Below are 139,136 nucleotides of genomic sequence, written 5' to 3'. Positions count from 1 at the left end.
GACGGACGGACAGTAGACTTTTCTACCCCTCAGTGTCACTTTACTCTACATCCTGTCAAAGGCTGGTTAGGAAATACCAAGTCAGTGGTAGAGAGCAGAGAGAAGTAGTTTAATAACTGATGATATCTTTGAAAAGTTCACAGGAAAGCCAGAGATACAGAAATGTATAGAATATAGCTATATACTACTGTAAAAGTTCAAAAAGGTTATGAAATCTTTTTTTTAGTATAGATGTATAGTATTCTTACTTGACACATTTATTAATTATATTTATTATTTAATTTAAAAAATAATACATCCTTTCATCTTCTATGTACATCCATATACTATATACATATACAAATTGACATAAAAACACACAGCTATGTTTTAGCTAAAGCCCATCATGACATTAACTTCCAGTTCAAATCTTCAGGGTAGTTACACAACAGAGGATAGTAGGGAAATTACTGTAAACACTGTAGAGAGAAAAATGAAATTCAGGGAACATGAACATATGTAGATGCATTTTACTCTAATGAATTGTTTATGCAGATTACAGTAGCTTTACTAAAATACTATTATAATAGCAACCAAATGGCAGACACTAAAACTCATATTTTATGTATCATTGCACTGCATCTTTTCAAATAACTTGTGAATTACAGTAAGCAAAAAATGACCCTACATACTGTAAATCTTGCTGCCACTACTGTCATTAAACAGGAAAATGTATTATGTACGTATACATTTCTTTTCTTTTTTCTTTTACACTTTCAAGTTTCTTATTGTTTTCTAGTTTTTAAATATAGGCGTTACGTTTTGTGTGTGGGTGTCACAAAAACAGAACTTTTATAATAAAACAACAATTATGACTCATAGAATAAGGTTAATACAACAATGATGAAATCCATTTATAGTTTTAAATGAAAAATCATGTGCTTTTGATCTCTCTTTGGATTCCTGCCAAGGAGAACATTTCTCTCATTATCATCCACAAAAATAAGAAATATGATCACTTACTTTTTAACACTGTTAAAACAGGTTTCTATTAGAAAGATATGCTCAGCGTCTTGCCTTTGAAAGACATGAAGTAAAGCCTGGAGCTTGCAGATTTGGACATGAGAAGAAAAAGGAAAGGATCCAGACAGGCATGGACACAGCACAAACACACTGCCACATTAAAGTACATATACAGGGTTTCCGTTCCATTCACAAACAGTTGGACATAATGGACAAAGTGTAGGACTCCAGAGGGTACAAAGCACACCAGAAAGATACTAAACACCAGTGAGCTTGCTTTGATGTACATTCTCCAGTCAAAGTGTGATCTTGTTAACTCGTTGATGATTCGGGCAAAACACGCAATTGTAACCACAAGTGGAACCATAAGAAATAAGATGATAAGAATCAGGTGATAGTAGAGCAGAAACATGTGAGAGCTGTGATCCAGGGGCAACACATCATGGCAGGTTGTGCGGTTGAGCTGAGGGAGCCAGTAGCTCTGCTGGACGATGAGCTCTGGGATGATGGCGACACCAAACACCCCCCACAGAGCCAGGCTCACCCAGGCAGCGCACATTCTCTTGGGCATACTTTTGTACAGGAACGGGTACACCACAGCCAGGTAGCGCTTGATGCTGATGCAAGCCAGCGTCATGGCCGAGCAGTAGAGATTGCCGTAGAAACATGCCGTAACAACTCGACAAGCAGTCTCTCCAAGAACCCAGTGGTTTCCATGGAAATGGTAGTGAGCCTTAAAGAAGAGGGAGAGGAGGAGGAAGAGGTCGGAGACAGCCAGGCTGCAGTAGAGGATGGCAGAAGACACCTTTCGGATTTTAGTCACTAGCAAACACAAGATACTGACGTTGGCTGGAATCCCAACTGTAACCACCAACATGTAAATAATGGGAATGACTCGGGTGCTCAGAGAACCACCGAGGTACCGCACTGTGCTGTTGTTGAGCAAGTTCAGAGCTGGAGGGGAATAAGTTAGAAAGGAAGCCTGAGTCCCATTTACACAAGGCTGATTGTTAATGACAGGGGCCCCTTTAAATGTTCTGGGCATGGGAAAAACAACCTCAGAGCTGTTTTTCTGCTCCCTCCGTGTCTTTTGTCCTGCAAAAAAAAAAAAAAACAAAACCAAAAAAACAATACAAAAATGAAAGTTACTGCAGGTCATTCAAAATGTAAATGATTTTCAAATATATTTGTACCAACATAGATTTCAAATATACTGGTTCAAAGTATCTATACAATGTGCTAGGTATTTAGATATTTAGTTTCATCTGTAGCCAAATGCTCTCAAAACACTTTCATCTAACTTAAATTCCACGAACAAATAATGATTAGGAAACTCAGAAAACACAAAAAAAATCCTCTCACTGAAATAGCTGGACAATATGATGTCAAGATATTGAAATATTAACTATTCAAAGTATATATATGTATAATAAATAATTCAGGGTCATGAATCTGCTTCAAATCCTGTTTCAGCCAGTTTTTACCAAACAGTCATTCTACCCGCCAACCCTCAGCAACACCGCCAGATGTTTTAGATTATCTCTCAAGTCCATGAAACTGTTACTTAAAGCTGTTGTTGAATTTTGACAAGCTTCTCCTACCTTTTTTCTGCTGTGTACTGCTTATACAGAGGACAAAAACGAAGAAAACCAGGAGTAGTTTCCCCATATTTTTCTTCTTGTTGATCGGCTCCCAGCTTAAGAGTCACTAGCAAGCCTCTTCTTTGTTTGTTATCACTGCTTTTCCCTGTCACCCCAGTCTGCTTCGCTCGATTAGCTCTGTGGGAGGAACTTGAAAGCCGACCCTTGTAAGAAAAAAAAAATCACACGTTCACCCAGCACAGTATCAAAACAAAATATCTTTGCTTTCGTTTTGAATATGAAGGACAATGTTTTTCACTTCCCTACTCTGTCTTGTCTGAAAACTATTTTATTGTTGCTGTATCTTTGCCAAAACAAATACTGACCCACTTTTTACCTGATATCTCAGTACTTTACTCAGAACTTTCTGCGCAGTTTTTCCCGTGTGTATTGTGTATCATTTTCACTGTCTTAAACAGAAATGTTCAAATATACATTTTCACACAGTTCTCCTAGTGCTGCAAGTTATATGATGCCTAAGTTTGGAGCTATGAAGAGAGGTAACACACAGAAAAAGGAAAAACTGGTGAGTCAAGGAAATGCCTGTGTGAAGATGATAAGCCTGCCTCAACACGAGCAGCTTTGTCTTCCCTTCCTTTTCTGCAGCTATTTGTGTACAGGTACGCTAACTAAAAACATTACTCATTTTGGTTCAGAAACCTTTAAGAAGGTTTCTGTTACTGCAGTTTAAGTTCTGTGTTTTTGGCATGTTATTTACATTTCACTTTTACATTTACAGGAAACTTAATATGCTTGAAAGTGATCAGGGTAAGACAGATCAGGACACATGCTGGTGGAAGGATTGTTGGAGTATTTTCTCTGCTTTTATCAAAGAATATTTTATTATTGTAGACATCCAGCTGATCACAGATGTGACCCGGGCCTTGTTTTCGGCGTATATTTTTATCAGAGGGAAGAAGTAACATCAGTATCAGGGTCTGTTGTGCCCCAGCAGTGACCTCAACTTCCTGTTGTGACGTCAAACTCCAAATGTCACAGATGACTCAAACTGAGACAACCAAATGTTCTCCACTGTAGTCAACTTAATGGAAACTTTAGAATGTTCTTTCTAACCTTGAGGAGGACTAACAGGTTATGTTTAATCTATGTTTCAGTGAAAGTCGGAGACCATCCTCCACTAATTACATTTCTTTACATTTTTTTCCTCTTCTCCTGTTATTGTTATTGTTATCTGAAGGCCAAAAAAGGCCCAACAGATTTACTTTCCCAAGTGGACCATTATGATATTTTGCATAATGTTCCACTTGATAGTCATAGTTTATTAGAATTTTATTAGGATTTTTTATTTTGAATTATTATAGTTACAACAGACAACACTAGGGGATGGGAAAAAAGAAGAAAGAGAAGTTGGGAAGGAATTTAACAGAAGGAGAGGGAGAGAAAAATAGAGGAGAAGAAGAGGGATAGAGACAGAAAGGGAGACAAGGGACAAAACATATTCTGCTTCAACACCTACCGCAGCAGAGTAATCACAGAAACAACCGACATATGCATAAATAATAGTAAAGAATAAATAATAACTGTTACTGAAAAGCACACAGTACTAATAATACAAGATATTTTTAGAAGCAGCAGCCGACCAACATAGTGTATGTCTGTGACCCTCGATGTCTACAGGCTGTTTTAAAATTGAGAAGTTGGCACCAGCACCAGTGGTGATGCTGAATGAACAGACCCCACCTCTGGACACCATGCCCACCCCCAAGGACCTAAATGCATGTGTCATGAGTGTCATGAGGCACAAGTGGCCGTGAGGGGACAGAAGAGGAATACTTCCTCAAGTCATTACAAGTCATTTGCGACCAGTTAAATATCACCCATTTTGTCTACCACGAACAGTGGTGACGTAGGCAGAAATCACTTTTTTCATAGTCATACTAAGCATGATCCCCCGCCTTCTTTTCTTAAAAGTGGTGCGAGTGGTATGCCTAAAATAACTGCATCTTTCCTGTGTCGTCGCATTGTGTTACTTTCTGTTTCTATTTTCTAATGACAAAAAGTTTAAGTTCAAAACTTCCAGAAAAGAACTAACAAAGAACTTATAAACTTCATGTATTCGCGCCAAATCATAACATCAGACCCTTGAAGGCTCAAATAATGAAGAGAATGGTAAACATGAAGCTACACAATACATGCCCACCTACTCGTATTGGGCTGTTAAAAGGAATAATTTCAAAGACTAATAACTTGATTAACCAATTATTTAAAGTCCTTTAGATTTGTTATAAAAATGTAGTTGTGTATTAGTATGACTTGATTTTAAGTCACTTTGTTCACACAAACCCTCAGACTACTCATTTTTTAAGTAAGACGGATATGACAACATCAGAAATTTGTTTGTGGCCAAACAAATCATGGTAATATCTATAAAATGCCATTATAAATAAACTTAAATTTTAGACGTACTAAAGTACTGCAGTAGATTTAAAGAATATATTTGGTGAATGATAAATAAAAAAATGTAGCCACCAGGGGGCATTGGTTACAATGCAGCTTACTGAAATTAGGTATAAAAAATAAATTACTTGTGCTGTTGTTTCTATGTAGAGGGGCGTGGTTCTGTAACAAGGAATAAATGACCTAATAATAAACAGATAAATATTTTCTGTATAAACCTGCAACGTAACATCTATTTGGACATGATTTTATTTTTCTGACTGCTTATTTCTCAAACATAACGCCAGAAATTAATACTTAAAATAAACATACTATTTATATGTACTAACATATAGAAAGTTCTTGCTATATGTCTACACAGTGAACCAACAATAAAGTCACAAAGTATTCACCAAACGGTGCAACTCATATGAGCTTGTTCAAACCTCAGCACACAAAGTAGTAAACTGTCCAATGACGCAAATATAAACAACAGTGACCACGTGGAAAGTTGCACCAAACTATGCTATCACGAAAACAGTATGAATTTATTTACTGATTGTCTGCACGCACACATTCTGGACAAAATATATGAACCACTCCCCAACTAACACTTTAGCTCTACAGCAGGGGTAGGGCCTCGAGTGCCAGTGTCCTGGAGGTTTTAGATGTGTCCATGATCCATCACAGCTGATTTAAAGGGCTAAATGACTCCTCAGCATTTCTTGAAGTTCTCCAGAGGCCTGGTAATGAACTAATCATTTGATTCAGGTGTGTTAGCCCAGGGTGCGATCTAAAACCTGGAGGACACCGGCACTTGAGGCCTGGAGTTGCCTATCCCTGCTCTACAGTCTTTCCACCATGATCCCTTTCCACTAGTAGTCTCCTCGTGCCAGCAGGGAGCACTCTGATTGGCTTTCGCTTGATAGTACATTCAGTCTGTCACAGGAGGCCATCCTTCTTCACATGAAGGGATCTCTCTCTCCTTTAATCTCAGACCCCGCTGTCGTAAAACTCCTCACCTGTCAATTAATATGTGCATTCATCTTTTACATTATTGCCGACTTGTGGCCACAATTGACTATTGCTGTTGAAAGCTGCGCTTATTTCATCTCATAATAAAGTGCAGTCTTCTCTTTCTCTGAGGGCGTGTCCGTGTCCTGTTAACAAAGCTGGGCTAGCTGAGAGGCCAGCTCAGCTTTCACAGTTATGGCATCAGTTATTAGCAATTAATTAAATGAGCTTTAGTGATTTAGCATCATGACAATTTCGTCTTGCTAACCACCTCCGTCGACATTTGTGATGCAGAGAAGATGGAGTTTGAAAAAAAAAAGTTAATAATAATAATAATAATAATAATAATAATAATAATAATATGATCATGTCTAGTCTAATAAAACAGGCAAGTTGATCAGGTGCAGGCTCACAGCACTTTCAGATTAACAAATATGGAAATTACTTAATAATATAAGTAATATAATATAATATAATATAATATAATATAATATAATATTACGATTTCATTATTAATAATATAATATTACCTAATAATAATAAGCTTACCTGAGCTGTTTTGCAGCTTTCATTTTCATTTTTCATTCATATATTTATTGCCCCCATGCATGTTGACAGTATGTAATACCCAGCCTTTTAATTCATCGGATTTTTCTATTAGTATTGTAATACACTTTTTGAAAATTCAAGATGTAGGCCTGTTTTTCTGATTTTTTTTTATGTGTACATTGTCCTCACAGGACACCCACAACAAAGGTGTGATTTCTAGAATATAATACTGTAGGTTAAACAACAATTTATTTGTATCGTCAGCATACTAAGAGCTGGGAATAGGATTTCTGTACTACGACCCAGGTACACCACAGTCAGGATTACTGACCTGCTTCTAGATTAGGCTTGTGTTTTCAACTTGGTCATCATTTAATCTTTTCCTCTCCAGGTTTAGTTTAAAGGTGTAGAGCTGCTCCTTTTCAGCTGTTATACTTTTGTTCCCCCAAACAGCTTTTGTGACTCCCACAACCTTTTCTCCTAAACACAATTTATAGACCAACATGTAGAAAGATTATGCTTTTTCACATAATTTAATGTACAAATTTTAAACTATGAGCCTCACGCAACATCAGAAGTGTTCATCAGGAAGGCCTTTAGTATTATAGACTCAGAAAATAAACATCATGTGCTAGTTATAGAGCCAAAGTAAGCAAGAGGAAATTTAAGTGTGCTGATTTTTGCCTGCAAAATAAGTGTGTTATCTTAACATCTAATCACACAGCAGTGTTTATTGTGTGTACAACTGAGACTACAGTTCACATGGTTTCACACAGTGGCATTCCATCCTAATAATGTTCATCCAGGATCAACATTGCAGCTAACCCTTCATGTCATTGTGATTTCATAGCTTTAGAATGTGGAGGGAAAAGAAGAAAATGCCACAAAAACTCTTTTCTGGAATAAATGGTAAACGTTTCGGATATTTTCTTTATTATTTATGCAACAAAACAAGTATATTATCAAGTTAGGTTTACTCTTAGCAAGATTTAGGTCACTCATGTTGATTAATTTGTGATAGTTTTTAATAGCAATAGATAACTTCTTGGCTAATCACATCATGCATCATGGATGTGCTGCTGAGAAATCTGTAGCAACGGCATAATGCTTTCATGTCAATATAGGCAAAATTGTTGAGGAATGTTTTCAGCACCTTGCTGAACATATTACACGAAGAATTAAAGGAGTTCTGGAGGCAAAATGGTGTCAATTTCAGTACCAGTAAGCTGTTCTTAATAAATTGGCCTGTTAGTGCTTTCTTTTTTAATTTCCAATTGTATATGTGTCTCACACACATAAACTAAACAAAGATAAAATCAGGTTCAGGTAAACTGCAAGTTTTAAATGAATAGAATAGGTATTTTTAGAATAGAATAGAATAGAATAGAATTCAACTTTATTGTCATTGCACATGCACAGGTATTTTTTTTTATTTCTCTTTGGATAGCAACCAAGGAGAATCATTTTCCTCATGATTGGCTACAAAAATAAAAAGTCATAATTACTTATTGCTAACCCTTAGTCTACGTGTTACGTGTTAACAAGACACTGCTGAGTGTCTTTCTCTTGAAAGTTTTAAAATGAAACCTAGACTGTGCAGCCTTGGACATGAAAAGGAAAAGGAAGGGATCCAGACAGGCATGGACACAGCACAAACACACTGCCACATTAAAGTACACATACAAAGTTTCTGTTCCATCCACAAACAGTTGGACATAATGGACAAAGTGTAGGACTCCAGGGGGGACAAAGCACACCAGGAAGATACTAAACACCAGTGTGCTTGCTTTGATGTACGTCACCCAGTCAAAATGTGACCTTGTGAGCTTGTTGATGATTCGGGCAAAACACACAGCTATAACAACCAGAGGCACCACAAGAAATAAGATGATAAGAATCAGGTGATAGTAGAGCAGAAACATGTGAGAGCTGTGATCCAGGGGCAACACATCATGGCAGGTTGTGCGGTTGAGCTGAGGGAGCCAGTAGCTCTGCTGGACGATGAGCTCTGGGATGATGGCGACACCAAACACCCCCCACAGAGCCAGGCTCACCCAGGCAGCGCACATTCTCTTGGGCATACTTTTGTACAGGAACGGGTACACCACAGCAAGGTGGCGTTCGATGCTGATGCAAGCCAGCGTCATAGCCGAGCAGTAGAGATTGCCGTAGAAACATGCCGTAACAACTCGACAAGCAGTCTCTCCGAGAACCCAGTGGTTTCCATGGAAATGGTAGTGAGCCTTAAAGAAGAGGGAGAGGAGGAGGAAGAGGTCGGAGACAGCCAGGCTGCAGTAGAGGATGGCAGAAGACACCTTTCGGATTTTAGTCACTAGCAAACACAAGATACTGACGTTGGCTGGAATCCCAACTGTAACCACCAACATGTAAATAATGGGAATGACTCGGGTGCTCAGAGAACCACCGAGGTACCGCACTGTGCTGTTGTTGAGCAAGTTCAGAGCTGGAGGGGAATAAGTTAGAAAGGAAGCCTGAGTCCCATTTACGAAGGGCTGGATGTTAATGACAGGGGCCCCTTTAAATGTTCTGGGCATGGGAAAAACAACCTCAGAGCTGTTTTTCTGCTCCCTCCGTCGCTTTTGTCCTGCAAAAAACAAAAAACAAAAAAACAATACAAAAATGAAAGTTACATTCAAAATATAAATGATTTTCAAATATATTTGTACCAACATATGTACTGATATATTTTGTTAATAGAAAACCGTTTTCAGTGCCACGCTTGTTTTTTCTGCGCTTGAAAAATCAAAGATGAATATGCATGACAGAAAATACGGGAAGTTTTCAAACTGACAGAGCTGCACAAGGCAATGTTTGGCTAACTATTTAAAACCATTCTATAATAAACCATTCAATGGCAAAATCATGTGTTTTTATATGAATAATGAAACTGTGGCAGTTTAATTATCAGATTAACTGTCAATTTCCATGAAAAAACACTTAAGTCTGTTCTTAAATTGTTATAAAATTCTCTTACCTTTTTTCAGCTGTGTACCGCTTATGCAGAGAGCAAAAACAAGTAAAACAAGTATCTTCCCCATATTTTGTTCCTCTCTCCCTCAAATAGAAATGTACAAATCTAAATTTCTACACATTCCTTCCAGTCGTGCAATTGTTTCAGCAATGCAATGCCAGTCTTCAGACTCACAACATGCAGAGGTGATATCAACATCCTTTTACTCAAAATATCTCAAACTGCAGAGGTGATATCAACATCCTTTTACTCAAAATATCTCAAACTGAGACCAATATCAGGAAGCCAAAACATTAACTTGTTCCTTCCATATGATAAGAGCTGTGCTTAACATACGTTTCAGTAACAGTCAGAGATATCTGAAATAAATGTGTGACTTGAAAGTATCCATCCATCCTCTTTCGCTCATCCTTGTCAGAGCTACAGGGGGCTGGAGCCTATAATATGTCAGATATGACACATTTATCTGATATGACAAAACAAAAAAGGACAAAAGGTTTATTTACAGCAAACTAATAATCATGACATATTAATATTTATGCAAAGGAATTTCATGATAAAGTTTATCTATACATGACCTGGTGTTGCCAGTTGTTCATGGTCTTATTCTTAATTTACCTTCAACGATTTTCATGAAAAGTACTTTTTACAAATTGGCCATTGCAGTGAATCAAACCACATAACGTTACAATAAACACATATTACAGTGCTGTGTAGAGGATTCAAGCTCTTTCTTAACATATTTCTTCCAATAGCCAGACTACCTTGTAAATATTTTAAAATTATCTTAATTGATAGTTCTCCAGAGTTTCTTTGGGCGCTGGCTGCTTCTTCACTCATTCCAACTTATAAAAGGAAATGGAGTCCTCTGTACTTGACACTAGGGACAGAATATTGCTTAGGTGCTTGAAATTTTATATAATGGATTATCTCATCCTCTACACAGCTGACAGCTATAACAATAACAGCTGGTTATAAGCTTACATCATGCTGGGAACGTGTTAGTGTTCCCGCATATGAGGTAAAGAAGGGGGAAGGAGTGAAGGAGATGGAAGTCTGGGCTGTTAAGCTTAGGCTGCTCTTCCCACAATTTGGCCCATGGATAAGAAGAAGAAAATGGATGGATGAATGGCCAGGATGTTGAAACTCCCAGAATGGTCTTACTGTAATTTATTTAGTTTTCTTTAACTAGTGTTATAAGAAAACCTTGCATTTTTTAAGGATGTAGTGATGCTGGTTAATTAAGTATAAACATACATGTGTATGTTATATGTAGGGCTATGCTGTATATTTGGCAGACAGAGTTGTCAGAATGGGAAAAGGCAGTAACTGACTGTAATCCATGTAGGAATGTTTTCACATTGTGTACTGTAGCATTCTTGTATGAGGATGGCTTACATCCCTTTAAGGGTTGAAGCTGAAGTACCAAGCCCATTTTTAAAATGTAAGGAGTAGAAAGTACAGATATTTGTGTTAACATGTAGGGGGTAAAGATAAAAAAAATTTGAGAAAAAGAAGTACTCAAGTAAAGTACAGATACCCCCAAATTCTAAGTATAACACATTTGTACATTATTACTTCTCAACTCTGACCCTATGGACGCTGAAAGTTAATTAATCGTAGAATTAGCGGCAATCAAGCCAGCTTGCTAAATTGAGAGCTTATCTTTTATACTTGGCTCTCTCTTCACCACGGTGGACCAGCACAGCATCTGCATCACTGCATCTGCATCACTGCAGCCATGCCCCCAATCCATCTCTCAGTCTCTTGCTCCGTCTGCCCTCATCAGTGACCTTTCATTATTTTTTCTACCAGTAGGTGTATTAGTTTTTAAAGATTTTCTAGAGAATGGACTGCAGACTCTGTGTCTGGTGTAATAAAACAAACAGCACAAACAAAAAAAAAAAAAAACCAGACAGAGATGCACTTGGCAACATCTGGAAGAAGTAACTATTGTTCTTCCCGATGTTGCCATCCTGTGGTGGATGTTTGAAACGTTAGGTAAATGTACCTTACAACCATAAATTAAGAACATTCAAAAGACAGTAACAAAGAACATGTTTAATGGCACCCTAACATCCCAAGAGAAAACTTTAGTCAAACTCCATTATTAAATTAAGTTTGTGTTTTAACCACCCACCTACATCATTAAGCGGTAATTTCACATTCCTATCTGTAGTGCAAAAGAGTTCTTGGGTATGTTGTATGCTGTCTAAATCTGGTTTTTGGGCTGGCTAAAACAATATCCATATTTAGATGGGTTCTGGTCAGCTGTACGCAAACAAAATTATTCTGTCTGCGCTGCTGTATCATAAAATACCTTGTCTGCTGTGTCCAGTGGGGTCAGATGGAATATATTATATATATTTTATACCTCAGAAATTAGTACCCCCAACCCAACACATGCACGCTCTTACTTCAGCACCCTCAACTTCAAGTACCTTCCCATGGCTCTGACGTCCAGGGATTTTTAGCAATATAACACCTTTCACCTATTTCTGCAAAGGTTAAAATTTCCAGTAATACAGAATATATAAAAGTCTATCTGCACTCTTCTACATAACAGTAGAAGAGAAGCTACTACTACTACTAGTACTAGTAGTAGTAGTATCCCTTGTTTACAAGGGGTTACCACAGTGGGTAGTTTTGCATATTTTATTTATCACATTTTTACACCAGATGTTAAAAAGTTGCAAACTACTACACTATCATACAGCAGGTGTCATTTAAATCTTGTAAGCCCAATACTCCGCTGCCATGGAATTCTGTGTACTGTCACTAGAGGGCAAGGTGAGGGAAAATGTGCTGTTCACAGTCATGTGCCAAAACTGTATTGTGTATTGGTTTGGGGGGGAAGTGCTTGCTAACTTCCTCTTTAGTTACTTGGTTAGTAAAAGTGTGGTATGATACAGCCAAAGAATAAAAAAAACAGGAACACTTTCAAACACTGAATATACTAAAATAAATCAGTACTCCAGGCTATTTCCTTTGACATCAGCACTTTTGTCTGATCAAGGTCAACCTAGGAAATTAATTATTGTCAATAGAGTCTTGAGACAAGAAAGATGACATTTATGTGACTCTCTAAAAAGTTATGCGATTGTGTTTTTGTCATCTTGATCCTATCTGTGATAGAAGAAAGGATATTTATTCAAGGTACATGTAGATGTATGCTTGCTAACAGGAACATGCTGAACTTTTTTTATCTCAATCTTTTTTAAGCGTTAATGAAAAGTGAGTGGGGGTGGGGGCACTTTTCTCTTCTTTTCTTTTAAATCACTGGACCAATGCTCTTTCTAGAAACAGAAAATATTTTGTCCAGTTGCACAGAATAAATATCCCTATTTTTTCAGTTGAGTGACGTCTGACATTTTGTTGTTGTGTTCTCTGTCAGATCTCATACTCTTAGTTACAAAGAGTTTCTAGTCAGATTCCTCTGGGAGGAAGTTGTGGTTCACACTAAACTGTCAAATAGTATAAATACCTGCTGTCTGCATGGTTTTCAGCTCTTTTCTTATGTTTGCTGTGTGTATCTTCCTGTTTTCTGGTCGCAGATGTTGCATTTTATTTAGTAGTTTAGTTTAGTTTAGCAGACTGCAAGTCTAAAAAAAATAAGTTCCTCGTTCTGTAATCTTTTCAAGCTGAAATATTCTATATCTAAGTACTGTTGTTGGATTTCACAGCTGTAGATCTTTAGTGCAAAAGAGTTCTTGGGTATGTTGTATGCTGTCTAAATCTGGTTTTTGGGCTGGCTAAAACAATATCCATATTTAGATGGGTTCTAGTCAGCTGTACGCAAACAAAATTATTCTGTCTGCGCTGCTGTATCATAAAATACCTTGTCTGCTGTGTCCAGTGGGGTCAGATGGAATATATTATATATATTTTATACCTCAGAAATTAGTACCCCCAACCCAACACATGCACGCTCTTACTTCAGCACCCTCAACTTCAAGTACCTTCCCATGGCTCTGACGTCCAGGGATTTTTAGCAATATAACACCTTTCACCTATTTCTGCAAAGGTTAAAATTTCCAGTATATATAAAAGTCTATCTGCACTCTTCTACATAACAGTAGAAGAGAAGCTACTACTACTACTAGTACTAGTAGTAGTAGTATCCCTTGTTTACAAGGGGTTACCACAGTGGGTAGTTTTGCATATTTTATTTATCACATTTTTACACCAGATGTTAAAAAGTTGCAAACTACTACACTATCATACAGCAGGTGTCATTTAAATCTTGTAAGCCCAATACTCCGCTGCCATGGAATTCTGTGTACTGTCACTAGAGGGCAAGGTGAGGGAAAATGTGCTGTTCACAGTCATGTGCCAAAACTGTACTGTCAAATAATATAAATATCTGCCGTCTGCATGGTTTTCAGCTCTTTTCTTATGTTTGCTGTGTGTATCTTCCTGTTTTCTGGTCGCAGATGTTGCATTTTATTTAGTAGTTTAGTTTAGTTTAGCAGACTGCAAGTCTAAAAAAAATAAGTTCCTCGTTCTGTAATCTTTTCAAGCTGAAATATTCTATATCTAAGTACTGCTTTTGGATTTCACAGCTGTAGATCAACAGATGCTAAAATCTGATATATGCGTCTCTCTCTGCAGTTGACATAAGTTTTCAGACACACATTCTCCTTATAAAAATAAGGAGAGTAGATGAGTAGTCAGATTGTGTTCATCAGAAAGTGTGTGGATCCCTGTGAACCAGCTCAGACACAGATCAGTTCTCATATAATACCCCCTAAAGATCTTTAGCATCTTTTAGCTACAACTCCCTTATTTACAAGGGGTCACCATATAGTTGATTTGACAGAGTATTGCAACAGATAGTCTTCCTGACACAGCTGTCAATGCATTAATGGCTCCTCTCATACTCAAACCAGAGATAATTTGTTTGATAGTTAGATATGTGAACTACTTACCCATGTAGCCACTTGCTCTCACGGAGAGGAATAAAAGAAACCCTTAAACCCTATCAAACAAGTAAGCCTGCCTTGGAAATTGAATATGGATGGACATTTTTCACTTCAATTCAATTCAGTTGAATTTTATTTATATAGCACCAAATCACAACAACAGTTGCCTCAACCTGCTTTATATTGTAAGGTAAAGACCCTACAATAATACAAAGAAAACAGAAAACCCGTTAGAAAAATTATCTTATGAAGTGAGACACACAGTAGTGTGTCCCAACGCGTTTATTTACTTGCAAGGAAGCAATAGCATACACAGTGAATGTCTATGTGAGTAAGAGGAGAGGATACCACATTACAAAGAAATATTGAGTAGCTGTTGGATCTGGCTTTCCTAGTGGACGTGACTGAAAGAATTAACCAGCTGAACTAGCAGTTGCATGGCAGAGAGTAAACAGTGTGTGAAATGATCAGTGCTGTGAAGGTGTTCACAGCTAAATTCTCATTTTATATCCAGCAGATACTAAATAAAAGACTTAAGCACTTCATCTCAGTTGCAAAGATACTGGAGTCCCATTTAGGAGCAGAAAAGGTATTTAATGGACACAGATTCTGTGATCTGGTGTCCAAACTGGGACAGGAGTTTTCAGACAGATTCTATGGCTTTGAGAAACTGGAGCCCGCTGAGACTTTTATTGCTAACCCCTTCCTAGATGTTGACATTAGTGAGTTGTCAGGGCAGATGACTGAGCTTTTCAGTGTTGGTCCTTTGGAGATGGACATCATAAATCTCCAAAATGATGTCCACCTTAAATTTCAGCAGCATTCTCAGCATTTCTGGAGTTTGGTGGAACCAGACAACTATAAAAATCTTACATGGATACACTCTTACATAAAGCTCTCTGGTTGAATCTATGCAATGCCAATCTTCTCACTGACAGAAACTGTGCAACTCATGAACATTATAAAAAGATGGTGGATTTATGAGCTCAGAAATTTGCACTGTTTGCTGTTGATTTGTTTGGAGAAAACATGAATTTAGAGAAGTTCAAGTCCTTCAAATATGCTGAATCACATGCTGTTGAATCTTATTTGATTATCTGAGTTTTACACATTTTGTTGTTCATGTTCATGTTCATTTGCACCATTCATTATTCATTATTGGGTACTGTGCATAGAATTTAAGTTGAAATTTTTTTTTAATGCATTTTGGAATAAGGCTGTAACATGACAAAATCTGGAACAAATGAAATGCTATGACTCCTTTACACATACATTTTAAACGCATGAAGTGCAAGAACCCTCATGCGTTGCATAGGCTGGCATGAACATACGATTTGTTCAAAGGCGCTGATGTAATGACTTACATGAATTCGCTCTAATTCAGTTCAAAGAAGTAAGCACCAACAGTTACATTTCTTCAAATATACATATATATATTTATATGGTCTGTATTTCTTGGAACTAGACTAAAGTAGATATCTGAGTATTTGCACATAAAATTGTTATGGCTGTATTAATTTAAAAAAAAAAACAGTAATACACTATTCACTTGTCAACAGAAAGAAAAACATGTTCAAGTCTTCAACATTAAGACATTTGTTTCAGCTGTTACAGGCGCTAAAAAAACAGAAAGCAGGAAGCGTGGCAGTGACATTGCTCTGGATCTAATCTCCCACAGTCTGTATCCTTCCTCCTCCTTTTTACACGAATGAACTTTTGTTAGTTTAGAAACTCCCCAAGCCTTGCAGGCTGCAGGAACAACATGTCCTCTACTGTGCATACCAAACTGTACTTTTTCTCACAACAAAAATGTTCAGGAAAACAGTTCCTGGCAGCCATTAACCCAGAGAATTATACTGCCAGTCCCAGAGCCTTATAGTATCATTTTTATTGTTCTCCCACACTGTCACAGCACTCATTGTTTCAAGAAATAAAAAAGTATTTGAAAGCATAATGCTTCCTTCCTGCCCAACACTAGAGCAGCAGCTAACTTGGGGAGTGTCTAGAGAGCAAAGTAGAAATTCATTTCAGAAGATACCCTCGTACAAAAACACTATAGTAATGCAGTAACACTAATGCGCTACCTAAAGTATATTAATCATCCTTCAGGGGATATAATTATATTCTGCAATGCGGTGTTGAATTTCAAGTGTCATAACAGGGGCTAACTAACATAGCTTGCTTGGGACTTCATCATGTTTCATTATGGACCCTGAGTTAAGTGGTTTTGTGGTATCGTGTGTGTAGAAGTTTCTAGATAACATCAACAAAATAATCAACTTCAAATTCTGCTTCTTCTTGGTGAAAATCAAATGTTATGTGTCTTTAATACATTTGTGTAAATACTGTGACTTTCATTTAGCCAACCAATTTTCTGTTACGAGTTATTATTTGTTATTTATATATGTTAAAGAATGGCCAAGTCACCAGTCATTCTGAGGAAGTCATGAGAAAGTTCAGTTTACAGCATTATGATTACAACATGCGGAATTCACCAGAATACACACTTGCTGCCAGTACTGCTCAGGTTTTTTGCCCCACCCCAAGAACTGAAGGCTTGACTATGAAAACTGTAACAAGATCAATACCTTGTCAATCATGACTGAAATACCTTAGGTTTTGCATCGATTAATCGTCATGCACTAAGGCATACAAGAGGAACACAATAAACATAAAAAAGCTTTAACTATCTATATGCAGACCCACTTCTTTCCATGTAATCTCCCTATTGTCAGCAATTTTATTTAAAACTCAAGTCCTAATGAAGAAAATAATGTAGGCTATAATTAATGAGGTTTTCTGGTATAGATAGGCGATATATGTGGACTTTATGAAAGCGACCAGGCGGCCTGGGTTCAAGTCCGACCCACGGCTATTTGCTGCATGTCTTCCCCTCTCTCTTTCCTCCACTTTTCTGTCAGTCTTTGCTGTCCCTATCAAAAATAAAACCATAATAAGGCCCCCCAAAAATAAAAATAAATAAAAAGATATACTTCCTGCTTTCCAGTCTTTATGCTCAAGTACGCTGGTTGGGTCTTTATAGTTGTGCAAGATATGCACCTTCAGCAAGAAAGCAAATTTATTTATCCCAAAATGTTAAACTATTGCTTTAGGTAACACCAATGCAGAAAGAGATTTTATGTTTAAATATGATTTTATATTTGTGTTATGATTTTTTTTATGTTTAAATATGTAAGAATGTTTAAATAAGAAACAATTCACTGTGACCAATATTTTTGGGAGGAAATGGGTTTAGTCTGCCTCTCTGAGTTTGAGTGAATATAAAAGCATGAAAGCAAAAAGCAAGGCGAAAAAGTCCAGCTGCTGACAATCCCTACTCCCATCCCTCCCTCAGGAATTCTCTTTTCATCTTACGCAGAGAAAAAGTAATCAGCACATTTCAAGGCAAAGGTGCCTTTCATTTTGGTGGTTTTACTGTCCTCTGTTCTCATCCCAGCACTTCATAAATATAGACTTTTTTAAAGCAGATACATGAATATAAAAACTCCCATTACTTTAACTTGTATGATTGGTTATTGTGTTGGTTGTCTCTTGGTCATTTTCACCAATGGGAAGTACCATGGTCATGTAATTTCCTGGAAAGACAGGCAATTGCAATCTGGATAAACAGTTTACATAAGCAAGTAAACAAAAATGTAAGGACACATAGACAAAAAAGGGAAAAAATCTGGAGAACAATTTGCTACCAGGAACGGAGAATGTAAAGGCACATTTATAATTTTACCAGCCACCTTTTGAATATGTCTTAAATAAGTAATGGCAACATCTTATCTCATCACAAAGGGTTAGAAAAAATAAAAAGAAGAAAAGGGAAAAAAGTTTGGCTTTTGTTGTCTGAAAATATATTTGCTCCAAAATTAATGACCCTATAGAGCTTTCCATTTGCCCTCTGTCACAAACAAAGGAAGCAGTTAAGAGTCTGCAGGGATAAGTTAAATCACTTCAAACAAAATTGTTTATTCCAAGGCATTTTCCCAGAAGTTAATACTTTGAAATGTGTTGCTGGATGTTTACATCCCAAGAACAGAAAATCTTTTTCATATTTAGCTGAAAGAAAGATCAATTTAAAGTGGTGATAAATAAATTGCTGTTGTTGTCCCTTCACTACTAGGTTACCGTGGTTCATTATCATTGTTTCTTATTACTCATCAAATAGAATGCAGCTCTTAGGCAGAGTTCAATGTGCTGTCCGGAAAAAGGACACAACTTTCTGCAGTGTTAGTCACGCTTCCTGGGTTGAGAGGAGAGTTTTTGCTTTAAAAAAAAAAAGAAAAAAGCACGAGGCTCATCAAACTTCACTGTCTAAAGAAAACAAACAAACAAAAAATCCCCACACTGTTTTAAATGTGCCATTTGAAACACATTGTGCCTTTTTCTTTGAAATATGCTACGTTATAAGCCCCGTCTCACTCTAATTTTGTTTTTCATCGTGTGTTAAAACGACAGGTAAAAGGTTTCATTAGAGAACTTTAAAAAATAGTTTGTTTGTTTTTTTAATTTAAAATAGACAAAAATCTATGAACTGTCTTCTAACCGTTTACATCATTAAAACGGTCCTAATTTGTTGACAAGGTTTGGGAGCGCGGGGGGCAGGGAGGGGAGGGGGGGGGGGGGGGTCGATGCTGCTCGCATGTCTTTGGTTAGATCTTGACCTTGCTGCGTGACTGGAAAGGTGACATCACACCACAGGAATGTGTCTGGGAACAGACCTCTCTGATTGGTGGAGGGGCGCGATAGGATCTGACCAGCCGAAATTTGGGCGTAAACAAGCCACATTTGACGTGCTTCTGTAGAAGAGCGGCAGCAGAAGAACTCTGGGTCGACTGGGAACGGAGAGTATTAACGTCGCGCATTTAATCAATTTATTCTCGTTTAGTGGTTTTATTTTTCACCGGTGAGCAGAATGCTTCCGATGTCTCTGTTAGTTTCTCTGTGCCTTGTGTCGTGTTTCGGTGCTGCCTACGCAAGAGAAAACGCAAGTAAGAAAACTTTCTACTATGTTTAAAACTCTGGCATTCCCTGCGCACTGTTTAAAAAACTTTCACTGGAAATGTGTTGATTTAGCTACATTTAGTCGGCATAAAATTGATGGTTTTCTTTTTTTTATTTTAAAGTCATTGAAGAAGTGTTTTCCCTTCCAAGCTGAAGTAATAAAACAGTAGCAATTAAGAGCACTTTTTAAGTTTTTAACGAATGATTTAATTAGCGATTTTAAATTTGGTAAGTATTGTTAAAATTGAAATTGATTTTTCTTTAATGGACAAAACTGATATTAAGGTAATTAGATAAATTAGAAATGCATAATCTGGACCTAGTAAAATGTGGTATATGTTTGTTAAACTGTTTGATACCAAATGAAGATTGTAATCTTCCTGTTGGACTAGCCAAAACTTTTCCATTTCCTTTACCTTTGATCAGACTGTCTCCCCCACCCCCCTCTTCTCTCTTTCTCCAGCTGCTCCACACGGAAGGGGCTTTTTGTATGGCTTACGCCAGTCAGTGACGGATGAACCAATAGATTATGATGATAACGGCACATTAAATCGTTCTTCAAATGGTCCCAAGGACAGAAAAGGACTTTCGGAACAGGCCCTGATGTTTCTTACTGGCCCTGTGTCCACCATCCTTTTACCTTCCTTCTACACGCTGGTCTGCTCCATCAGTGTGCCAATTAACATCTGTGCCCTGCTGGCTTTTGCTCGGGGGATCCGTCCTAAGAAGCCAGCTGCAATCTATATGCTGAACCTGGCCTTAGCCGATCTGCTCTTTGCACTGATGCTCCCCTTCAAGATCTCCTACCACTTTGAAGGCAACAACTGGAAATTTGGCCCGTCCATGTGCCGCGTGGTCACTGCTGCCTTTTACTGGAACATGTATTGTTCTGTTCTTCTCATAGCTTGCATCAGTGTGGACCGTCTGCTTGCTGTAGTTTATCCCATTGACTCTCTGGCTTGGAGGAGGCCAAGGAACACAGTCATAGCCTGCATAACCATGTGGGTGTTATCCTTGACTGGCTCTGTGCCTCTTGTTACATCGGACCAGACTTTTCACATCAGTGAGTTGAACATCACCACCTGCCATGATGTCCACTCCACAGATAAGATCGTCTGGTTAAAGACATACTTCGTCACTCTCTGCTGCCTCCTCTTCTTCCTGCCTCTGCTCATCACAGTGGTGTCCTACACTCGAGTCATCTGGTCGCTGAGCAAACTCCAAAAAAGGCTCCCTGGAAGCTCACACAAAAGGAAAAGAGCAATAGTGATGGTTTTGACAGTTCTGTTGATATTTGTCCTGTGTTTCATGCCTACAAACTGTCTGCTGCTCGCACACTACCTGCAGTTTAACACAGAGAAGAGCCAGGAGGCACCTGATGGCTCTTACGCACTCTATCTGGTGTTTCTGTGTTTGGGAAGTCTGAACTGCCTCCTAGATCCCCTACTCTACTACTTTGGATCCTCCCAATGCCAGAGACAACTCTCCAACGTGCTCAAGTGTCATAAGGTTACAAAGAGAAATGATATTAGTAATTCATTACCTGCTTCATGCAGATCCAGCACCAGACCAATGCTGAAATCCAGCTGTACAGAAAGTTCAAAAATAAACTCTTCAATTAAAGTGGATTCTTTCCAAGAAAACACCGACAGCCAATATAAGAAACTACTCATCTAACTCTCACTGAGCTGACATTTTAATTGAATCCTTAAATGTGATTTTTTTTTTTTTTTTTTTTTAAGTTATGAAACAACAACAACAATTAAAGCCTATATATAGGGTTTAGCTTTGTTTGGATTCCTAATTATGCCTTTTAAACGATGAAGGGAGTTCAGATAAGACTGCTTTTTAGAAATGAAATACTATTATTTTTATGCACCCTATATATATATATGGCTCACTGTTCTGTAAGTATTATTCAATCCATTTTTTTTTAACTGTTTGCTTGTTTTAAAGTGTTTATATATAACCAGTGAAAAGCAGTTACTTATTACTTTTTGTTTTTATTACATATACCAATTTTATTTATTTTTTTTGCAGCATTTTTTCACTGAATAAATATTTTTGACTCACACTACAAGCATGTCTCAATGCCACCTATAATTTTAAAGCCCTTCATAGTTTGTTTCATGCCTCCCTCTGTTGGTGAGAGTGTGCATTGATGAGTGTCAGTTCATCCTACTGCACCAATGTCCTTTTCTCTCCAGTAGGCAGTTCTATATTCCTTTTGCCTCATCTTTCATTCAGAAGTGTGGGTGGATGTAGCCAAATATTTAAAACAAAACAAGAAATAGCTGTTACTGCTGATAGATTTACTGGTCAAAGTGGACATTTAAACAGAGATGCCAGTTTCCATTATCAGCATGACATGTGTAACTCTGAAGTGATGAGCACAATTACACACAACCCACAGGAACTATAACACACCTACTGTTCCTATAAAATACAGTTTTGAGTAACCCCTTTATATTCTTTATATTTTCCTAGTAAAATGGGAAATGTGTGTAAAGGAGCATGAAAATATATTACATAAGGCAAAACAGATTTGAAGGACAGTCCACAGCTCTTCTTTAGCTGCATAAGTGAGTGATAGTGATCTATTTTGTGTTTTTTTTTTTTCTATCTGGGTATGCTTTAAATGTATTGGCAATATATTTGGGTAATTACCATGCTGAAAAATAAATCAATTGCCAATCAGATACTTCCCAGATGGTCTTGTATGAATGGGACTGCATTCATAATTCAATCAATGTTTGACAAGATCTCCAACACCATCCATCCAGCCTATCCTAGCTGTCATAGGGCAAGAGGCGGGGTACACCCTCGACAGTCTGTCACAGGGCTAACACACAGGGACAGACAGCCATTCGCTCTCACTCCCGCATTCACATAATAAATTGACCTATCTCCACTAACTCCTCTTTGGACGGTGGGAGGAAGCCAAATTATCCGGAGAGAACCCATGCAAACACGGGGAGAACATGCAAACTACACACAGAAAGACCCCCCCGCCTTATGGTGGAATTGAACTCAAGACTTTCTTGCTGTGCGTCCCACCGTGGTGCCCAATACGACTGGCTAAAATGCAGCCACAAACTATGTATTGACAAAACCTTCTGACTTTTAGTTTAGTTTGTGTGTAATCTGGCATACCTCAACCTTTTCTCCCTGTTTCCCTTTCTTAAGAATGGCTTCTTGACAGCCACCCTGAGTAGTTTCAGGGAAACGGGTGCAATGACTGCACTGAAAATGGAAAGAAAAAAAAAAAAAGCAGCCAATGTCCATAGTTCTGCACAAGGCCTATACAATGACTAAAAAAAATCGGGCTTCTTGAAACCAAAATTTATAGAAATGAGGGCTTACTTAGGACCTTTTGAAAAGTACTGTAATTTCACAACAATCAGATCTATGAGAAGAATTTTATTTCCCATAGGGGAAAATAGCAAACTAATATAAAGACAAAAAAGTCACAGGTGTCATGTATTTACACTGGCATTTCTTCTCTGCATAACCATATGGATATTATGGCCAGGATACCGTGAGCATGCCTGATCTCCACTGATTATGGAAGCTAAGCAAGGTTGTGCCTGGTTAGTACATCGTTGGGAGTTCACCTGGTAATAGCTCAAAAGGCCTGTGAGACCTTCCGATGACTCCTGGTGATAGTCATCTGAATGATAGAGACCAATCCTGAAATCTAGCTGTACAGAAATGTCAGATTAAACATTACATTTTTTTAAAGTGGACCCAGCAACACTGTCTGTCCTATTCTCTCCAACAAGTAGTGCTACATTACTATCAACAACAGGAGAGTCAGTTAAGGCTCTTATTTCTGTGCTGGGTTATAAGTAACAACAATTAATACATACTTATAATTTTGATGGTCAAGTACAGAGGAAACAAAGCGAAAAACAAGGAAACAACACTGGGAGTTGGGATCACATCTGTTACGGTAAACTAGGGGACTCAAGCGTGGGAGTCTGTTGACAGGAATGGGGAAAAACACACTCACTCCTCTTCTGTCACACACAACACTTTAGCAGCCACGTTCCTCTCACTCACACTCAAGTATCCACAAGGAATGGGACCAGGTTTTCTATACACAAAGAGAAGGTGAATTAGAACAAATGCACAATCCACAAGAGCTATACAAGCAGTCTGTAAGCCAGGGTTTCACTGACACGAGTAGCCTCGCTTCTTCCCTTTAAATAATGGGAGGCTAATGAGACGCAGGTGTTTACCATCCTACAGGTGTGCAGGCCAAAAGCAGAAACCCATGAGTTCCAGCCAGGCGACAGAGGGAGAGAGAAAGAGCAAAGGAGAGAGAACAAGAGAGAAAAATTCAAGTTGCCTAGCCCTCATATTTATTTAGGCATAGCAGTGAATTGCAGTATGAGAGTAAAACTAAGTATTTCATTTTGTTTTTTTACATATATGTTGAAGGTCTTAAGGTAAGTGTAGCCCGGGTATATTTTATGGGGCTAAGTTTTATTTCCAGTTAGATATATCTGAATAGTTCTGTTGTTCGTTCTACTGTGTTGTAGTAGTAATAAGGAAGTGTGTTTAGGTGCTTTTACTTTGAAAGGGAGCGAGCGGAAGGAGAGAGGAGGGAACGGAGGCGGCCACGAGAGAGGAGAGGAGAGAGAAAAGCGTGCGCGAGATGCGGCTAGTGTCTACAGAGACTTTTTTTCCAATGGACAGTGAGGATAAATCATCCCACGCCCACGGCTGAGTAACAGAGCGTGACTGTGAGGTGGTGCAGCCCGGACTGGTTTGCACTGTTGCCTCGAAATATCCCCAGTTAGCGGCGTGCTAACTTGGCTAATCGGAGTTAGCCATAAAGGCGGACTTCGCTGGATGTCACCTGACCTGCACAGAGTGGGAGGCTACTGACTGCCAAGGCGGGCCGATCAGGTTTGCTGATTAAAAGGAGTAAGCGTGCAGCTCGGCGACCTAAGGGACGGACCTCTCGGCGTGCCGTGAGTGTATTGTGGACAAAAGACTAAGGTTTCCAGGTAGGAGCACCATTTTGTTTTCTTTTAGGACCGTTGGTTCCTACGCACCCTAGCATCGATCCAGGCCTGCACCGAGGGGACTTGGGAAACTGGGTGGTGTGAGAGTGTGTGTGTGTGTGGGGCCCATTACAGTAAAGAACTGTGTAACTGTTATTATTGTTATATTTTGTCATTGCAAGAGACTTTTTACTTTATTGATTTATTGGGTGTTTACCAGTTCATTCAGTAAACCTGCTTGGTTTAAACATAAGATTTTGTGTCTAGTACTGTTTCTTATCTATAGTTCAAAGTAAGGTAAAAGTGTATCTGTGTTTTATACGTGTGTAAATCAGGGGAACTTTCACTGAGGGCAACTAAGTAAGTTTAAGATAACTAGAACTCAGGGCGTACCCGGCTATAGTGGAGTACACAGTCAGGGGCGCTACATAAAATGGAGGCACCGCTGGGATATTTTGTTGTTTCAGTCTGAAGTTCCCAAGCACGTGTATTTTGAGATAAAAGCAGTAACTTTGATATTGTTTGGTCATGGATGTTCAAGCTATGCACTCTGAGTTGTTCGAGGAGCTTCAGGAATGGAGTCGTGGAGAGACCTTAGATGAGGCTCACACCCTGATGGTGCTTACTCCCGAAGGAGTGGAGATAGACCAAATAGAGCACACTCTGGAGAGTGTTAAAGCTTTGGGTCGAGTGCAGGTGAGAGGCCGGAGATACAACAAAGCGCTTGATAGGCTAACTGTCCTGTGTGAAACCAAAGAGAAAGTAGATGCCACAAGAATCCCACCTGAAGTGTATCCTACGGGGGCTGGTGAGCCGTGGTCCATCATAGTGACAGCTGAAGCTTCGCCTCGTGAGGATTTTTCCCAGAGTAAATCGAAACGCGGGGCAGAGGCACAGGAGAATGGTAACTCTGCAGAGTCGATAATCCGTGCTGTGGGCGATTTGTTGGCAAAGATGGAGAGACCCTCCAGTGAAGGCAGTAGTTATCGTAGACTCAGAATGTTCTCAGGCACAATACCAACACCAGTTGGAGAAGAGACATTCGAACAGTGGGTTGAACAAGCACACCTAATGGTGGAGGAGAGTGACAGTTCTGCTAAAGAAAAGAGACGCAGAATCATTGAGAGTCTTAAAGGTCCAGCACTAGCGGTGGTGAAAGCTGTGAGGACAGCTGATCCTGATATTAGCCCAGAACAATGTCTAGAAGCTGTTACAAAAGCTTTTGGCAGTGCTGAGACGGGTGAGGATTTGTACTTTGCTTTTCGGTTACTACAACAGCAACCGCAGGAAAAACTATCCGACTTTCTGAGGCGATTAGAGCAGTCGCTGAGCAGGGTAGTGAGTTGTGGTGGAATTGAAGCCCACCGTGTTGATAGGACCAGAGTAGAACAGCTCCTTAGGGGTGCCGTGTACTCCGACATGATGTTAGTGCAACTCAAGCTGAGAGACAGGAAAGAAACCCCACCCAGTTTTGTAGAGCTCTTAAGTGAGATCAGAAGTGAGGAGGAGTATGAAGCCTCCCGGGCTAAATTGCATCTGGTAGCACACAAAGTCCAAGCACAATCAGAACAGGATAACAGACAGATTGAAATTCAGAATCTGAAAACTGAGATTCGAGAACTGAAGTCTATGGTTTCATCCATGGTATACCAGTCATGCCCCGCACCAAGAGAAGTTGTAGAGCCTGTTCCAACAAGCAAGACTGACGGTGTAGAGAGTTCAGCAGATGGCGAAGTGGTTGCGCTGAGAAAACGGGTTAAAAGGTTGCAGCAGAAGCTGGACGCCAGAGAGCAAAGGTCTGTTGTGTCCTCTCCAGTTTTGAGAGTGGAGCCGTCCAGGGCTGATCTGAACTCTGCACGGACAGGCAGCACCAGTGATAAAGAAAGCAACTTTTGTTATCGCTGCGGAGAAAATGGGCATTTTGCTAGTAAGTGTGGAAATGCCGCAAACCAGGCCAAGGTTATCCAGAGGTTCATTCAGTCACGGAAAAAGCCCAAACGACGGGAATCATATCCCAAACCCCCTGATGCAGGTGATACCGTGTGTTCAGTTAAGAGGAGTGAAGTAGTCATGCTAGAGGACAGAGGGATCCCTAAAGGTTTGATAGGTCCATCTAATGTAAAGCAAGTCAGAGTGAATGGTGAACCGTGCAATGCTTTGTTAGACAGTGGGTCTAGAGTAACCATCATTTTTGAGAACTGGTATAAGGAGCACTTGTCAGGTGTCCCAATTTACCCAGTTTCAGGTCTGGCCATCTGGGGTTTGAGTGATTCTAGTTACCCTTATCTCGGCTATGTCGTTGTGGATGTGGAATTTCCTGAGCAAGTCAAAGGAGGTCACGAGACCATTTCGGTCTTAGCTTTGATCTGTCCCAACTCCAGAGGTCTGGACCAGACCCCCATGATCATAGGCACCAATGCCTCCCTTTTCCAGAGATTGGCCACCTTGTGCCAGGACACCGTAGGCGTGAGTAGCGTGCAGACTGTAAGCCAAACAGCTGGAGTTTTAACCCCACCAGCTCCTGTGGAGATCCCTGTAGAGGATGAGGGTGGAGTAGGCTGGGTGAAGTGGGTTGGGCCCAGCTCCCTGTCACTCCCGGCCGGTCAAAGCTGTCATGCTATATGCCGGGTGGAGCTAGAAGAACCACTCAGCAAAGGCATATTAATGGTGGAAGCATCCCCAACCATTCCGTTGCCAGCTGGCGTGCTGCTGCAGCCCATGGTGTTGCCTAGCTCTGCGTTGGAGGTAGACCATTTTGTTGTGGCAGTGCAGAATCAGTCTTCCCGGGATATCGTTCTCCCAGAAGGGACCGTTATGGGTCAGTTGTGTATGGTTGATACTGTAACTGCAGCAGTTGAAGTCTGTTCAAAAAAGGGGAAAGATCAGAGAGAGCTAGATCCCCTTCTCATAAATTTTGGCGACTCACCTTTGCCAAATGAATGGAAAGAGCGGCTCCGACAGAAGTTGTCCAAGAGGGCTAATGTGTTTTCCCTCAGTGAGTGGGATGTCGGTCTGGCAAAGGGGGTAGAGCATCACATTCGGATGTCAGACTCCAGACCATTCCGCGAACGGTCACGGCGTCTTGCACCAGCTGACATTGACGATGTGCGTAGACACATACAAGACCTATTACAAGCTGGCATTATCAAGGAATCTCGCAGTCCTTATGCCTCTCCCATTGTCATTGCCAGAAAGAAAAATGGCAGTATCAGGATGTGCATTGACTATCGAACACTAAACCGTCGAACCATTCCTGATCAGTACACCACTCCCCGCATCGATGATGCACTTGATTGTTTGTCAGGGAGTAAGTGGTTCTCTGTCCTGGACCTTCGCAGTGGCTATTACCAGATACCCATGGCGGAGGAGGACAAAGAAAAGACCGCGTTCATTTGTCCGTTGGGTTTCTATCAGTTTGAGAGAATGCCCCAAGGTATCACAGGGGCACCCGCCACTTTCCAGAGGTTGATGGAGAAGGCAGTAGGGGACATGAACCTCCTGCAGGTACTAGTGTACCTCGATGACCTAATAGTCTTTGGCAGGTCATTGGAGGAACATGAGGAGCGACTTTTGAAGGTGCTAGACAGACTGGAAGAAGTGGGATTAAAACTCTCATTGGATAAGTGCCAGTTCTGTCAGCCGAAAGTGAAGTATGTGGGACACATTGTGTCTGCAGAGGGTGTTGCCCCCGATCCAAGTAAAGTAGAAGCGGTTACTAAATGGCCGGTGCCCACAGATTTGAAATCCCTGCGATCTTTCCTGGGGTTCTGTGGTTACTATCGCCGCTTCATAGCCAACTATGCTTCCATTGTAAGGCCACTCACAGAACTCACTAAAGGCTATGCCCCTACGCAGCACAGTAAGAAAGGCCAGGCAGGACAAGGAAAGACCTACTTGAAGGAATCAGAGCCCTTTGGGAGTAGATGGGATCAGTCGTGTGTTGATGCTTTTCACCACATCATTCAGTGTCTGACCACTGCCCCTGTGCTAGCCTTTGCCGATGTAAACAAGCCATACACCCTTCATGTGGATGCCAGTCTGAAAGGTCTTGGGGCCGTGTTGTACCAAGAGCACCCCCAGGGGCTGCGGCCCGTGGCTTTTGCCAGCCGGAAATTGAGCTGCCCCGAACAGCGGTACCCAGTGCACCAGTTAGAGTTCCTGGCTTTGAAATGGGCCGTCGTGGACAAATTCCATGACTATTTGTATGGCGCAAAGTTTACTGTGCGCACTGATAACAATCCGCTGACGTATGTCCTTACCACTGCAAAGCTAAATGCAACAGGGCACCGATGGCTCGTGGCTCTAGCTAGTTATGACTTTAATCTTCAGTATCGGTCTGGCAAGACTAATATAGATGCTGATTTGTTATCAAGAAACATGGTTGATGACTTGAAGGAGACAGAATGGGATCAGGTCTCTCAAAGTGGCGTAAAGTCTATTTGTAAGAGAATATGCCTGGATGATGCAACTGAGACCAATGCGAGATACATCGATCAGTTGGGGGCACCTCCCGAGTGTGTTCCAGCTGTGTATGCTACTCAGTTAAGTCTGTCAGCAGTAGGGCAGGTGTCAAAGCCAGAGTTGCGACAAGCTCAAAGAACAGACCATGCCCTAGGCAGAGTGATCGATGCGCTGAACACTGGTACTTGGCCAAAAGGTATCCATTCTGACCCAGAGTTTGTGCTAATGAGGCGGGAGGCCAGCAAACTTGTCATGAGAGATGGGTTACTTTACAGGACAACCCGAAAGCAGTCCGGGGATGAGCTGTACCAGCTTGTGTTGCCTTCTCAATACAGAGAACAGGTATTGCGGTCTGCTCATGATGATATGGGACATTTAGGAATAGAAAGAGCCACTGACCTTCTGAGAGATCGGTTTTATTGGCCAAAAATGGCAAATGACGTGGAGCAGTATGTCAAAAACTGTGGGGTATGTGTCACCCATAAAACACCCTACAAGAGAGCAGCCTTTTTGCACCAGATGAGCAGCAAGGGTCCCATGGACTTGGTTTGCATGGATTTTCTGTCTATGGAGCCAGACTCCAAGGGGATAGGTAATGTCTTGGTGGTAACTGACCATTTTACCCGGTACGCACAGGCTTTCCCCACCAAAAACCAAAAAGCCACCACGGTTGCCAAAGTGTTGGTGGACAAATATTTTGTGCACTATGGATTGCCTGCCAGAATACATTCTGACCAAGGACGAGACTTCGAGAGCCGGTTAATCCGTGAGCTCTTGCGGTCATTGGGTATACGGAAGTCTCGGACAACTCCCTATCACCCCCAGGGGGATCCACAACCCGAGAGATTCAATCGAACCTTGTTGTCAATGTTAGCGACACTAGGGGATGAGAAGAAGCGAACTTGGAGTCAGCATGTAGGGTCGCTAGTTCATGCCTATAATAGCACAAAGAGCGATGCCACAGGGTATTCTCCCTATTTTTTGATGTTTGGGAGGGAGGCTAGGCTTCCCGTGGATGTTTGTTTTGGAGCATCTCCTGATGGAGCTGAGGAGAAGACTCATTCACAGTATGTGACGAACTTGAAACAGGATTTGCAGAGAGCTTATCAGTTAGCCAATGAAGCTGCTGATAAGGTACACAAGAGAAACAAAAGAGCTTTTGATCGACGAGTCAGTTTCCAAGCCTTGGAAGTGGGAGACAGGGTACTCCTTAAGAATCTGGGGTTGAAGGGGAAACATAAGTTGGAAAGCAAATGGAACGCTGTACCACATGTGATTGTGGGAAAACTGCCCAACCTACCGGTGTATAGGGTGAAGCCACAAACGGGTCAAGGTAGTGTGAGAACCCTACACAGAGATCATTTGTTACCGATTGGGACAGAAGTAAGACTGCCAGAAGGCATGGCCAGAGATGAAGTGCCAGCGAGACCACAGACTCGCAGGATGGGAAAAGGAAAAGAGAGGGTAGAAAGCAGAGACGTGAGTCAAGACACTGGGGAGTCGACTGGATCGTCAGATGTAGAATACGAGAGGCCACATGCCTGGTACAGAGACTGTGTGGAGAAAGTGTTGAGGGAGGAGTCATTTAGTGACAATTCTCCATTGGCATCGGAGGATGACGCTCAAGCTATGTTTCTATCTGAGGGCAATGCTGAAGAGTCTCAGGAAGAAGAAGATGACATTGGTGATGTAAAGAACACCGATACAGAGTCAGAAGAGGAGAAGGAAAGACCTCTCTCAAAGAGGTCTAGGGGAAGACGGAGTATTGGGAAAGAGGTCAGCAAATGCCTTAGGTCAGGGACGACTGGGAAGAGGAGAATAAAACCAGTTTTGAGACTGTCCTACGATGAACCAGGGAAGGCTAGTGACCAACCTATTACTATTGTTCACAGAGGGGTTGTGATAAAGTTGGGGAATGTGTAAACGAGAGAAAAAAAAGAAAAGGTGAAGTTCTAAGAGTGTCTGTTATACATTCAAGATGTGTGGAGTTTTATTTGTTTGTTTATTTGTTTTCAGTCGCCTTGGGAGATGTCTGATGAGGACATCCAGACGATTAGAAGGGGGAGGATGTAGCCCGGGTATATTTTATGGGGCTAAGTTTTATTTCCAGTTAGATATATCTGAATAGTTCTGTTGTTCGTTCTACTGTGTTGTAGTAGTAATAAGGAAGTGTGTTTAGGTGCTTTTACTTTGAAAGGGAGCGAGCGGAAGGAGAGAGGAGGGAACGGAGGCGGCCACGAGAGAGGAGAGGAGAGAGAAAAGCGTGCGCGAGATGCGGCTAGTGTCTACAGAGACTTTTTTCCAATGGACAGTGAGGATAAATCATCCCACGCCCACGGCTGAGTAACAGAGCGTGACTGTGAGGTGGTGCAGCCCGGACTGGTTTGCACTGTTGCCTCGAAATATCCCCAGTTAGCGGCGTGCTAACTTGGCTAATCGGAGTTAGCCATAAAGGCGGACTTCGCTGGATGTCACCTGACCTGCACAGAGTGGGAGGCTACTGACTGCCAAGGCGGGCCGATCAGGTTTGCTGATTAAAAGGAGTAAGCGTGCAGCTCGGCGACCTAAGGGACGGACCTCTCGGCGTGCCGTGAGTGTATTGTGGACAAAAGACTAAGGTTTCCAGGTAGGAGCACCATTTTGTTTTCTTTTAGGACCGTTGGTTCCTACGCACCCTAGCATCGATCCAGGCCTGCACCGAGGGGACTTGGGAAACTGGGTGGTGTGAGAGTGTGTGTGTGTGTGGGGCCCATTACAGTAAAGAACTGTGTAACTGTTATTATTGTTATATTTTGTCATTGCAAGAGACTTTTTACTTTATTGATTTATTGGGTGTTTACCAGTTCATTCAGTAAACCTGCTTGGTTTAAACATAAGATTTTGTGTCTAGTACTGTTTCTTATCTATAGTTCAAAGTAAGGTAAAAGTGTATCTGTGTTTTATACGTGTGTAAATCAGGGGAACTTTCACTGAGGGCAACTAAGTAAGTTTAAGATAACTAGAACTCAGGGCGTACCCGGCTATAGTGGAGTACACAGTCAGGGGCGCTACATAAGAAAGTCAAAGATGTTTGATCGTGTGATAAAGGCGTACCAGTTTAGTGTAAAAATGTATCATTTAAAAAGACACATGAAAACTGCTACAAAAAATGTGGTCTCTACAAATCTCCAAATCTCCTGTCAGAGATCAGACATCCAAATATTTTATGGACCTCAATGCTTCCATCACTCTGAGCTACATCGTATGCCTAACATAGCATACCAAGTAATTTTTTAGATACAAAAAATTTTGAAATAGCTTTTTAAAAATCATCCACCAAAAAAATATAAACATCTAAAAAATAGCCTTCAGATATTGAACTTTTATTTATTTTTCTGAGAGAAAACTATTGACAGCATAACTGAAACTTTGTATCATTCTTATAAAGAAGTCTCTTTCATCTTGATTTTTTTCAGTCAGTTCTTAGAGTGTGAGGTGAATGCCATTAGATGAATTAACATGTCATAAATAAAGCTGAAAATCTCACTATGAAAGGCCTAAATTTACATTGTGGATTTCACTCACAGCAAGAAGATCCTGGGTTTAAAACCACAGGTCACCTTGTCTGTGTGGAGTTTCCATGCTCTCCCCATACTACAATAGGTACTCCAATTTTTTCCCAAAGTCCAAAGACTTGTAAGATAACATGATTGGTTACTCTAAATTGGCTGTAGGTGAAAATCGGTCATCAGGTTGTCATTACAGATGTTAGTACAGCCTGTTTCCGCCACAAAATCTAAAAAGGTAATTTATCCTTGAAAAGCACTGTGGCAAAAAGGTATATTTAAACACTGACATTAACAAATTAAGTTGAAACAATAGAGCATTTACAGTGAGGTCCAGCGGACCTCTGGACACGCTTAGCTTGAAATTCTGTCTTTTATTTTGATGTTAACCACCTTTGTATGCATTTTGTATCTTGTATTTTGCAGTTTGCACAGCATTAAACCTATACCAAGTACTCCAGGCCTGCTACAGTTGAAGGTACAAGGAGCACAGTTTATGATAATAAACACAAAGTCACAAGATACCAGATCACATTGTGGTGATAATGTACTCTTTTGCATTACAAAACACAAATAATAAAGATAAAACATTTTAATGGATATTTTTTACTTGCAGAGAAATTAGACATTTTAAGTTTATTACCAAGCTGGCGGTTGACTGTGACCATTAAAGCCATGTTGCCAGTCATTTACCCCCGAGGAGATAAATGTTTGTAAATGTATAGTCTTCAGGAAACTTTGGTCAGTAATATAACACTCAGCTTACTTGCCCAAAGTGATTGATTCTAAGCAGATGATCTACATTTCCTAGCTAATGGATAAGATTCTCAGGAGACTTCACATCGAGACACAAATTTCCTAGATTCCATTAGTGCCTAACCATTTGTGCAGCACTTATTTATATCAACATTTTGAGTTTATTACAATCTACAGTATGTTGTCATCAGAGGTGGGTAGTAACGAGTAGGGATGGGTACCGGTATCCGGTGCCATTATGGCATAAACGGTAGTAACCAGACCGAAAAGCAGCGCACATTTCGGTGCTTTATTTCGGTTTTTGTTTTTGTTTCATGAGATGTCATGCACTTTGGATTCTAGCCAATCATTTTACCTTTGCAAGCGTAGTAGGCGGGCCCAGGTACGTACGTTCTTTTAGAGCAGAGCTACAGATTAAAAATGCCCAAAGCGAAGCGGTCAAAGTCTGGCTGTACTTCACAGCAAAAGATGCAAACTCAGCAGCCTGCAACAAGTGCTTTAAGGTGATACTGTGCAAAGGAGGTAACACCTCGAATCTGATGAAACACCTGGCGACGTATAGCATTTTGTTAAAAGCCGAGAAATGCGCCATATTTGATAGCTTGCTGCGAGACCTCACACCGAGCACATCTATCTTTATTTATTTTTGTTTGTCTGATAGCATTTATTTAAAAAATAAATCGGACATTTCAAACAGTTACTCACTAGTTGAGTAGTCTTTTCACCAAGTATTTTTTTTACTCTTATTTGAGTACAATTTTTGGATACTCGACCCATCTCTGGTTATCATTGAATACAGAAGTCCCAGTCATGTTAGCCTGTTAGCTAAATCTTTGTTGTCGGTGGCTACATGGCCAATGGAAAACACATTTATGTTAATGTAGTGTAAGTACAGTTTGTCTGAAAAAACACTCCAAGCTGTTTGTACTTCAAAAAATTATGAACATGACTGCCAATATAAACCCAAGGTATCACAATAGTTCAGGGACTACAGGGGCTCATTAAGCTTGTTTGGGCCTGGCTAGAACTTGGATGGAAATACCAGGTGGTTTGAGTGCCTGTGTAGATCAGAACCAGTCCATTTACCATTACTCAAGCAGTGTGACATCATCTTGTCAGAGAATGGAACAAAGGGAAACAACATCCAAAGAAGAGCTTTGAATGCCCTTCAAGAAGCCTTGAGAACTATTCCTGAAGACTAGTTAAACAAATTACATGAAAGCTTTCACAAGTTCAAGTCATGGTGAAGAATAAAAGTGGTCATACCAAATATTGACTTTCAAGCTAGTTAGAATTGTAAAAACTGTTTTTGCTTTATTCGCTGTATTTCACTCATGTCTGTTTTGATGAATTGCTATTTATACTGCCCAACATAAGCAGCAGATACTACAGACGTGTGATGGCAGAGGTCTTTAGAGTGAATGAATAAAAGAAAAAAAAAAATAATTTAAAGACATTTTTCACAGATAGTAATCTAGATCATGCACAGCTATATGTAATTATATAGCCATTACACTTAATTGCAGGAAACCATTTTCTATTTAATATATATTATTGTTTATACATTATTGCTAATAAGTTTTAAGCACTTATTTATAAACAGTGAAAACCTGTAACATGTCATGTTTGTCATCTTCTTAAATAAATAAATAAATAATCATGATTATAATAATAAAATCTGCAATTAGTGATCTTCATACCATGGCATATATCACATTATACTGCCCTTGAAATGCTGTCAAAGCTCTACAAAAAGAAGCAGTTGAAGGACTGGGTTAGGGCTCTTCATATCTAATTGACATCTCTTTAAAATAAGACTCCAAGGATTCACTTCAGTAAATGGCTGTTGTCTCTACTTGTTTTTCATCTATCTGTTTATTGGCGCCTCTGCTACTCCCTGGTGGGAGGAACTAAAACGTGAGGAGAGGAAATGATGTGCAACTGTGAAATGAGAAAAGAGTGTAACATCTCTATGTGCAAACCACTCTGATTGGTGTGGAGGGGTGCGTTTCGAACAGATTACATATTTATATCCACTTATATATTTCTTGATGATGAATGGGAGCAGGAGAGGCATGGAATCATATACATAAAGGAACGTGAAGAGAATAACAGCAAAGTGTTGGCTTTGTTCCACTATTTAATTTAGCTACTTTTTTTCTCACCTGCAGAAAGTTTTCAGTTTCAACTTTTTTATTGGTTCTGTTATGTACGTGTGCTGTCTCCCACACAGGCAATAACGGTAAGAAAATTCAATTCAATTCAATTTTCAATTCAATTTTATTTATATAGCGCCAAATCACAACAAAAGTCGCCTCAAGGCGCTTCATAGATACAGAGAAAAACCCAACAATCATTAGAAAACTGTCCACTACACTGTTAAAAAATGATGATGAGTACATTGGTGATGAAATGGGCAATTTGTTGATTTATCTATGATCAGCCAAAGAAAATTTTTGATGTTTGGATTAAAGTCAACTGAAAAAGGTATTTTTTTAATGTCACCTAAACTAACTGTGATCTGGAAATATTTGGAAATATTCCCTGGGTACTCAGTTCTGCAGTTGTGAGATGCAGCAGGCCTGCCATTGCTGAGGACAGGCTGGTTCCCTCACCAGTGGCGATGTAGAACAAAAATTTCAGGTCATACACTGTGATTGTCAGCTGCTGCTGTTTTTATCCTGAATTCTCGGAACAAAAGAATCCCCATTTTTCTTTTTCTCCTCTATGGCTTGGAGGAACTCACGGACTGCAGTTCTAACCTGTATAACCATGTGGGTGTTATCTTTCGCTGGTTCATTGCCTCTCGTTACCTCTGTCCAGACTTATAACATTAGTGAGTTGAACATCACCACCTGCCATGATGTCCATGCCACATAAAATATTATCTGGCAAAATACCTACTTCATCACTCTCTGCTGCCTCCTCTTCTTCCTGCCTCTGCTCATCACATTGGTATCTTACACCAAAGTAATCAGGTCATTGAGCAGAGACCAACATGATGTTCCAGACACATCACATAGGAGAAGAAGAGCAGTGACAATGACTTTCACTGTGCTGGTGATATTTTTGCTGTGCTTTATGCCTACAAACGGTCTGCTGCTTGCACACTACCTGCAATTAAACGAAGGACCCAAGAAGAGCCAGGAGGCACCTGATGGCTCTTATCTGGTGTTTCTGTGTTTGGGAAGTCTGAACTGCCTCCTGGATCCCCTGCTCTACTACTTCGATTGTTCGAATTATGGCTATTGCCCTGTTGTAAAAGCTGTGCTTAAGTCTGTTTGTCCCCAACATCAGTAGCTGAATCTCCTGCCAGACATCAGCAGCTTAAACCCCCGGTGTCCCAGGTGTGTCCAGTCCCGTAGGATGCTGCGTGTCCTCTTGAGACAGCGAGTGCTGTACAGGTCCTTCAGGGAGGGAAGAGGATGTCCAATGATTTTTTTGGGCCATATTGATGACTGAAGTTCCTTTTTGTGTGCCATGGTGCAGCTGGAGAACCATACACAGATGCAGTATGTCAGCACACTTTCAATGGAGCAGAAGACAATCAGCAACTCCTTCTTCAGCTCCATTTTTCTGAGGATTCTCAGAAAGTGGAGGGGCTGTTGGCCTTCTTTAAAACCACTGAGGTATTTGAGCTCCATTGGAGGTGTGTGTCTATGCGCACACCCAGGAACTTGAAACTGGACACCCTTTCCACACACTCCCCTATTGATGCTGACAGGCTGCAGCTCAGATTTCCTCCTTCTGAAGTCGACTACCAGTTCTTTTGTCTTGGTTGTATTGAGGTCCAGGTTGTTGTCTGCACACTAATCCGACAGCCTCTGAACCTCAGCGCAGTATGTTGTCTCGTCTCCTCCAGAGATGAGCCCCACCATGGTGGTATCATCTGCGAACTTAATCACTGCATTGCCTGGGTGGGCAGTAGCAGTTTTTGATACGGGCGACATGGGTGGTTGCCCGGGGCGGCATAGTGGTGGGGGGCGGCATCACGGTATCGGCCAAAAAAAAAAAAAATTGCTCATACTCATGCTGCCCCGACATCATGACAGCGCACAGTGGAAATGGCATAGGCACCGATTGGTTTTCTATCGCCCATTTGCTGGGAGCTGGGAGAGGGCGGGGCTGCGGGGGATTCTCTGGCTGGAGCAGCATCTACCAGCTCACAAAATAAAACAAAATAAAAACAAACCAACAAACACGAAAAGACCAGACATCATGATACAGACTTATAATTTGCACTGATGTTTTTTCGAAATTCTTGGATGCAAAAAAAAAAAGCAAAACGTGAGCGTGAGAGCCCTCGGTGCGCCTGCTCGCTGCTGAAGTCAAAGTAAACTTTATTGTCATCTCCGCTACATACAGTACAGTACAGTATATGGAGAGACGAGACAACGTGGCTCCAGTTACAGCAGTGCAAGTAAACAGACAATAAATATAAGAAGAGTAAGAAAATAAATATATACTTTAGGACTCGGGGTAAAAGGATCAGTAACAATTTAAAATTTATAATTTACAGTTTGATGATTTAAAGTCTCACACGCAACCCGTCGAAAGGGGAGGGGGGTGGCTGCTTCCAAATAGAGCACATTTCATTCATAATGTTGTAAATCCAGGCCCATTATGTATTCAATGTCAACCTGTTAACGGACTCAGGCGCAGACCAGGAATCCTTGTAAAGACAGTTAATTTATTTATACAGACAACACCAGGTGATAATATATACAACGTGCTGGGGGGTGGGGGGTCCAGGGCTCCAGGGTCCGTGAGGGAAAGGAAGGGGATCAAACGCGCTCCAAAGGGTCTCCAAATCACTCTCCTCACTCCGTAACTGGGTCACACACATCCACACACTCGTTCACAGGATTACAGGCAGGCAGGGAAAAGTCCGGGAAAGATCTGCACACAAAAACTTCAGTTAGAGACGAACTGATGGAAGCAACTCACAGATTCAGATTCAGATTTTCAAACTACTGAGCGGCTGGTGTGGAGATGGCAGGTGCATGGGCCAGGGGTGGGAGCCCGTAATGAGCACTGCCCCAGCAGGAGAGAGAGAAAGAGCAAAACAACAAAAACACATGTTGCCTAATACAGGATCAGCTGTTGATCACAGGGACCATGACAGAACCCGCGATAGAGAATACACATTTTTCCAGCAACTGGTGGTTGTATCTTTCTAATTAGGTGGACAGCTCTTGTGCACATTATGCCATGTGAAAAACCTGAATATGTGCTTGCCATATTGAGCTTATTTTAAGCTTATTTAAATGTGTCATATATAAAAAGAAGATATGTCGGTATTACAAAATGTAGTAATTAAATGTTGTATTTACTCTCGCTGTTATAAAAATGGAATGTACAACATTCATAATACATTGTTTAAACCTAATTTTTGTTTTATTTATGGAATATTTTAACATGCATGAGAAGCCTTGTGATATTTTAAAGCTATAGGTTTGCACCAGCATCCCTGCCTCTGTGTTTCTTGCAGGTAGTGTTACAAAACTGTAAAATAACTGAGAATGTGGCCCAAAATGCTTTTATTTTTAAGCTGCTTTTAAGGAGCTTGTATATGCTTCTGTGCTGGGCTGCACCTAATTAAAATTTTCAACAAAACACTTTTTGCAATAAGAGAATCAAAATAATCAAGTTAGAAGTACTGCTTATAAAAACAAACAAAAGAAAACAGAGAGATGCCAGTTTGTATTGTCACCATGATATACTTGCACATGACTCACTAATTTTGTGGAAAGTCAGTGAAAGCATTGTACACGCACAGTCCACAAAGCATACAAAACGATTAATAATCTTTACATGTTTTCACAGTAGTGGGATCTGTGGGACCCAAAATAATAAAGTGGCTACAATTTAATTTACCAGGAAATGAAATTGGCATGAAATGAGAAGAGAGAGGTGTTTTGGAATAACGCTTGCCATTCTACTATAGCTTGGGAGCAAGTTTAAGATTTGAACAGAAAGAAATCATTTCTGTCTCTTCTTTTGCTCTCGTACAAATTCGCTTGATTGTCTCAGGATCAGGATGAAGAAGAATTGGATTGAGGAAGGTTTCCAGGCTCAAAAGTTACAGTACACAACAGTAAGGGAAGAGTCACATACAGTGGTGTGAAAAAGTATTTGCCCCCTTCTTGTTCTTGTTTATTTTTTTCTATGTTTATCACTTTTAAATATTTCATATCATCAAACAAATGTAAATATTAAAAAAGATAACATAAGTGAGCACAAAATCAAGTTACTAATAAAAGGTGTTTATTATTATTACTATAAATATTGTTGCAAGGGAAGAATTCAAAACCACTTGGAAAGAAAAGTATCTGGACTTCTTTAAGTTTTCTTGAAGACGTTTCACCTCTCATCCGAGAAGCTTATTCAATTCTAAATGCAATCAGTGGAGAGTCCCAGATTTGAAGCCCTATGGGAGTGTCCGCACGAGCCAAGGTGTGAAAACGGGTGTGGGTCACAATCAGCCAAGGTTTCGGGTGGACCCATTGTGAAACCTTGCCCAAATATATCATGTGATTTATTGAGGTTGAGCCAGGATGTCTGGGAAGGGATCTCAAAACTGGATTATGGGTGCCAGACAGTTGGTCTCGTAAGCCACCACCTCTGTTCAAAGACGGTTGTTCACAGTGAACATAGATGGCTTCTTTCACTCCTCTTTCAAACCATCTGTCTTCTCTGTCCAAAATGTGAACATTGACCTTTGTCCTTTAGATGCAGATGGACAGCCGAGTCTTGTCCCGTGGAGGTGGCTCTTCCACGTTGTACCATGCATTTATCAAGTGGCTGTTTTGTCTCTCGAGTGTAGATGTCTGAGCATTCCTTGCAACAGGATACAGGATATGTTCTTAAGTTTGTGTTCAGGAGTTTTGTCTTTGGGATAAAACAGTTTTTGTCTGAGTGTGTGGCTGGGTCTGAAGTACACTGGCATGTTGTCCTTGGAGACTCTCCTGGGTTTTTTCTGATAAACCAGCCCCACAGGGGATGACTATATTGTTGCGTTTGTATTTCTGATTCTTCCTAGTTGGTATCTGATCTTCTTTTCTGTGCATCTTTGCTAACCTGATGAAAGCCCAATTATATGGCGTTATTTTTGTGCCACTGTTCTGAGCGCACGTAAAAGAAATTTGCGCGCACGTAAAAAAAATTTGCAGGTGCAAGTGTTGCATTTTGAGGAGAAATTTATTTTGAGCGAAGAAAAGCTAAATTTGAGTGAACTTTTTGCTGCATGCAAAAACTGTATTTCAGTGTTTGCTATTTATCCATACACACACAATAGCAGCCGCTGTCGCTCAGTTTTTGCATTTGCGCTTACTCGCAATGTGTTGCTTGCGCTCTCAACATTCCGCTCAACTCTTTCTGTACACCGTTATAGTTGTGCCACAAAACCAGCCAATCACAGACTTGGATGCAAAAAAATCTGATTGGCTGTTTTGGTCTCCAATAGGGCTGCTCAATTTTGGCAGAAATGATAATCACGATTATTTTCACTGAAATTGAGATCTTGATTATTTGACGATATTTATTTAACAGTAACAATGTGTTGAATAATGGCTTTAAAGATTGTCAAAAAATAATATAAAATAGTGTGCAAATACTGATAACAGTGCAAATGTTTGCAATATAAAAAATAAATGAAAAATGTAAACACCTATGTTTAGTGAACTTTGCAGTGTTGCTCTGTGGTGCAGCTACGACACTGTAGCAAAGTTTACACACTATGTCTACTTGATCCACGTCTGACTCCGCAAACCCATAATGTTTCCACACCACTGAAGTTTTTTTTACCTCTCTTTTCAACCAATGGCAGTCACTCTCCTCTCCAAATAACTTCTGCTTAGCTTTCCGAGCTTCCCTCGGGTCCTCTTAATCAGCGGTCCCCAACCCCCGGGCTTCGGACCGGTACCGGTCCGTGAGTCGTTTGGTACCGGCCGGGCTGCGAGAGTTGAGGCTCAGGTGTGAAATGTATAGTTTTCAGGGTTTTTATTGGTTTTCAGCGTTATTTTGTTATCGTTTACTCGGTTTTCCTTGGTCTTTTCACTTGTGTTATGAATAAATTTTCTTTTTTTCGGTACCGGTACTAGTTTTATTTTGTTGTATTTATCTGCAACACCTTAAAGGCCGGTCCATGAAAATATTGTCGGGCATAAACCAGTCCGTGGCGCAAAAAAGGTTGGAGACCACTGCTCTTAATTGTTGTGACACGTGTTCGAAATGCAGAGAGGTGCGCTCGATTTGCCACACGGAGCAGCGCGAGAGTAAAGCACGAGGGAGGGGCTAATAATCGGCTCAGTCATTTTTAATGATCGTTGAAAGCCCAGATCGTAATCGTGATTAAAATTCGATTAATTGAGCAACCCTATAGTACATGACTTAATAATTGCTCAAAAAATCAATTTACTCTGCCTTACAGAAACCTGATTACAGCAGGATGATTATGTTAGTTTAAATGAATCAACTCCCCGAGTCATTCAAACTATCAGGATACTCGAAGCCATTGGTGGGGATGGATGATTCAACCACCAAACCCTGCCCTGTTTCTTTTTTTTCCTTTTTGTCTTTGCTTCTTGATAAAAAAAGGAGAAATATACTTGCCTGCATATGCTATTCTACATGCTTTTAAACCATTTAAAATTACAATTCATAGTCTTATATGTGAATTATATAATGTTAAATACTACTAAACAAATGACTAAGTATTTTAGACTTTAGTTTACTTCAGCCATATTCCATATAAATCAGGTATCAAACAAAAACAAAAATAGCTTCAAATACAGTCATGACAATAAAAGAATATGACTTTAAGGACTTAACAACATTACTTCAGTTATAGTACACCAACATCTCTTATACATTAGCACTAAGGGAAAACTGAATGACCTGGTGATTTTTGTCCATAAAACTACTCATCTAAGATTACCACAAAGTAAAAGATCTCTCAGCAAAATTATGCAACATTTTAGGCACACTATTGCCCCGATCAAATCAGTGAGCTGGGATTTTTTTATTCTAAACATGAACTACTGTTACAGCAACAGACATGGACACAACAACCAATGGCCGCTATGTGAAGGAGCCAAACACATGCTTTCTCCTCTCGTTAACTGAGATAAACTGCTGGCATATTTTTTTGACATCTATACTGTCCTCTCCTGGTAGACATGGCAACACGTTATTCATGGTTACATACAATTTTAGACTGACGTGGGCCAAAGCCTAAAACGATGTGCCGGGAGCTTGCTGTTCTCCCCCGGCTCAGATATTTAAAGTTTACACAGCTACATTCTCGCCTGAAAATATGTTAAATGTTTATTTTGCGACACAGAAAGAGTAATAAGAGTAATACTAAAACTAAGGAGCTGCAGTAGTGTTAGCAATTGTTGGAAACTGGAGTTAGCTGAGCCAATCTGAGACATGGTTTTTCAATTTTGTTGTCCAGAAGAAACGGAAGAAATTCGGGAGAATGGTGGCTCTGGGAGATTATCGGGAGGGGCACTGAAATTCGGAATTCTCCCGGAAAAAATTTGGAGGGTTGGCATGTATAGCATAGTGTAGCATAGCGTGTAACATTATAATGAGGGACACATTTTATGAATGAACTTGACTTTAAGTGACTTACAGGTTTCTTTGAAAAATACTTTCTTATATCCAGTGTTGGGACTAACGCCTTATCAGGTTGTTCAGTCTGACGTTACTAGCCGTGTCTGGGCCTAAACTCCGCTGCAGGTCCATAGATCAAACGATCACTATGGCATTACTGAGAGTTGAAAAACTGTCTAAAGTCTTTCATCTTTAATAAAATGATCAGCGTTCTGCTCTACCAGGTGTAACAATTGAGTTTAACATCCAGGCATCCATGAAAACGGAATTTATGACATTTAACGGAGTTAGAAGTTAGCAGGAAGTTAGCTCGCTAGCTTCTATCTAAATACAATATAGCATGTCCTGACTGCGGGGTTTTGGAAACAAATTAAAACGTACAGCTCTGTTATCACTTCCAGTATAAATGAAGACAGGAAACTAAACAGCAGTGACGTTTGTAGGGTTACTGAAGTTGGGCTAGCTGTTATATAATGATGTGCTACGTGACCGCTAGCGACACAGCTATGTTAGCATAATATAAACAAGCTAACTTTTTTTCCACTCAAAAGTTAACGTGAGTGTTCTCGGTGGTCAGGAACAAATGTAATCGCAAGGCAGGATGCTGTAAAAGGACCAAACTTCAGCCAGGAGAACAACTGAGATAATCCATCCACAATACGAGGTTAGTCATTCATATACTGCTGCATGGGCTGGGCTGTAGTTACATCCTAAGGTTTTAAAAACTGAGCTTAAATAAATGATTAGTAGTAATAAAAGCAGAGGGAGGTCAACAGTGATCACTGACTGTTTTAGGAGCTTTTTGAGATTAAATAGAAGAAAATACATAACATTAAACATGTTAACAACACAAAAGCCATAATAAACGCAGACTACTTTAGGCCCGGAAGTAGGATTCGTCACGTCATCACGCGTTACAGTAACTATGTTATTATTGTGGTAACGAGCACGGTAACTAGTTATTATTCCAAAATCAGGAACGCATTAGTCGTTACTGGGATTTAGATAGGGTCGTTACTCGTTACTTCGTGTGGTGGCTATCGCGGAGCTTCCACAGATTCAGTAACATTAGCAAGTGGTGGAGGCCAGCAGGTGGAGGAGGGAAAGGGGACGCAGAAGGAAAAGAGACCCGAGACGGTGTGAACTGAACTTCAGGTAAGAAGTTATGACCTGCAGTCTATCTGGGTCAGATATAAACCAAGTTTAGGTGGAGTTTATTTTCGTTATTCTGAGCTGGGTGGGTGCTATGATGTTAACGATGTTAAACTTTATTTTGTTCATAAGTTATTAGAGTTGCCAACCGTCCTGTCTGGTATTCAGAGAAAATATTACGCGTTTCTTATTGAGGTGAAAAGGAACAGTTTGTCCCGTAATTCAGCTACAATGAAAAAGGCACAAAGCTGGAGTTATTCTGTGTCTTTGCTGCACAGCTGCCTCTTCTTCTTTCATTCTCCCCCTCCCTCTCCTGTTTCTACTTCAATCCTGAAACTGATCAATGATCAGCTGATTGGCTCTCTTGTTTGTTTATCGCCCACTTTGCACCAGAAAGAGGAAACCAGCCGATGTTGCGTTAAACAACAGCAGCACATTTAAGCTTGATCAGCTGTTGTTAGAATGTATTTAATATTAATTTCTACTATCAGCTGATGTTTGCTGGAGCCACAGCTGCAAAAAAGCTGCTGGTCATGATATCGTTTGGTTATCTGGTGAGAGGGAAACATGAAGATGAAACCAGGAGATGTCCTTACTGAATCATCAGAGCTGAACAGGTGATGGAGAAACAGGTTTACCTTTTAGGTTACATGAATGAGTTAAAGGGAAGTTATGAACTGTTTCTGAGAGACAAATAACACCAGGATCCTTTTTTACGTAGCTGACAGCTGGTAACTGTGCAGGTGCGGATATAGCAAAGTGTTGCCAGGGGGGCAGGTAGGGCATTAATAGGGAGAGGGGGGCACAAAGAAATACTTTTCTTTCTTATTCTCATTTAAAATGTCTAGCTTTTAAAAAATAATTATCTGAATCTTACAACAAACGATTGATAGATTGATACATATATACCATCAAGACACTGAACATCACTGTTACAACAGCGTTTGTTGTGAGGCTTTATGATTTTTCCTATAATGGCGGGCCGGTCTCTAGTCAAAATGCCCGGGCCAATTTTTTGTCCCAGTCCAGCCCTGTATGCAGCTCATCTGCAGTCTGGTGTTACCTACATCTTCCTATTCAGAAGGCAGAATTTCAGAGTTCTGAGTACAATCGAAAGCACCACGACTGCGGTTTTTGTGTTGGATGTAAAAGGTGCACATGACACTGTGACGTAGGCTAGAATCATGGCGGTGGTCAATGACGGTCCAGGCGTGGGATTTCTCTCGTGAAAATATGCACATTATCTTTTCCTTTCTATTGTTAGGTGGCACAGTGCACTTGTGGCAAGTAAGCAAGCTAGAAGACTGGCAAAGTTATGGAAGCAACACATTAACAAGAAAATTCTGAGTAAAACCAAAGTTACTTTCCTTAGTAACTCATTACTTTGAAAGTAACGAGTTACTTGAAGTAACTGAGTTACTTTTGATAGAAGTAACTAGTAATGTAACTAAGTTACTAATTTAAAGTAACTTACCCAACACTGCTTATATCCAGGTTCTTCTTTTTTGCTGCCATCCTCCTCTCCTCCTTGCGGGTCTTCGTAGCGCAGGCTTGCCACTGCTAAAATTAAACAGAGCTCCCTGAAAGGCACAGCCAATCACATTGGCCATATTTGTCACATGAGGTAGGACTCCACTAGAGAACGTAATTTAACTCTTTCTGCACCGCTACGTTTTTTTCTGCCTATCGGTTTTGTTTTTCTTTACTCGAACAGATCAAATTATTGGTGGGGATAATTCAATAATCGCTGGATATTGGTGGGGACATGTCAAATCTACGCCCTTGCTCGAAGCACAGGTGGAGGCGGCAGTGTGACAGCAATTGTCTACACCTGCATATTAATCAACCAAAGACCAAGACAGACTTTTCATTCATTTGAAAGCTTGATGCTTAGCCTTGTCCATCCTAGCTGCAAAACTTAAAAAACAGTCTTATGTGTGATCATCTATCGTCCAACTGGGCCTTTCGCAGAGTTTCTAATTTCTCAGACTTTTTATCTGATTTAGTGCTCAGCTCAGATAAAATAATTATTGTGGGTGATTTTAACATGCATGTAGATAGTAAAAATGACAGCCTCAACAAAGCATTTTATCTGTTGTTAGGCTCAATTGTCTTCTCTCAAAATGTGAAAGAACCCACCCACCACTTCAGTCACACTATATGGCATAGAAACTGAACATTTAACAGTGTTTCCTGAAAACCCTTTCTTCTCTGATCATTTCCTGATAACATTTAAATTTACAACAATTGATTATAGACTTCATCACAGTAGATATCATTCTGAAAATGCTGTAACTAAGTTTAAGAATATAATCCACCCACTGTTATAATCTTCAATGCCCTGTACCAACACAGAGCAGAGCAGCTACGTGAACGCTACACCAACAGAGGTTGAAGGTTTCTTGTTTGATGTGTTATGTTCAGTTTTGCGTGTTCTGTCTAGTTGTGTTGCTAGCCCCAGCCGTGTTCCCCATGTGTTTCCTGTTTCCTCACCAAATTTAGTATTTGTGACAAGTTATTATGTTTCTGTTAAGTCACAATATTTTTGTTAAGACGTTATGTTAACGCTCCATGTCGGAAATACATTGCAGAAAGCCTCTGTCTGTGTCTGTGTGTGCAAGGGGTGCAGCTGTATTGACAGGAAAAAGTGCACAGCCTGAGGAACAGACAGAACTAGCCTCTCTGATTGGTGGACTGAAATTGAGCAGTTCCAGGCTGTTTGTCATAGATACACACAGGCCACACTCTTAATAGCCCATGTTCATTAAGAGTGTGGCCTGTTCTACCTGAATAGAACTAAAGATTTTTCTCATAGGGTTAATAACATGTCTACCAATTATTTCATGTCCAAATTACTGCTGAGAGTTACTCCAAAAACTTCCTTTAGTGGCTCTTCATCAGAATATTTATTTATTTGTTGACATGAAAATCAGTCACTGTGTATTTTTAAAACCTACAATTCAATGTGATGGCATTATCCTGCCAAACAACATAAAAGTATCCAAAAAGGTTAAGTATGGAAAATATTATAAATGGAAAATCTTATATTGCACTCTAAGAACAATAAATGTAAAATAGCAGGAAAGATCAGTGCTCTGTTGCAGTATGCAGAGTACACGTGTAAATTTTTCACAGTACCAAAAGACACATTGCCTTTGCAGACTGATGATCAAACACAGAGACAGAGGTCACAGAAAAATTACAAATACCAGAACGTTGCTGTCTTATGTCATTCAGTCACCTAAAGGTAGTAGGTTTGACCTTCAGAGGGTCATCATGACTAGGTCTGCATGACTACTGTAAATGCACCAATTTCCAGTCATGTGACTGGCTGATTAGATATTTGAGCAGGTGTACCTAAGTTACCTGATTTTAGTCATTAGGCCTTTTAAAAAGTATTACTGCCATTTGTGTCTTAATATTTCTAGTAACACTACTTTAACTGCAGTGAGCACGTGAGACATCCCTTTTTATGGAAAAGGAAGGAGAAGTAATATTTATTATTATTCACATATTGCACAGACCTCTTCAATCAAATTTGCTTTGGTGGACAGAAAACAACCGTTGTAGACAGTTTGGGGTTACCTTTTATAATGTCAGACTAGTATTAAATTTTCAAAAGTGAAGTCAGTTCTTCTGACCAGGTTTAGACCAGGATGAACATAAGTATAATATTGAACCTGAAGTATGATCCTCCCGCCCACTAGGGAACCGCTCCCAATCGTGGGTTCACCTCCTCCTGCTGAACTCGTAGAGCAGCAAACAACCAGTCCAGAGACAGACTCTAATGTAGCATCACTTTGATCCTGAACTCCTGTGAAGCATGACGAATGTGGCCTCTCTAAATATGAGTAACTAAGAAAACATGTCAGTAGGCACCCTAGTAATTAATGACTTAATTATTTTGGGTATTATTGTATTATTATCATGTCACAAGAAAAACAATGGTGTGCTTGGTTTCAACGTAACTTTATTCTTTCATGACTTATTTACAAGTTTCTGACCACTTATAAAATGTGTTCAATGTGCTACCCATTGTGTTGGATTGTCAATGCAACCCTCTTCTCCCACTCTTCACACACTGATAGCAACACCACAGGAGAAATGCCAGCACAGGGATCCAGTATCCGTAGTTTCAGGTGCTGCACATCTCGTTTCTTCACACCATAGACAATTGCCTTCAGATGACACCAAAGATAAAAGTCTAAGGGGGGTCAGATCGGGAGACCTTGGGGGCCATTCAACTGGCCCACGACGACCAGGAAACTGTTCATCTAGGAATGCTCGGACCTGGCACCCATAATGTGGTGGTGCACCATCTTGCTGGAAAAACTCAGGGAACGTGCCAGCTTCAGTGCATAAAGAGGGAAACACATCATCATGTATCAATTTCAAATATCCAGTGTCCTTGAGGTTACCATTGATGAAGAATGGACCCACTATCGTAGGGCTGCTCGATTATGGCAAAAATGATAATCACGATTATTTTCACTGAAATTGAGATCTCGATTATTTGACGATATTTATTTAACAGTAACAATGTGTTGAATAATGACTTTAAAGATTGTCAAATAATAATATAAAATAGTGTGCAAATACTGATAACAGTGCAAATGTTTGCAATATAAAAAATAAATGAAAAATGTAAACACCTATGTTTAGTGAACTTTGCAGTGTTGCTCTGTGGTGCAGCTACGACACTGTAGCAAAGTTTACACACTATGTCTACTTGATCCACGTCTGACTCCGCGAACCCACAATGTTTCCACACCACTGAAGTTTTTTTTTACCTCTTTTCAACCAACAGCAGTCACTCGCCTCTCCAAATAACTTCTGCTTAGCTTTCCGAGCTTCCCTCGGGTCCTCTTAATCAGCGGTCCCCAACCCCCGGGCCTCGGACCGGTACCGGTCCGTGAGTCGTTTGGTACCGGGCCGCGAGAGTTGAGGCTCAGGTGTGAAATGTATAGTTTTCAGGGGTTTTATCGGTTTTCAGTGTTATTTTGTTATCGTTTTGATCGTTAACTTGGTTTTCCTTGGTCTTTTCACTTGTGTTATGAATAAATCTTCTTTTTTTCGGTACCGGTACTAGTTTTATTTTGTTGTATTTATCCGCGACACCTTAAAGGCCGGTCCGTGAAAATATTGTCGGGCATAAACCAGTCCGTGGCGCAAAAAAGGTTGGAGACCACTGCTCTTAATTGTTGTGACACGTGTTCGAAATGCAGAGAGGTGCGCTCGATTTGCCACACGGAGCAGCGCGAGAGTAAAGCACGAGGGAGGGGCTAATAATCGGCTCAGTCATTTTTAATGATCGTTGAAAGCCCAGATCGTAATCGTGATTAAAATTCGATTAATTGAGCAGCCCTACACTATCGTTGTACCCCATATACCACACCAAACCATCACTTTTGTTGTTCCAACAGTCTTGGAGAATCCAAGATATCAACACAATTTCGATCCGCTCCTCACGTGTTAACCTCTTCGACATGTCAATGGCTGTGAACAAAGAGAAACTTGTAAATAACTCATGAAAGAATAAAGTTACGTTGAAACCAAGCACACCATTGTTTTTCTTGTGACATTACCAATAAGTTTGATGTGTCACATGGCCCTCTTCCTATTGAAGAAAAAAAAAGTTGTATCCAAAATGGCCAACTTCTAAATGGCCACCATGGTCACCACCCATATTGAGGAGTTTTCCCCCTCACATATACTAATGTAGCTCTGAGCACTGACTGTAGCTCAGGTGGCAGAGCAGGTCAGCCACTAATCAGAAGGTCGGTGGTTCGATCCCAGGCTGCATCCTGGCTGCATGCCAAATATCCTTGGGCAAGATACTAACCCCGTGTTTGCCTACTGGTGGTGGTCAGAGGGCCCGGTGGCGCCAGTGTCTGGCAGCCTCGCCTCTGTCAGTGCGCCCCAGGGCAGCTGTGGCTACAATGTAGCTTGCCATCGCCAGTGTGTGAATGTGTGTGTGAATGGGTGAATGACTGAATGTAGTGTAAAGCGTTTTGGGGTCCTTAGGGACTAGAAAAGCGCTATACAAATGCAGGCCATTTACCATAATGTGCCACAAACAGGACTTTAATATCACCAACCTTACGGTGTATCCATATAAATGGCCCACCCTGTATAGACCTATCAGGGTATGTAACAGTTTTCGTTTTTACTGCATTTCAATAATTTGAAGAATTTGATGTAGTTTTAAAAGTTGACAAACTTAAAAATCATTTTAAGTAACAATGACTAAATTGCTATTTCTTTGACAGGTGCTGTTCAACACACCGATTCGATTTATGAAACAGTTGTAAAGATCTGCTGGCATCTTCTGGGCTACAGGACTCAGGTAAGACCCAGATTCATGCAAACCAAAGCTGACAGAAAATATCAGGTAATTTCTAAGGACCTGAGAGTGGTGGTGAATAAATGTCTCCTGTTATTTTTAGATTGCGATTAGATTAGATAAAACTTTATTAATCCCTCGGGTGGGTTCCTCTGGGAAATTCGGTTTCCAAATAGCACAGAAGTTACAGAATGTGAGCAGAATACTATATGTACACATATATAAATACAGAGACATATATAAATAAAGATTATACCAAAGGGATAAATAAAATAAATAGGAATAAGAATACAAGGGAATTGCACATTTCAATTATTGAAGTCTATTAGACCATTGAATATTAGCAAAAAGTATTGCACAGTGAAAAGGCACTACATGATAAGGTTTCCGAAAGAGACTCAGGCGCAGGCCAGGGTATTCCTTTAAGCGAAGAACAGTGCGTTTCTTTACGGTGAACACAATCACCAAGTGGCTATATACAACGTGCAGGGGGGAAAGGGGTCCGGGTCGCCAGGGTCCGTGGGAAACGGTTAGGGGAAAAGGTGCTCCACACTTTCTGTACAAAAAGCTCCTCCTCCTCCTCCTCAGTCACTCCTCTCAGAATCCGGTTCCAAAAACGATCTAAACACAAAAGGTCAGGTTAGTTAGGATAATAACAAAGGGCTTTCAAGATTCAGGTCGGCAGATACACATGTTTGACTGACGCTGATAGCTCAACGATCCAGCGAAGACTAGCGCAGACTCGCCATCTTAAGTAGTGCAGTAATCAGCTGGGATCAGCGGCCGGTGTGGTGATGAGAGCAGGTGTGTGGGCCAGCAGCGGGAGCCCACAATGAGCGTCGCCGCGGCGAGAGAGAGAGAGCGAGAGGGGGAGAGAGGAAAAAACCACAAACATATTGCCTAATAGATGGTCGGCCAGCGAGGCACAGGGACCATGACACTACAGCTTAGTTGTCCCCCCCTCCTTTGTCCTCTTGTTTCCCCTCCCTCTCCCCTCCAGAGAGGGGAACTGAGATGTTTATTAACCCTTTAAACAAGATACACAAATTTGCTTTTTGCTATGTCATGTTCTGTATGATATACTTTTATTATGTATTTATTATATTTTTTGTATCGCATTTGATGCATCGGATGTTTTTAGCAACTTTTTGTTAACAACAATGTTAACTTTAGACAAAAAAAAGAGTTTTGTCCATAACATTTTGAAATTATGGCAAGTATTGATCATGTTGATGAGACAGAGGTCTCAGAAACTCATGTATCAAGTATGATACAAAGGGCATTATAGGGTTAACAGTCCAGCTACAGTGTTTCAATATTTAAGTGATGCTTTGAATATGTTTAAAAGATAATTCTTATAATGTTTTTCTACAGAACAACTAAACTCCTCAGCATGGTGAAGGACTACACTGAAAAAGAAGCAGCTGGAACAGCATAACACCAAACTGCTCACCGCGCAGGAGGTAGTGATCGAGGAAGTTCCCCGCGTTCTCCATGGCTTCTGGGAGCTTCCTCCTTGTCCACTCCTAAACATGGCCTCCCAGAATCTAAGCATCCTCTCCACGAGTGTCACCAAGGCCACTTTGGATCGTGTCTCACGGCGATGGAAACACAGGTCATCTTCACCCACTCCATCCGAGACAATATGGTCGACAGCATCCTGATGGAGATCAGACAGAAATTTCCTCAAGAAATTCTGTCTATCACAATTGCAAACTTTGCGCCAGTGTTGCTGAAGACCATTGCTGATGTACAGTGGGGCAAAAAAGTATTTAGTCAGCCACCGATTGTGCAAGTTCCCCCACTTAAAATCATGACAGAGGTCAGTAATTTGCACCAGAGGTACACTTCAACTGTGAGAGACAGAATGTGAAAAAAAAATCCATGAATTCACATGGTAGGATTTGTAAAGAATTTATTCGTAAATCAGGGTGGAAAATAAGTATTTGGTCACCTCAAACATGGAAAATCTCTGGCTCTCACAGACCTGTAACGTCTTCTGTAAGAAGCTTTTCTGTCCCCCACTCGTTACCTGTATGAATGGCACCTGTTTGAAAAGACACCTGTCCACAGCCTCAAACAGTCAGACTCCAAACTCCGCCGTGGCCAAGACCAAAGAGCTTTCGAAGGACACCAGGAAAAGTATTGTAGACCTGCACCAGACTGGGAAGAGTGAATCTACAATAGGCAAGCAGCTTGGTGTGAAAAAATCAACTGTGGGAGCAATCATCAGAAAATGGAAGACATACAAGACCACTGATAATCTCCCTCGATCTGGGGCGCCACGCAAGATCTCATCCCGTGGGGTCAAAATGATCATGAGAACGGTGAGCAAAGATCCCAGAACCACACGGGGGGACCTGGTGAATGACCTGCAGAGAGCTGGGACCAAAGTAACAAAGGTCACCATCAGTAACACACTACAACGGCAGGGAATCAAATCCCGCAGTGCCAGACGTGTTCCGCTGCTGAAGCCAGTGCATGTCCAGGCCCGTCTGAAGTTTGCCAGAGAGCACATGGATGATACAGCAGAGGATTGGGAGAATGTCATGTGGTCAGATGAAACCAAAGTCGAACTTTTTGGTATAAACTCAACTCGTCGTGTTTGGAGGAAGAAGAATACTGAGTTGCATCCCAAGAACACCATACCTACTGTGAAGCATGGGGGTGGAAACATCATGCTATGGGGCTGTTTTTCTGCCAAGGGGACAGGACGACTGATCCGTGTTAAGGACAGAATGAATGGGGCCATGTATCGTGAGATTTTGAGCCAAAACCTCCTTCCTTCCATCAGTGAGAACTTTGAAGATGAAACGAGGCTGGGTCTTCCAACATGACAATGATCCAAAACACACCGCCCGGGCAACAAAGGAGTGGCTCCGTAAGAAGCATTTGAAAGTCCTGGAGTGGCCTAGCCAGTCTCCAGACCTCAACCCCATAGAAAATCTGTGGCGGGAGTTGAAAGTCCGTGTTGCTCGGCGACAGCCCCAAAACATCACTGCTCTCGAGAAGATCTGCATGGAGGAATGGGCCAAAATACCAGCTACTGTGTGTGCAAACCTGGTAAAGACCTATAGTAAACGTTTGACCTCTGTTATTGCCAACAAAGGTTATGTTACAAAGTATTGAGTTGTATTTTTGTTATTGACCAAATACTTATTTTCCACCCTAATTTACGAATAAATTCTTTATAAATCCTACCATGTGAATTCATGGATTTTTTTTTTCACATTCTGTCTCTCACAGTTGAAGTGTACCTCTGGTGCAAATTACTGACCTCTGTCATCATTTTAGGTGGGGGAACTTGCACAATCGGTGGCTGACTAAATACTTTTTTGCCCCACTGTAGTAATGATCCAGATATCGGAAATGTTTGAGCCCCCTTCAACTCTTCCTGTTGTGAAGAACACAAATGAAGAACCCTCCTCTGACTGTCTTTCAATGGCAAATGTTCCACCAGCCGAAGGATCTTTTCAAGAAAGTGTTCCAGCGCCTGACGTTCTCTGTGAGGAACTTCTTGCTGAAAGGGCATCAAGTCTGAGTTCTCAAGACCTTAAGATCGAAGGACCTCTTTCAGAAAGTGTGCCAGAGCCTGATGTTCCCTGTGAGGAACTTTTTCCTGAACCTGAATCCAGTATGAAGTCCAAAGACCTTCAGATCAATAAGAGGAATAAGAAAAAGGGCTTCTTCAAAAGACTTAAAAGTCTGTTCTGCTGTTGTTGCAGACCAAAAGACACTGACTGACACTGAAACTGAAATTGTCACCGTACTGAGTCTGCGATCCAGTATTGGTGTTCCAGTAACTGTAAATATGTAAATGTGTTCCTTGATGATTGTTGTTCATGTTTTGGAGGTTTCATTAGTTTTCAGTGGGCTGGGTGTTTTATTTTTCCCTTCATGTTCTTTAGTTAATTCTTATTCATAGTTCCTGATTTGTTTTCCTAGTTCTTTTTTCTTAGTTTTTAGTTTCTTGAGTCCAGTCATATGAGTTTTGAGTTTTTGGTTTGTTTTTTGTGACGTTTATCTCTAATGAAAATGTTTTTCCAGCAATAAAAGCTGCCGATTTAAGTTTCATTCTACGTAAGAGTCCTGAGTTTGGGTCCTACAACCTGCCTGTCACAGCACACCATGACAGAAATCAAATTTTATAAACTAATATTGCTTCATATTTCTACATGAGTCTCCATCTATATTACAAAATCTTTTCTTTCAAACATTTGTAAGAGTCTCTTATGGTTCTCAAAATACTGCCACAAGTCCAGTAAGTGTAGTCCAGTAACATAACATATTGATGTCATTATTTTTAATACAATTTGAACTTAGTCTGTTAACATATTAACAAAAGTAACTGAAACTGGTATATAAAATGCATTTCCTGTAGTACCGTTTCCGGTACGGATTGGGTAGCGACAGCTCTCTCTTCTTTTTTTTCTTTTTTTTGTGAATTTTATTTATAAACAACAGTATAACATACAAGGCACCATCATTAATCTGAATATGTTATATCCTCGGTTGAGCGTTACAACGAGAAAAGAAAAATGCAAAAACAAAACAATAAACACAAAGCCAAAAAGAGTCAACAAAAAAAAAGAAAGAACAGTCATTGAAGGATTTGAAACCAAAGGCAAAAAAAGCAATATGAACAAAGAAAGGGGCAATCATGATCATTAAATAGGGAGGTTTCTTTTTAACATAGATCAAACTTGTTAAATAATATAACAAGTTTCTGAGCTTTCTTGTTATTCACAAGTTTCAGCGATTTAGCCCAGAGTTTAAAGTCATTCAGCCATCTGTTTATACATGGTTTAGCTTTAAAGTATCTGCATTTGTGAATAAATTTTTTTCCCAGTAACAAAACCGTCCTAATCATCAAGTCAAAATCTGCATTCTCAGCAAGTATTCCAAATTGTATTACTGTCACCGTCAAATAACTGAATTCTCCTGGACTGTAGCCAGCTCCACATGTCAATCCAGAAGGAGTGCACTGATTCACAGTAGAAAAACAAGTGATCCAGACTTTTAATATCATTTTCACAAAATGTGCAGGCGTTCACATCTAAGTTAAATTTCCGTCTTAAGAATTCATTGGTTGGATAAACCTCATTTATAATTTTAAAGTTAACCTCTTTTACTTTAGGGGAAAGAGGAAGTGAGATATACTTTCTTCTTATCGCCTTAACCTCCATGGTCTCGAATTCTTTAAGAATATAATTTCTTTTAACTGGATTAGGGCAAATTTCATTTATCAAAATATTCCTGATCACCTTGTTTGTAAACCTGCTGTCATCAAATTCAACTCCAGCTATGCAGAGCTGTCTCAGTCCAGGAGAAATTTTAGAGTGCACAATATCTTCTTTTATCATTGATCTCAAAGGGACTGAGATGGCTTTTATTAGGGATTTATATCTCTTAGCAGTACATCTTACATCAAATTTCTCACAAAACGTCTCATGTTTTAATAAGACCCCATTCTCGTCCATAAAATGAGCTACAGCCCAAATCCCTTTAGATCTCCATTCATCCATGTGCACAGATTTCCTGCACAAACGGATATACCTGTTGTTCCATATAGGGGTATTGTGAGGAGTAAAGTTATGTTTATAGATTAATTTCCAATAGAGAAGGGCCTGCTGATGGAATGCTGAGAGTTTAACCCTTTAAGACCTACCATAGAACCAAGTCCGCCAGAGCTTATATTATATTTTTACAAGCTGTGGAGCCATTTTTGGGAGCATTTCAAGTTGCTATACATCAATACAACCATTATAGCCCAGATTTTAATAATATGTATTCATTAAGTGCATAGTAATTACATAAATTGCAAAAAAGTGCAATAAACTACAAAAAAATTGAAAATCGTTTTTGCTTTTTTAACATATATTTGTAGTTAGAGAAATTTAAGAGGCTTATCCCTCAAAACTGTAAATACAAAAAAGTTGCACAAACTAGTTTCCCACCACAGGAAATTTATTTTGAGTGTCTTCATAGTTTTATTTTTGAAATACACCAATTTTTATACACTGCAGGAAAAACGAAAATAAATATTATACTGCAAATTTGCAAAAAAGCAGCATATGCATCAAAATAAACTATTTCCAGCAGTGCAATATGAGTCCTAAGCATCCCAGAAACGACACAGAAAGTCATAAAGTCAAAGATAATTTTTAAAAAGACCAGTATAGGCCCTGAGGCCCTGATGGTAAAAAAGACTACATTTCCGCGAAAATGACGTCACTTCCGGTTTCGGGCAGGTAATGGCGGAAATGCAAAAGTGTTATGAACAGCTGATCGGATCGGCAAAGCGTGTTTCTGGAATATTATGTTTTTGTTCCTGCAAGCGCTTTTTATGCAGTTTTTGCAAAGCTTTATGTGGAAGGAAACCGTGACCTAGGACAAGCTGATGGCATAAGATGTAAGTACAACTCCTCCGGTTTCATATGCAAAAAAAATGTTTGCGCTAGCTTACGTGGTTGCAGTGCTACCGGGATTTAAAAATAGTTACGCAAAACAGAGCGTGCCCGCTCCGACTGGCTCTAAAGGGTTAACAGGTAACGAACTGCAATCAAAGTCACAACGTAACAAAAAGTCTATTCCACCCATTTTGCCAAAAATCACATTGGGAATAATGTTCCAAAAGGAATTTTTGTTCCTAATGAAAGATCTTAACCATTTCAATTTTAGTACACCATTCATAACATCAAAGTCAATGGCATTAGCCCCACCTTCTTCATAATTTTTAATCATATCATTTTTCTTTATATAATGGCATTTGTTCTTCCATATGAACCTAAAATTAAGATTATTTATAGATTTAATTAGTTTTGGAGATATGGGCAGAGAAAAGGCTGGATAGATCCATTTTGGTTAGCAAGATTCTCCCAAACAAAGTTATGTCCCTCTGCAGCCACCTGTTTAAAATTGACTTACACTTTTCTATATTGGCACAGATATTCTTATTTTCTGTTGATATCGTATCCTTGCAAATTACAATGCCCAGATACTTCACCTCTTTTTTGATCTGTATATTACTTATTGACTGCAGGGGACACTCATGCAGAGCTAGAATCTCACATTTACAGCTCTCTCACCCAGGAAACACACAGTCGCAGAGAGAGCGCGTCGCCCTGTAACCATGGCAACCGTAATGCTGCCGCCTGGAACTACAGAATGTAGCTGTCAGACAAAGCCCAAATAGTCCTGACCCGCCACAATATAAAACAGGAAAATACCGCCGTGTAATCCATTTATTTCAACAAAGTAACTGTATTCTAAATACCACCCTTTTAAACGGTAACTGTAACGGAATAGTTACTCATATTTTGTATTTTAAATACGTAACGGCGGTACATGTATTCCGTTACTCCCCAACACTGTTGACTGGCATAGAAACACACAGGACACTGCATGCTCTGTGTGTCTCTGTGTGCCCTTGTGTGTGTATGTTTCTATGTCTGTGTTTATGTTTGCATCCATTTTTGTAAATATTGCTTTGTGGATGTGGGTTATGTGTCACTGCGTTTCTGTGTGTGTGTGTCCATATTTGTAAACATTGTTAAGCATGTCATTTTTGCCATTCCGTGCTCCATGTCTGTGTGTTTGTGTGAGCGTCTGTGTGCATGTGTGCGTGCATATGTGTCCATATTTGTAATTTTGTGTATCTGCTGGCTGTTCCTTCTTGCTTTTCTAATGTTTCTGCCAATTTTTCACAGTTGAAAAACAAGTAGTTTTGAGAAAACTTCAGCTTTTTTCAGCTGGCCAGTTTTCTTTTCCAATATTTCTGCTTAAGTTACTTTTCCACTAAATTATACTATTTCTGCTACTATGTTACATTTCTGCAAAGTTATACTATTATACTGTTACACCATGTCTTCCAAGCTGTTATGTTTGTGCTAAATATTAACATTTCTTCTGAATTACAATTCTTCTGCTGTGTTGTACCATTTCTGCCAAGTTATTATATTTTTGCTAAGTTTTTATGCTTGAGCAAAACGATTACAAGTTCACCTACTTTTCAAACACTGACTTAAGCTTCTTCAGCTATTTTCAGCTGTTTTCAGCAGACAGCTTCAGCTTTACAGCATTTACAGAGCATTTTCGCAGGAAATGCAAATTTTTCTAGTTCTAATTATGATCAGCAGTGCCTCCCTCCTCTTTTGCCCTTCCTTCTTTCCCTCCATGTCTATATATAGTGTGTGTTTGTCTGGTTGTCGGTCCATCTGTGTTTCATGGTGTTCTCTGCATCTCTCTGCTTCCCGCCCCGTGTTTCTCCCTGAATGTTATGGTTCCAGGTTCGTTTATTATTTTCCCAGTTTAGGTTATGTCTTAGTTCTGGCCTCACCATCCTCGCTTTTGTTCGTTATCACTCACTGTTAATAAAGCTCACTCGCATCACAGCCTTTGCCTGCATCTTGGGTCCTTTTCTCACAACACCACACAGCTTGCCCCACAAACCGTGACATAAGAACTATAAATGGTTTAAAACGCACATTCAGGCTTGTGAGATTCATGCAGACACTCAGAAACTGAGCCATGACTCTGTGCTACTTGCAGAAATTTCTGCATCTCAGCCATTCAAAGACACATTGTATATAGTTTATTTTATGCAATATTCAATAAAGGACTGCAAATGTAGTCTTGTTCAAGGAAGCAATTTTTTTATTCAGTGTTTTCAAAAGAGCCTTATTTTTATGCATTTATTAGTAATAGATACAGATATTAGGTTTAACGCCTGGACAAGTTTGAAACCTTTTGTCCCCCACAATGAAAAATGGCTGAAAGTAGAAACAGGTATCACTTTAGAAAGCTCCTAATTTTTTTAAATTTGGCACTCAGCTTTTCTGTCTCCAATATCATTGAAATTCAGCCAGGTGCTGCTCTTTTATTTCACTTTTTCCTGAAACACTTGTATTTAAATCAAGGGTGTTCCCCACCTCTCTGGGTACCTGCCCTATACCACTACACTCAAGGCTACAAGGTCTCCCCCCTTCCTTCTTTCATACAATGTGATTGACCTATGGTGTGCCCATAAAAATAAAGTCCCACCCAATGACTGGATTCTCAGCAGGGCTGAAGATCTGTCTCCCACATACCAACAGGCCATTAAGAATTGATATATGAAATTATCTCACGAGCAGGACAACAGACATTGTTGTCTGTTTATAAGGTTGCAGATTAGTACCAAACTGGCCTGGGTGTGATTGAATGTGGTTATCAAAGCCATTTAGCCATTATTTCACCACTAGACCATTGTTTGTTTATAGTTTTCAGGAAAATTTAGTCTGTAATATAACACTTACCCATATATGCAACAAACATGGACACAAAGTAATTCTCGGCAAATTGCCTTAATTGCCTTGCTAATGGTTCAGATGCTCAGGAGACTTCTTTTCTAGGGTTCTAGTTTCCTGTTTTCCATTAGGGATGGGTATCGTTTAGGTTTTATCCGATACCAGTACCAAACCGGTACTTTTGAAACTGTGCCGGTGCTTAAACGGTGCTCGAACCAGTGCTTAAAGAATGGAGAACACAAAATTGGTCCAAAAACCTCTCATGTTCAGCTGCTTTTTTGTAAAAAGATAACAATGTTAGCCTTTTCTGCAGCTATAGGGGATTTATGACATCACTCTTGGCTGGAAGCAGTGCATAAACAATGGAAAAAACAAACTTTGTCCAAAAACCTCTCATGTTTAGCTGTTTTCCACTTTTTCTTTGGTCATTTTAGCCTTTTTGGCCAGGGTGAAGGGAGCATCTGCCATCAAACAAGAAGACAGCCGCATGTAACTATGATGGTGTTTGCTAGTTCACCTTACATGCATTAATTTAATAACGTGGTTAGCCTACTCAACGTGAATTACACACGAACAACATTAAGCTACTCACGCAGAGAAGAACGGCTGCTGCTGCTGCCATCATCATCCATCATCATTTCTGCTACACTGGCAGGGCTACAGGCCAGGACTCTACTCTACGGGTTTTTGGGGGATGTTGCTCCAGGTCAGATAACAGGCAACCCACGCGCAGTAGATGTGCTCAGTGTGAGGTCTCGCAGCAAGTTATCAAATATGGTGTATTTCTCGGCTTTTAACAAAATGCTATACGTCGCCAGGTGTTTCATCAGATTCGAGGTGTTACCTCCTTTGCACAGTATCACCTTAAAGCACTTGATGCAGGCTGCTGAGTTTGCATCTTTTGCTGTGAAGTACAGCCAGACTTTGACCCCTTCGCTTAGGGCATTTTTAATCTGTAACTCTGCTCTAAAAGAACGTACGTACCTGGGCCCGCCTACTACGCTGGCAAAGGTAAAATGATTGGCTAGAATCCAAAGTGTATGACATCTCAGAAACAAAAAAGCACCGAAATAAAGCACCGAAATGTGCGCTGCTTTTCGGTCTGGTTACTACCGTTTATGTCAGAACCATAATGGCACCGGATACCGGTACCCATCCCTATTTTCCATTAGTGCTTAACCAGTTCTCCATCACGTAGATCAACACTTTGAGTTTCGTCTTGATGCATGCTCAATCATCCAGGTAAGTAAATCTCCGAAAGTTGCTTCGGTTCATCTGGATGTAGCGTTTTCAGAAAACAAAAGTTGAACAGAACCAACTTTGAGACTTTGAGTTTCATTCCAGTCTTTTTGTCAATGCCGGTGGCCGTCAGGCAGAGTGGACTAAAAGGGCAGATACAACACACAAGTACTCGAAGTGTGACGTTAATTAATTTATTTACAGTGATCAAATACGGTACGAGAGAACACAGACACTAATGAGATGGGAGTGAGTGAGGGGGCTATATACAACTGTGGGGCAATACTATTTATAGATGTAGAAACTAAACTAAAACTAAACGAAACTATACACATGAACGAGAGCTGGGATCTATGCCTAATTAGCACAGGTTACATGAACTTGAGTGGCAGGGACATGATTGTGCGACATGGTTCCAGGACGTAATTCTTGGCACTAACAGGATTAGGTGTATTGGAGCCAAGTCCAGGCCAATATTTTACTCAGTTACATCATGCCATATTTAAGTATTTGTCATGATCTTTAAGTTTTTATTATAATCTTGATCATTTTAGGTTATAATGTAATATGCTGTGCTCCATAAATTAATCCTGCTTTGTTAGTCTGTTGTTGTTGTAAAGTGTTGGTAGACGTCGTAAAGGGTGTGTGTATTTGGCCCGCATGCGGAGGGGTGTGGGTAAAAGGTTAGGTAAGCAAGCAGGACGTGGAGCAACAGTTTTCTGACCGTCGCCGTTTTAATGTTATTTTTTGTTGTAACACAAAGGGAATATAAACGGAGCTCCCACCAGAGGCATTTGTTTTGTACCTTTCGATTTGTAAGGAAAATAAATGTTTTGCCCCTTTTTTCCTTCGCCTCGTTTTTTGCTACCGGAAGGCATCCAAGAGACTTAACAAGAGCACGAGTCAGAAACTTTACGTTCTGCAGAAGCGGCAAAGAAGGACCGAAGGTTGCCGCTATAAAGTGGATTATGAGACAGAGGTCAGAATTTCTGTTACCTCGGACAGCAGAAACCCAAGAAAAAGGAGGAAGAGGAGGAACCATCATGGAAGGACAAGCCCCTTCGTGGTATATACCACTGGCAGATTGAGGAAGTGGTTGACATTCATTTTACATGTATATAATTAACTCACAGTTGCCTGCTAGAGAAACCTTTACTCTGTTCTTGGTCACAAAGACAATGAAAAAATATATACATTCACCAAGTGGAAACTCAAGATGACTGTAAAATAATCACAAAACTGCTAAATTAAGCATTTAAAGGAAGCCATTACCACTACCAAAAGACAAAATTTGTTTGAGTCACAACGAAATACTAAATGAAGAATTGGAAAAAGCACTGTAATTAAAGAATTGTTTGGTACAACGACCCCTTGCTCATTGACCTCTCTCATTTGTCCCATATTAGAGAGACATTACAGTTGTCCTAACTATAGCAAGGCTAAGTGCGTTTAAATTGGCCTATCAAGAAGATGGTATGACTTCATACTGTAAGCATAATAAATATTTAAATAAACATTTCCATTTCCCCAACCTCTTACTGTGATATGATATTAATTTTGTGTTTTTGCAGTTTGTGTATGTGTGTGTTTCCAATGAAGGCCTCACTCTTATGAGTAAATTGTGATTCATGAGTGCATTATAATTTATCAGTAAATGATAATTTATGAGTAAATTACGGGTCATGGCAAATGGCCGCCCCTCCCTGAGCCTGGTTCAGCTAGAGGTTTCTTGCTGTTAAAAGGGAGGGACGTGAAGAGGGAAGTCTCACTGAGAATATTGAGGATGTAGAGATTGTGAAATGAGAAAAGGCAGACAGTGTCTCTAAGTGTAGTTTGCTCTGACTGGTGGAGGAGCGTGTTTGGAATAGACTGGTTGGACTTTGGGCAGAACTCATTTACTTGAACATCCAGCAGTAGGAACGTGAACGAAGATTAATTGAATTTAACACCATTATCCTAATGGCCACGGTTTTAGTGTCTCGGAAACATTTTCTGTGGGTTCTGTTGTGTGCATGTGCCTTTCCTGCAGGCAACAATGGTAAGAAAGCTTTGAGTTATTTAATGTTAAATTAACACAGGCACTTTTAGTAAACAATTGATGGATATGTTAGAGATGAAATCAGACTATTTTATAATTTTGTCAATCTACATAATATTATAGTTTTTTCTAAAACAAATTTAATTTTGACAGTTATCAAGCAGAAATAATAGTTTCACGGTTCAAGTTTTATTGTCATATACAGATAAACAGTGTAGCCACATTTACTCATAATTAAATTCATTGGCTCGTGTTCCTCAGCTTTACATGAGCCTATAGAAAGTGTGCAGTTATATTTAAGAAGAAAATAGCAAAAAAATAACAATAATAATAAAGAAAAAACAAACAAACATTCCTGGTAAGTGAGTTTTCTGTTTCTAATTGTGATGGACTTACTTTTTACTGCATGTGTTAACCATTAAAAAAATAACACAAACAATTTGTTTTTATCTGTCAGTCTCTCATTTTGTTCTCCCAATTCTCTCTATTTTCATTAATTGTTAAATATGCAACATTAAAATCTTGTTCAACAAGTTCAAAACAGAATATTTGGCATGTTTCTTTTTTACTGATTCAGAGCTTCAACTAATTTATTTGTCATGTAACCTGTGAAAAAAATTATAAAGATCAACTATCATAGTTTTTATAAACAATTTTCTAAATTAAGACTATTGAATAATATAAAAAGAGGCAAAAAGAAGTATTTACACACTAACCATGTGTATCTTTCCTGCAGGCAATAATTATAAGAAAGCTTTAACTCATCATATGTTAAACTTAGAGCGCACTTAACAACCTGTTTATAAGTTGTAGAATGAAAGTCCTTCATTTGTGACCAGTTGTTAAATTTGCAATGTTTAAACTTTTCCTGCCATGATGCCAGGTCTCTCTTGGAAATTCGATTTTTACCTGGAAAAATAAATAATAATACAAAAATAAAATAATAATAAATATTCAGATATTTACACCTGAAATCAGCCAGTAAATTATCTGTATTTCATTTCACTTCTTAAATCACTAGATTCATAATAACATTCTTACCTTCTGTTAACAGAGCTTTTATCCAATAATCTCAATGATGTAGCTTTAATTTCCATATTAAAGCTACATAGTTGACATATGTTAAAGTGACACATTTTTTTCTTTAAATCTCTCTCTTCGTTTTAGGCACTTCACACAATACTAGAGGACCGGACGGAGCATCTGGAGCAGGTTTAACATATCATGAGACCATAGTTAATAAATCCAATGAAACATTTTTAAAAGATGGACTTTCAGAAGAGGCACTGAAGTTTCTAACTGGCCCTGTGTCCACCATCCTTTTACCTTCCTTCTACACGCTGGTCTGCTCCATCAGTGTGCCAATTAACATCTGTGCCCTGCTGGCTTTTACTCGGGGGATCCGTCCTAAGAAGCCAGCTGCAATCTATATGCTGAACCTGGCCTTAGCCGATCTGCTCTTTGCACTGATGCTCCCCTTCAAGATCTCCTACCACTTTGAAGGCAACAACTGGAAATTTGGCCCGTCCATGTGCCGTGTGGTCACTGCTGCCTTTTACTGGAACATGTATTGTTCTGTTCTTCTCATAGCTTGCATCAGTGTGGACCGTCTGCTTGCTGTAGTTTATCCAATCGATGCTCTGGCTTGGAGGAGCTCACGGACCACAGTCATAGCCTGCATAACCATGTGGGTGTTATCTTTCGCTGGCTCTGTGCCTCTTGTTTCTTCTGACCAGACTTTTAACATCAGTGAGTTGAACATCACCACCTGCCATGATGTCCACTCCACAGATAAGATCACCTGGTTAAAGACATACTTCCTCACCCTCTGCTGCATTTTTTTCTTCCTGCCTCTGCTCATCACAGTGGTGTCCTACGCTCAGATAATCTGGTCATTGAGCAGAGTCCAACATGATGTTCCAGGAACATCACAGAGGAGAAGAAGAGCAATGGTGATGACATTGACTGTGCTGGTGATATTTTTGCTGTGTTTCATGCCTACAAACTGTCTGCTGCTTGCACACTACCTGCAATTAAAAGAAGAACCCAAGAAGAGCCAGGAGGCACCCGATGGCTCTTACACACTCTATCTGGTGTTTCTGTGTTTGGGAAGTCTGAACTGCCTCCTGGATCCCCTGCTTTACTACTTTGGATCCTCGCAGTGCCAGAAACAACTATCCAATATGCTGAAGTGTAACAAGGTGACAAAGAGCAGAGATATCACTCATTCAACAACTGATTCCTGGAGATTAAGCGCAAGAACAATGCTGAAACCCAGAAACCTGCAAAATACCAAACACTCTGAATTAAACACATCAGTGGACTCTTTCCATCTTCAACAACCGAAACAAGAAACTACTAGTCTGACTAACTCTCACACTGTGCTGACATTTTAATTAACTCTTATGTCTAATTTTAAAGTTTATTTAAAGTTAAAGTTCATTGTAAAATTATTTTTTCTATTCTTTAATGATTTTCTTTCTGAATGCATGTTTATTGATTAAACTGTTATTGAACTCGAAGTACCGTTACTGAGATGGAGTGAAATATCTGCCCTCATAGTTTGTTTTATGCTTCCCCCTGCTGGTGCAAACTTTACATTAATTATTGTATATTTAATTCAAGCTTCTTTATTTGATGAATTGATTTATTTGGAATAACACAATGTATTAATATGAGCATCAAAATAATGCTAACAGATATGTCAATATGTAAAAGTATAGTATCATAAGTGAGGTTGCCTATTTGTGTAAGCTCTTAATCTTACAGAGAAGCTCTTATGTCTGTGCTGGGCTGCAAGTAATGAGTATTTATAATGGATATTTAGTGTTTTCTGTGAGAAAGAGCAGCAAATAGAGTTATCCTCTCTTGCAATTCCTTAGCTGTTTTTGTTTGTACAACCATCAAACCACACCCTTATACTGAAACCTAGACGTTGGGATACCATCAAATGATATATGACATTTCTAGACACCCAAAAAGTCTTAAAAAATAAATAACTAACATTTATCCTTCTTACATTTGCATGAAAACCTCAAAAGCTTTGACGAGTTACAGCATAGTTATTCAAGCTCAACAGCTACTGGCAGTATAGGGCATAACAATCACAGCAAATATGTAATAAAAGCCTCGATGTAGATAAAAAAGGAAAATATCAGTTAAAGTGTGTCATATCTAAATGGCTTGCTTGGTGTTTTCCTATTAAATGCATGGTTGTATTTAAACCTGTGAGTTATTCTCTTGCAAGAAAATAAACAGATGTTCCCTTTTGACTCGTTCTGACTCCATGTTTTCTCTAGTATACAGGCGTCTTTATTTTGGCTCTTTATCCCATCGGAACTGCCACTTCTTTTTCATTTTTGATGTGAGGATTTTACTTCCACATTACTACCATGAAAACATGAAAAACTATTGTTATACATGAATTTAAAGCAAAAATCATGCCTTATGTCGAATAAATGAATAATGGCAATGATTAATGGTGAGTAATGATGAACATAAAATTTTTCAAATTAGACTGACGTTATCCAAATGAATGTGAAAAATGTATTTTATATTCCTGACTATAATTTACTAATAAAACGTATTTTCCACGCACAAAACATGTGAATGTGATAAGCCAGCAATTTCATTACCTGCAATGTATGCTCATAATAGAGGTCTTCTTGCCCATTCACAGACGCAGGCACAGGGCCCCGGTGTTCGCTGACATGAATCTTTCTGTTTGACGCAGGAAAGCTTTTTCCAAAGAAGGCAAAGAAGCCTCAACTGATTCTCTTCACATAAACTGCTGCCTGGAAGAAAAAGAAGAATACACGACTTTTTTTTGTCAGTCATCAAGTCACTTGGCTCAATTGCAGCAATACTATTAATAATTGTAACTTCAACATACATGATCATACAAATATTTGTATTTGAAAACAAATGAACATTTTAATTATCATAGAGCCAGAAAAAAGTGAGTGGTGGTTGGCTCTTCAAAGGCCCTGATGTGTTTTTCATTCACAAATCACCCGATTTTTCCCAAGCTCAAAAATCAGGATAGCTTGTTTGGTACCATGCCTGCACAAGTATGTTAATTAGGCTCCTGTCATCATAATCTGGCAATACAAACACCAGTTACAAACGCTTTATGTTAGAGGTAAATTAACTAAACCAGTCACAGCAGATGGCTGCCGCTCCCTGAGCCTGGTTTCTTCCTGGTAAAAGTGAAGGAAAATCTGAGGATACCAAGCTATTCAAATTCATAAAATACAGGCGCATAAATATGGCTGCAGTTGCTGTTTAAGTGTCGGTTAAAATGCTCGATCCGAATTGTGCACAGAACTTCCTATTAAGACCGAGCCTTCACCCCTGCTTGCTCACACGTTCTTCCACACTGTAAAAAAAAAAAAAAAAAAAAAAAAAAAAAAAACGTGCTGTTTTTACAGGAAAACCCTGGCAGCTGGGGTTACCAGGGACTTCCTGTAAAAACGCTTTACAGATGCAACTTGTAAATTGATTTACAGTGAATGAATCTCAGATTAAAACTGTTAAATCTACAGGAAAAAGAAGTTAATTTCACACATAGATGTGATATATAAATACACTATTTCCTGTATCTTTTACAAGTAATAAATGCTTTTTGTGGATCCATAAACTGCAAAATTAACAGGGAAATATCGTACAAAGAACTAATTTAAAATGGTAGAACTACGGTGAAACTGTGCATATTAAATGGAGCTGCTCTGTAAATTATACATAAAATCTATGCTGAATATTATGTTTTAATGTAAAATTTTAACCATAACCCAGCAAATTTCTTACTGCTACGCCTACACCCAAACATGCAAAAATACATCTTGAGAAAACACAAGAGAGGAAAATATCACTTTTGGGAAATTTATTTTGCAGCCACATTAGCAAAATGACAGCAAATGGATCCATTTTTCCAACTAACACAATATGCAAGGCAAACAGCAACTACACAATTCAATCAAAATATAGGCTATAAAAGCTGTGGAACATTCCTGCAAAGCAAGAACCATGTTCATGAAACAAGCATTTGTTAGACCCTCCACCAGAAAAAGTTAAATAACCTGTTAAGACTTTAAAACAAAAAACACATATTGTGCCAAAAATGATCATAATCACCGTGCAACGCAACACGCACCCTGCTGTCACCACAACCATGGCCCTGGTCAGAAAACATCAGCAAAACCACGTGGTGAAACAAACCTACACATGTGAAACACCGCAGTAGCAGCATGTTGTTTTTTTCTTTTCTTATGTAAATAAAGAACATTCCTACAAAGAAAGAACATCTTCATGAATTGGCTTCATGCATTCGACCAGTAAAAGGTTCCAGTACACATTGTGGAACAAAATTAACAAAGTAAAACTAACAGTCCACAGAGAGTCAAGATTTAGGCTTAGCGCCACTCGTGGTCGGCGAGATCCTGAATCAAGGTGAGGACTCGAGGGTTCACACTGAGACGACGCTTTGAGTTTTTGTTCTCTACTTTGGTTCCTTTTTCTGGGTTTATGGAGAAGAAACACCTGTAGAATAACAATCATATAAAAGTTTATTAAGCATTTTCATAATTGATCAGTTAAAATACACGTACAAAGTAAGTAAAAATTAAGTATATACATATATATACACACACACACACACACACACACACACACACACACACACACACACACACAGTCATGGCCATGACCACGTTCAAGACAAAGTATAACCAAAATGCTGTGGGGAAGTGAACAATGCATGGTCAAAAGTATTGGCACCCTTCACGAGTGTCTTCTGCAGTGATATGTCACACTTTAGCATTGTTAAAATCCAAAGCAAAGGTTATAGGTAGTCAGACGTCAGTTGACGCTTGGTCTAGCCCTGAGTCTCGGCCAGGCATGGACCCGGATTCAGACTGTTAATGTATTTAAAAAAACCAAAAAAAAAACAAAACAACAACAACAAAAAACAGAAAAAACAACTGAAACTGGCTCCAAAGCCGACCGAGACTCAGAGCCAGACCTGGACTCAAACCACATCAAAGCCAGACTCCAGATCCCAGAGTCTCAGTTATGAGAAATAACAAAGCCATATTTGTTCACCTCTGAAGAAACTCTAAAGTGGAAGCCAGCTCAGATGGATAATGGATGTTGAAATTGTAGTAGCTCTTGAACATGAGGCACAGTGCAGAAATGAAGGAGGATATGTTTGTGCTGACGAGGTTCCGATCAATACTCAGCATGTATCTTCTTGAGGAATAGCAGGACTGTCCTGTGAACAAATTATTTAACAGATTATATCAATAAACACGGCAGTCACATGACATTCTATAAAAAGTGCACTTAAAAAAAAAAAAAAAAGAGAGAGAGCTATGAAACAGACTTACCACACACGATAATAGTGGGTGTCAGAGGCACTTGCTCCAGTTGTACCTCATCTGCCAGACATGTATCTTCAACACAGAGAAGCATGGACTCCTCCTTCTCTTCAAAGTAGCTGAGCAGAAGCAGGACCATCTCTTTCACATCATCTGAGCAGCCACTCTGCGGTCCCCGCATCCTCTGAAGCCTTGCATAAGTCTGAAGGAACACCTTGCTTTTGCTGACAGCAACTGTGGTCAAGTAGTCCAGTAGCCTTTTCCCCTTCAAATCCAAATTACGTGTGAATGTCTCTTTGAGGTCAATCCCAGTAAGTTCCTTGAAGTGGACAGACATGCCAAGTTCATCAAACCAAAACGGCCACTCCTCTCTAAGGCATTTGATACTTTTCCCCTGATTGACATGTTGACGTTGTGTGTAGTAAGTGGACTTCATTAGACTTTTTACCTCTTCTGGATTGGTGTCAGCTTGCTGGAACATCACCTTGAGTTTTTCCATCTTTTGCTGTTGGCTCTCTGGAGTTTCTTCAAGAGGCAGAAATTCTACATTCCATTTAATGCACCCGTATGTATCCTGCATGGCTGCTCTTTCTTCTAAAGGGATCTCGTCTGTGTGGTCTGCGTCAGTCTGATGTTTTCTTTTTCTTATTTTGGGTGTTGAAGTGCGCCTTACATTTTCAATTCTGTTCTGCAACTGTTTGACAAGTGAAAGGTAGCCTGCGCCAACAATATCACCCTCTATTAAATCTTGCAGAGAATTGGGATATTTTGCCACCATTTTTCTTGCAACGTCAATTGAATGTTTTCTACCTACATGTGGGCATTTTTCCATCATCTCAGTCACAACAATCCGGACCATTTGCCTCCTCAGTTTTGGGCGAGGCCTTTTCCCCCTCTCAAGAAAATGCATCACTTCTGCAGGAAGTTTACTCCATGGAATTTCAAAGTTGTCATCCCATTGTGTGTCACATCCTGGGCTGCTGGAGGAGGTCGACGATAGACTTTGGGGTGAAAGTGAGAGCAATGACAGCGACTGGGTTGATGAGGCTTCCACAGATGATAGCGAGCTGTTCTCTGGAGTTTGGTCTTTAAATTACAAAACAAATACAATTATGATTCACACTGTATGTCTGTTCATGACCATCTCTACTTTTGATTTTGAATAGTTGTTTGTTGTTTTTACTTACATTTCTGTTTCCAAGCAGAAATAAGCTTTCTTGCTTGTACAGGTCTCAATGCTGTCATCAAATCTGCCTCCGTTACCAAGCGTAGATCATCACTTGTCTCAACTCCAATGGACTGCAAGTGCTCTTCCAGGATGTTTTTGTTCACAGCTTGAAGTTCTGGTAGGACTTCCGTGATGGCGACATCTAGGAAGGTTCGCTCTGAGTCACTCATACTTGCACTGAAGAAGAAATGCCACCTCCAAACAAAATAGAAAATCACATACAGTTCATACACTTGATGGAGCAGGGTATGGATCAGGTAACACTTATATTAATGTTAAACTATTTACAGTGAGAAGTGAGCTATTAGTTGGACATTATTTTGCCACAATACTATGCTTTAGTGGAATGACTCGGTATTCTTGAAGAATGTATGATACCAAAGGATAGAAATCAGGAAGGTCATTAATGTTGATACACTGTAACCCAAGACTGTCCTTTGTCACAGAATACAGATGGTATTCTGAGAGGAAGATGCCTTTGTGGATATCCATTAGAACATACACAGATGTGTCATTTTGAATCAAGATGAGTAGAAGTTCACCAAACTCCATACACTCGTCATTTCTGTACACAAGAAACTGTCCCTTTTTATATGCAGTGCCCTTGTACTGAATGTCTGTGGTAACTGTGGTATTGCTTTCTGAAAAAGCTAACTCCCTGACCGCATGCTGAATAGTGTCACTGTAGAGGTTGGGATAAAACGCACAGCTCTCCTTGACTTGCAGCAGTTCACGGCATTCTTGCCCTGCTAAAAGATAAGCCTGATACATCTGATGACGTGTTGACAAAGTTTGACAAATATTTTTGAAGCTTTTCAAGTGTCTGGCACATCTTTTGAAGTAACTGTGTTTACATTCAAACCTAAGTGTCCATAACCTCATCAATGGACCAAATTTCAACAACAGTGCTGAATAATGGCGCAAATAGTGGTGCTTGGGTTTTAGTTTAATTCCAGGAAACAACATCTCTCTCATCTCCAAATATTCTTGGATCAAAATGTCAGCGAATGCTATCTGGGACAAGGAAATGCTCTGAGCACAAATTAGATCCACAATGTCTTTCAACTGGAGAGCTAACTGCCATACTTCATCCTCATGGTTTTGTACTTTGTCACCAATCAAAACTGGCAGCAATCTCAAAAGGTTCCAGTTTTGAACGGCTTGCCCTGATAATTTGGATCCGTCAGGTTTGACAGTACATGGCTTTGTAAGTGCTTCGGATCCTTTATATTTAAACTGTTTAATGCGTCTGTTTAAAAGGGAGTATGTGAACCATTTTTTATTTTTTATAATGTTCTTCAGGTACAGTGCTAGATCATATGACACAACTCCTTCAAAGAGGTCATGACCTAGACAAGGTGGGAGACCAGGCTGGGATACGTGAAAAGACTGAAGGGTATTGAAGATGGAGTTTACCTTTATTCCTCTGACGTCTTGGATAGTTTCAGACTGGAGATCAGCAACAGCCGCGTCATATGTCTCTGGAGTGCGTGGAGGACCACAGGCATTCGGATCAGCATAAAACTCACTTCGTGTTACTTCACAGTACCTGCAAAAATATTGAGAGCAGCTGAAGTTTTCTGTAAACCCTCCTATGCAATGAGAACCCAAGTTGTCCCCAGCAATACAGTAAAGACCCCCTTTTACTGTTTCTCCATCTACATCTATTCCATCTGTCTCCAAAGATTTCAGATCTGCCAACAACTCTGAGAAAACTTTGGCTATTCCAAAACGCTTGAAGTCATTCTCAACACACAACAAGACTAAAAACATGTTATCTGTATTTGAACGCAAATGAATGGGTAAATTTGCTAATGACAGATAGACTGCAAGAAGTTTGTGCGTCTTTTTAGCAGAACCCAGGGGATTCACTACCTCAAATGAATCTTGGTACAAAATCAGTTTGAGGCTTTCAGGGTTTTCATTAAAGAACTGGTGACATTTGAAAATTTTGCCATCATATAAATCCTTAAAAATTTCTACATCAGGACCCCCAAACTGTTGTGACTGTGTATTCCTCCATAACTGTGACTCTAAAAAGCTCTTCAGGGTTTCTCCAACTGGTATGTAGTAAGCACATTTTTCTGTCATGTTTTCATCCATTCCCAATGGCACTTTCTTGGGTTCTGTGTATTTAAACATTTTTTTGAATGTTTGATTTCTGGTGTGTGTTGTTCCTAGTTGTCCCTGATGGCAAGCAGAGAACAAATCTGACTCTTTAATGCAGTCACAGATTTTAGTGACTGCTTCATCTGATAGGTTCATTTCATTTTTTAGTAAACAACTTACCTTATTAATTGTGTAGGTTTGACCCAATTCGTGCACATTCTGCATTTCCTCAGCAATACTCTGTATAGTAGAGGCAGGAATTAGCAGCTGTCCTTGCAGTTTAAGGTAAAAGAGACACATGTTTCTGAGATAAGAATGACTATCCTTCTCTGGCATATCACTGGCTGAACTAGCAGATGCCATGGTTTCATGTGTGTTTTCTGAATATTCTGTACTGTCATTTGGGGGCTGAGGACGAGATTCCTTGTACATGTCATCAATACCATCTGGGGAACAAGCTTTATGCTTCCTACACATGTGAGAAGTAAATGATGACTTTTTTGTAAACATATGCTTACAACCACTTACTGGACATGACACAGACCTGCCCTCTGCAATATGATCGTTTAAGTGAGACACTAGCTCTTTCACTGTTTGAAAATGGCGGGCACATAATGAAACCGCACATTTTAAATCTGCAACAAGAGCTTTAGGAGTAGCTTGAAGTGCAGGTGCATTGTGCACACGATAAAAATGCCCCTTGAAAGCAGAGTAGGTGGTGAATGTTTGGCTGCAATTGGCGCCAACACATTTAAAAATACAACAAGGCTCATTCTTATGCACTCTGCAATGTAGTACATAGCCTCTTAATGTGACCAATACCTTTTTACAAAAGACGCAGATTATCATTTTTAGTATTTCAAAAGTTTGCCTGTGCTTTTCAGCTAAACTAGCATGCTAGCGCTAGGTTATGAGCGTTGGTCTAAATATCAACTGGTGCTTTTATCTCGAAAAAACGTCGCCAAGATATTGAACTTACCATGCAGACTTTCTGACGAACAAACACAGATCCTCAAAAAACACTTGAAATCGTATGTTTGTAATTTGTCCTAACAACGTAGTTGCTGAAAGTTCAACGTTTTCTTCTCCCGTCTTCTCTCTCGTGCTGGCTCGTTAGCTATAGTCGTGAACTAGGCGCTCTTCTCCTCCCGCCCTCACGTCATTATCCAATCAGAGACGAGCTTCAGATGCACATTCAAAATTAGGCGCGCTCAGTGCAACGGTGAGTGGCCTGAAGTAGCTTACAGCTCTGTGGAGATGAGGCACCATAGAGATCCTATGGGAGGCACTGTAAGTTTGTTTAGCCTGTAATAATGAGACATTGCTGACCTAACCCAAAAAAGTATTCTAGTCTAAGTATCACATTGCAATTAAAAGAAACATAAAGAATACAAGCATTATGACAGAAGCATTACTTAGTCGTTAAATAATAATTTCTTATTGGGTACCCTACAATAGGCTGCAAATAGCCCGAATGATTTAAGAAAAAAACATGATGTAAACAATTTTAATTGTATAGCCTATAAATGGAGAGGCAACCTCTCAGGTTCACAATAACATCTTCTGTGAAAACATTTTTATTAGTCCTATCCATGACTTTGCATCATTTCATGAATCATGTTAAAAGTAGGCCCAGTACATCCATGCAGTTGTAAAGTGACTTACATATAGGTCATGTGTTTTTAAGAAAAACTGACTAAAACTGTGATTTTTACAGTATTTGCATGTCAAATTAACATGATTGTTTGGTTATGAGTATTACGGTGTTTCACTGTTTTTATTCACAGTATTTGTAGTTTTAACCAATAAATTTGATTATAATCACACATTCATGTTGTAAATATAACAGGAACATTCTGTTTAAAGGTTTACAATAATTCACTGTGATCGAAACAGGAAAGTTGTGTTTTGGGGTTTACTATACATTTCTGTAGGGGTTTTACATGGTTTTTATGTCAATTTCACTGCCCTTTTTTACAGTGCATATCTGAGGGTTCTCTCCTCTATGATCAGTCCTGATGTGCAGGGGTCTGCCAAATCTTCCAAGAATTGCAGTAAATGGTTTCAGCTCGATTATTGTTGGAGGACTGAAGAAACATACTATAGCCATGCACCGTGAACAGCAAACTCACTATTGCAGTTTTTCTGTAGATAGAACACCCTCCACAGTGACTCTCTTACATGCTGTCTTTGAACCACTATGTTTTTAGAACACAGACGTCGCCTCAGCATCACTTCTCTATCATTTGGATTTTCAGTTTTTATCTTGAACACTATCTGATCCAAAGTATTGTCAGTCATTATATTGAATTTTGACACAGATATTATAGTCTTGCAGTAACTCTTAGAAAGTTGGAAAGGATAGACATGTCACAACTGAGAGGTCAGACTAGGTGCAAGGACTTAAAGAGCAGACACAGACTTTTTAAAAGTACACACGTACACGGGTATTTTTGAAAATGGAGATTTTCGGATTATTTTAAAAAAATAATCCCGTCCACACGTAAACGCAGAAATGAAGGAAAACGCTGCTAGGAACATGCCAAAGCAACAGGTGGCGATATATTCCTAACCGTGTAGAAATGTTGGCCAATAGAAGCCTCGGTGGGAAATAGTAAACAAGGATGGGGCATAGAAGCAGAACCCAGTCGTATGTGTGGAAGGACAGTAACTGTGTGTGTATATGTAAGCATTTAAACACTGCAGAGACTACAATTAACAGTAACAGTATTGTAGAAATTCATTTCACTGAAACAATAACGTGGCGCACAGTGTGACGTCAAAAAAGGCGCACACCTTTGACGCTGCGTTTTCTCCGTTTTCGTCGTCCACACATAAATGCAAAAACTGAGTTTTCAAAAATATCCACCCTGGCCGGAGTTTTTAAAAATCTCTGTTTTCAGTGACCGAAAACACCGTTTACGTGTGGACGAAAGGTGCAAATGCATAGAAAAATCTGCGTTTTCAAAAATACCCGGGTACGTGTGGACGTAGCCTGAGGCTCAAGTAGATGTGAAAACAGTGCTTTATTTACAAAGTGAGGCAAGACTTTAAGGTGACAACTATAAACTGTGAACTATGAGACTAAACCAGAAACGAGAAGCGTAATTTGTGAACTAATGTTAAATTCAAAAGTCCATGAAAGTGATCCAATGGGGGAAGAAGGGGCTGTGGCACGGGCAGAGAAGTGCAGAGTCACTAGAATGAGAGTAAACAGGGAGTCTGCTAGGTTCCAATGATTAACGGTAAGTATGATGGGAAATGTTTCTAATGGCTTACACGTTGCAAGTGGAGTACGGTGTGGAAGGGGCGCAGTCCAAAGGTTTGGGTGAAGTTTCAGTCCTGAGTGAACCCAAAATGTACTGTTCCAGAAGCTGTGGCAGGGAGGCAGGCAGGTGGAGTGCAGCGGGGAAGTGAGCGTAACCAGACTGTGTGATTGGAGGAAGACCGGCGTCCAAAATCAAGCTGAGTATTGTTCAAAAAAGCAACGTGATGACCAGCCAGGTTACAAGAAAAGAGAAAACACAATAAGCGAGAATACTGAGGAAATCACAAGTGAGCTTGGCAGCCTAACACTGATTAGCTGTAGATCTGGGCCCTGTTTCAGGAAGCCGGTTTAGTGGAAAAACTGAGTAAGTATACCCTGAGTTAACGAAAACTCTGGTTTTTCGGTTTCACAAAGCGAGTTCAGCTGAAGCCTGAGTGAGTCACTATGACGACACACGCCGTGAAGCTAACCTGCCCCCTAGTAGGTTTACTACAACTAACCCTGACTGTCTCCGCCCCGTTGTCGGAAACCTGACAGTAGGAAGTGTCGGACATGGCGTGCTCCTTCCTTGAAGAGCCAGTAGATCGTGAAGCCCAAATTCTCCGCAGAGCTCTCCGCCGGGAGAGAGTGATCAGAGCGCGTTTGGACATTTGATCATTTCCTGATGATTTTCTGTGCGAACGTTACAGTTTCTCAGCACAATCTATAAGTTATTTGAATAACATCCTCAGGCCTAATATTGCTCATGTGACACATCGCGGACATGCTCTCAGTTCATTACATATTATTTGTATTGCACTTCGGTTTTTTGCAAACGGGAGCTTTCTGTATAATATTGGTGACGCTGAGCACGTTTCCAAGGCTACCGTCTGTCGGGCAGTCAGGAATGTTACAGTTGCACTGAAACGTCTCCTGTACTCGTTTGTGGTGTTCCCCGGTCATAGACCCACAAGATTTATCAAAGAGGGATGCCACAAAATTGCAGGTATCAAGGTGACCAAAACGTAATGTATGATGTGGTGATACTTGGACTACTACTTAAATTTCACATTTATTTTCAGGGTTCCCAGGCGTGATTGGCTGTATAGATGGCACTCACATTCCAATCATTGCTCCTTCAGTAAATGAAGGAGACTATGTGAACAGGAAGTCTTTCCACAGCATCAATGTACAGGTACATAGTTCCCTGTAGCATTTCAAACTAACAGATTATTTCATTATAGTAATGGATGCTAATTTGTGTTCTCTGCACTGTGAAGATCATATGTGATGCTGCCAACATTATCACAAATGTGGAAGCCAAGTGGCCAGGCTCTGTCCATGACTCACAAATATTCCGTGAATGTACACTGAGCACAAAATTTGGACATGGTGAGTTGAGAATACTTTAAAATATATAAAGACCAATTGCTTCAGGGACATGTGAACTGAAGTGTATCCTTCTGTCTTAGGAGAGTTCACTGGCTACTTGCTTGGTGATAGGGGGTATCCATGTTTACCCTATTTGCTTACCCCTTGCTGACCCTGAACCGGGCCCACAGCAGCGATATAATCTGGCTAATTGCAGGACAAGAGCCAGAATTGAAATGACTATCGGAATGCTTAAGGCCCGGTTCCAGTGCCTGCAAGGACTCAGGGTCACCCCAGAAAGGGCATGTGACATTATTGTGGCATGTGTGATTCTTCACAACATTGCCACAATTAGAGGAGAACACTGTCCTTCTGAACCAAACATCAGCAGTGATCCAAACCATGAACATCCTGACTCTCCCACGGACATACAAGATGGAAGCGCAGTCAGAGACACCATATGTCACAATCATTTCCTTTGACCCATCACCTCAACATGTTGAAAGAAGAATAAACAGATTTTTGGATCAACTGGCTTTATTGGTCGCCTGTATTTCCTGTACACAAAGTATTAAAAGATGTAAACCTCATAAAGTGTCTCTGTTGCTTCCTCCTCTGTAACAGCTGTCAATGTTTCTTCATTATTTTCCTGTGGTAAAGAAATAAACAACATTGCTGTTCTACTGTAAACTCATATAATCTGTGGAGTATTACTCACAACTGCATGTCGCTCTGGCTCAACAGGAGGCTGCACCAGATGCAGTACACCACCACCATCAACTGATAGAATATGAGGTTTATACAGGTCACTTATAACTTACAAGGGACCAAATGGCAATTAACAAACATACCAATCACCTTACACTTCATTGTCATATTGCTCTCAAAGACAACCAAGACTGAGGGAAGGCAAAATCAGTAGGAAAATAACTTCACTACAAAATAATCCATTATGGTAAAGAGTTTATCAAATGAATGAGTAGCACTGCAAAGGTGACTGTGAAGACAGGATGTATGCACATCATGTCTTATTTTGAATTTACCCCCTATGTAGGCACTTGTGTCTTGCAGGGTTATTGACTCAGAGGATGTCCCCGCAGAGATGCCTTCGGCCACAGGGCGCCCACTGTTTTGGCTGAGGGCCAACTGCTCAGCCTCTGTGAGTGGTGGTGGTGGAGGACCCCCACCTGTTTTTCGGGCCTCCGCTTTTTTTCTGTTGGCTATAACGGGTCACATTTGAGCATACAGAGTAAGCAAATATGTACTTGTAATGTGCTCAGATAATTTCAATAAGTGCTTACAGAAAGGAAATTAATGTAGCCTCTAACTGCAATTGATTTACATGGGACAAACAGACCAAGCACTATGGCCCATAATACAATTACACCTCACCTGTTTGGACTATATTTTTATATTTCATTTTTACTTGCTGCCAGAAACGTTTGGGGCCTGTTGGGTTGCACCTGCGCTCACATCACATCACAAAATAAAATGTATAAAATAACAAATAAAATAACATATGATAAAATAACGTGTTAAATTGGTGGAAATCCCTAGATCAATGTTTAAATTAACACTCACGCATTGACTCTGTCGGCTATGTTTTGCCATGCATGCTCCCTTTCTTTCGCAGCTGTGGCTGTGTTACTTTTTTCCGCGGAATTTGCATGTTTTCGGCATATGGCTGCCATCAGAATTTCGGCCTCAAGGGCTGTAAGATACATTGACCGCGCCTTCTTTCCCTCCGTCTCCATGGTGACTCGCTGAATCTGTGCTCCGCTTATCAGGGTTTTATGTATCCTCGTGCGCGTGCTTAACTTGGGGTTAAAGCAACTCCGCGTTGTTGAACTACTTGTTATCAGCCTTTCTGAAACCGAATATTCCGAGTTGGACAGTTCGGGGTTACTCAACCGTGGGTGTCGTTTTTCACTCTGAGTTTTCTAAACCGGCTTCCTGAAACAGGGCCCTGGTGGAGAACTTCTGAGTATGCTGGTCTTAAATATGGGTAGCTTGATTGCAGACAGGTGAGATGGCTTAATGGAGACTCTGGCCTGAGGTGGAGCCCCAGCTCTATGGAAAAACACTGCACTCACCCTGACCATGACAAGATGTTGCTTCAGTAAAAGATGTTTTTAGGGAATTAACATTTTGAAACGTTGGAAATTTGATGCCTGGTTTGCTTGGTAACCATCCTAGAACACAGCAAATATTATGCCAATAAGCATAGTTCTGTAACAAAAGATGGGCAATTCAAGGTAATTAAACTGTGACAGATTAGCTAGAGATTTGTATTTTAGGCAGGCACGTGAGTGGGATTAATGTTGTTGGTGCTGATGTGACACTGCTCATGCTAGAGCTGTAAGAAGTTAAAAATGTATACTGAATCAGAATTACTACTTTGACAATTATAAAATGCAAGTTTAAAATGAATCAACTGCAATATTATAGCACGGAAATATAAAATTCTGCCAGCTAATTTACATGAGTAATTAAGCCTACCAAGCACTATGATATTCCAGTGGAGGTAGTAGGTCTATGTAGTTGGTCCAGATGCATTGCTGGACCAACTACCAATTCTTTTGATCTTTGGGCTGAAGGAAGGACAAGACTCTGTGTATAAATGCTCAATCAACAATCTTTTATTCCATACAATTCAACACTTTATGAGCATAAACCATCCGGAGGGGAGATGAGCGCGGGAGGGTGTCCGCCTGATCCCTGAGCGTGCCTCACATTCTTATAGCTTCAGCCCCCCCCCACCTAGTCATGAAACCTAAACATTCACGTTCTTTCTCTCTCTCAGTGAGCCTAAGTTATGACCTTGGCTTCCTGTGCAGTATGTTCTGTTCTTTTCTAATCAGACAAATAAGGTGATGACTCTCTGAAAACAGTATTTCTTATACCTCAGCAGTATCATGCATCATAGAACAATATCATTCATTCACAATAAATCAGCAGTCTAATGTAATACAAATCAGTTTAATAAGTGTAATAGTTATCACCTCTTCTAAGTCAGGAGAATAATGCAAATTAAAACTACATAATGATTTCACAATCTTTAATTAGGGGTCTAACGTGGCATAAGATAATATAATAATCTTACAATTCCCCTTTGATCTCTTTTTAAAGAGATCACTTACACCTTGCAATCCAGTGTTGCAGGGTTCATTTCTTCTTACCCCTAAGGCCCTCTGTCCCCCTTTAACGGGTGGAACATATATGAGATGACCTCTGTGTTTGCACAGTTCAGATGCAAGAAAAACTATGATTACAACAAGAACAACAGTAGTTACAGATGACACTCCCATCACTCTCCAGTTCTCCCACAGCTTTATTTTGGTGCTCCCGTTTTCCCTTTTTTTTTTTTTTGCCTGTCCCGTTTGGGTCTTTTGCCATCAGAATTGTTGTCTAAAGGCAAAGAAAGATGCCCAACGGATTTACTTTACCAAATTGACCATCCCAGCCTTGCCATAATGGTCCATTTGATTCACCTTTTATTGTTTATTTTATTTTCACTTGCTGAATACGGGACAGACTTGACTGGAGGAAAGAAGGGGAGAAAGAAAGAGGGAAAGAGAAACAGCTGAGAAGAGGGACGGGGGAGAAGGGCAAAAAACAAAAACCAACAGAATGGGCAGGGGAAAAAAAATGCATCTATCGATCACCTGGATCACCTGTTGAGAAAGAAAAAAGAAAACAAGCAGAAGAGAACAAGAGTAATAGAATAAACAACATCACAATGATATATGGGAATATGACAGTAAATACTAAATATTAAACATCATTGTAACATGACCGCTACCCCGGGTTGAGCCCCCCAAGAAGGATGCCTCCGGGGAACCCCCCGACGCCCTAAGCCTGTCCCTACCCCCACACCAATCACAACAGTGAAGGCGGGACCAAACTAAGACACCCCCCCCCACTAGGTGATGGAGCTGATCAAAGGAGCCCAGAGCAATTGATCTGATGTGGTGGCAGAGGCTGTATCAAGACTAATGTAATCTAATAGATAATTTCTATATTGGTTAGAATTAAGATTATTTTTATTTTTCCAGTTCATGAGGACTGTTTTCTTGGCAGTGAAAACCATATGGGCGATATTCTTTTCTGAAGTGACATTATCTAAGCTGCCCAACAAACACACTAAGGGGGAAGTTGGAATGTTACATTTCAGACACTTTGATAAGTCTTCACATATCTCGCGCCAAAACTTCTGAACTGGTGGACAGAACCAAAGAGCGTGGATATAATTGTCCTGTGAATTGGTTTGGCAGTGTGAGCAGTTGTTGGTAGACATAAAGCCCATCTTGAACATCCGATGACCTGTATAGTGCACTCTATGTAATATTTTGTATTGAATTAATTGAAGACTGGGATTTCTAATTAAATGAAAGGTTTTTAAGCAAATCTGAGACCAGAAGTTTAGGTCTAAGTTAACTGATAAATCCGCTTCCCATTTTGCAATAGGAAGTGATATTGATTCATCTGTTTTAGAAAGCATTCTGTATATTTTGGATAGTAATTTGGGGGTTTTAAGAGTAAGAAATTGAACCACACTTGGTGGTGTTTGTAGTTCAACTTGACCCGGTTTAAATTTCTTTTTTACTATGGATTTAATTTGTTGATATTCTAAAAATCTTTTCTTGTTGATCCCATATTGTGTAACTAGTCCGTCAAATGAAATAAATTCTGTTCCTTCTAGTATATGTTCTAAATATTTGATTCCTTTACCACTCCAATCTGAAAAGTTTATCATATTATTGTTTTGTAATATGTCAGGGTTGTTCCAGATAGGTGTACGTTTGCATGGGATTAATGAAGACGCCGTCAATTTTAGAAACTCCCACCATGCTGTCAGAGAAGAGCTGATGTTGATGCTTTTAAAGCATTCATGTCGTTGGATGTTTGAGCTGATAAATGGTAGGTCTGAAATCTCTAGATTATTGCAAAGTGCTTGTTCTACATCTAGCCAAGGTTCATCTAAGAGGGTATGTTTTAGCCATCCTGAGATAAACTGAAGCCTGTTGGCTAAGAAGTAGTGCTGAAAGTTAGGTAGTTCTAATCCTCCTCTATCCTTGGTCTTTTGTAGTGTTTTTAAGCTTATACGTGGGGGTTTATTTTTCCAAAGGAATTTGGACATACATGAATCTAGAGATCTGAACCAATCTTGTGGCGGTTTAGTTGGGATCATTGAGAATAAATAATTTATTTTTGGTAAGACCATCATTTTTATAGCGGCAACCCTTCCCATGAGTGATATGGGTAGACATTTCCACCTAGCCAGATCATCTTCTACCTTCTTTAAAAGTGGGATATGGTTTAATTTAGTTAGATCTGCAAGCTTGGGAGAAACATTAATACCTAAATATTTTATATTTCCCGATTGCAGTGGTGTAGAAGAGGAATTATGGAAGGAGCAATTAATCGGTAGGACTGTAGATTTTGACCAGTTAATTGAGTAATCTGATATTCTTGCAAAAGAGTTTATCAATTCAATCACACCAGAGATATTGGTTTGTGAATTTTGGAGAAAGAGTAACACATCATCCGCATAAAGGCTGATTTTATGTTCCACGTTCTTGCATTTTATGCCCTTAATTACTGAATTCTGTCTAATTGCTGCTGCTAGTGGTTCAATAAAAATTGCAAACAGTGAAGGGGAGAGTGGGCATCCCTGCCTGGTGCCCCTCAGGAGACAGAAGCTGGAGGATGTCTGGTCATTTGTTCTGACACAAGCTGTTGGGGAGTTATATAATATTTTTAACCAGTTTATGAAAGAGGATCCAAAACCAAATTTGTGTAAAGTTGCAAATAGAAATTTCCAGTTAACTCTGTCAAATGCTCCCGTTTTCCCAACCTCATCCTGGTGCTACCTTGTACCTTTCAAATGTACTCAGACTAGAACCTCTGTCTAAGGAGCTTTTAACCTTTATTTTATTGCTGCAGCTATCAGTGTCTTCCAGTCGAGTGATTCTCTGCTCCTCTTCTTTCTTCGACCTCAGGGGTTAGACCACCCTTCAGTCGTTGCACAGATCAGGGGATTATTCTGCCCCAATTTTCAAACAACGATCTGTGTATTCTGGGGTCACAGCCGTGTCCCCCTTTTTACCAAGAGCCTCTCGAACCTCATTGGTCTGGTGTTCCTGGATTTCTGCCAACCCCTTCATGGTTATTGCTGTGTTTATGGGATCCATCCTCTTGAGGTGACTAGTCGGAGCTCAAATGCCATGACACTTCACCCCAGTTGCTGTCTTGGCAGTCTCTGTGTCTGTCTCTGCAGCGAAGGATCCTCATATCTCCGTGACCTCATCTGGTGTCTACTTCCTTTCTCTGTAACGCAGAAAACCAAAACACCTCTCTCCCTAGCCTTGATAATCTAATTTTGTTATCCATTGTTCTTCTAGTGATGCAAATTTGGTTTTGAATATCATGTTCAGGACTCTCTGACCCAGAGACTTATTCTAACCATAATCTATGTGTGTAAGCATGTTTGCATCCTCTGCACTCAAAGTCAATATCTACACTATATCAGTCCGGACATCACGCCAAATGAAGCTTATGACCTTCTAAAGACTGAGTGCCAACTCATTATGAGCACATTTGCAATGTGTGTATGAAATTAATGATAACCACTTAGCTTACTAAAAGAAATCAAAAACAAATTAACCATTTTTAATTCTAACATTTGCCACCTTTTTCACAAAAATCATGTGTTTCATTCAGCCTGCCGTCCCACAGTTTCCTCTCCAGTATGATACTCAGCTTCTCATGAACACAGGCATTTTAGCTTCTAAACGCTATTCAGTTTATTTCAATCATTAATGCTTAAACATGAAAATAATGCTATAGGCTTCTCATTGGTTCTCTAAAAATGTCTGGGAACTTTTGGATCATTATAAGCTGAAGTTTTACCATACTTAAATTAGTAAAAACACAACTAAAGTCATAAAAATGTTCATAAAACCATTGTTTGATGTTAAAACTCAACTTCCCCCTTTTTGACACACTTCCCATGTGTCAATTCATCGGAGCTAGAAAATTAAAAGAAAAGGTTAGTGACATCCTATCTCCGAAAACATCAGAAATTCTTCTCTCGAGTATCGTTGCTCCAGTCTTGTCATCCTGTGTTAGGGAATGAAATCAATTTAATTATCATATTAGATCTGGCTCCGCCCAGAGCCTGCGTCCGCAGAACTGCCTAGAAACAAAACCTGTATGTTAATATGAACTTCACATTTGCAACTCCCTTTTTACCCACTGTTTTTCCCTTATTGCCCACAGCAGGGGAATTTATGTCTTGATTCAGCCATGAATCCAGCTCACCTGATTCATCACTGAGCCCAACCGTCACTGGCATCTGATAGTGCGGCACTGCATATTCTTCCCTTAATGTCGCTGTTTTCAATCTGTTAATTAGAGTTCTTAAACATGACGTAGACTGCATCCACAACAAGTCAATACAGCTTTGAATGTGGCCAATTATCAATCTACTACCAATCAATAACAAAATGATAGCTTTTATTTTATGCATGCTTTGGTCAAACACTTACCCAGAGGATCTTCAATCCCAGAAAATTCCTTCTCATTTAATAATGTCTGTCATTCTTCCATGCCCTGGTAACTGGTAGCTGTATCGTTTTGAAATATACATACAACCAGCCAAACCACACCTTGGTCACACCAACCCTGTTCCCATCCGAGGATGTCCAACGCCATCCTAGTCTGGACTGTCAGAGGTGGCTTTAACACCAACTTTTCCGACACTCCTGTTTATTGCATTCCCTGGTCAGATTAGCCAACCTTTGCACACTAGTATAAACATAATCAACATGGTCAACATTATATTGAGTGTTATTTCAAAATATTATAGATTCAAACCCTCCAAATCTAGATGAGCTCCACTCTGTCTCTAAATTTTGGAGAAATTTTATGTTTGGTGTCGAATTTTAAGAATTTGACCATAAGTGAAATTCATGGTGTTATCACCCCCATCAGGGCTTACCTTTCCCACTTTTGGTGATATTCCTCCCTCGAATATTTGCAATTACCCTCCTTAGGCGTGGTGTTATGGTCAAGCGGGTGCTATAGGAAACAAAAAGCTCAGGACAGAACAGTTATCAGTCATGTGCTTCATACAGAAGTTGCATATTTTATGATTTCATATTGATCCTCTGAGTGTAATGATACATTTTAATTTTAATTTATCAAAACTAAACACAATAGGTTTTTCTTTCTTTACTTTGCTCTTGTTCTTTTGCAGTACCACATCCTATCACATGCCCCTGTCGGTTATATTCTACTTTTTTAAATTATTGACTATTTCAAGGGAGAACCTAAATCACGTGGACCAGTGTTTGTTATTCCATATCTCTATTTTGAATGTGACAAGTCTATCCTTCCCCTGTTATTCATAAATATTGTTAAAGTTTGGCTATTTTCCTCTATAAACTTTAATTGACTTTTTACAGTGGCCTGCTATGGTTAGTAGTAACATATTCCAGTCATGAGTGATATCAAAAGTTTTCTCCACTGTAACATTTGACAGTTCCCAACAATATAATGTGAACAGGAGTCCAGGTCGGCCTCGGCTGCTTTCTACCTGCTGATGGCTAGTTTAGCTAACACTGCAAACCGTACACCAGGCTATACAATAAACTCACCAAGTGCTTTGGGGATTGTGGAGACTGCATCCACTAAAATTGCACTACTGCTGAAAGACCACCAAAATGGCTCTTCTGATGTTTTCAGTTAAGTTACCAGAAATGCTCGTAGGAAATAACTGAAGCAACATATGGCGGTTAGAAGTAACCGTTAGGGGACCACAGTCACACATCCTCGCCACTACAGGCACGGTTTTCACAAAGCTTTTATTTCGGTATTTCCTCTGACCAGCAGGATAAATGTGCATATTAGCTAAACATTTAGACGTAGAGCTGGGCGATATAAGATTTTTTCATATCACGATATGTTTTTTTTTTTTCATTTCAGGCGATAACGATATATATAACGATATAAGCCAAATAACTATATTTGTAAGATTTAAATGTGCCGTTGCTCACAAGTAAAATGTGAAATAATCAGCAGCTTGTTTTGATTTAAATATTTATTTCCCATAATAAGTTCAACAGGGTAGATGTACTTAAGGAACATGAGACTTTTTCAGATAAATAAAGGCAAATATTGCAAACTACACAAAAGGCAGCCGCTAAAGCGTTTCAAAATAGAACAAACAAAACAGACTACTAAATTGTCAATTCCACTTAGAAACAAAATATTAATTCTAAAAATAAATCTTAGCTTGTTTTACAGAAGAACAGACAAAATTGACTAACTTTTGTCAATATCAAATTGAGAACTCAAAGGAAATTCTCAATCTCTCCTTGTTGTATAGCTTAGCTTTTCAAACAGTTTTAACAGTTACTTTAGTCTGACAAAAGCCGAATGACGAATTAGCGCTTCCGGTCAGAGATTGAGCATGCACCGCTTTATTGTATTTCCAGACTTGCTTTCGGCACAATTTACAGTGCACGCTACTCTGTTTGACTTGAAATAGCAGAAATACCTTCACACTACGGAACTTCTATGGCTCTTCCGTTCAACAATCTCTCCGGCATTGGAGCCATCATCTGTTTTCTCTTCGGTAACCTTCGGTCACACTCTCGGTTGATTTTTCTCTAGTCGGCACACTCATTTCCTCCATTACCCGGGCGGCACGGCGGCTGGCTGCTTCCCAAAACAAATACACATGTGCGGCTTGGCACTTGTGCTGTATGTAACAAGTCACGTGACGTGCCGCTGCGGCTGTGATTGGTTCGGCTCTGCACTACTTAATTTGGATTGGCTGTTCTTTTTTTTCTTTTTTTTTTAAGAGAACAAGAGCGGTGAGGCCTATCGCAATAGTTTAATTTTTCTATCGAGAAAAAGTTATTTCGCAATACATATCGTTATCGTTCTATCGCCCAGCTCTATTTAGACGTAACATTTAGATTTTAATATAAAAAGTTACAAATATTGTTGTAAATGTTGTAAAAATTGACTCAAAAAAACGTGTTTTTCTCCAATGAATGCATCAGAGGGCAACTTGGGGTTAGTATATTGCCTAAGGATATTTTGCCACCCCATGTAGAACTGAGAAGCAATTTATCCAACATCCAGGAATTTTCCTTTCCTGTTAGGATGCCTGGGTCGTTGACCCAGGGTATTTGAGTTTATTATATTATTTATACTTTTTAGTCTTTGGTTTTTTTGAGTTCTGTCTTATGGTTTATGTCTCTGTCTTCTTTAGTTGCTCTGTCTCCCCTATCACCTGTATCCCCTTGTCTAGTTCGCGTCTCTGTGTATCCTTAGTTCCTATATCCCCGTGTTCAGTCAGTGTTTGTGTCTGCCCTGGTCCCATGTCTCTGTTCCCTCTGTAGTGCCTGCATGTGAGTCTGTGTTATGTGTTTCCTGTTTTACTTTGAAGGTCTCTGTCTTATCTCAGTGTGTTCAGTTTACGCTTCCTTTTGTCTCGTCAGTTCTGATTTGCCCCAGCTGTGTTTCCCTCCTGTTACTCATTCCCTGATTGCTCCTTCTGTGTATTTAAGCCCTGTGTTTCTCTGTGTCCGTGTCGTGATCTACCGTTTATTTTGCTGTGTGTTTTGCCAGTCCACCGGTGTTAGTTTATTTTGAGTTTTTTCCAGTTATGTTATGTTTGCGTTCAGCATTAAAGCTGTTTTGGTTTAAGTTTGTCTCTGGAGTCTGCATCTTGGGTCCTATCCCTGTCCGCACACAGCCGTCACCTAACATTTCCCTGTGTAAGAGTTCCAAGGAAACCTGGAATCATGCCAGGCAGAAAGCCAGCAAGTACAAACAAGTACATTAAGGGCATGTTCTTGTTCTTCTTGTTCTCTAAAACAGACATTTAAGACACTGTTGAATTAAAGGATGCCAAAAAGGAGAGAGAGAGAAGCAAACATGGCTTTAACACAGTTGTTGTTACTTCTGTTTTGTTTCTGCTGTATTTCTGCCGCGAACACTTCAGGTAAGTTTGAAAATACTGTGATGTCTTGAATTGGTTGGTCTGTACTCATAAAATCCAAATAAATTACTTATTGTTATCTGTGTTAGAACAAATACAAGACTAATTCAAAAAATGTTTTGGTGAATGCAATAATTTTCAATAGAAATCCTGACATAAAAAAGTGTACTATTTCAAGAACAATGTTAGATTTTAAAATGGACAAAACTGTTTTGTGGTGAGACGATTCAAGCTTTCAAAATCTTTTTAAAAAAAAAACAACAAAATACTACATTCTCCAGACAAGAGTTATATTTTTATATTTTCTAATGATTTTTTTTTAAAGATTTCCCGTTTTGTTTAGTGTCGAGAGGGGGATTATTTTTGTTTTAGTTTCCATTTTTTAATGTTAAGTTTTAGTTCATTTTGAATGGCTTTCGGTGTTTGTTATAGTTTTTTAAATTATAATTATTGGATGGAGGGCATATGTCAGAAAGCAAAGATGTTTCATCCATATTTTATCTTAGTTTTAGTTTTATTTTAGTTTCCAACTTCACATAATTGTTCAAATTTGTAGTTTTTATTTCATCTTAATTATTTAAAATGCTTTTTTTTTTTCACATCCATGTTTAGTTTTAGTTTAGCTTTAGTTAACTATAATGACCTTGGTACAGACTAAAAAGGAAAGCAAACATCAGGCATGTTATCAGCTCTTAGTTCAAAAGCCTGCATGTATAGTCTTGCACTGATGGCTATGGCACTGGCAGCTTGCACATCTGAAGAGGAACATTAGTGTTGAAAGGTATACACAAATTTTACATCAGATTATATTCACCATGTTCAGAAAAAGAAACTGTGATATGCATTTCCTTTTAAAATATATTTGAGATAATGTTCTTGGGTCTGTCAAATTTGTGCACACGTAAAGGTCAGACTGAGTTGTTGTGACCAAACAGCAGCATCCGAAGACTAGCCTCATCAATGTTATTTTGGATGGATGGATGGATAAGCTTTATTTGTTGGTTGCAGTTGCTTGCAACTGAGATGAGAGACCTTTAATTGGCAAACCATCCCAGTCGCTGAGCTTTGTGCAAGTTTTAGGGCAAAACTAGACAAGAGAAGACTTTGGATGTGTTTTAATTCTTTTGTTTGAAAAGTAAATTCAGCGGACAAACTGTCAGGGTTCCTGGGTCGTTGACCCAGTGATTTCAGCTTGTTCATGTTCAGTTTAGTTCGCCACATTAATGTTCTCACTTCCTGTCCTTTCCCCGTGTCAGCTTGTCCCCCGTGTCATTAGTCAGATTATGTTCAGCCCTGTACTCGCCTGTTTCCAATCACTGTCATCATTCAACCTGTGTATTTAGTTCCTTGGATTCACCAGTTCTTTGTCGTGTCATTGATGTACGTCTGATGTTACGTTGTCCTTCCCGTGTGTTCCCTCAGTTCAGTCAGCCGTTCAATTGTCTAGCCAGTCAGTGTCCGTTCACCCTCTGTTCACCCATTCACTATAATAAACCTTCACCTACCGGCCAGTCCTGCGTTTGGGTTCCTTCTTCCTCGCCTCCACACAACGCCTGACACAAACAGATTTAAAACTGCGTCTGTTTCTGATTTGTAAACTCTAAGAAAATGTTACCATCATAGTTTTATATCCAGCAAATAACCTTTGATTTCTGTTTTTTTTTTAGAATGCACTGACAAGTCTATTTTGTTTTTAAAACAGGAGCACATGGAGCATCTGGAGCAGTTTTTAACTATGGTAATAATAATTCAAATAATTCATCAAATAAAACATCTTTTGGACTTTCAGAAGAGGCACTGAAGTTTCTAACTGGCCCTGTGTCCATCATCCTTTTACCTTCCTTCTACACGCTGGTCTGCTCCATCAGTGTGCCAATTAACTTCTGTGCCGTGATTGTCTTTGCTTGGGGGATCCGTCCCAAGAAGCCAGCTGCAATCTATATGGTGAACCTGGCCTTAGCTGATCTGCTCTTTGCACTGATGCTCCCCTTCAAGATCTCCTACCACTTTGAAGGCAACAACTGGAAATTTGGCCCGTCCATGTGCAGCGTGGTCACTGCTGCCTTTTACTGGAACATGTACTGTTCTGTTCTTCTCATAGCTTGCATCAGTGTGGACCGTCTACTTGCTGTAGTTTACCCTATGGCATCTCTTACTTGGAGGAGCCCACAGGCTGCAGTCATAACCTGCATAATCATGTGGATGTTATCCTTCGCTGGCTCGATTCCCCTTTTTACCATCCACCAGACATTTTACGTCAGTGAGTTGAACATCACCACCTGCCATGATGTCCACTCTACAGATAAGATCATCTGGTTAAAGACATACTTCCTCACCATCTGCTGTGTCCTCTTCTTCCTGCCTCTGCTCATCACAGTGGTGTCCTACGCTCAGATAATCTGGTCATTGAGCAGAGTCCAACATGATGTTCCAGGAACATCACAGAGGAGAAGAAGAGCAATGGTGATGACATTGACTGTGCTGGTGATATTTTTACTGTGTTTCATGCCCACAAATTGTCTGCTGCTTGCACACTACCTGCAGTTTAACACAGAGAAGAGCCAGGAGGCACCTGATGGCTCTTACGCACTCTATCTGGTGTTTCTGTGTTTGGGAAGTCTGAACTGCCTCCTGGATCCCCTGCTCTACTACTTTGGATCCTCCCAGTGCCAGAAACGACTATCCAACATGGTCAAGTGTAAGAGCATTACACAGAGCAGAGATATCACTCAGTCAGCAACTTCTTCATGGAGATTCAGGAGGTCTGGAAAAAACATCTCCACCAGAGGGGGTTCTTTTCAATCAAGCCTCAGAAGCCAAAATAAGAAATTACTACTCCTCTGAGCTGATATTTTAAATGACTCTTAGCTGTTAAAGTTATGAAATAACATCAGTGATTTGTCATGAAATTTCAGAAGCTGTGAACATGAGCACGTAGCTAGCAGGAGCGTTTAGAGTTCTGGGCATATCATTCTTCATGATCAGAATGAACTGAATACCTTCCACGGCTATCTCAACAGAAACAGCTTTAAATCTTTGTTTCATAGACACACATGATCAGTCACAGATGCCAAAAGGGACACTGACACCAATCCTCAATAGGAGAACTCATGATGGTTCAGGAGCAGTCAGGCTTACCCGGGTGAGATGTGTTTTTATGTGTTCAATAAATTCTACTTGTATCTTTTAAGATGTGAATATTTATTTTTAATTATCTAGACCATTTAGTGCAGATCAAGTAAAAAACCTTTGAACTGGTATGTGTTAAAAACTGATCCAAATCTAGGACATATCGTAAAAATAAACACGATTTTTCCACTGCATATAAAAATAAGCCTCAAACATCCTCCCTCATAGTTCCATTTGCTGATTTTGATCTGAATTATATTTATCATTATATCTACATTTATACATCGATTTTCCTTTTTTTTTTTCTTTGTGGCAAGCGTATGCCAGTGCTAAGGGGAAGTGGAGGTAATGATGAATAAGGTAAATCAACAGAATGTCACATTCCTGGGTCTGTTGACCCAGCGTTTAAGTTTTAGTTCATTTTGATGTTTATGTTTAAGTTCATTAAGTTAGCTAAGTTCATTTCTTTATTAGATTCCCCTTGTGTCTCAACCCTTTCCCTCAACCTTTATGTGTTTCATGTTTGCATGTCTTTGGTTGAACTTTTATATGTCTGAAATAAAGGGTTATCATCATCAACTGCAGTAATATTAATGCAGTAATATTAAAGTGCCACCATTTAGGTTGATCAGATAAATATGTGGGATCTGTACTATTCATAATAAACCGTTTCTAATCAGAAGTTTCTTGTTTTGTTTTTTAAATTTAAATTTTAAATTTAGTCGCCACATGTGGGGTTACCTGCTGTCGTGACCCCTTGTAATCAGGAAGTAAAATATAACAGAGAAAGCAGATGTCAGAGCAATTCCTAATATCTCTATACTTCTTTTTAAGGATGATACTATATGGATCTAAACTCGCCTGTGCACATGACTTCACCAAGCCCGCTAATAAAAAGAAACTGTAGCAGTCTGCTTCCTGATTGTGGGATCTCTGGGATTTGTAATCCCCACTGTTGTGTGCATCATAACCCATTTCTCTTCACACACAGGATTTTTCAGTTCAGAACAATCATGCTTGCTAAAGACTTCCTGGAATGCTCTTTAGAGTGCATGTTGAATTTAGGTTGTATGTTTGTTTATTTAGAGTAGAGTTGTTTTCACTAGATTAACAGTGTTCCAAAGAAACCTGGGACCAGGCCAGGCAGGAAGCCTGAAACAGCAGGTGCAAACAAGTAGGTTTAGGGTGTGTTCTTCAAGGCTGGAACTGTTAGCAGACATTTCAGACACTGTTGGCTTTAAGGAAGCCAAAAAAGAAAATATAAAACTGATATATAAATAAAATTAAATTGAATTATTGTCAAACTCAACATGACTTTTTTTTTCTTACAAAGATACGTTTTCTCATTTTAAACATTTGATATCTGTTCAATGTGAATAAACTATGGCTTTATGAGATTTGCAAATGATTTAATTCTAATACTATTTACATTTTACAGTGGGTCATAATTTTTATATTTTCTTTTAGAATTGTGGATATATATTTTAACAGTTATTTTTTACCCAGTGTTGTGGTTTCAGTTCCCTGTGGATGATTTTTAGCATTATGATCAATGTTTCAGGCTAAAACGTGTCAGATAAAAATGAAAAGACACCCCAGTGTTATGCCTCAAAATAACTCATCTGGCTCAGTCAACAGTACCAAACCCAGTGATACTAATTTATCAGTGACAAGATGAGATAGAAGATAGCCTTCATTAGCCCAAGACATGGGGAAGTTGTTACAACAGCAAAGTAGACGGGAATAAATAGATGCAACTTACCTAACAACAATAATATATTGCAAAAATAGAAGAAAATATACACTATACAGGGTAGAAGAAATATAATTTAAATATATGTACATAAACATTAAGTGTGTTTTTGTGTATATGATAAAATGATAGGTTTACTAGTAGCAGGAAAACAGATCGTGTCACAATGCAGTGGTTGGCTGTTATTAGCTGCAGGTATTGTGTACTGCACACTAAGATATGTACAGACCACAGTCTGTGCATATGTGGTGTGTTTTCACATCTGTACATTCACTGCTCAGTGCAGCAACCTGTCACTGAAGGAACTGCTCAGTGCTGTCCGGGTGATCTGTCTGGGGGTGGGAGGTGTTCTCCAGCAGGGATGACAGTTTGACCACCATTCCCCTATAACTGGCTACCTCCACTGGGTCAAGAGGGTGTGTCCAGTCAAGTCATGTGAACACCTAGGTTCAGTGGTGTAGGTAGAGAATGTTTGTGCCTGCAGCAGACACTCCCTGTGGAGTGTCTGCTGCAGGCACAACTACTCTACTAGACACACGGTCTGGATCCTTACATACTGAGGGCGGTTGGTAAGATAGTCCAGGATCCATGTGGTGAGATGCACTCCAGCTTGTCTTTCAAATTTATGTCTGCGATAGTGTTGAAAGCACTAGAAAAAAAAAACCAAACATAATTTCGACCTCTCAAAATGTAAAAAAAAAGAATTTTTCAAATATTTATATGATAGTGCAGTGTGGTAGGACTTGACTTAAGCAGCCAAAGAAGTGCAGGAGACAGATACTGTCCAGTGAGCAAGTGATTTATTCACCATTTTGTGACCAATATTTACACAAATAAATAAAAAAACTCAACTCCATAATTAACTCAGTTCAAATAAACATAACTGAACTTAAATCGACGGAAATTAAGGTCAAACTGCACACAGCTACACTGACCTGATCCTTCCTCCCTGAACACCTGCGTTCATCTGTTTAAATAGTTCATTCACCCCTGTACTAATCGATTAAGGTAAGTCAAACACTTCTATACTCCAACCTGTACTGCTACTCTTCCTAGCAATAAAACTCTAAGGTATAGTCAATACATATTACAACAAATCAATTTCTCTACTAACACTCTAAAATCAACTTTATTAAATTACAAGGATTCTCCCCCTTCTCCTCCTGGTCTCTTCCTGTGACCTCAGATTAACCAGTAAGCTATAAATACAGGAAGTAAAACCTTCCTTCTTTTGTTCCTGGAACACAGGTAGGTAAGGTGAGTTTAAACAAGACAAATTAACAGTTGAACTACAGTGGGGCAAAAAAGTATTTAGTCAGCCACCGATTGTGCAAGTTCCCCCACTTAAAATGATGACAGAGGTCAGTAATTTGCACCAGAGGTACACTTCAACTGTGAGAGACAGAATGTGAAAAAAAAATCCATGAATCCACATGGTAGGATTTGTAAAGAATTTATTCGTAAATTTTTAGTGTTTATAAAACAAACACAGAAATAAAAAAAGAAACACAAAGGGGCTCTAACACCAACCCAAAAACTCATAGTGGTTCAGGAGCAGTCTTGCCCAGGTTATAAGCATTACTTATGTTTTCAGTAAATTCTACTTTTATCTTTTATGATGGGAATATTTCTAGTTATCTAGACCAGTTCGTGCAGTAACAGAAGCTTTTTATGTTTTTTTTTCTCACAGGTCTATTATGCTGCATGTGTCAATTTTCCTTCAGAATGCATGTTGAATTAATCGTCTGTTTGTTTATTTACAATATTGGTTTTCACTGTTCCAAGAAAACCTGGAACCAGGCCATCCAGGAAGATATTACTAAATCAACAGGTACAACAGGTAGGTTTAGGGTCTGTTTTCTCAAGGTTGTTAACAGGCATTTCACACACTGTTGGTTTTAAGGAAAACAAGAAGGAAAAGTTTAAGGGAAGGGTTTGTAGATTTAAGCACAATAAGGCGCTGTAGCTGTAGGGACATGTGTATTTATGCAGTATTAAGACATCATTTGTCCAACATCCAAGTTTCACCTGTGAACGGGTTTTTATAATTATATAGAAACTTGATTTTATATTCATTCATGGTTTTATAATTATAAATTCTTTAGGCTAAAACGTGTCAGAGAAAAATTACATACAAGATGAAGTTTCAGGGTACATCAAATTTGCCAGAAAAGTCAAACTGAGATGTTTTGGATAGCAAAGCATCAAATAAACAGGAGGCTAGACTCGTAACAATTCACTTGTTGAGTTTTGTATGATTAGATGGACAAAATAAAATAGGAAAAAAAGTAGGTTTGTACTTTTTCAAATTTATTTTAGCTCTCATATAAACTATTTTCTGCAGTTTATTTGTTCTGATTTTCAGAATACACAGTAAAAAAAAAAAAAAGCAGCTCTGCTGAGAATCCACAGGTGGGGGTGGTACTTTATTTTGATGGGACAGACTGAGAGACAGACTGGCATCACACCATACTGTCTACTCTTTAAATTTTTCAAATAGGCTTGCTACTTCTGGTTTAAGAAATTTGACAGGAGTTATTATTTCACATCGCATGCCAAACATTAAACTGATTTTTAGTCTAAACAGTAACACATGAAAGACAATCTTAATGGTGTATCAGTTGCCTGGGCTTATCGCATACAGAGAGGCAAAAGCATGCATAATTTATAGCATCATCATAGCGTTGTATTGTTTTGTTTTTATTTTGGGTTTGTTCGGCACAGCAACGTAATGAGTGGAGATAGGCTGTGGTCACTGTACTTCAGCATCTAGCTAAAGGGAGTAACTTTAAGTGTCAGGTCATTTCAAATGCTGCGCTCAGTGTCCAAACTAAGTTACCTTCTTTTCTGTTTAAACCGTTGAAAAACATGAACTGTAACAGTAAATATGTCTTCTTAACTCACATACGAAAGGGAGATGAATGAACACACTGGCACGCAGCTCACACTCAGCTAACAACCAGTCAATACAGAATCAACCAAGGCAAAAGTGTTACTACTCATTTCTCTTTACATTCCCATTGCATACTCCCTACAGTAACACAGTCAAAACAACATTTAAAACAACAATGAAGGTATGATATGAGACAAATTTCTCATCTACCACACATACCAACTTTGTACCATCTATAATAACGACAGCATGAACTGTCCACTGACAATTTAGGGGCTGTAATTTACTAATATAATTGTTTTAAATTAACTTATACAAGGTTCAGTTATCTTTGCACACAAAAAAGCTGGTCGAAATGTCCTCAAAAGAGCCACTTTTTACTTTCTTACTTTGAGTACATTTCATAGACTACATTTCCACTTTTACTGATCTGCATATTTATTTAGAAGTATCTAGCTCAGTTAGTGCAGTTCCAGGTTACCCACTGACCCTAAAGACAGAGCTGACCCAATTCATGCCTCCCCTAAATGACAGATGTTTTTGGTTGCTGCATGTGAAGTGAAGTAAAAACCTTTGCATTGAGGGCGTTAATACTGTAGTAGATCCAAATGTAGAACATATCATAAACAAAACATGCACTCTCTGTGTAAAAGTATGTAGTAAAGTTTTAGACATCACATTCATTTAAAAGAAACCATATGAATAAATGTTTTTGAGTTACAGGATTCGAAAACATTCATTTGTTACTGTGTTTTAAACAAGGAAGGACCAGGGGCGGAGCGTGGGGGTGGCTTACTGGGCTTAAGCCCGGGTTGTTTTGTCAGAAGCCCGGGGTATTTTGGAGTGTAATTTTTTCATAGTTAGATGCCTGGCTGACAACTGTATAAAACAAAAAGTACACACAATATTCGAAGCACATAGTGCACACTGTGGGAATTTACGACTGTGCGTGAATCCCCCCTGATATTGGTATGATCCAAGCTCAGGCACTAAGCGACTGAGCGAGGGGGCGGGCAGCTGCTGCCCGTGAGTGCGCTGTTGGAGAGACGGAGCCAGCCATACTAAGGAGAGCTTAAGTTCGACCAGGTACCAAAGCAAACCATTCGTACCGTACAAATAATGTAAATATGACGGTGCATCACGAAAGATTGATATTAAACTGATCACTTGACCAATATTACGTTACTTGCTCTTCAAGTGAATCAACAAATGGCGAAATGAAAAGCCGAGCTATTTTTTTTTTTAGAGAGTCTTAGCTTACCTGTGTTTATTTCATATTTTCAGTTCTTACCCTCCCCGACTAAATCGGTTTCAGTTATGTACTGAAACATAAGAATGGACATTAGAGGGTTCTTTCAAAGAAAAAACTCAGGTAAATGTTATTTTATATATTATGCTTTGTATGTTGTTCAGTATATTTCTATGCAAAACAAGAGGGATTTCAGTACACAGCAGGATATTCACATTTGTAACCAGATATTTACATACACTTTAGGGAGAAAACATAAAACATTTTTACTGTACAACATCAATTTAGAGTAAACTTTTGTTTTAGATAAATATTGAAATATCTTTTGAATTAGTTAAATGTCAGAATAAAGAGAGACAGAGCTTTCTGTTTTTTATCACTTTGATCAAATTTAGGAGCACATGTACACTAAGTTTATTGTTAATTAATAAGAAAACTCCAGACGATTCCATTCTGAGCTGAAGAAGCTTCTGATAGGTTGGTAGAGTCCATGTGAGTAAATTGGTGGCACACCTGTGGATGCATATAAGGCAAAACACAGAGCCTGTTTCTGTGACATGGGAAAATCAAGAGATGTCAACCAAAACACCAGAAAAAGAACTGTGGAGCTCCATGAGTGTGGCTCAATTTTGAATACAATTTGGTGCCATTTGCAATTAAGAAATACAGATAGTTTCTCTCTTTACTCTTAAAGTTAACAAATATGTTTTTTATATTTATCAATCTAAAAAAAATAAACATTTAGTCTGATTTTATGTTACAATTAAAAAAGTGTTTGTGTTTTTATCTGAAGAGTTTGTAAATATCTGTATATTTGATGATTGTCAGCACAAAGAGAGAGAGAGGAACAGAGAGGGAGATGGAGAATGAGGACAGAACAGAGATGAACAAGAGCAGGTGACACACACATGTTAGTCAAATGGTCGTTTACCAAAAGTATCACCGTATCATAGGTCCTCATGTATCTCGTACCTAGTGTTTCTTTTTAGGTTTGTTATTTTTCAAATTCTATATTTATTAAGTTATGCAGGCTTGTTTGCACAACAAGGCTAAATAATTATATAAACTTTTCTCAATCTAAATATTGTACTTTGGTAAAATTAAAAAATAAATGTAGTGCAAGTCTATGATGATTTTTAGTGCTACTATCATCTAGTTCTGATTCTGGTTCTGTCTTGGTTAAGTCCCAAGTAGTCCTGATTTTGAACTGTTGTAGTCCTGTTTTAATTCTGGATCAGTTCTGGGTCTGGTTGAATTGGGGTTTAGTCCTCGTGTCTTGATACAGCCCTGACTTTGTTCTGCCTTGCTGCTTAATTAAAAAACTAGTTTAAGGTGTCCTGCACATGTGATATATATTTTTCCCTATATGAAGTCATTCTCTTTTGAACAAAACTCAAAACAGAGCCTATTAATCTTTCAGTCATTTCTACCCCCCCCCCCCCCCCCCCCCCCCAGGGAAAAAAAAAATCCCACATGCATACTACCCTTTTGGGCTAAGCCCCGGGTGTTTCAAATGTCTGGCTCCGCCTCTGGGAAGGACTGAGAAGCGGTGACACATACGTTTTTGTATATTGCCCTCTGCTGGTGGAAACCTTGCATTAGTATTAAAGCTGTATTTAATTCATTTTTAAGAATAACGTCATATTTCTCTGCTGTCATCCGTGGCTCATCGTCCTTTTTTCTTTTTCTTGTCTTTTATTTTGGCATTGGAGGTAGTAAAAGGAAGGTGAATGGGAAGGGTTTTATTTGGAAATCTCCTCCCTAAAATTCAAGATTCTTTATTTGTCACATGCATAGTTATACCAGTACAACATGCAGTGAAATGTATCCTCACACGCTCCTCGACTGTGCATGACTGTGTTGATAGTCTGGATTTTTTTTACTGTTGAGGAAATACAGGTTTACCTTAAATAAACAGTTTTATGATATTATCATTAATATGAGAAATAAAGGTACTGAGAGAATTTTTGTCTGGATCATCACTGTTCAGATTGTCTCTCAGATCTACATGGCTTCTCAGAAAGAAAGATTCAGACAAAAGGAACCAATTTCACTATCGGGATCAGTGCAGCAATCAGCCATCAACAGCAAAGCTACCTCAACTTTAAATAGGAGCAAGGAGATGACATGATTGCAAACAGGTGAACTTTGCTCCTCCAGATGTGCAAAATTAAAGGGCAGAAACTCAGAATTAGAATGTCTTTATTGTCATTGTCACAGGTACAACGAAATTAAAAATGGTTCCCGATCAGTGCATCATCCCTAACAATATCAAAATATAAATAAAACAATAAAATTCAATAAAATCAAAAAATAAAATATATAAAATACTTAAAGTGCTAATAAGAATAGTATCAGCAAACATTCACATACATTCCCACATACATGCTTCAGTCAGCGAATAGATTAATACGAGTGGCGTGATGGAGATTTTATTGTAGCAGTATTCAGACGTGTTATTGCAGTTGGATAAAAGCTGTGTTTGAGTTTACAGCAAACGCTGCAGTCCCTGCAGGAGAGAGAGAGAGAGAGAGAGAGAGAGAGCAACAAAGAAGAGGGACAAATGGAAAGGACAAGTCAGCACAGGAGGATTTGGAAACCATACGAGATTTCATTTCTTTACACAACAGTCACTTCATTTCCCTGAATGGTATTGCCTAAAGTCACCTGCCAGGAAACTTACCTGTGCAGGCCCACAGTGTGTAGAAGTAGTAAATTGTGAGGCTGTTGGCAGCGCAAACGCATATTGATCACATTTTTCACATTTCACATTTTGTAAAAATGGGATTAGATCATCTGTCCTTGCTTTCATAACCTAAAATATGGCAAAGACAATGCTTAATTTATTTAATTTAAGAAGTGAGATCACAAATAAACATTTATTAAAAAATAAACATGAACAAATGATAAATAAAGTGAAGAAAGTAATGCCAAATTTACTGAGACTGAAAATAAGAGTTTCACGTTAGTTTGAATAAAATAAAAGCACTATTTTTTGCCACTGACAGCATGATAAGATACATACATGAGTGTGTAAAATGTTCTTCAGTATGTGCTCTTAATGTATCTGGCTACCGATAATTTTTTTCCACTGAGTAAATGGAGCTCCGAAGAAACCTGAACCAGATCACACAGGCAGATATGACGCAAACAGCAGGCACAAACGTGCCATTTAAGGGTGTATTCATTGAAGCTGGCATTTTAAGGAGACGGAAACCTTTAAGGAAGTCAAATAATTTCCTAACAAGAGAGCTACAGACATGGCTTCACCACATTTCTTGTTGTTCCTTCTCATTAATTTCTGCTGCATTTCTGCCTCAAATACCTCAGGTAAGCTTGAAAACACTGTTTTGTCTTGAACTGTTCAGTCTCTGCCCTCTACTCATATACAGAGGGAATATTAATATATTAATTAGATTTTGTTACCTGTCGTTATTAATATTTTAAACTCAGTATCCTACACAGAGTCAGTATTTTTTATTTATTTATTTATTTATTTAAGATATTTATGCAATTATCTAGAGTCAATCTACCTGCAACACATTTCAATCACAAAATAATACCTTAGCAGAAAAACTAAAGAAATTTGTGGTTGGTTCATTATTTCTTGATGATAACTATGCTCCTTGCCAATAAATATTATTTCTGTTGGAAAACCTCTTTCTGTCCCCCTAAACTGTCGAGGTCCACAGCTGCAGATGCATGGAAGCAAAAATTCTTAACAAAAAGTGAGTCACTTAATAAGGCTGGTGAAACATACAAAACAAAAGGCAGGAAAACAGTAAGACAAAACTAACAAGAACTAAACAGGGAGAACTCAAATACTAAATGCTAAGGACATAGAACACGAAACTAGGACATAACAAAACCTGAACATGGGAACTTGGATCGTGACATGAGAAGACCAGACGACGTGACGATGAACAAAGGGAAACTCACACAATAAATAAAGGTGAGGAGGGGTGTGGAAACACATGGGGTGAGAGAGCAAGTGGACACAGAGGGACGAGAGCCAAAGGTTAATGACACAACCCCCTGACATAAATAATGCCAAATTTGTAAGGAAAATGCATTTTTAGGTTGAGCAACAGAGTTGAGTATGTGGGTTGTACTCATGCTGATTGTGAACAGCATATGCTGCTCTTCTTTAATGTCATTTGTTGTCATTTGTCGAAGTAAAAACGCACATTGGCAGTTAAACAATCTATTCTTTTAACAATCTTCTTTTAACAATCCAGTACCTCAGGGTGGAATAATCATACACAGCCACAACAGCCTATTTGGGGTCGGTGCACAAAGGAGAGGAATCTCAGGATGTGCCTAATGTTTTAAAATATTAACATGAAAGTAGTCTATTCTAGCGACAGGTTAATTTTTTAAGAATTCATTCATTCAACCTCCTGAGTTTCAGTTGCCTGTAGATCACGTCTTATAACTATCATGAATGTCTAAGGCTAAAAAGTGTCAAAAAGTAATGGCTCATGTTACAAGCTCGTGTGGCGCTTCAGAATAACAGCCAAGATACTAACTTTTCAGTAAAATGCTGTCAAGGCACTGGGTCATTTCAAGTTTTGTTGATTTAAATGTTCTATTCTGATTTGTTTAATATTTTCAGCATATTTGTTTTGTGTATTCTTGGCGTATTTTCTATAGCTCTTAGTTTCTTTAGTTTAATCCCTCCTTCAGTCTTTCTTCCTTCTGTGCCATGTCTTCTGTGTTTGCTTTATTCATGTTTCTGTGTTTTACCCATTTAGTTTTTGGAGTTCCTCCTTTATTATAAGATTTAATGTTCCTTCTGCTTCCATATCTATATCTTAGATCACAGTGACAGTGTTTTTTTCTCCTTTTAGGCACTCAAAAAAATAAAACAAAGACACCAACTGGAGCAGGTTTTGCTGTCCTACCATCATCAAAAGAAAGAGTTACTTCAGAAGAGGCACTGGAGTTTCTTACTGGCCCTGTCTCCACCATCCTTTTACCTTGCTTTTACCTTGCTTCTACACACTGATCTGCTTTATCAGTGTGCCAATTAACATCTTTGCCATAATGGTCTTCAATTGTTGGATCCGTCCCAAGACGCCAGCTGCAATTTAGTAGGAACGTGAACGAAGATTAATTGAATTTAACACCATTATCCTAATGGCCACGGTTTTAGTGTCTCGGAAACATTTTCTGTGGGTTCTGTTGTGTGCATGTGCCTTTCCTGCAGGCAACAATGGTAAGAAAGCTTTGAGTTATTTAATGTTAAATTAACACAGGCACTTTTAGTAAACAATTGATGGATATGTTAGAGATGAAATCAGACTATTTTATAATTTTGTCAATCTATATAATATTATAGTTTTTTCTAAAACAAATTTAATTTTGACAGTTATCAAGCAGAAATAATAGTTTCACGGTTCAAGTTTTATTGTCATATACAGATAAACAGTGTAGCCACATTTACTCATAATTAAATTCATTGGCTCGTGTTCCTCAGCTTTACATGAGCCTATAGAAAGTGTGCAGTTATATTTAAGAAGAAAATAGCAAAAAAATAACAATAATAATAAAGAAAAAACAAACAAACATTCCTGGTAAGTGAGTTTTCTGTTTCTAATTGTGATGGACTTACTTTTTACTGCATGTGTTAACCATTAAAAAAATAACACAAACAATTTGTTTTTATCTGTCAGTCTCTCATTTTGTTCTCCCAATTCTCTCTATTTTCATTAATTGTTAAATATGCAACATTAAAATCTTGTTCAACAAGTTCAAAACAGAATATTTGGCATGTTTCTTTTTTACTGATTCAGAGCTTCAACTAATTTATTTGTCATGTAACCTGTGAAAAAAATTATAAAGATCAACTATCATAGTTTTTATAAACAATTTTCTAAATTAAGACTATTGAATAATATAAAAAGAGGCAAAAAGAAGTATTTACACACTAACCATGTGTATCTTTCCTGCAGGCAATAATTATAAGAAAGCTTTAACTCATCATATGTTAAACTTAGAGCGCACTTAACAACCTGTTTATAAGTTGTAGAATGAAAGTCCTTCATTTGTGACCAGTTGTTAAATTTGCAATGTTTAAACTTTTCCTGCCATGATGCCAGGTCTCTCTTGGAAATTCGATTTTTACCTGGAAAAATAAATAATAATACAAAAATAAAATAATAATAAATATTCAGATATTTACACCTGAAATCAGCCAGTAAATTATCTGTATTTCATTTCACTTCTTAAATCACTAGATTCATAATAACATTCTTACCTTCTGTTAACAGAGCTTTTATCCAATAATCTCAATGATGTAGCTTTAATTTCCATATTAAAGCTACATAGTTGACATATGTTAAAGTGACACATTTTTTTCTTTAAATCTCTCTCTTCGTTTTAGGCACTTCAAACAATACTAGAGGACCGGACGGAGCATCTGGAGCAGGTTTAACATATCATGAGACCATAGTTAATAAATCCAATGAAACATTTTTAAAAGATGGACTTTCAGAAGAGGCACTGAAGTTTCTAACTGGCCCTGTGTCCACCATCCTTTTACCTTCCTTCTACACGCTGGTCTGCTCCATCAGTGTGCCAATTAACATCTGTGCCCTGCTGGCTTTTACTCGGGGGATCCGTCCTAAGAAGCCAGCTGCAATCTATATGCTGAACCTGGCCTTAGCCGATCTGCTCTTTGCACTGATGCTCCCCTTCAAGATCTCCTACCACTTTGAAGGCAACAACTGGAAATTTGGCCCGTCGATGTGCAGCGTGGTCACTGCTGCCTTTTACTGGAACATGTATTGCTCTGTTCTTCTCATAGCTTGCATCAGTGTGGACCGTCTACTTGCTGTAGTTTATCCCATTGACTCTCTGGCTTGGAGAAGCTCACGGACCACAGTCATAGCCTGCATAACCATGTGGGTGTTATCCTTTGCTGGCTCTGTGCCTCTTGTTTCCTCTGATCAGACTTTTAACCTAACTAAGTTGAATATCACCACCTGCCATGATGTCCACTCCACAAATAAGATCATCTGGTTAAAGACATACTTCGTCACTCTCTGCTGCCTCCTCTTCTTAATACCTCTCCTCATCACAGTGGTGTCCTACACTGGAGTCATCTGCTCGCTGAGCAGACTCCAATATGATGTTCCAGAAACATCACACAGGAAAAGAAGAGCAGTAGTGATGACTTTGACTGTGCTGGTGATATTTTTGCTGTGTTTCGTGCCTACAAACTGCCTGCTGCTCGCACACTACCTGCAACTTAACACAGAGAAGAGCCAGGAGGCACCCGATGGCTCTTACGCACTCTATCTGGTGTTTCTGTGTTTGGGAAGTCTGAACTGCCTCCTGGATCCCCTGCTCTACTACTTTGGATCCTCCCAGTTCCGGAAACAACTATCCAACATGTTGAAGTGTAATAATGACAATAGCACTCATTCACCATCTTATTTATGAAGATTCAGCAAAAGACAAATGCTGAAATCCAGTCAAACAGAAAAGTCCAGAATCAAGACCTCAGTTACCAGAGCGAGTTCTTTCCAAACAAGCCAAACAAGAAATTACTGGCCTGACTGACTGTCACACTTTCATTGATTCTGAACTGTTATTTTAAAGTTATAATATAACATCAGCAATTTGTCATAATTTGTCAAAGCTGCTGACATAAGAGCATGTAGCTAACAGGAAGATTTTAAATTCTCTATATTCATGATTAGAATAAACTGAATACCTTCCACTTCTTTGTGAACCGGTCATGTCAACAGAAACAGCTTTAAATCTTGGGGTCATGGCTACACATGGTCAATGAGAGATCCTTTTAAGAAACAAGAAAGAAAACACCAGGAGAGAAAATATGCATTTACATAAACAATATACATTCCATAGGACAAGAGGTGGGGTCCAACTTGGGCAAGTTGCCCATCTCTCGCAAAGCTAACATTATGAGTAATTATATATTAGAAAATAACGACAACGTGTGGTTCAGGAGTTGTTGGTCTTAGGCAGTTCAGAAGTATTTTTTCTGTTTAATAAACTGTACTTTAATCTTTTATTATGTGTATTGTGTGTTTTTTTTCTTCTAGCTATCTAGAATTAGATGGACACAAATATAATGTCCCAGAGGTATTCTGTTGGATTTCAGTCAGGCGGCTGTGAGGTCTAGTCAATGGTATAAATTCTTTCATTCTGCAGGAACTGCCTGTATATTCTCACATTGTCTTGCACCACAAGAACCCTGCACTGTGAATCCCTCCATGGATATGCCTCCACAGAACATCACTGACCCATTTCCAAATCTGTCATGCTGACAGGCAACATAACTACTCCATAGGAACCTGCTCTCATCTGTGAAAAGCACAAGGTGCAAGCGGTCGCCCTGGTATTTCTGGTATTCTATGGCAAATGCCAATCTGGCTCCATGGCACCAGGCAGTGAGCACAGTGCCCACTAGAGGACATCAGGAGCTCAGGCCTGAGACCTTTCTGATTGTTTGGTCAGATACATTCAGACCAGTGTCCTGCTGGAGGTCGTTTTGTGCATATTGGGCTGTTCATCTTTGCACAACTGAGATAATCTGATTAAAAAAACGTGTCTTCTATTTTTTTTCCTTTTTATTAGGCAGAATATCTGGGATACTCATTTTTTATTTGTATTGAAATACATGCAAAACCTTGTAGAATAAACATCTACACATTGGAGATATTTTTTTAAATCTGTAAGCAGCAATGTCCATGTGCCTTTCTCTCCAGCAGGTAGCGCTACATTACAGTTAAGTAACACTCTCCACAAACACTGCATTGTCAAGTTGCAATTAAATCCAAATCCATCTTGGCTGTCCTTCTGATGCATTTTAGGAATTCAGACATCCTTCAACAACATGTACTGAGACTGCGTTTCACATCACAGTCTGGGGCGGCAGAGGATGCATAAGCCGCACCCGCCGGTTAAATTTTCTTGTGGTTCCATTCTAGGTTTTATGGTAGTGTTTGTCTTTCGCTGACTATTGTCTAGGTCCGTAAAATCTTCAGTGTAACTTTCAGTGCTTTTAGTATCATACAAAAATCGTGAAATTCTCCGCGGATTTATTTTTAAATAAATAATAACACGCCATACCCCTGAACATTGATCAGCAAAGCTGGAAAAGCACTGCCATAAAGCTTCGGCTAGAAGCGCAATTCAAGCCCAGACAGGGCTGGCCTGAGTCTTACGCAAGGTCGCTTGTAAGGTCACCTGACATCACGCTGGTATGTAAATTAGCTGACTGTGGGCTCTGTCAGCTAGTTCGCCGGCACTAGCGGTTAAAACATGGTTTAAGGTCGCTGCCGATAGACCGCGTTCGCTATAATATTGTGTTTTAAACTAAGTTTTGCAGTCATGTCGTGGACTACAGGATCGATTCACCTGTTCCTGATTTTGTGTTTTACACAAACTTGCCTGACGATGCACCCAGGTAATATTTCAACCTGTTGATTCAGTCATTATTGCCGTAGTGACTGGCAAACTGTTCATTTTGAAAATAATTGGATGTTTTGATTTATTAATTTGATCTTTTTTTAAAGTGCTGAAGTCTTATGTCAGTGCTTGATGTTTTAGTCTCGGATACATTCATTTGTTTGCATCAGTGTGATTGGTCAGAAACAGCTCCAGTTTAATGGATGTTGTAATGCATACAGGTGACTCATAAACATACTAACACAAACGGGTCAAAGTGCCCTAAGCTTAAGGAACTGGGTGTGACATTTGTTCCTATACACACCGTAAACCTGTTATTCTTCTGCTTTTCATATATTTTCATATTGTGACTTCACAGAAACCAGAGGCTTCACAGGTACAGAGAAAAATGGAAGCCTGTGGATCAATCCAAATGACGAAAACGTCCTGAGCGGTCGCCTTACAACCGTCTTTCTCCCAATCATTTACATAATTGTGTTTTTGGTGGGTCTCCCCACCAATGCCTTGGCAATCTGGGTCTTCCTCTTCAGGACCAAGAAAAAGCACCCATCTTCGATCTACATGGCCAACCTGGCTCTGGCTGACCTGCTCTTTGTCATCTGGCTCCCCTTAAAAATCGCTTACCACTTCAATGGCAACAACTGGATCTACGGAGAAGGATTATGCAAAGTGCTGGTAGCATTTTTCTACGGCAACATGTACTGCTCAGTTGCCTTTATTGCATGTATAAGTGTTCAGCGTTATTGGGCCGTGGCTCACCCGCTGTCTCAGCAACAGAAGAGAAACCGTGTAGCTGTTTCTGTCTCCGTCACTATCTGGGTGGTGGTCTGGCTCATCAGCATCCCTCTCTATCTGTATAATCAAGAAGTTAAGATAGCAAGACTCGAAATCCTGACCTGCCATGATGTCACCAAGCCCTCTCAGAAGAAGATTGCAGCAGGCTACTTTCTGACAATGGGAATGCTGGGATTTGTCGTTCCCACTATTGTGTGCATCGTATCTTATGTTCTCATGCTGAAGGCTCTCAGGAACAGCATGAAGGATCCTGCCATTGCCAAGAGACGCAAAAAGGCTGTGGTCTTGATCGTCACTGTCCTTGTTATGTTTTTATTGTGCTTCACCCCGAGTAACATTATGCTGATGGTGCATTACATCCTCCTGCTTAAAGGGGCGGACAACAACTTGTATGGGTTTTACATCACGACCCTGTGCTTGGCCAGTCTCAACAGCTGTTTTGACCCTTTTGTTTACTATTTCATCTCCGAAGACTTCAGGGAGCACGTGAAGAACACATTCCTGTGCCGAAGTGAGCGGACAGCACAGAGGATGAGGGTCTCCTTCAGCGCTTTGAAGTTCTCCAAAAAAAGCAACTCGTATACGTCAGGGTCAGGGAACACACGGAGCACGGATTGTTAGTGAATTCTTGATTATTATTTTTTTAAGACTTGTTTTTATCATTTTACTGAAATGTCAAAAGGACTTCCTGGTTTGTTACAGGTGAACAAGTCAGTTTGACTTTTAATGTTACTGATTTTTAAAGTTTTGTAAAATCTTTGCTTTCATTTGTTTTTTTTGTTTTTTTTCTTGTTTAATGTGTAACATTTCTTAAAGCTGCTTTAATTTAATTTATCCAGGATGTGATCAATTGCTTTAGACATTACAAACGTGTCCAAAATTGTGCCATAATTTTTATTGAGAGCAACTCTGACAGCTTGTGCTAGAGTGCTTTGCTGCCTTGCTTACATAACATTTAGCGTATATCAAAGAAGATGAAGTCAGTTTTTGTTTGTTTTTTGGTAAATCTTTTTACTATATTTAAAAGGTTCTCAATAAAAGTATCACCTCAATTAATTGTGCTTTCTCACTGCATACTTGTTAGGTGTTATCCATCAGCTCACTATTGCTAACCGAACTGGTTACATTTGTGCACAATTCTTTAAATTAATTGAAGTTCTCTGATTTCAGTGCCATTAATTTAATAAGTAAAAATAATGTTTTATAAAACTGGAAAATGTAATATAATATTAAATGATATTGCTTTTATCAGTTTTCCATTATGCTTCTGACAGTTTGTGAAACAAGTATGCAGTTGCATAAATGCCATTGCATGTGGCATTAAAAGTGTTTCTGTTACTCACTTTGTTTGGTCATCAACATTTCCTCTGACTGTATCATCAGGTAAACAGTTAGAAATGTCAAGCTAGATGTTCCTTATTTTCAAAACGCAGTCAGCTTTGTGTTCCAGAAATTTCCGCCGCTGTTCTTTTTGGTGGGTTAACATACACATAGATAGATAGATAGATAGATAGATATCTGAGAGAGAGAGAGAGAGAGATACACAAATCATGTATTTTGAATATCTCATTGGAGGACTAAAGAGCTTCATTTTGGGTCTTCTTGTTTTCATGACCTGCCAAATAATGATCACTTACTACAGTACAGTGAGAATTCCTGCATTTAAATATGCAGTTATAATTTTTGCCTTTGAGCAGAGTTGGGTTTCCTGAAGTAGCTCAAAAGTTCCCTCACAAAGGGAACTATGAGTTCATACAATTTTTTTTCTTTCTTTCTACAAGCTCGGATTGTACAGAATGTACCACAGCACACCTCGGCACACCTACACAGGAGAGACAGATCATATCGCTTACACAGTTACATGTTTTGCCCCTTTTGCGCTTATTTTCATATAATTTAACTAATTATTTACATGGCTAGATACCAAGAGGAAGAGAGATGGCATGATATCAAAAAACAAACAGTGTGTATTCACAAAATCATAATTTCAGCCACACAAAAACATACTTAAGACCCACCTTTTCCCTACAGTTCATTTATATATTTACAGTGTTGATATTTCCTGCCTGCTGTGCGGTGGTCTGTAGTTTCTGTAACTCTGAAAATAAAACCAAATGACTAGTTAAAGCATCAATCAACAGAACATTCGTCAACTTAACGTGTTTGACTTTAGGCCTGTTTGCTGGCCATGTTTTCTCTTTTTTCCTAAACGATAAACACTCAAAAAACTAATGTCAGATTTGAAATAAGTTTCTACTTCAGTATCAATAAAATTCAGCCACCCTTCATTTACCACTGACAACGGAATTTTAAAAATGATAATAAAATAATTCTTTATAATGTGTGGTAAAGGTGCCTGTAACTTATATGGCATGTTTATTTACTGCGTGTTTTGTTCTCACTGAATCAACGGAGCTCCACAGAAACCCGTAACAGGAAATGCACCTGAGGGCGGACCGGGCGGGTTTGGACATGACGCAAGCGTAGGAACAGGTACTCTCGGGGTGTGTCCTTCAATGTTGGAGAAGTCGTCGGACATTTAAGACTCAGCTGGCTGTTAAGAGGTCGAGAAAAGGAGAATTTGCACCGAGAGAGTCTCAGCGATAGAAACATGGGTTCAACACGGTTACTGTGGCTGTTGGTTATTTTCTGCTGCGGCTCCGTCTCATCACGTAAGTTCAAAATCCCTGCGCTGTCTCGAAATGCCAGGGTGCTGTTATACCGAGCTCGGCTCATGTTTTGTTTTGTTGTTGTTGTCACGGTCTAAAGCCGGGTGTCTAAAGAGCAAATATTTTAACCGAGCTCTTTTTAAACTGGGATTGTAGTAACTTCACAAAAGAGTAAAACTTTCGGGAAATAAAGGCTTACTTTTCAAAACTTAAGAAGATACTTGACACAGGATCGTTTTTACGGTTTTAACAGATCCTTATCATTATCATGTATGCTTTAGACCAAAAGGTCTCTGTACCTAATGAAACGACTCCTGTCTGAGGCCATTGTGATGCCTCAAATAACTTGTTTGGCTCAGCCAACAGAACTAAACCCAAATTTAGTTTGGGGCGGGGGGTCTGTAATAACAACTTAAATGATAAGCTGTCATTGGTGTTCTGTCTGCTGGTTAATCAGTAATTTAAACTGTAATATTTATTTCCGTTTGTATATGTGTTTTAGAGAGAGGCCGGACGTTCATCGGACAAAAGGACCCTGAAAATTCAAACCAAGTTGTTGTGGATGAGGAAGTATCAGCTACGCTTAAGAGTAGCCTCACCACAGTCTTCTTCCCGATCGTCTACATCATCATATTTGCAGTTGGACTTCCGGCCAATGGCATGGCAATCTGGGTCTTTCTCTTCAGGACCAAAAAGAAGCACCCTTCATCAATATACATGGCCAACCTGGCTCTGGCTGACCTGCTCTTTGTCATTTGGATTCCATTAAAAATACACTACCACATAAACGGCAACAACTGGATCTATGGAGAGCCTCTCTGCAAAGTCCTAGTGAGCTTCTTCTATGGGAACATGTATTGCTCTATTCTGTTCATCACCTGCCTGAGCGTGCAGAGGTACTGGGTTGTGGCTCACCCGCTCTCTCAGCAGAGGAAGAATAATAAAATTGCCATTGGTGTCTCTGTAGCTATCTGGGCTTTTATCTGGGTCACCACCACTCCTCTGTACCTGTATGACCACACGGCCAAGCTAAAAGACCCCAACGTAACCACATGTCATGATGTGACTGTCATAAAGGGCCTAGAAAATCCATTCGAGTCTATCAGGTTGCCATTCATCTACTTTATCATGATGGGAACAGTTGTGTTCCTAATCCCTTGCATAGTGATCATTGTAGCCTATGCTATGTTGCTGAAGGCTCTGGGGACAAGCATGGAGGAAAGTACAGCATCAAAGAACCGACACAAAGTTGTGGTGTTGATCGGAATCGTCCTGGTGACCTTCCTTGTGTGCTTTATTCCCAGTAACATCATGCTGCTGGTGCATTACGGTTTACAAAAGAACAGTATAGGAAATCATGGTTACAACGTCTACATCTCTACTTTGTGCTTGGCAAGTCTCAACAGCTGCCTGGACCCATTCATCTACTACTTTGTGTCTGAGGATTTCAGAAACCATGTGAAGAACACTCTGCTGTGTAGGAGCAGCAGGGCTGTGGAGCAAATGAGAGTTTCCTTCAGTTCCATGAAATATTCCAAGAAGAGCAAAGCATACGTGTCAGATGTTGGGACCACGCAGAGCAGCACCTGTTAGTGAGAAAAGGAGAGGAGAGACTCTGATTCCAGGCCTGGTTGTGCTTTTACAGTGTAAACACTGTAAACAAAAAAAAAAAAAACACATACCAGATGGACTCTGGTAACCAAAGATGAACTTTTATTTATAATTTGAGCCGCTTGGCATTAAAATGTGAAATGTATATGAGTGCCTGTGTTACGGGTCCACACCTGCTTCATACTGACATGCAGAGCTTTGAATGGACTAATGTGCTTCTTCCTGTGGTTTTGACTGATTATCTTTGAATATCAATAGAAATGTAATTTAATATGAATGACATTTATACTATAGACACATTAACCTGTTCAGAGAGCTTGTGAATATATTGATTTTTATGAGATAAATTAGCTTTTTTTTTTTTATATACACACACAATTCATACATCCAGCAAGTTTTATTTTTGTCATTTTAAAGCCCTTTTATCACGCTTTTGCTTATTTAAAACAAAAAAAATGAAGGGAGAACAGTTGACATTGTTACTAAGTTTCTTAAATAAATGGTAAAACAACAGGATTTAGTATCTGTGAAACTTCTTTTGTGCTATTACGTAACTGATAACGTTCCTGTGACCCGTGAGTCACTATTCTCATTTTCGTCCTGCAGCTGGATGAGACGCAGTGTCATTGATGAGTCTCGGGCAGTAATTCCTGGAATGTTGTTGTGTAGAAACTCGGTGCAACTTCACACAGTGTAAAGGCCAGCGTTTTAAGCTTGGACTTTTAATGTTCACTCCTGTTCGGTAAATGAGCTTAGAGTGGAGAGTGTTGAGGAATGATTAACAGATCAGTGAGGACGACCTACATATAATTGCATTTTCTACCGAGTGGTTTTAGTGGCAGACTAGTTTCACCTCTGAAACATAAATAGCTAGTTTCACGTCATCTTTATTCATTTGGTTTAACCCAGTTAGTGTTTTGTATTTTATAAAAAAAAATTAATGGCGTGCAGTCCTCTTAGAGGCCAGTATTGTTACACTTTTTTTCAGTCGACATTGCCAGCGTCTAAAAGACAATATGGTCAACAAATGTATAAAGGGAAAATCTACTGCAGTCTTTTCTCTGTAGATAAGGAGTAGGTAAACTGCCGTGGTTCAAACACTGACCCCACCCATTTACCCGCCACCATCCCCCCCCAGGTACACGTACACACACAAACAGGCCAAGAATGCTGCTTCCCATTTAACGACTGGTTGTGGGAGCGCTCTGAGGTAAATGATTGTTATGGAGTGTCACCTTACCTTTTGTCAGCGCTCTGTGTAAAATGCGTTCTTTGCACATGTTGGGGGCAGGGACAGGACACACCCTGCCCTGGTTGCATTCACGTAGCTCCACAGACAGGCACAGGCACAGACACAGTTCACGTTTATTCAGGAACCACTTGTTGGATTTCCTCTGAGCAAAATTATTTTTAACAAAGCGTAGCGTGACTGGTACAGAAAACTGCTAAAAAAATAGGACTCAAAGATGGGTTTTATGGATATGGCTTCAGCTTCTATAAATGATGAGTTTAAGCTCTTTTATATTTTATATTACTGGTTTCATGAAGGTAGGACTTGGTTGTGAGTCTTTAAAGTTAGGAACTTATGAAAGGACTCACATTTTCTGAAACAGAATTCATGTAGAAAAGGCTAGAAAGGCTCCAATTATGATGGTTTGTTCCACATCACATTTAGCTCTCCAAATAGTCAGTGCACAGGTTCAGTCTCAACGCAAATGGCTGCAGTGATTCTGTACTTCTGTTTAATATGATTACAGTACAATGTGTTCCATTGTTGACCTTTACAGTGGTGGATATCAGACAATATGCAAGATGTACAATACTCTGCAAATGTCTTGATCGCCACTTATTTTTTTGAATATGTTGCTTCCAATGAGCCAGACTTCCATGTAAATTTGTATATGTAAAAGACTGCTATTGGTTGCTGTTCATTCTGCAACTCATTTTATTTACCGAAAGACCTCACGGTTTCCAGCTGGGCCAACTAGAAAAGAGGAAATGCAGCCTGTGGTTCAAGCCAAAAGACTTCCACTTAGCAGAAGTCTGGTTTTATGTTATTAAAGTAAACAAAGAATGCAGACAGTGAGCATGGTGGAAATTTCACTTTAACCTATGTGTGCGTAAGACTTTTTTTTTTTTGAATGATCTGCCTATGCTGGAATAATGGCAATAACTACTGCTACATTTAACTAGCAGTGAAGTAGCAGTGTGTGAGACCAAATAAAACCAGTGGCACTGTGGTTATGACATGCTGAACCGCAGACAAAGCAAGCTTTGTTTCACATGCAAAATGTAAAATGGTGAAAATAAATTTCTCACGCTGAAATGGTGCCACCTTAGACTCTTAGGTGCCTAAAACTTTTTTGACCTGAGCAGTTTCTTTCATATTACAGGCCTGCTTATAGTGTACATCAAAGGTTAGTGAGGGTCTCAGTTTCTCCGAAACTATTCTAATGGTCACCAAACCATGCCTTTATTAATATAAACATCTTTATTTACCCCACACTGCTATTTTTTGGGGGGTTAATAATATTCAGAGGGTAAAATAAGTAATGAACATGTCATCAATTTTCTAAATAAATATATTTCTAAAGTTGCTATTGACATAAAATTCTCACCAGATGTCAGTACCAACCCACGTGTTCCACCCATATAAAGAAATAAAATCACAGATGTTTGTGAATTAAGTTATGTGTAAGAATGAGAAATCACACAGGAAAAAGTATTGCCTTTTTGCACCTTGCTTTCTTTATGTGTTCTTATACGGTATGTGTGGAAAATGTCACGGATACTCTTACAGAGGCAATATTCTTTCTCATGTCTTGATCATTTTCGTTAATCAGAATTCAGTAATTTCCTAACTCACTCTAATGGCCATATTCTTGATCCCTTTTGTGTTTCTGGTGTTACTCCTAAGAACTGTATATTTAAGTCAAACTCTTTTCACTCTCTCATATTGAAGCATTAAGAACATTGACATAACTACTTTCTCCCATGTAACTGACAGTCTGCCTCGAAGAGATAATTTATGTACTCCTGATAAACTGGTGTCTTAATACAATTATGGACTTCACTCCTTTGAAAATTCACAGAACTGTCAGACTCTCTTTCATCCACTATGTTCCCTGGTTCATGTATCAGGAACACATGCACCACAATAAGGATGCCCTGTCTACACCTTAATTTGAATGTTATACAACACTCATCAGGTCTGCTCAAGGGAATACTAGGACTCTTTCCTCCTGACTGTTGGGGAAATATCTGGATTTATTTAGAAATCTTAATAAAGACCTGTTTCTCACTCAAGTGGCTAAATCCTGTTTATCTTCTCTCTGTCTTTAGCTGATATTATTCACTCTTCCCTAATATCTGGCTTTTTCCTGCACTGCTTAAAGCAATGATAATGCCAACTCTTAGGAAACCCCATACAGACCCTTTGAAATAATTATTGTCCATATGCTAATTTACCTTTGGGAAATAACTCTTGTTGTTTAGATCTAACTTCAACTTATTAGCAATCATCTTTTTGAATTATTTGATAAATAAAATTATAAATAAATAATCTGGTTTTCAGCCACTTCATAGAGCAGGGGTAGGCATGGTCAAAATCACAAATGATCTTCTGTTGGCAGCTGACACTGGGCTGTTAACCATATGCTCCTTGATCTGAGCTCTGCCTTTGATATTGTCTCTCATGATATTCTTTTAAATAAGGCACTTTCCATGTCATGTTGTAAATTGTAATCTCAGATTGTAATCAGGTATGTACAGTTAAAACATCTCACATCACAAGCTTCCCCAGTCGTCCCTAGTGTTCCCCAGGGCTCTTTCTTAGGCCCCGACTCAATTTGCTATTCATCAGTAAAGGGGCGACTTACATTTTTATGGCAGGTTTTACACGTCTGCCCAGAGTAAACCATTTGTTGGTGTGTCATGGGTTTCACACCTTAGAATTAGAAATAGAGTTTGCATAATATTGGTAAGCCACAAAAAAAAGAGAAAAAAAGAAAGGAAAGGAAGATAGTTTAACCAAAAAGAGGCAAGAATTAACCACCAGAACCTGGTTTTAATAAAGTACAGGAGTGTTGGATGTTACAAAACAGTGTGCTATTGAACAAGGTCTTTCAATGTACAAAATGTTCAAAATGCATGAAGATTTTGCATTTTGAAATGTCCAAACTGGTGAAGTTAAACTGACCTTTAATCGAGTTTAAAACAAAAAGTCAAAGAACTTACAGATGCTGTGACACAGGACAAAGGACACACTAAAGCACAAACACAGAAGGGTCACTGTTTTTATACTTTAGCAAGATGCTTACTTCTGCTTTTCTGCATACCTCATACACACAGTTTAAATTCATTGAAAGGTCGTATGTCTACGTATGGTATAGCTGGAAACACACAGAATACAGACACTGATGTTGTACAGATATGCCTGCTTAAAACTGTCACGTGGTTAGCTGAAATATGTGTAACCTCTGTTGTCAATAAGAGTGAGGCGGACGCAGAGGAATTGGAGTTGCTTGGACAGGCGAGTCGCACTCACTGCTCTCCAACGCTCCCCTCGCAAGTAAAATGTACACTGGTGTCTGTGTGGTTGCTTTCAGTAACAGGTTCTGTTTACCAGCAGGGTCGACTTAAACCCAACATAAATGAATTTTCATAGATCATTAATATGAATCACAGAAGAGATAACATAGTATCCTCCTCCACATTACTGTGATAAAGAGAATACTTTTGTATTCATAACATATTTATTGGACCTATTTATTACATCTTTCATTAAGCTGATCGTAAATACTGAACACAATCATGATATAGCAAGGTCAGTATTGCCCTACAATACAGATACCGGTATTTGAAGATGCAGGGTTTTAGGTAACACGTAATTTTGTCATAGTTGTACGGCTTTAATTTGGCTTTAACAACATCTAGGACAAATAGTTGACTTTATGACTGATGTATTGGGAGGAAATTTTAAATTATGAAGTTCCTGTCCTGACCATAATAAAAGAGGTTGTTTCATAGCAGTCATGCACTTTACTCTGCCTCCCCCCTATGCTGAGCAAATGCACACATTCACACAGATCTATTTGAAGTATACCTCTGTCTATACAGGAAGAGGTACACCTCGTCTAGTTATAAATACAACACATTTTGTACATTTGTCATCTTTTACGTAGCATGCTTATACCACTGTGACCTTTGCTGTATAAATATACTACCTGCAACTCTTGCAGGTTTCAAACTAGGACTTTAAGTTAAAAACAGCAGGGGTCAACACAGGTCAACAAGAGCATGGGAAACAGGTGGGATCACAGCTGGAACTAATTACGGTCCGAAGAGACCAGAGCCAAAAGACTTTTCACATATGACAAATGGAATTAAAGGGAATTAAATAACACGTCACCTAGAATTAAGCAATCACATGTTTTGTCTCAATAAGGATGTTGTGACAAAACATTAGCTCATTTAACAAATAATTTTTAAAAAATGCTTAAACCAAAGGAAGTCATTCTATTTGTGTTACACATTTAAACACACTTTAAACTAGTCGAAAGGTTGATCCACCATCTGGACACTTTTGTATTTGTATTTGTATTTACTCTAACTCATTTGGCCCTTATATAAGTCACTGTTTTATAGTTTAATTCACTCTAAATTCACTGTGAAATGAAAAAACAATTTTTTTAGAGATATAGTCACACTACACACGGTGATCACAAAGAATATAACACATGTCTGTCCAATACAGCACTCAGCAGTGAAGTAGGATAAGTAGTTTCTTCAATATGAGTTGATAATTTAATGGCAAAGTTGTGATTGTAGGAATAAACTTAATTTTAATAAATGTCTGAATAATTTTTTCACCACTGATTTGACTTCTTGTCATTGCCCCACTCATGTCATGGTTTGTTTTGCACACCGCCAACATCTGTCATTCCACCTCGCAGACACCTATGTTCAATCCACCTCCTCCCCATCTCCATGTTACTCGGGCTCCATCCGAGCATCCAACTCAAGAAACCTCGGTCAGAACCAGGCTCAGGGAGGGGCGGCCATCTGCTGCGACCGGTTGGGGTGAGAGAAGGAAGACAGGATAAAGACATGCTGTGGAAGAGAGACAGAGGTTAATAACAGATATGATTCAATGCAGAGAGGTCTGTTAATACATAGTGAGTGAGAAAGGTGACTGGAAAGGGAAAACTCAATGCATCATGGGAATCCCCCGGCAGCCTACATCTATTGCAGCATAACTAAGGGAGGATTCAGGGTCACCTGGTCCAGCCCTAACTATATGCTTTAGCAAAAAGGAAAGTTTTAAGCCTAATCTTAAAAGTAGAGATAGTGTCTGTCTCCTGAATCCAAACTGGAAGCTGGTTCCACAGAAGAGGGGCCTGAAAACTGAAGGCTCTCCCTCCCATTCTACTTTTAAATACTCTAGGAACAACAAGTAGGCCTGCAGTGCGAGAGCGAAGCGCTCTAATAGGGTGATATGGTACTACAAGGTCATTGAGATAAGATGGGGCCTGATTATTTAAGACCTTGTATGTGAGGAGCAGGATTTTGAATTCAATTCTGGATTTAACAGGAAGCCAATGAAGGGAAGCCAAAACAGGAGAAATATGCTCTCTCTTTCTAGTCCCTGTCAGGACTCTTGCTGCAGCATTTTGGATTAGCTGAAGGCTTTTCAGGGAGTTTTTATGACTTCCTGATAATAATGAATTACAGTCGTCCAGCCTGGAAGTAATAAATGCATGAACTAGTTTTTCAGCGTCACTCTGAGACAGGATATTTCTAACTTTAGAGATATTGCGCAAATGGAAGAAAGCAGTCTTACATATTTGTTTAATATGTGCGTTGAAGGACATGTCCTGGTCAAAAATGACTCCAAGGTTCCTCACAGCGTTACTGGAGGCCAAGGTAATGCCATCCAGAGTAAGAATCTGGTTAGATACCATATTTCTAAGCTTTTCAGGGCCGAGTACAATAACCTAATTAAGAAGCAGAAAGTTAGCGGCCATCCAGGTCTTTATGTCTTTAAGACATTCCTAATTGGTGTGTGTTATCTGGCTTCATAGATAGATAGAGCTGGGTGTCCTCTGCATAGCACTACAGCCAGCTTGAAGGCCTGTGGTACATAGCCGATTATTAGAGATAGGTTGATCATATTTAAGATCGAAGAATTAATTAATGGCAGGACTTCTTTGAGCAGTTTTGTAGGAATGGGGTCTGAAAGACACGTTGATGGTTTGGAGGAAGTAATTATTGAGCCACAGCCACCCCCGAAGATGTGATGTGTATGATGATGTCACTTCTTGTCATTGCTCTACACATGCAATGTTTTTGAAGCGTGCTCTAACTGACATATGGAAAATGAGATAACAGACCTAACACAACCTTGTTGAATTTAATATTACAACAAGAACAACTTCTGCTCAAGGGAATAGATTTTTTCCCGAGAAGAGTTAAACAAATAAGAATTGAGGCAAATAAGTTAAACCTCAATACTGTCCTGAAAGAAAATACCTATATTACTCTTGTGTTACATATATTCATTTGCAATAAAAAAAATAGTTCATTTTAAAAATATACACATTATTCATATTGTTCCTCGACATGCATATCCCATAATTAGAACAGGATTAACAAAAGAATAAGTTGTGCCTGAGAGCCCTGTCTGCAGTGTTTCTAAAATAAACGCAACATGTTTGAGCACAAAAAACATGCTAAACCGGTTCAGACTGCAGGTAGGAACGCACACTGATGAATAACAAGGACAGATAAGTCACAATAACTGTTACTGCAGAACTATGAATCCCTGAGGTTATATCGCCTAGAACTGTGATATAACCAGAAGCATAACTGGAAAAAAACCAAGAATGCATTGGGAGTTTTTTTGGTCTTTTTTTGTTTTTTCCCAGTGGGATGTAATTTTTGCTTTACATGTATTTGTACACTTGTTCATCTTTTTGTGGTTTGGAAAAAGACTGACCCCTACTGGTTTCTTTGTAATAATATAAACTAGGATTTCATGATTTTATTTAAACACCAAGTTATTTGGGAAAAACTGTACCTGAAAAAAAGGTTGTGATTCTACTTTTAAATAATTTGTAAAAAATAATCAAAATGAGCCAAAAATCATTTGATGTTCATAAAAACAAATAATATTCTATCGTAGTCAATAATTTTTTTTTTCAAAAGAACAGCACCTGCAGTTCAGTATTAGCTGTCAGGGCAGCTATTGCAGTTTCTCTTCGGGGGCTTTAATTAAGAACTCTTCCTGCAGGACCATTTTGTCTCAAAGAGAGAATGATGGATTAGTATTGCGCCCACGCATCATACTGGGATGCAGCTAAAAGGCAGCCATTCATGCGTGGGAGTGAGAGGGTCATTGCTGAGGAGGGAGAGAGGAAGAATGTACGTGCAAACTTCTGTGTAATCACTCTGACAGATCACACCATCCTCCGTCAGCAAAGACTCAGAGCTACTCAGTGACATTCGACAAATCAAGGAAGGATTTCAAATGACTTTTTTAAATTTTATTTTATATTTCTGGTAGCTCCAAACAAATTACACATGTAAGGTACCTGACCTGAGAATGCCACTGAGACAATTAACAGCACATCAATTCACTGACATAAGTGGAAAATCTCTATGAATAAGAGATATATGTTCATTGCACAAAAGTATAAGATAATCTATACTATCATTGTACAAAATACAAACATAAAAAAATATCTTTTGACAACTTACCACACTGTCAAACAATGTTAGATTGATTATCAGCTCGTAAAATGTGAAAAATATCCATGCAGTCAAAGATAGCCACATAGTGGAAATCGTTATTATCAAAGTGAGAGTTAAGAGTGGGAGACGTAAAAGAGAGAAATTAGTCTGCAGGAGAGTAAAGAGGAAAAATGAGTCTGCTGGAATAAAAGCATCAACAAAAGAGGCAGTTTGAGTAAACTAGCGATGGAGTCATTGAAAGATTAATTCAAGTTCTTTAGTCTTTTCTTCCTTTCATCTCTTCTGGCTCTCCCGTGGCAGAGTGGCTGGAGGCGGTTGGTACAGTGTGGGTGCCCCCCAGCCAGTCCCAGTGAGAGAAGAATGGGGCAAAGTTAGTGCCAGGTCTCTGGTGGTGAGTGTCATGTTTCGGAGCACCACCCCAGAGGCCAAAGGGCACCAAGTTATGTGTGGCCCAAGGGAAGTCATAGCCACAGTGATCCTCAGTGGAAACATAGACATTGAATACCATGAAGCTCCATGCTGTGAGGCAGTGGCACTGCAGCAGGATGGGGTCTACTGTGGCCCAAAATCCCACGCTAAATAACTCCCAACCAGACAGGTACTGGGTGACAAGGCTGAAAGGCTGGTTGTACTGGTGGTGGATGGCGTGGAAAGTGCGGTACAACCAAGCAACCCGGTGGTGCAGCAGGTGCCACAGGTAGTACTGGAAGTCAAAGACCACCATACAGCCCAGGATGCCCAGGAAAAAACTGAACAGAGTGGGGGCTTCGGGGGGTAGAGGGGTTGGTGGCCTCCACAGCCACTGTGCAACTGCAGCAGGAAAGATGTAAAGCAGGTGGTTGTAAATGGTGACACCCAAGGTGGGCCAAATGTTAGGCCAGGTGATGGGTCTGTCTGGATGCAGCCTGTAGCGGTTGATGCACGGCCAGGTGGGAGCCAGCAGGTCCAACACAGTGTAAAGAGCGACCAGGAGAAAATAGGTAGTGACTGAGAGGACCACGGGGAAGAGAGGACTTCTTAGGAGGTCGTGGTAGTTCTGACGGAGATAGTCCCAAATAGGCTGCAGGACCAAGTCCTGGGAATAATCCCCAGTCACATTGTCTACATATGACATCCAAGATAAAGTCTCAGTTCTGAGTAACCCGCCCACGCTCATCATTAATATGGCGTTTCTCTTCCAAAGATGGCTGATCCAATAGGATTATTTTTAACAAGCAACCAAAGAGGATAAAGAGGGTCTGAATGAAAAGAGGGATCCAAGCTTCCTCGTAATAGGTTAAGCGACAGCAAATTGCCTGGTGATGGTGTGCCAAATTGGACTGGTGGACTGTCTTAGCCTCTTATGTATGTTCAAGCCCCACCTCCACCATCCCCTCCACCCCCAAGCATTTTAAAAGAAGGCGCTTTTTAAAGGCCCTTTTTCATGGGCACAAGGACTGCAGCCAGGACTCAGGAGCCGGGCCTCAACAGTTCTCATTTTTGAACCAAATCATGGAGGGAGCTTCCGTCTTCTTGAGAATTCAACTCGGAGACGATGTCATTTAGCTCCTAACATTCTCAGAAAAAAACATACCAAGTTATATTTTCACTACTGCATGTTAACAATCAGCCCTTTCATTTTTCTGCCCCCTCACTCTCAAATCATAAGACAGGGAACACGCACATACACACACCAATACACACAACATCAGACCAAAACAGTAATTAATCACTGAAAAGTTGTCAAATGAGACATGCATTCAAAAGCACTTCCTTTCTGATGCTGAATAGTAATTGGCTTGTTGCTCAGTTTCAGCTTGTTTACAGAAAAGAAATGATGCTATTATTCATAAGTGGGGCAGAGACCACAGCTCTTGCTTCTATAGTATGATAAAATAATTTTGCACAGCAGAGATTTTAATAGGTTTCATGTGATGTTCTGTAGGGATACATTTGGTCAGTTTTCTGTCTTCAACAGCTATGTTTCATTAAACACCATCACACACATCTTAAACTGTACAAACACATTTCTTAGCTTTACAAAGGGTAAATTAAAAACAATAAAAATAAAACATAAAATGTATGATATTGGAAAAGCAGTTGCATTGTAGAATAAAAACTTTTATTTACTCCTTGTAATTGTGCATTATCTCAAATTTTTACTTTACTGTATTTCAGGTTGTACCCATTCCACAATAAAGATTAAAAAAATCACCTGAAAAATGATTAAATTGCACGAGTCAACACCTGTTTGCCTGCAGTCTCAACGAGCAGAGCTCCATTCTGTAACAACTACATGAGTTAAATGTGAATGTTGTCATAGTCCAGTCTGCTTTCATCTCTCCAGTGTGTTTGATGTCATTTAGTTAGTAGATGAGTTCAGTCATGAACTGTATTTACTGGCTGAAAGTAACATGCAACATGTTTCTGGGTCACTTGCTGCCATGCTTGGGATCACTGTTCTGCTGTATGACTCCAACTTAAGTTAAGTATTAGCTGTCAGGGCAGATGGCACATTTAATTTTTTAATACTTTGGTATACAGAGAAGTTTGTGATTGACTTAATGATTACAAGGTGGCCAGGTGTTGTGGCTTCAAAACAAACCTAAATCATCAACTGTCATGTGGTTTTGTGCATTATGGCCAAACAGCTCTACTTTGGACATGTCTGTCCAGAAGCCTTGAGTGGGTTTTTTTTCAGATGCAACTTTGCAAACATCACCCATGCTACCATCATCTTTTTTAGAGAGAAGAAGAATCTTCTCCCAAACAAGCCATCCATTTATCTTCTCCACTTAACCAATTCAGGGCCACAGTTAGGCTAGAATCTTAAGAGTTTGTATTTTTAGAGCAAGGTCAAGTCAAATGGAAGACTTACTGAAATATTTCTTTTGTATGTACTGCATATTCCATAAGACTCTGTCTCCTATTATATTTTTTCTGCCTGCTGCATGTTTCTTGTACAACACCTCCATCTTCTTACTAGTTTAGGATCACTAGAACCTATCCCATCTGTCAAAGGGGAAAGCTGACACAAAAGAGATTTTCACATCTATGGCCAAGTTAGAATCATGACTGAACACAACACTGCATGTCTTTGAACTGTGGGAGGAAGCTGGAGGACCCAGAGAGAACCCAAGGCACAGTGCGGACATGAAGCAACAGAAAGTTTGGATTTTAACACAAAACTTTTTTACTGCAAGGCAATGACACTTACCACCACACTAATGTGTTCCCTGCATCATACTGCTAAAACTGCTTTTATGGTGACTTGCTGGCGATCATTTATTTCAGTGGATTTGTTTAGCAGTACCTGGCTGCTACAGCACTTTTAATTCATGTGGATGACAAATAAGGTTGTACTTTTCCACACACAGTGCAGTGCATTAAATACATTCCTATTTTAGTTTTTCAGTTATAACAACTAACAATTTTTACTGTGTATACTGAAATGTATAATAAAATAGAGTAAAATTATGATGAACACCTAGCGACTCACTGAACACAACAGAAAATTCAAAGTATTAAGAAGACATTCGTAATACTTCATCATGAGTCCAATTGCACAAAATGTTCATTTCTTATTAAGTGATCAGCACACTTCTTTATAGCTGCCAATAGAGGGCAGTAGCAATCAAGTCTCGAGCAGAGAAGTCATAGAATATAGTGCAAGAGAGCAGTGACTAAAAGGAAATCCTCCTCAGTGGATGAGGAACTGCACTGTGTAGCATAAACATAATCAGTGGAATGGACACACAGCAGAGAAGATGCACAATGTGATGTTTGAATGTCTTTTTTTATGTTTTAAAAATGGTAACACAGAGTGAAGATGTATTACTAACGCAACCCAAAGCTTTAGCTTTCTAGAACTTCTACTTACCATAGTTGCTTTAGTGACATAGTAATAAATACTTTCAGCAGATACATTAATCACTAGCCATTTTTGGATCAGTGTTAAAAGACAAATTTACTCTTGGTGTATAACGGACAAAAAACACAGCAGTGGCTTATTTGTTTTATGAAATTTCTATTAGCTTTTGCCATATAAATCACAAAGCACCTCTGGGTCCATAAATGTATCAAGCTAAAAACGTTTAATGTTAAAGTTTAATGTTAAATGATAAATAGAATATTTAGAGCAGGGTTGCTAAATTAAACACTAGCTGGAATGAGCCACTGTCCATGCCATTGAGATTAGTTATTGGCCCCACAAATCCTATTCACATGTCCCATATATTTAAAGCTCCTTTAGCCTGTCCACAGTTTCTGTGCATTTGCAAGCCACCAGCCTCTTTTACCAAAGAGAAGGTTAAGAGAAGAAAGACAGCCACACCAATGGAACCTACATATACTACTATTTGTTACTATAAAAATATATAAAATATAAAAATATCTATAGAAATATATAAATATCTACTTATGACATGAGTTGTCATGTTGATAATTTTAAATGCACTGGAAATGAGTAATTAGTAAGATAAGTTAGTAACTAAAAGAGTACTCTTTTCACCTGCAACACACAAAAATAGTAATAAATACAAAAGTTTAGGGAAAACTTAAAAGGTTAAAGGTTGATGCCTCACTCAAGAGAGTTGACGTAGATAAGCCGGCCTTGATATATTTGTGTGAATATTATACACAGAACAATATTTTCAACACCAAATCTCTTGGAAACACCTGAGGGCTGAGCAGTTTGAAGGGCTATCTTTTTCTTGTCTTTATCATCCTTCCTCTGTGTAACTGCTCTTGGAGGCTGTGTGATAGTATGTGTTGACACCAGTGAAAACATGGATTACACCTGCAGCGACAGATTAATGTCTGGCCTCATCTTCAGGTGAAGGTTTACATTCACTGTAACAGATTCTGCTGGAGTGGAAAGCAAAGCCTCCAGTCAGTTTATTGCCAAACAAACAAAAAGAACTGAATATCATTGTGGAAGCATCAGTTTGTTCATTTAGGGGGCAATGTCATGTGTCAATGTGTCATCGTATAGATTTGTAGGCACAGATTTGGTAAGACTCTAATTGACAATAGCAGTAATAACACCTGGCTGCATCACTAAAATTAATATTGAGTCAACATGTAATTTTGCTAAAATAGTTTTTCTCTGGTCCACTTCCAAGTCAGACCAGGATTGACATGCTTAGCCACATTTTAATTCAATAATGGATAACTGAATTGAAAACCTTACTGGGGAAAACCTGATTTTATGAGGAGACGACATCAATCCCACTATAGATAGAGCAAAACTCAGACAAACCCCAAATAATCACAAATATCATCATAAAAATATGAATTTAGTATAAAAATGCACAAAGACAGAATATTATAACTACCTCAACTGCAGAGAGCACTTTGAGTACTCCGGGAGAGTAGAAAAGCGCTGTAGAATCAGTCCATTTACCATTACCATTATGTCAAAGAGTAAATCAATTAAATGTGGAGTATTAAACATTAGGTCTCTTTGTGCTAGCAAATTATTTAATAATGAATCAACATATTGATCTAATCTGCATTGCAGAAACCTGGGTACAGCAGGATGATTATATTAGTTTAAATAAATCAACACCTCCAAGTCATCCTAACTGTCAGAATCCTCAAAGCACAGGTGGCAGCAATCTTTCACTCTAGCTTGGTAGTCAACCAAACACCAAGACAAAATTTTAATTAATTTCAAGGCCTGACTCTTAGCCTTATCCACCCTCAAAAAAATATTTTCAGTTGTTCTTACCTGTCGTCTTGCTCCCCTGTACTTGAAATTTCTACTCCCAGTCTCCCACAAATCTGCCACTAAGTACAACAAGTCTAATAACTACTGATATTTGTTAGGAGTCTTTTGAAAGACTAGTTGTCAACATTTAACTGACCGTTTACAAACAAAGGATTTACAGTTCATATATATTTGGACAATGACAAAAGTAATACCTGTTCACCGAAACATATTCCAAATATAATTATATAATGGACATAATGTGTAGACTCTCAGTTTTCATTTGAAGGTATTCCCATTCAAATTGCATTAAGGGTTTAGGAGTTTCTGCTCCTTAACAAGTGCTACCCTTTTTTTAAAGGGACCAAAAGTAATTGGACTCAAAGGCAGGTGTGGGCAATTTCGTCGTTATGTCATTATCAAGTAAGCAAATAAAAGGCCTGGAGCAAGCAAAATCTTCTTAATGCGAAGATTTTGCTGTGAACAGACAACATGTTCAGAGGAGTTCAAGCCATCCTTAAGCTGAAAAAACAGAAAGAAAAACATCAGAGAAATTGCTACAATAGTAGCACTGGCAAAATCTACAGTTTGGTACATCCTGAGAAATAAAGAAGCCACTGGTAAACTCAGCAAGGCAAAAACACCTGGACATCCACGGAAGAAGACAGTGGTGGATGATCACAGAATCATTTCAACAGTGAAGAGAAACCCCTTCAAAACAGCCAGTACAGTTCTGGAAAAATATTTTTTGGACAGATGAAGCCAAAATCAACCTCTACCAGAATGATGGCAAGACAAAAGTATGGAGAAGGTGTGGAACAGCTGTAAAGAAATACCCAACTGCTAAAAGAGAAGGAAGAACTGGAGGAGATGCAGAAATAGATGCAACAAGTTCTGAAAGATTTTGAATTGCAAGTGTTTTGCAATGCAGCAAAGTACAAAAATCTTGAAATACTGAGGATGAGAAACAAGAATTGGAGAAAATATGCAGAGAAAGGCAGAGCAAAATCCAAGCAACGGTGAGCAAAAACACTCATTTGCAAGGACTGTATAACAAAGCCCAGTACACAAACACTCAATTGCATGAGAAAAAAAGAAGACAAGAGAAAAAAACCCAAAACATTAGCTTTAATGTTGTTGCGTTTGTCTTTCTGATCCTACCTAGTTGGTGTTTGATCTTCTTTTCTGTGCATCTTTCCTGACTTGATGAAAGCCCAAAAATCTGGGACTCTCCATCATTTGACCCTGGAACTGAAGAAGCTTCTCAGATGAGAGGTGAAACGTCTTCAAGCAACTTAAAGAAGTCCAGATGCTTTTCTTTCCAAGCTTCTTTGACTACGATGACCTGCATGACTAAGAACCTTCACAGACATGTGAAGTATGGGGATGTTTCCCTAGGAGCGTGAAAGAGAGGAAAGGTGCAGGCCCAGATAAAATAAACAGCCTTCTCCTTAAAAATTGTGTGGATGAGTTGGCTGGGATTTTTTTCTCCTCATTTCTTAAAGTCTCTTGAGTTTTGGAAAGTCCCTCAAATCTAGAAGGACTATTGTACCAGTGCCTAAAGTGAAAGCACTTAATTTTTAAATGATTTTGCAAAGCCTTTTGCTTTGACTTCCCCTGTGATGAGATTATCCAAGAAACTTGTAAAAACTGAATTTTTGGATTGACCCTCCAATTTGCTGAACAGATAGGGGGAGAGAGGGGTAGCTGTGTGCACCTTGCTCCATATGGTTCTAAAGTACCTGGATGGTGTCCAAAACTGTTTGTTTTTGTGGATTTTTGATCTGTTTTTATTTGTATCCAGCTCCATATTTTAGCAGGACATCTCACCAGTACACGTAATCTTGATTTGGATCTGATTTCTTGGCTTATTGACTTACGGATAGTAGACTTGTAGTCAAGACCGCCTAAACCAAGACCAAGACAATACCAAGACCAGAGGGTATCGAGACCATGACAAGACCAAGACCAAGACCAAGACAGACCGAGTCAAGACCAAAACAAAGTCGAGACGAGACCGAGACTGAGACAAAAAAGTCTTTAAACTGCAGCCAGATGCTGCTTCGTTTCCGGGTGTCGGGCATATTCATGTGTTATTGCAATGCACTCGCACAGCCCTCCTCACCGCTGTCTACTGTCTCACTCACTTACTGAGAGGACAGACGCACGCTCCACTTGACTGCCGCGTCTCTCACCCTCTCTGTTTTTCACATAATGTTATTATCCTATATCCTCGCATGTGATTGGCCACAATATAGAGGGATTGGAGCATAGCTGAGCCACTGTGTGAGAGCTGAGCAGCGAAAGGAAATTAAGTGAGGAGCCGGCTCTCACTCAATGGGAGTCGACTCTTCTGATTCATTACAAAGCACTCTCTAAGCACGGCTCTTAGAGCTGATGCACATGACAAATTATCGACCGGTACGTTGTGTGTCATGGATACTGTTGACTCCAAATCTCCCGACCACTATGTCGATCTGAGACAGGAAGACCGAGACAGCGAGACCAAGACAAGATCGAAGGATCCGAGACCAAGACCACGTAAGAGTTGAGTTGGATGTCTCGAGGCCGGTCTCGAGACATCCAACTCTAACGGATAGTCCTCAGAAAGGGAGAGTCATCTTATCAGATGCACTTTTATCTTCCACGTGAGAGTGTGTCCTTTCCCCACTTTTATTTGTCCTTAATAAAAATGAGTGTTAGAGTCTCTACCAGGACAGACATATAATCGAGTTTGCAGACGACTCAGTGAATGTCTCTCTGCTCCAGGATGCAGATCGTGACCATGGCCCAGTTGCAGATGACTTTGTAGCATGGTATGGACAGTCCTTTCTGAATGTTAAAGAACAAAGGAAATGGTTATTGATTTTTGTAAACAAAAAATGTCATCCCTGCCCCCTGTTTGTGTTCTGCTGGTTTGGGTCTCTTAGCTGGAAGAATGAGAAAAGGTTGGACCAAAGTATTAAAGTGTGTAGCAAACTGGCAGGTATAAAGCTAAATGATCTTGTCCTCCTGTATAGAGGGAGGGCGGCCCTGAAGGCAGAAAAGATTTGGAGTGATTCTCCTCAGTTTCCTCATGCAATTGATGGCTGGCTTCTAAAATCCAAGATGGAGATGGCATAAACACACAGCTTGAAGAACATGACTTTTATATATTTAACCTTTCAGCAACTCAACTCCTGAGAAAAATATCAGGTTAGCTGCTAAATGTTCATGTTTAAGTATGATGATACCAGTGTCTACAGTGATTCATCTGTCTCGCCAGTTCAGTTTGTTCTTCGTTATTGCGTTATACATTATTATTTGTTGCAAAGATGTCAATGCTTTGCTCAGTTATTGATTGTCTTCTTGAGATCCGTGATTCTCAATTATCGATATCGATGCATAACTTTGGAGGCTGGACTGCAGAATGTCCCTGTGGTGCTAATCAAAACCTATTGTAGTGTCACTCTTAGACACTACAATAAGTTATCCAACTAATTAGATTGCTGTTGAAGGTAACATTTGAATGTGTAGCCAGCTGAACTGATGTTTGCAAAGATGAAAAGGATTGAGTATATTTATATGGTACTGTACACAGGAAATTATTATTGGGGGCTGAGCCACCCTAACGGTTTGATCCTCGAATCACCCCTGCTGTGCACACAAATGGTCTTAGGATCTGAGGACAAATAATGTATTTTCTGTCTCTTGGCCTGCAATAGATTGGGTGTCTCGCCTTATGACAGGTGGAATAGCTGTCACGGTTTGTGAGGCAAACCGTGTGGAGATTGAGAGGTGTGGACCCAGGCACAGAAAATGATGCAGGAGAGACTGTTTCAAACTGAAAATGAGCCTTTACTGTGGCTGTAAGAATTACCACAAAACCACTAACAAAAACCTAAACTGGGGACAGCTAAACATGAAACTAGAAACATAAAACTAAACAACCTGAAACATGGAAATGTAGCTGGAGAGACACTTGGGGAGATGAACAGGATGGCCTATTCCTATTGCAGCATAACTAAGGGAGGATTCAGGGTCACCTGATCCTGCCCAAACTACATGCTTTAGCAAAAAGCCAAAATCCAAACTGGAAGCTGGTTCCACAGAAGAGGGGCCTGAAAACTGAAGGCTCTCCCTCCCATTCTACTTTTAAATACTCTAGGAACAACAAGTAGGCCTGCAGTGCGAGAGCGAAGTGCTCTAATAGGGTGATATGGTACTAAAAGGCCATTAAGATAAGATGGGGTCTGATTATTTAAGACCTTGTATGTGAGGAGGCAGGATTTTGAATTCAATTCTGGATTTAACAGGGAGCCAATGAAGGGAAGCCAAAACAGGAGAAATATGCTCTCTCTTTCTAGTCCCTGTCAGGACTCTTGCCGCAGCATTTTGGATTAATTGAAGGCTTTTCGGGGAGTTTTTAGCACTTCCTGATAATACAGTATTAATTACAGTAGTCCAGCCTAGAAATAATAAATGCATGAACTAGTTTCATTTCACAACAGGTCATAAAAACACAAGAAACACAAAATCAAGTCAAAAGGACCCCGAACCATGACAATAGGCTCCAGTCCCCTGCAAGTCTGAATTAGGTTCTTTCATTGAGTAAAGAAGGTGATGTACTTGAACTTTTACAACTTTAAAGAATTGTTTTACACTAGTATCTAAATTTAGATCCTAGATGTTATTGTTGCAATTCATAAGTATTTGTAGGAGTTTCCTACAAACACCATATTTCAACATGCATTTTATGGTGAGCTGATAGATTTTTGGTCAGAAATCAGTCAGTAAGGAACAAGTGAAGTCTTCCAGCTTTGCACAAAACACCACAGATCACTTTCATATAATTTGTATTTTCTTCTCTTCCAACATATCTGTACTAAACAACATTGAAATGTTTGCCAAAATGCAACAATTAGTGGGAGTGAATCTTTAATAGCATGTAAACAGCGTTTTTGTTGTTTAATTTCAATTTTTCTGTTGCTTGTCATTCTTTCTTCACACAATAAATTATTACAATAATTTGTACATTACAGCTAAGGTAGAATTATTTTAATTGAGAACCAATTTCTAATGGGAATGCAGAGGAAATACTTGCAGTAGGATGCTGTTATAATTTTAGGAAGTCAGGACCCAAAATTCAAAAGATGAAAATTTCTGTCAACCAATGAGCGGTTTAAAGAAATTTTATTTAAGAAATTGACAGTGGGGGTTAATCAGGTTTCCAGGCCATAAATTAATAGAATTTATGATGGAAGACAGTCTTCAGCCATTTCAAGAAGACAGAGCGGGTGAAGAATTGTGGCACGGAGCTGAAAGGAACAGACTAGTGTAAATGACCAGGTTCCCAAAAAGATCCTGAAGCAACGCAAGGTCCTATTCTTAGTCTGACACAGCTTCATTCAGTAAGGGCTCCCGTGCTGTCATCACCTTTAAGAAAGTGACAGTGAGGGGAGAAAAACAAGGCAATTCAAGGGCTGATCTTAAAGCGAAGGAGAGAAGGTTAATTGGTTCCAGGCCGTTGATTAACAGAATTTATATTGGATGACAGTCTTACTTTTTCCATGGGGGCTTCCGAGAAGGGTGCAATATTTCCTTTCCAGGGAACAGGTTAGTGGCAATGCTGGAGCGTGGCAGGCAGGTTGTGATGTGAAGATAATGGACTTAGGATCCAGAACTAGGATGAATCAGTTTGTGCAGGAGGCACTACAGATGCTCCACAGGAGGGGTGAGCTGGAATCTGCTTCCAGCTTAAGGAATCTCCATTTACCAATTAGTTTCTTTCTGTCTTGTATTTTTATTGTTTTGTTTACTTCAAATTTAATCACAGCTATTAAAGCTGTGTTTTTGAGTTTACGTCTTTCTGCTGAGTGGTCTAAAGTAATCTGCTCCTGTGACAGATAGGCGGCCTGTTCTCCCACCCTGTGATAGCTGGCACAGATCCTTCACCCCTGTGATGCCGAATTGAATAAGCTGATGAAAATGCATGGACGGATGATCTTGAACAAATTCTTGTTGAACTTCAGGCTTTCGGAAATTCTTCCAAAGTTTTTTTTTTTTTTAAACTACTGAAAGTTCCCAGATTGCTTTGATGCTTAAAGGAATTTAACATATTTAAAGTTCTGTAAGTATACAGTAAAATCATGATGTAATTTTCCCAACAACTGATTACAATGCAGCCCCTCATCTAAACAGGGCATTTTGTAGAGGATATTGCAAACATGGCAGTGTTTCTTGAAACAATGGTGATCTCAAAAATTCTAAAAAAAAACAATTTCTCAAAACCATAATTCAGCTTCTTTCCCAAAATACTGTTTCGACTTTCATCTCAAAATTACAACTTTATTCTCAAAATGATCAACAATATTTTTTTCCACTAGCATTTTGAGATCTCTTTTAATCTCTCTGGAGACACCAGCCATGCCATACTTTGCTTCAGCTCTTCCTACTTTTTATCTGCTTTTCAAGAATTAAACAATTTTTCTTCTGCATTTCTGCTTCATTCCTTATCAGTTTTTTTTTTTTTTTTTTTAAATCGAACTTCTAAACGCAACCTCAATTCACAGTTATGGAGTCATGGAGTCATAACTCCATACATGTTAGTCAGTGATGATGGGCCTTTCCTTCTGTTTTATTTTTTTTCTAACTTTTGTACATAGTCCACATATTTTTTCTTTTTTTTCTTTTTCCACATATTTTTTCTTCCAGTCTTTAAATAGACTGGATAATGATAATGACTGGAAACAGGTGAGAACACCACTGACACAGGAAATAGAACTAAACTGACAAAAGTCCAAACTGAACACACTGGGTCAATGACCCAGGTACACTGACAGTACATAACACTACATATACTTTCTGACAATAAAACAGAATAACTCCACTGGCATGTCTGCAATTACAGTAAGTACTTTGTATCTTAAACCTACATTATTTTTGATGGTTACTTGGGGGTGATAGCTTTGGCTGAAATGCAGATACAAATACAGTGCAAAAACAAAAAATGCATATAGTAATATTTAATAACATATTTAAACGAATTTATGTATTCTGAATTGATCCACAAGATGTTGAACACACTTTCTTCTTATCTTAGCTATTCATAGTTCAATTCCTATCTCCTCAATTAAAGATATTAGGCGCCCTTCAATGGGAATGTTAATGATAGCCTTTTATTTAAATGCATAATTTCGGACATTATTAGTGTTGAAAACAGTTATTATATTGAAGCCATGTTTTCTGTATTGCAATGAAAAAGGTCAAATTTTACCTGTAAACAAAATGGACACATCTTTTCTCTTTGTAGTGATCTTAAAGCTGCTGCAAATGACGAGAGAGAACATGAGGGGATCTAAAGTGGAAGAGCATCTGCCAAGTGAGCAGGAGACAAGCGTGTCTTTAAATTCATTTTCAAATAGCAACAAGATTCCTGGTTTATCATAGGGTAATGAAATGATCATTTAATGACCTATAGTGATGAGTATTGTGATCATGTGCATCATTTCATCAAAGTGCCTGTTGCTTAGAATTTCACTCTACATCTGTTAAGTTGTACACGATAGACATGGATCATCTTGTGGAAAATACAAGAATTTTGTATTTATTGAAAGATAATTGTGTAATGAGACACATTGCAGTGTTTGATGTAATGCCAGTTTATGGTTTTACAGGGCACCTTCTGCACAGCATTACTAACAGCAGCTGTGAAGGAAACAATTTCATCACCTTAACAAATGGAAAGTCATTTTCTTTGTGACAGTGGCTGCAAGTGGGAGAGAAGTTGCAGGGACACCTGACAACGAACATCTCTCAGGTGTTGTCACGAGGGCTCGGAGCTGAATAGAGTGTTATTCTCCTCTCTCAGTTATGACACGGTGACAAAGGAGGGGCGACTGTGTGTGAGAGGGACACAGAATGACAAAGGATGAAAGCTGCAGTTACTAAAAATAAACCCAAGAACGAGAACATCAAAACATTTGAATCGCAAGGTCAGCCTGAGAGAACAAGAAGAAAAGCAGCAAAGTCACTCAATGCAACTTTCATTTTATAAACTTCTCCACACATGGAAATTCAGTATATAAGGCAAAAAAAGAAATTTCTGCAGTTCTTGAAAGCTTGGAAGTCAATATCTGGTATAGCCAACTTTATTCTTTAACACTCTTCTTTAAGCAGTCTTCAGGAATAGCCTTCTTGAAGGACACTCAAACCTTTTTTTCCACATCAATATGCATTTGGTTTCAAGATGTTCCCACACTGCTATCAGTCCATAACGGATAGTTTTCCAGTTTGTGTTTTTCTATCCAGGTATGCTTTTACTGCATTGGCAGTGTATTTGGTATGACTGATATGCTGCAAAATTAAGCTCTTGCTTCTGAATTTTTTCAGATGGTATTGCATGGTAGAACACAATCTGAGATTATTTTTATGTCTTCAGAATTCTATCAATTTTGACAAAATCTCAAACACCACTGACTGAAATGGAGCCTCAAACCATTCTAGCCAATAAAAGTATTTATTACGGCTATAATCCTGTCTTGGTCTCTGCTCTTGAGCTGGGTTTTTTGGTTAGTCCTGACAGTCAGCACAAGGACTAGACTAAAAGTGAATGAAAAAAACACCAATGTCCAGAAAGGCTGAGAAACTTTAGCAAATTTTACAACAAAGTGTGTCTAGTTACAACTGGGCAGAAGTTGTATCTTTCATTGCGTAAACATTCATAGCTAATCCAGCTGAAAGACCCATGCCTAATGCCTTAGAAAATGCAAATGCATAAATAAAAGGAATGAATGAATATTTAAAGGATAGGCATAAAAGCCATGAGATGCTTCGTGTTCATTTGTCATTGTTATGATCAGAAAGCACCTGCTCTAAGTAGTATCTCCATGCTGCCCTTTTATGAGTAACACATCAGAGCAGGTAGGCAAGTTTTAACCTATTCTATCTCTAATGAAGTATATTGCACAGTACTGAATTCACTTCAGGGATATATTAAGTTACACATGCGTCAAGGCTCACGTCTGGCTCAGGATTTGATGAATACCCATGATACATGGTTTGTTTTTCACTTAGCTACACTGATTAAAACCTGGAAAGAACTGTTGCCATGGGGGTCTCACCTGTGGAATTAATTATCCCACGTTGCATCCTCTGACTTCCTGATAAACAAGCCATTCAGAAGAGTCTGTGATCTCATTTTTGCAGGACTCTAACCAGGTAGGAACACCACTGTTAAGAGCTAACAGTTGTTGTAATGCTTTTTCATATGTGTGTGTGTGCATGTGTATTTTTGTATTATTTGTTTTACATTATTTTTCAGGAAACTGCAAGCGCACCTTTAATCTCTCCAGCAAAATGCCAAGCCAGCTTGAGAGTGCAATGGATGCACTGATGACAGTTTTCTACAATTACTCGGGACATGATGGAGATAAATACAAGCTCAACAAGGGCGAGCTGAAGGAACTCTTGAACAGTGAGCTCACTGACTTCCTCACGGTAAGGCTGATGTTTAAATGCAATGATTATTTTGTTGTTTGTTTTATCTGTTCAGCATTTAGACAAAGATTTGATGTCATGCAGAATTTTCAAGAGGAAGCACAATCCCTGTATGGATTTAAATTAATGGGAACATGCTGGTGTACTGAAGTATGACTGTGCATTTATTAACTGAACCATAATGACCAATAGTAATTGCATTAATTTGCTTATGGATCTTGAACACTCTGAAGTCTTATTCACTTAAAAGTCAATCTTAAGAGTGATGTGTTCAAATGATGTAACATCCTGACCTTGTTGGAGGAAATTGTTTTTTCATTGATTGCTTTCTTGCTGTCAAAGTGTAACTGCTTGTGGCTCTCGCATGACCACCATGGCAAATAAATGATGCAGGGAGAGAGATAGATAAGGTCATTTGAGATAAATCCCTGCCCCTGAGTCTGTGTGATAGCAGCGCATACAAGCCTGCAATTTCAAATGATTGAGACCACAGCATCAACAAAACAGCCAAGGTCTAAAACCTGATGCCTTCAGATATCTTTCTTGTTACTGTCCGTCCCCCTTCATGTGGGTGGGAGGCCTCAGGTGCTCACACATCATCATCAGTGACCCATATCACCTCCAAATATAGACACCCTCGTGATGTCATCACATCCCTGTGGGCTGTAGTCACCTCTGAGAATAGACACAGTGGCGTTCACCCTGAGTTTCTGCCAACAGGAAACTTTGACACTTGACAACCAAAGCATGATACAGTACTTACTACTACATGGTCTGTCTTGATAGAATTGATAGAATTTTTAAAAAAAGTAATGCAAAATTCAAATTAAGTGTGCTCTTGATTAGGATTGTTAGATTTATTTACTGATAAAACATGCCGCTGGTAGTCTTGCATTTTTCATGTTTTTATGTCTACTGTCGACTCACTCAAGGTGACTCTGTATTTTAACGTAGCTTTGAGCTTTTCAGACCAAATTTAAATTGAAACTACATTAGAAAATGCAAAACTGCTGTGGTGATATTTTTTCTCATTTAAATTAACCCCCAGTGTGGATTTTAATTTTAACCTTCTGAGAAATGCTGACTTTAGTGCCACAACAGAAAGATCACTGGTGCCTTGGAGGTTAGAGGACGAATAAAAAAACGTCTTGTTTCCCAGTCATGGAGGAAATGAGCAAAGTAATAAATGTCGCATTTGATTAGCTGAGGCTCACGGGTCATTTAGTGGCAGCATCACTCTGCTCACCACCGGACATCGGGCTTTGCCTTGAGTCAATATCAACCACCAGTAACAGTCACATTTTATGCATTATTACCGGAAGCTTAGAAGTGTTGAAGGTATTTGGCTAAGAAGTTGATAATATTAGTAACAAGTTTGTTTTATGGGAAAATCATTACAAGGCATTACAAGAGCCACAAAGACATAATCAGTCCAGTTGCATATTTGTTGAATCACTATCTGTTTGTGTTTTGTTTTCAGTCTCAGAAAGATCCCATGCTGGTGGAGAAAATCATGAATGACCTGGACTCTAACAAGGACAACGAGGTGGATTTCAATGAGTTTGTTGTGTTGGTGGCAGCTCTGACTGTTGCCTGCAACGACTTCTTCCAAGAGCAACAGAAGAAAAAGAAATAGGTGTCCAAAAAAACCCAATGTCCATCCACATTTTAAGCTGTAGCTGAATTGTGTCGTAGTTTTCCCAGAGCATAGGGTTGTCATTTGTGGATGTAAACGTAACAATGTACAGACTGGAGCTGTTAAACAATCACTTGATCTCACATCGACCTTGTCTTTTACAAATTATTTTATTATTTTTGTTATAAATATAACTAGAAAAGCCCTTTCCTTAAGCCCTCCATGGTGTTGTTATTGTTGATTTTTTGTGTATGGAAGTGTTTCATCCAAACCTTTGTGCATAAATGTGTAATTGGTTTTCTTTTAGTTTAGTCTGCAAAAGAAAGAATAGAATAACTTACTGTTTATTAATTCAGAGGTATTTTCCTTAAAAATGATAATGTGGTCATCTAAAAACCTTTCCTAAATCCTTACAAGATTTTGTTCCAACAGATGTCTGGAAGTTTTAAAGGTCATATGTTTATTTAATATGTTAAGGATGCAATGAACAGTTTCACATTTACTCTTAGCCTCCGTTCCCTAAGGGGAATTACCTTTTCCTGGCACAAAATTAGAGTCGTGGAAAAATACGCAGGCCCACAGTGATTTAGCCAAGTGTTCCCCTGTAAAAGGAATAAATGTCTCACTGCTATATGCCATGTGTGGTATTTTGTGCACTTTTGAACCAGATTTGACTTCAGCGTTGTCTTTCAATAATTTCTTATATGGCCACAAATGAAACCTACTAAAGATTCTTGAAGACATCATGTTAAAAGTAAATGCACTTAATAAATGTAAATCTATCCTGTGTGACTTATTTTATGCTGATCCACTGTCTTGCACGACTGTATTATCCTGTAAAGCTTATAGTGCATTCAAACTCCAGTAAAACAGTAAATTGTTACAGTATAAAATTACTATTATAGTAAATGCAACATTGTACCAAAAACTGTATCATAAGAAAACAGGTAATTGATTTAATTAAAATATGTGAAAAGCATCAGGCATTTAATGGTAGCTGTTCAAGTTAAATACTTAATATACAATTTTAAAGGTTGCAAGGAACCCACACCTCTCCAAAGGCTCACAATACACAGCTGTGGGGTTATTAGCTCTTTATTGTGGCACAACTGGATTAGTTTGTTTCGATTTCTATCCAATTTTGAATTGAAAGAGCTGTTCAGGCCCGTTAAGGACATATAGGAAGACTACACAGATGGAGTGCAGTTTATTGCAGTGCAGTTGTGTATAATATAATTTTATCTTATCTTATCTTATCTCTCTTAATATGCATACAAACTGAATCAGGTCAAGCAAATGAGTTTAAATGAGCATAAAACTGAAATACTCAGCACGAGTTTCTACCTGAGTTTCCCTTTTGGGAAATGACTGTGTACTATGTCTTTATGACGCATGGTGATCCCAAGTTGGGTCCAGCTGGATCAGCCAAACACACAGATACAACATCCCCTCAAGCAGAAATGCAGATTTTTCTCACCTTGGGAAGGACAAAAGTGTACACTGAAGCTGTATTTTCTAAGGGTTTTCCTCCCTTTCTCTCTCTTTTTCTCTTGCTCTCAGCCCATTTCCCAAAATACCAAACTAGACAGTTCATTTGCAGTGATATTCTCAGCTGTGACGTGGACAAAATTACTGAAACAAAATCCAGAGGCAAGTCTGATGCTTTTATGTGAGCAGATGGTGCTTGCACAAACCCTCACCACGACAATGCAATTTG

General features: G+C 39.3%; 12 protein-coding genes across 14 annotated transcripts; 7 read left to right on the top strand and 5 right to left on the bottom strand.

Moving 5' to 3' along the window:
• Positions 1-252: 252 nt before the first annotated feature.
• LOC120718630 (proteinase-activated receptor 3) lies at positions 253-3,338 on the bottom strand. The gene is made up of 2 exons (XM_040007199.1): positions 2,604-3,338; positions 253-2,097 (listed from the first exon to the last, which is right to left on the bottom strand). The coding sequence occupies exons 1-2, from the start codon at positions 2,668-2,670 to the stop codon at positions 1,031-1,033; spliced, it is 1,134 nt and encodes a 377-aa protein (XP_039863133.1). The 5' UTR covers positions 2,671-3,338; the 3' UTR covers positions 253-1,030.
• Positions 3,339-8,058: 4,720 nt separating this feature from the next.
• On the bottom strand, positions 8,059-13,625 carry LOC120718628 (proteinase-activated receptor 3-like). The gene is made up of 2 exons (XM_040007194.1): positions 9,598-13,625; positions 8,059-9,207 (listed from the first exon to the last, which is right to left on the bottom strand). Exons 1-2 carry the CDS (start codon positions 9,659-9,661, stop codon positions 8,126-8,128), a joined length of 1,146 nt encoding a protein of 381 aa, XP_039863128.1. The 5' UTR covers positions 9,662-13,625; the 3' UTR covers positions 8,059-8,125.
• Positions 13,626-19,293: 5,668 nt separating this feature from the next.
• On the top strand, positions 19,294-21,609 carry LOC120718698 (proteinase-activated receptor 1-like). Its single transcript, XM_040007331.1, has 2 exons — positions 19,294-19,516; positions 19,993-21,609. Exons 1-2 carry the CDS (start codon positions 19,441-19,443, stop codon positions 21,204-21,206), a joined length of 1,290 nt encoding a protein of 429 aa, XP_039863265.1. The 5' UTR covers positions 19,294-19,440; the 3' UTR covers positions 21,207-21,609.
• Positions 21,610-61,602: 39,993 nt separating this feature from the next.
• LOC120718623 (proteinase-activated receptor 1-like) lies at positions 61,603-65,376 on the top strand. The gene is made up of 3 exons (XM_040007189.1): positions 61,603-61,630; positions 62,972-62,980; positions 64,148-65,376. Exons 1-3 carry the CDS (start codon positions 61,603-61,605, stop codon positions 65,374-65,376), a joined length of 1,266 nt encoding a protein of 421 aa, XP_039863123.1.
• A 2,877-nt stretch (positions 65,377-68,253) lies between these two features.
• On the bottom strand, positions 68,254-70,752 carry LOC120718622. Its single transcript, XM_040007188.1, has 4 exons — positions 70,542-70,752; positions 69,364-70,440; positions 69,080-69,248; positions 68,254-68,518 (listed from the first exon to the last, which is right to left on the bottom strand). The coding sequence occupies exons 1-4, from the start codon at positions 70,750-70,752 to the stop codon at positions 68,392-68,394; spliced, it is 1,584 nt and encodes a 527-aa protein (XP_039863122.1). The 3' UTR covers positions 68,254-68,391.
• Positions 70,753-70,850: 98 nt separating this feature from the next.
• Positions 70,851-74,678, bottom strand: LOC120718746. Of its 2 annotated transcripts, XM_040007421.1 has the most exons (3): positions 73,671-74,678; positions 72,872-72,931; positions 70,851-72,131 (listed from the first exon to the last, which is right to left on the bottom strand). In XM_040007421.1, exons 2-3 carry the CDS (start codon positions 72,907-72,909, stop codon positions 70,898-70,900), a joined length of 1,272 nt encoding a protein of 423 aa, XP_039863355.1. In that variant the 5' UTR covers positions 72,910-72,931; positions 73,671-74,678; the 3' UTR covers positions 70,851-70,897. The 2 variants fall into 2 exon arrangements, with proteins under 2 accessions (XP_039863355.1, XP_039863354.1); XM_040007420.1 differs by lacking the exon at positions 73,671-74,678 and having other exon boundaries at positions 72,872-73,579.
• Positions 74,679-87,960: 13,282 nt separating this feature from the next.
• On the top strand, positions 87,961-105,389 carry LOC120718665 (proteinase-activated receptor 1-like). 2 transcript variants are annotated; one of them, XM_040007272.1, is made up of 3 exons: positions 88,207-88,329; positions 90,029-91,152; positions 104,884-105,389. In XM_040007272.1, the coding sequence occupies exons 1-3, from the start codon at positions 88,233-88,235 to the stop codon at positions 104,914-104,916; spliced, it is 1,254 nt and encodes a 417-aa protein (XP_039863206.1). In that variant the 5' UTR covers positions 88,207-88,232; the 3' UTR covers positions 104,917-105,389. The 2 variants fall into 2 exon arrangements, with proteins under 2 accessions (XP_039863207.1, XP_039863206.1); XM_040007273.1 differs by lacking the exon at positions 104,884-105,389 and having other exon boundaries at positions 87,961-88,329; positions 90,029-92,713.
• LOC120718669 (proteinase-activated receptor 1-like) lies at positions 100,597-105,076 on the top strand. The gene is made up of 3 exons (XM_040007276.1): positions 100,597-100,680; positions 102,201-102,443; positions 103,998-105,076. The coding sequence occupies exons 2-3, from the start codon at positions 102,397-102,399 to the stop codon at positions 104,794-104,796; spliced, it is 846 nt and encodes a 281-aa protein (XP_039863210.1). The 5' UTR covers positions 100,597-100,680; positions 102,201-102,396; the 3' UTR covers positions 104,797-105,076.
• A 130-nt stretch (positions 105,390-105,519) lies between the features above and the next one.
• On the top strand, positions 105,520-109,720 carry LOC120718667 (proteinase-activated receptor 2-like). Its single transcript, XM_040007275.1, has 2 exons — positions 105,520-106,789; positions 107,150-109,720. The coding sequence occupies exons 1-2, from the start codon at positions 106,714-106,716 to the stop codon at positions 108,205-108,207; spliced, it is 1,134 nt and encodes a 377-aa protein (XP_039863209.1). The 5' UTR covers positions 105,520-106,713; the 3' UTR covers positions 108,208-109,720.
• A 361-nt stretch (positions 109,721-110,081) lies between these two features.
• f2rl1.2 (coagulation factor II (thrombin) receptor-like 1, tandem duplicate 2) lies at positions 110,082-115,172 on the top strand. The gene is made up of 2 exons (XM_040007274.1): positions 110,082-110,258; positions 110,758-115,172. The coding sequence occupies exons 1-2, from the start codon at positions 110,198-110,200 to the stop codon at positions 111,846-111,848; spliced, it is 1,152 nt and encodes a 383-aa protein (XP_039863208.1). The 5' UTR covers positions 110,082-110,197; the 3' UTR covers positions 111,849-115,172.
• Positions 115,173-120,650: 5,478 nt separating this feature from the next.
• Positions 120,651-121,773, bottom strand: ch25hl2 (cholesterol 25-hydroxylase like 2). The gene has a single exon (XM_040007187.1). It carries the CDS (start codon positions 121,771-121,773, stop codon positions 120,874-120,876), a length of 900 nt encoding a protein of 299 aa, XP_039863121.1. The 3' UTR covers positions 120,651-120,873.
• A 13,055-nt stretch (positions 121,774-134,828) lies between these two features.
• On the top strand, positions 134,829-138,218 carry s100z (S100 calcium binding protein Z). Its single transcript, XM_040007417.1, has 2 exons — positions 134,829-135,783; positions 137,264-138,218. Exons 1-2 carry the CDS (start codon positions 135,568-135,570, stop codon positions 137,417-137,419), a joined length of 372 nt encoding a protein of 123 aa, XP_039863351.1. The 5' UTR covers positions 134,829-135,567; the 3' UTR covers positions 137,420-138,218.
• The last annotated feature ends 918 nt before the right edge of the window (positions 138,219-139,136 follow it).

Source organism: Simochromis diagramma, unplaced genomic scaffold (genome assembly GCF_900408965.1).
Source record: "Simochromis diagramma unplaced genomic scaffold, fSimDia1.1 OVJJ01000682.1, whole genome shotgun sequence".
Classification (NCBI taxonomy): Eukaryota; Metazoa; Chordata; class Actinopteri; order Cichliformes; family Cichlidae; genus Simochromis; species Simochromis diagramma.
This window is presented reverse-complemented; position numbering and strand designations above follow the sequence as displayed.

What these genes read in the sequence shown, in the direction of transcription:
- LOC120718667 (XM_040007275.1), top strand. Translation starts at nt 106,714, where the DNA reads ATGTCGTGGACTACAGGATCGATTCACCTGTTCCTGATTTTGTGTTTT. An exon ending in TTGCCTGACGATGCACCCAG is followed by an intron (nt 106,790 to 107,149) that starts GTAATATTTCAA and finishes GTGACTTCACAG; the next exon opens with AAACCAGAGGCTTCACAGGT.
- LOC120718665 (XM_040007272.1), top strand. Translation starts at nt 88,233, where the DNA reads ATGCCAAAAAGGAGAGAGAGAGAAGCAAACATGGCTTTAACACAGTTG. An exon ending in TTCTGCCGCGAACACTTCAG is followed by an intron (nt 88,330 to 90,028) that starts GTAAGTTTGAAA and finishes TTTTTAAAACAG; the next exon opens with GAGCACATGGAGCATCTGGA. An exon ending in GCCTCAGAAGCCAAAATAAG is followed by an intron (nt 91,153 to 104,883) that starts AAATTACTACTC and finishes AGTTCTTTCCAA; the next exon opens with ACAAGCCAAACAAGAAATTA.
- LOC120718623 (XM_040007189.1), top strand. Translation starts at nt 61,603, where the DNA reads ATGCGGAGGGGTGTGGGTAAAAGGTTAG.
- ch25hl2 (XM_040007187.1), bottom strand. Translation starts at nt 121,773, where the DNA reads ATGAGCGTGGGCGGGTTACTCAGAACTGAGACTTTATCTTGGATGTCA.
- LOC120718628 (XM_040007194.1), bottom strand. Translation starts at nt 9,661, where the DNA reads ATGGGGAAGATACTTGTTTTACTTGTTTTTGCTCTCTGCATAAGCGGT. An exon ending in CGGTACACAGCTGAAAAAAG is followed by an intron (nt 9,208 to 9,597) that starts GTAAGAGAATTT and finishes TGTTTTTTGCAG; the next exon opens with GACAAAAGCGACGGAGGGAG.
- LOC120718630 (XM_040007199.1), bottom strand. Translation starts at nt 2,670, where the DNA reads ATGGGGAAACTACTCCTGGTTTTCTTCGTTTTTGTCCTCTGTATAAGC. An exon ending in CAGTACACAGCAGAAAAAAG is followed by an intron (nt 2,098 to 2,603) that starts GTAGGAGAAGCT and finishes TTTTTTTTGCAG; the next exon opens with GACAAAAGACACGGAGGGAG.
- s100z (XM_040007417.1), top strand. Translation starts at nt 135,568, where the DNA reads ATGTGTATTTTTGTATTATTTGTTTTACATTATTTTTCAGGAAACTGC. An exon ending in AGCTCACTGACTTCCTCACG is followed by an intron (nt 135,784 to 137,263) that starts GTAAGGCTGATG and finishes TTTTGTTTTCAG; the next exon opens with TCTCAGAAAGATCCCATGCT.
- LOC120718746 (XM_040007421.1), bottom strand. Translation starts at nt 72,909, where the DNA reads ATGTGCACGAATTGGGTCAAACCTACACAATTAATAAG. An exon ending in AAACCTACACAATTAATAAG is followed by an intron (nt 72,132 to 72,871) that starts GTAAGTTGTTTA and finishes ATATTTTTGCAG; the next exon opens with GTACTGTGAAGTAACACGAA.
- LOC120718698 (XM_040007331.1), top strand. Translation starts at nt 19,441, where the DNA reads ATGCTTCCGATGTCTCTGTTAGTTTCTCTGTGCCTTGTGTCGTGTTTC. An exon ending in CTACGCAAGAGAAAACGCAA is followed by an intron (nt 19,517 to 19,992) that starts GTAAGAAAACTT and finishes CTCTTTCTCCAG; the next exon opens with CTGCTCCACACGGAAGGGGC.
- f2rl1.2 (XM_040007274.1), top strand. Translation starts at nt 110,198, where the DNA reads ATGGGTTCAACACGGTTACTGTGGCTGTTGGTTATTTTCTGCTGCGGC. An exon ending in CTGCGGCTCCGTCTCATCAC is followed by an intron (nt 110,259 to 110,757) that starts GTAAGTTCAAAA and finishes TATGTGTTTTAG; the next exon opens with AGAGAGGCCGGACGTTCATC.
- LOC120718669 (XM_040007276.1), top strand. Translation starts at nt 102,397, where the DNA reads ATGGTCTTCAATTGTTGGATCCGTCCCAAGACGCCAGCTGCAATTTA. An exon ending in AAGACGCCAGCTGCAATTTA is followed by an intron (nt 102,444 to 103,997) that starts GTAGGAACGTGA and finishes AGCTGCAATCTA; the next exon opens with TATGCTGAACCTGGCCTTAG.
- LOC120718622 (XM_040007188.1), bottom strand. Translation starts at nt 70,752, where the DNA reads ATGAGTGACTCAGAGCGAACCTTCCTAGATGTCGCCATCACGGAAGTC. An exon ending in ACCCACTATTATCGTGTGTG is followed by an intron (nt 69,249 to 69,363) that starts GTAAGTCTGTTT and finishes ATTTGTTCACAG; the next exon opens with GACAGTCCTGCTATTCCTCA. An exon ending in ACTTTAGAGTTTCTTCAGAG is followed by an intron (nt 68,519 to 69,079) that starts GTGAACAAATAT and finishes GTTATTCTACAG; the next exon opens with GTGTTTCTTCTCCATAAACC.